Below are 144,179 nucleotides of genomic sequence, written 5' to 3'. Positions count from 1 at the left end.
CCCCACACCAAGCCTGACCACTTAACTGCCGAGGCTGCACCTGGAGGGGGAGTAGGGGAACATGGAGGACGAATTACAGAACCAGCTTAGCTGGAGAGGAACAGGACAGGCCTGTATAAAGCCCAGGAGCTGAGAGTTGGAGGCTGTAGTCCCTCTCAGCATGGGAGAAGGCAAGGTAGCAAGTATCCCAGGGATACAGTAGTAAGGTTCAGGACTGTGCAGACCGTGACTGCTTGTTGTAGGGTCCCTGGGCTGGAACCCAGCTAGGAAGGCAGGCTCGGGTTCCCTTACCAGCATCTGAGGAAGTGGCACCATGGGGCAGTGAATGGGGCAGACTTGCTGGGACTGTGGGTCCTGGGAGACTTTGATATCCCAAAAGGGAGAAGAACTCGGCCAGAGGGCCAAGCCATGAAGCTAGAACTGTTGATCGCTGAGACAGCAAGACTGAGAGAGTGACAGAGTGCAACCGCAGGGAGCGGTGTCGACCTGGCAGAGCTACTTCCCAGACAAGGCCGGAAGAAGGCACTACAGCAGTGAGTGAAGTACGTCTTGACACCCTTCAAATAGATTTTGCTGTCTTTGTCACTTTCTATTGGTATTGTCTTATTATTCTATTTTCCCTATTGCAATAGACACTCTTCTATTTGTCTATTCCTTTTAAACTATTAAAATAATTACGTTTGATAACAAAAGTTAGGGGAAGAAAGATATAAACCTATACAAATGTTTTTAAAATGCTGCTTGTCATTATGGTGGTCATAAAATCAGACAAACACTGGGAAAAAAAATCCCATACATCATCTTGTCCAGCTCCCAGTGAATACAGGATTGTTCCTTACCATTTTTTTAAAATTAATCATGTTTATTACATTGGTACCTAAGGACCAACCAAGACTAGGGCCAAGGATAGCAGACAGGGTAGCCCCAAAGGGCTTACAATCTAAATAGACAGGACAGACACAGGGTGGGGGAACGGGTAGAAGACACTAGCAGAGTGATCAGTGGGATCACAGCAAATATGTTGTATAATTTGGGGGGGGGCAGGTAGATCAGGAGGGGTTCAGCTAGATGGGAAAGGAGGGAGGCAAGGGGGACAAGGCAGGGAAGGAGAAGTAGGCGTGGCATGAAACGGTGAAGACACTGTGGGGGCGGGGGGAAGTGTTGGAGAAATCAGCAGAGAAAGTCCAGTCAAAACTGCAGAAAGTTCTTGGAATGTCCAGAGCAGGGCCGGCTCTAGACACCAGCAAAGCAAGCACGTGCTTCGGGTGGCACATTTCCAGGGGCGGCGTTCCAGCCACCCTGAGCACGTGCTTGCCTTGCTGGTGCCTAGAGCCGGTCCTGTCTCCTTCCCCACGAGCATGCCTGGGGGCTTGGCGCTGCCCTCTGGAGCTGGATATCGTAGCCCCGTGCCGGCAGGAGCAAGCAGCAGGCATTGGGGGGGGGGTACTGCCCAGTCTGAAATGGCTGTAGCAGCCCTGCCCATGGCCCCACATCTTGCTATGTAGCACGGGGAGGGGCAGGGCCCCCCCGCTCCTCTCCCTAATGCCCGCTGCTTGCTCCTGTCAGCACGGGGCTGCGACGCCCAGCTCCAGAGGGCAGCGCCAAGCCCCCAGGTGTGCTCGCAGGGAAGGAGAGACAGGAGGCAGAGCTGTTCGGTGCCTCCCACACAGCTCCAGGCCCCTCTGGTTACTCGGCAGCGACAGCCAGGCTGGGCACCCTGCCAGCAGAGTGACTTGGTCCAACCAGTGCGGATCACGTGAGCCCTGGGGTTGGCGCTGACGTCCTGCCTATGACAAGGCCTCCGGCGCTGGGGCAGCCCTAGCTCTGCCCAGGCAGACACAACCCAGCTCACTCCATGGCCAGCCCGGTGAGTAAATGAGTACACTAGTAGGAAATTGTTTTATTTCACTAACTACAAATTCTGTTTTCTTTTTTTTTAAATTTTAAACAGTCAAAAAACAAAACAAAACAAAAAAAACATTGTAAAGTGCAAACGTGAAAAAGCCAAAAAAAAAGGGGGGGGGGGGGCGGCCAAAATTTTTTTTGCTTGGGGCGGCAAAAAACCTAGAGCCGGCCATGGTCCAGAGGTCCCTGCAATGGCTGCTCCTGTCCCCCGCTGGCTGGAGCCTCGGTATTTTTCCTTCAAAACTACAAGGAAAGACTGGGGGATAAATATAATGGATTTCAAGAAGGCAGACTTTAGCAAACTCAGGGAGTTGATAGGTAAGATCCCATGGAAAGCAAGTCTAAGGGGGAAAAAAAACAGTTCAAGAGAGTTGGCAGTTTTTCAAACTGACATTACTAAGAGCACAAGAAGAAACTATCCCACTGCATAGGAAAGATAGAAAATATGGCAACAGACCATCCCTGGCTTAACCATCTCCTGGTTAAGCTTCAGTGATTTGAAGCTCAAAAAAGTGTCCTGAAAAAGGTGGAAACTCGGTCAAATTATAAAGGATGAATATAAACAAATAACACAAGTACGTAGGGACAAAATTAGAAAGGCCAAATCACAAAATGAGAGTAAACAAGCTAGAAACATAAAGGGTAACAAGAAAACATTCTACAAATACATTAGAAGCAAGAGGAAGACCAAGGACAGGGTAGGCCCATTACTCAATGAGATGGGGAGAACAATAACAGAAAACATGGAAATGGCAGAAGTGCTAAAGAACTTTTTTGTTTCGGTTTTCACCAAGAAGGTTGGTGGTGATTGGACATCTAACATAGTGAACGCCAGAGGCTAAAATAGGGAAAGAACAAGTTAAAAATTACTTAGACAAGTTAGATGTCTTCAAGTCACCAAGGCCTGATGAAATACATCCTAGAATACTCAAGGAGCTGACTGAGGAGATATCTGAGCCATTAGTGATTATCTTTGAAAAGTCATGGAAGACAAGAGAGATTCCGGAGGACTGGAAAAGGGCAAATATAGTGCCCATCTATAAAATGGGGAATAACAACAACCCAGGGAATTACAGACCAGTCATTTTAACTTCAGTACCCAGAAAGATAATGGAGCAAATCATCAAGCAATCTATTTGCAAACACCTAGAAGATAATAAGGTGGTATGTAACAGTCAGCATGGATTTGTCAAGAACAAATCATGTCAAACCAACCTGATAGCTTTCTTTGACATGGTAACAAGCCTTGTGAATGGGGGGAAGCAGTAGGTGTGGTATATCTTGACTTTTGTAAAGCCTTTGGTACTGTCTCACTTGACCTTCTCATAAATGAACTAGGGAAATACAACCTAGGTGGAGCTACTATAAGGTGGGTATATAACTGGTTGGAAAACCATTCCCAGAGAGTAGTTAGTGGTTCACAGCCATGCTGGAAGGGCAGAACAAGAGGGGTCCCACAGCAATCAGTTCTGGGTCTGGTTCTGTTCAATATCTTCATCAATGATTTAGATAATGGCAGAGAGAGAACACTTATGAAGTTTGCAGATGATACCAAGCTGAGAGGGGTTGCAAGTGTTTTGGAGGATAGGGTTAAAATTAAAAATTATCTGGACAAACTGGAGAAATGGTCTGAAGTAAATAGGACAAAATTCAATAAGAACAAATGCACAGAACTCCACTTAGGAAGGAACAATCAGTAGCACCCATAGGAAATGACTGCCTAGGAAGGAATACTGCGGAAAGGGATCTGGAGAAGAGAAGACTGATGGGGGAATGTCAAAGATGGGTTTTGAGTCTGAGGCTGGCAGTACCACCTAGTGGCAATACTCTAAACAGGAGCCTGTGGCTGTGTCTCCCAATGGTGAGAGTCAGTGGCCAGAGGTAGGGGAACCTGGGCACTCCTTGCTCCACCGGGTTCCAGCCCAGGGCCCAAAGAAACAATCATTCACCAGTCTTACCTCCTGTGTAAGACAGGACAGAGAACCTCGCACAGCAACTCCTGCATCAAGCCCATAAATTCTGCTTGAGCTAGAACATACCTTTTAGAAAGGTATTTGGACCTCATTTAAGAGAGAATCCATCACAACCCCTGGCAAGTTGTTCCACTAATCCATCGCCCTTTCTGTTAAAAAAAAAAAAAAAAAAAAGCCTTATTTCTAGTCTGAATTTTTCTTCCTTTAGCTTCTAGGCATTGGCTGTCATACCTTTTTCTGCTAGATTAACAAACCATCTACAATCAGAAATCGCTTCCCCATGTAGGTGCTTGTAGACTGTGGTCCTGTAACCTCTTAACCTTCTCTTGGACAAACTAAAATGATTGAGCTTCTTAACTCTCATTACAAAGCATGTTTTCCGGAACTCAGATCATCGTGCTAAGCATTGTATAAAGAGAGCGAGAGAGAACCTGCCTGAGAGAGGTGGGGAAACGGCCACTGCATAAGATGTAACATATTCCTCTTTGGAAGAGGTGGAAATGCCACACAAGACTGAGCAGCAACAGCTCAAACTACATCCTTGGTAACACTCCCGCTAGAGGGTTAACATCGCTGCTGCTGCTGACAGGCAGCCAGTGGCAGGATGGCACAGAAGCTGGCCATGCAGAGAGGAGAAGACATGGGGGAGTGGAGGAGATCTACAGCTTTCCTGATGTCATGCTCTGCTGCTCTCCGGCCTCCATGTAGATTGAAGGCTAAGCCCCATATCAGTTTGGGTCTGCCTGCCTCCCACCTCACCCAGGAGAGCATGCAGTTTGGTTCTTCACAACAAGAGAGGAATCATAGAATATCAGGGTTGGAAGGGACCTCAGGAGGTCATCTAGTCCAACCCCCTGCTCAAAGCAGGACAAATCCCCAATTTTTGCCCCAGATCCCTAAATGGCCCCCTCAAGGATTGAACTCACAGCCCTGGGTTTAGCAGGACAATGCTCAAACCGCTGACCCAGTGCTTAGGTCAGTAAGCTAAGATTCAACAGACCAGAGTTCAATTCCATGCTGCGCCAAAGACTTCCTGTGTAACTATGGGCAAGTCACTTAAGGAATTTCTGCAATGCAATCAGGAGGTAGCTAGCTAGACCAAAGCTAGCTTGAGTTTGTCTACACAGCAAATCATACCTCCTGACTGTAGTGTAGACAGACCCATAGAACTTCTGTGCCTCAGTTCCCCATATGTATAAGCAGAGTTTTCCCATTGACCTCAAGGGATCCAGGAATTCATCATTAGACTGTAAGTCCGGAAGAGCCCATTAAGACTTCTATGTCTGACCTCTTGCATGACACAGGCCAGAGAACTCCACCCAGCAATTCCTGCATCACACCCGGCACAAAGCGAGTGCGAAGCAGGTATTTCCACCAGGACAAATGGTCAAGCCTCTTTACCCAAGCAGAGATCACTTACAACAACACTAACCATGTCTCCATTAGACAGAGCCTGCTCTATGCAAACTGTGGTTTCCACCCCCATCTCCACTCAACTATACTGTCAACTCTACCAATCCCACAGCCGTTGACTGCATGCAGTAGATCCATGAGATCCAAGGAGAACTCAAGGCCCATCTGAACAAGACCAAGGACGACTACAAGCAGTATGCTGACTGCCAGTGCCAGGAAGGCCCAACATTTGCCATTGGGTAAAAAGTGTGGCTCTTAGCCCAAAGCCTCCACACCAACTGGACATGTTGCAAACTGACCACTGATATCTTAGGCCGTATTCCATCAGCCAGGTAATCAGCCTGGTAACCATGAAGCCCCAGTTACCAAAATCCTTCCAAATGCATCCAGTGTTTCACATATCCTTGCTAAAACCCTACATTGACAACCCTTTTGCGGTCACAGGGCTCAACCATCACCGCTGCTGGTGTGGATCCAAGGATAACAAGTATGAGGCCCACAAGATAATGGACTCAAATGAAATGCAGCTCCCTCTGGTACCTTGTGAACTGAAAAGTGATACCTAGGAGCCCACATCCATGCCCCTGACCTCATGGCAGCCTAGCTAAACAAACTCAGCCCAGCAATGTAAGTCCCCACAGGTGCAGAGCCCTGGCCTGCAGAACTACTAGTTAGCTGGCAGCTCTGTGCTGTCACTCAGCAGCAGCTGTAAGTAGCTTCTGCACTGCTCCCCATTACCTGCTGCAGACACAGGCCATGAGAATTCCCACTTCTATGGGTCAGATAGGCAGCAGCCTTATGGCTCCTGATTGGCTCCCAATCCTATATAAACCCAAGGGGCATTGCTGGAAGTGTCTAGGCAACAGTGGATCTTCTGTAGCCTCCATCACTGTTCCCACTCATGGCTTTGACCTTTGCTTCATTTGGTCTTTGCCTCCTGACTTGGATCCTGAAACCTGACTTGGACCCTGGCCTGGAACTCGACTATGAACTCCTCCTCTGCTACTCCCAGCTTCAGGTTTGCCCCTGCTCTGACTCTTGGTCCCAACTGCCCTTGTTAGTAGCCTGACAGCAAGGCAGGTTTATAATTGAAGAGTTACTTTCAACTTAAAACAAAATGTTGTTTTGGTCTGTGATCATGTTCATTCAGTCTGGCCAAATGGTCACACTTCCTGCCTCTTTGTCTATTCCTGTTAATTAATTTGTTAGAGAGGTTGGAGACCAGAAAGGGGAATTAGTTTCATCTCTGCTTCTCTCTCTTAGATCATAAGCTCTTTAGGGCACAATCTGTTTTTAATTCTTGAGTCTCTTATACCACGAAGCTCATTGCTGTCCTAGCAAAGGATTAATACATTGTAATAACTAATTGTATAGTATAACCTCCTGCCTTCAAGTTAACTCTAAATAAAATTACATGCCACTGCTCAATTGCTTTCACTAGTTTGTGTCATCAAAAATGCCATTACATTAGTACTTAATATGCCTGGTCTCATATCTCATGAATTGGTAAACCAGTGGAGCATGGGGAAATGACTCTGTAAGCCGCTTTTTATATTTAATTTTTTTTTTACTCTAAACTAAATCCATTCTTATTGTACAAGTTATTAAAGCTCCAGGATTCTTTTCCCTTGTGTGTTCCTGCTATAATTCTGAGTCAAACACTTCAGTCAGACTTGATGTAGTTAGAGAGCTGTCAAGAGCTATTTCTTTTATCTTTTTTCACCTTTATATTTATTTGTCTGATGTTTAACATCGTTAGGAAAACCTTAAGCTTTCCATAGACTCTGAAGTAAATGAGAGCTAAGCGATAGAGCTTGTCCTGTAACTGGCTTGTAGGGCTGAATGTACTATTCCATCATGTCTCTTTCAATCTCTTCTACCTCTGGCTGTTATCTCCTCCCTAGGGGGATGACAATTCCTTATCTTCCCAAAAAGCCATTCCCATATCGTGTGCTGGATTGGGTTGGCCAGCCCTAGTTTTATTACTCTGTACTAGCAGTCCTTAGCAAGGTCAGGCAGTCTGTGCCCTGTCACTGTTCATTTCAGGTTGGTGCGCATGCTGTCTAATTCACACTAAAGGGGAACCCATCAAGAGTTGATGGGTTCCCCGTTAGACTGCCTGCCCAGTTAAGGATTGGAACAGCACATTCCTCCCTTAGCAATAAAGCCAAGGCTCCAGGATTTACTGCAGGATCGTCTGCCTCACACAAATACTTGCTGAACGGCAGAAGCCACAGAAAGTTTCTGTTTGATCCCCACAGCTTCAGGTCCTGGGCAGGCCTGATGGATGGCCCCGTCAGCAGCAGCTGCTGAGGCCCCTTTGCCCTGATGGCATCCTTCAGGGGTGACACTGGTGGACAGCTCCTGGGCAGCCATATGGGCATGGCAGGTTAGAAACAAAGAAAGGTTGTGTGAAGCTGCCCAGAGCCCTGGAATGTTAGAAGTAGTCCCAGCTGAGATGGATTAACAGACAGAGGGCTGGGGCAGTGGGCAGATGTGCCTGGCAAATACTTTGCAGAGCAATGTGCTACACTGCATGTGCTCCTGCACAGCTTCTGTGCAGTTCCCAAAAGCTGCATGTGATCTGTTGCACAAGCGAAGGGAGGGGAGTAGTTCAATGGTTCCCTCCTGGGATTGTGGCCTCAGAGGGGGGAGGGGTGTCATTGGGAGAAGTGCTCTGAAGCGTTATATGCAAAAGTAAACTCTGCCCCTAGTGGCATCCCAGCTTGCCCCACCAATCCACACCCCATGTGACTGGCTGGGTTCATGGGATGGTTCTCCAGGTTCTGAGAAGGTAAAGCTAGGGTATATGGATCTGCCTCCTGCTGGATCCAGAGCTAGGATGCTCTTTCCTATGCAGTGTTGCTCTGTCTCCCCACTATAGGGATACCTGGTAATATTACTACTTATCTTGTTCTTTTCTTATCCAGCAAACATCAGTCTATCAAGTTGGTCAAATTTTCCTTCACCCACCCTACAACAAAAAGCTTTTACAAAATAGAAATGTTTCCCAAACGTCCGTTTTCATCCAAAATATTTGGGGTGGGTTTTTTATGTGTCACAATAAGATCATTTTCACATTGAAGTGTGATGTTGTCATGGTGAACTTTTATGTTATCTCATGTTATCAATGTGTGATGAATAGATTTAAATTATAGGATGATGGAAGTAAAAGATTGATAAGGATTTAGGAGTGATGAGCATGTATTAGGTATATAAATAAAGCAAGGCTGTAATGCAAGGCTTACTGGCTCAGGCCTGGGAGATTTCAGCTTAGACACACTAGGCCTCAGGCTTCAGAAGACTCGACATGAGTGGATGACCTAAGGCTGACCCTATGCCAATATAGCCAAAAGAGTACCATAAAAGATGTGCCACGAGGTGATGTTAAGGAAAAATAGACCACAGTGTACCCATTTAGACCACAAGACATGACAGGAAAAATTTCCTAACCGTAAGAACAGTTGGTTAATGGAACAAACTGCCTAGGGATGTTGTGGAAGCTCCTTCACTGGAGGTTTTCAAAAGGAGGCTGGAGCCAGTTGTCTTGAGTGGTTTAGAAACAACAAATCCTGCATCTTGGCAGGGGCTTAGACTGGATGACCCTTGCGGTCCCTTTGAACCCATTCTGTTATGACCACAGGTTGCCCTGGAAACTGGTTGATGAAAATCTTAAAAAGATGCTAATAAAAAAAAAGGGAACTAAGAGAACAACCTATGGGAAGTGGGGCACCCCAAAATGTATGGGGTGTGGAAGTACAGGTAAAGAAAAGGGTTGGAACACTCATGCATATGCATAAGGTGTTAGGCATGGTCAGAATAACAAGATAAGGGGTGTTCTGGCTAGGCTAAAGTGGGAAGACCCTGAGGGAAAACCTCATTGGGAAGACTCCATCAGGAACCTCTCCTCTGTCGATAACCAACTGTTGAGAGATCCACCAGACTCCATAATATCTATGGGTATGTCAATATGAATATAGCATTAGCTATTGCTTGGGCTCTCTCAGGTTGTGTAGATGTCTGAGTGGGGGGAGGGATAGCTCAGTGGTTTGAGCATTGGCCTGTTAAACCCAGGGTTGTGAGTTCAATCCTTGAGGGGGCCGTTTAGGGATCTGGGGCAAAAATTGGGGATTGGTCCTGCTTTGAGCAGGGGGTTGGACTAGATGACCTCCTGAGGTCCCTTCCAACCCTGATATTCTATGATTCTATGAGTGTAACTTGTATTTTATAATACAAACAAGGTTTATTTACTTGTAACTGTGTTTGTGGTCACTGTATCACACCTTCCCAGGTCACCACAGTGGCTTATTGCACCAAACACTCTCCTACTTGGACCACTGCAGAGCAGATGGATCTGCTCGGTATATGGGGAGAGGAAGCTCTGCAGTCCCAGCTGCACTTGAACCGTAGGAATTGGGATACCTACAGGCAGATTTCTCAAGGCTTGTGCAAAAAGGGCTATGATCAGGACATGCTGCAGTGCAGAGCGAAGATAAAGGAGCTGAGGCAGGTGTACCATAAGGCAAAGGGGGCAAACTGTCGCTCCGGTGCTGCACCAAAGACCTGCCGGTTCTGTAAAGAGTTGGACACTATCCTCAGGGCTGATTCCACCACCAAGAGCCCCGTGGATATTTCGGCAGGCCTGGATGTGTTGGAAAGAGGACCAAACCCAGAGGACAAAGTCACTGATGAAGAGATGGAGTTAGATGATGATGTGGAACTCCCAGCAGGTTCTCCCAGCGGGGCACACAGCCAAGAACTGTTCACCACTCCAAAGGTGTCTACCCAGTCTCAGTAGTTGCTCTCTGGTGAGCAAGAAGCAGGAGAGGTGATGCCTGGTAAGTGGCTGTGGTTTGTGTAGTGCAGAAGTGGTTTCATGGTAGAGAAATGTATAAGGCTGGTTGTGTTTCTGCGAGCTGAACATTTCCCTGTGCAGCTAATCAGTACTGTGGAACAGGGTGTTGATGCACACCAAAATCTCACAGGAATCCTCCAGAGAGCTCTCTAGGAAAGTTTCCTGGAGGTACTCAGCAATCCTCTGCTGAAGGTTCCTTGGCAGAGTTGGTTTGTTCCTTCCCCCATTGTAGGAAACTTTCCTGCACCATTCGGCAGTCACTTGTGCAGGGACCAAAGCAACACACTGGTGAGCAGAATAGGGACCAAGGCGGAAGCCACAAGCATGGAGTAGATGTACCCTCGCTTCCCTGCTTACCCTCAGCAGTGAAATATCTGCTACAATGACCCCCACCTGTGGAAAAGTGTGAGAGAATTTTAGAATTTTTTCCCTAGTCACCTGCAATCCTTGCTGAGTGCTCTTTTCCCCTTATAGAGCATCCCCTCTACGCGCAGCCAACACCCACCATAGTTTGGGTGTTCACCAAGATCTGTGCTTGCCAAGGGTCAGTGAGAAAGTGATGGATTGTTATGTTACCAGAGGTGTATTTTACTGAAATATTTCAATACTGTGCATTAACTTAACAATCATGCTTCTGTGCATTGTTCCTTGGGCTTTGGCAGATGTGGCCTTGAGGAACACCTCACACACACCGGCCGAGTGTCTCTGCCAGATAAGAAAGTGCCCAAGACGGAGCAAAGAAGACATATTCCGGGAGGTACTGCACTTATCCAATGCAGAGAAAAGGGAATGAAGGAGTGGAGGGAAGCTGGAAGGCAGAACAGAAAAGAAAATCAAGAGTTTGTTAAGGACGCTACTGAGCGAATGATTAAAGTCATGGAGGAGCAAACACAGATTCTGAAGTCCTTAATAATGATGCAGACTGAGCAGATCCATGCCTGCCCTCCCCAAAGCACATTCAGAACTCTTTTTTTTTTTTTCTGTGCCCTCCCAAACTCCACCCAGACAGTCCTTTCCAGGACTTCTCGGTTTCCCCTTCACTCCACCGCCTCCAGACAACTTTCATAATGATAGCTGGAACTACACACAACTCTGAAAGTCTGCCCTTCCCTGCTACCTCTTGTAGTAAGATGAGTCCCTGAAACAAACCCTTGGTATCAGAGGCCCAGTATGAGGCCTCAGGCCTGAACTGAAGTAATGGTCAAGACTTTGCTAACATAGAGCAAAGTTAAGCTGTGAGCCAGAGGCAGGCCCTGCTCACAGAAGTAGGCAAGAAGAAGGCTGCTAAAAGCACGTATACACATATAAGCACTAATGAGATGAATGTGTGCCAGGATGGCATCAGAACATCCTGATACGAACATATTCCACAGAGATAACAAGGAACAGGCAGACCCATCCTAAAGACAGGTTCAAAAGGAAAATACGATGGATAGACTTGTTTGTTCAAACCAACTTGTACCAGGAGAGAGGCAGCACCCTAACGCATAGAGGGGCTGTACCTCAATACATCAGGAGTGATATGTAACCTGTTTGTACCTGTGTATAAGAATGCACCTCTGAATGGTTGTCTTTGTCCAGCCCAGGGGGCAGTGGAGTGTCCCACCACTGATTGAGCTGTATCCATTGTCAGGGAGCACATACGTACTAGCAGAACTGTAGACATCTGATGCAGGGAGCTAGAGACTGTGTTTCGTTTGACAATAAACCTGGCCGGGTGTCTTCTTATCAGAGTCTGTAGTTGTCATAAATCTAAAGAGAAGGGTAACCACCTTTCTGTATACAGTCCTATAAAATCCCTCCTGGCCAGAGGCAAAGTCCTTTTACCTTTAAAGGGTTAAGAAGCTCAGGTAATCTGGCTGGCACCTGACCCAAAATGACCAATGTGGGGACAAGATACTTTCAAATCTGGAGCGGGGGAAAAGGCGTTTGTCTGTCTGTGTGATACCTTTGCCGGGAACAGATCAAGGATGCAAGCCCTCCAAGTACTGTAAAGTTAGTAAGTAATCTAGCTAGAAAATGCGTTAGGTTTTCTTTGTTTTGGCTTGTGAAATTCGCTGTGCTGGAAGAAATGTGTATTCCTGTTTTTGTGTCTTTTTGTAACTTAAGGTTTTGCCTAGAGGGATTTTCTGTGTTGTGAATCTGACTGCCTGTAAGATTACCTTCCATTCTGATCTTACAGAGTTGTTCTCTTATCTTTTTTTGTTCTTCTAATAAAGTTCTGTTTTTTAAGAATCTGATTGGGTTTTTTTGGGTGTTAATAATCCAAGGCTGGTCTGTGCTCATCTTGTTGTTCTCAAGACTCCCCAGGAAAGGGGGTATAAAGGCTTGGGGGGATATTTTGGGGAAATAGAAACTCCAAGTGGTCCTTTCCCTGATTGTTTGTTAAATCACTTGGTGGAGGCAGCGTTTAACTAATCCAAGGGCAAAAACTTTGTGCCTTGGGGAAGTTTTTACCTAAGTTGGTAGGAATAAGCTTAGGGAGTCTTTCATGCGGGTCCCCACATCTGTACCCTAGAGTTCAGACTGGGGAAGGAACCCTGACAGGAGTGCTACCGGAAATGGCACAAACCAAGACATTTAGACATTCCACTGACACCAGCAAAGAAGGCATAAGGCCTGCACTGGCAGTAATTAGCATTCATACTGGGAGAGAAACTACATATTAATACACTGTTCTTTTATTGGGTGATTCATTCAGTTACAGTGACATGTATGTGGATTTAACTGTAATTCTTTAGAGAGACTTGAAATGTTGGTACTGCATGCTTTTCACTGCATTAATCATGGGAATAGATCAAATAAACACCCACTGAGGGCTTTTTATATTCATCTAGTGTCCAGAGGCTGGAACATTTCTCTTTCAGGGTAGCCAATATAATCGGACCAAAAGGGGGAAATAAGGGTAAAATGTACGTGAAAGCAAGGAACATCTCATATTGTAATGAGAATTCAGGCCATCCCTAAACGTTACAGGCAATTGCAGACAAATAGCGGAGTTTGTGTGCCAACACTCTGTTTGTTTTTAATTATTAAATGCTAGAACCGGCCTAACTGCTTAGAAAAGAAAACAAGCACCACACTGCCACCTGGAAACTTTATTGGCACCGAATCTGCTCAGGGTCTGAAGGGCATTGCTGTGTCTGTGCCCCATTTTACCCCTCATGAGTAGGATGTTCAGAAGTGCTCAGAGATGATCTGAACTCTGCTGTTCCCATTGAAGTTGGTGCTAAAGCCCCTTTTGATGTTAACGGGAGCGGTGTTAAGCCAATGCTGCATTCTCTTGGAAAAATCCCATCCTGTGTACGTAAGTGTAACCTTCTGGTGGGTTGTGTTACTGGGCCCCCTCTGTGCCTGATCTGCGGGGGATTAGCCATCTGTTAGAGGCACCAGTTGCAGAGCTTTAGCTCAAGCTATAGCAGTTCCTGCTTTTCTAGCTCTGGAGGCTCCAGTGTCTTGGCAAAGATGGCAGCCATGACACAAATTCCTGTCTTTCAGACCTAAGAGCTCCTTCTGGGCTCAGCTGTGCTTGGTAGGTGCAATCATGAGCACAGGTTGGTGCAGGGTCTCTGGGAGGGACAGGGCAGCATGTCTGCCACATCACCCCGTAAGGGCATGCAGCTTACAGTCTCCTACGCACCTGGTCAGGTCCTCTACCAGCATGGATGGGGTTTGTGTGTGGCTCTGCCTCTTCCCTGCCCACTTGGAATGGCAAGTGACCATGGGAAGCAGACCCTGTGACCCTGGGCAAATCACTTAGCCCCTCTGTGCCCCCACAGTGGGGTTGTACAGCTCAGGAACTATGGTAATGGTGGCCAGATAGGTACTATAGATAGATGGATTCCAGACGCTGTACCAAAGGGTTCTGGATTCCTCTCCTCACTCATGAAGTTGCTGGGCCAGGTCTGGCCCTCTCTCTGATGAGGGGGCTGAGCTATAGTTAAAGCCTCGTGTAAGGAAAGTCACCTCACAACAGCTGCCAGGGAGTCAGTAGTAGCCCCAGAACTGCAAAGGAGTACAGGACTCCTGCCTCTAACTCATCCTTCAGATGGGCTTGGACATTGGGACTACCTGGGCCTGGGTGTGACCTCTTTGTTGCCAGTGTGAACCGGGAGTGACTCCAATGAAGTCAAGGGTATGAGTGAAATCAGAACCAGGCCCTATTATTTTTTATACTACACCTTAGAACAGGGCCCCAGTGTGGTAAGTGCTGTACATACACATAGGTCTGTGCCGCAAAGAGTTTACAGTCTAAATAAACAGGACAAAGGAAATATTATAATCCTCATTGTACAGATAAGGAACAACCATACAGGGAGATTAAATGATTTTCCCAATGTTGGAAAGTGAGTCTATGGCAGGGACTTAAATCCAGATATCCTAAGTCTGAGACCAGTGCACTTAGACCAACTTTCCTCTCTCTTTGGAGATATCGTTCTTACAGACATATGGTGGCATTGTTCATATAAGCATGGATTGCACTCACATAGGGTCTGAAATTTCAATGGATTCAGGAGTTGGAATGTGAAAATCTATTGCCATGTAGGTTACTATCAAAGGCAGGAAATCATCTTAATGAAGCTAGCACTATTCAAAACTGTTTGGGTCTCAGAATATAAAGGAATATGAACTAGCCACACAGGATTTGACTGGAGGCTAACGCTATCACCCGAAGAACACACGTATAGAGTAAAAGCTACCAGCAGCAAAAGTGGGAATGCACAATATCTATTTCACTAAGTGCTTTATTCTTTCTTCCTAGGTTTTGTGTTTGTTTTTAATGTGATGACTTCAGACCCTGTGAACCAGCTGTTTTCCCTGCAGTATTTATAAGACACCTTTCACCTTGGTATCTAACTATGGGGCAGGGTTGTGCAAGCAGCGTAGTGCACAGCCTGCCCTTTGGTCTACTTTAATGTGATTAAAATGACCTTTCCAGATAATCCCAAAGCTCAGGGTGGAATAAATCAACTACTTTATAAAATCAGTGTATTTGAGCGTTGGTCTCCACCCCCCCCCCACCCCAGTGAAAACCAGCCTTTTCAGAAAGGAGAACCCCAGGGAGGGGCTGCCATGTGCACTGGAACCCTGAGCACCGTCCAACATTCATTAATGATGTGGACTCCAAGTGCTTTGTTTTCTATGAGAGTGATGAGAACCCTGATGCTTCATGGCATCTGCATGCATCCAAGGCAGAGCTGCTTGCTGGGGGCAGTGGCCTAGGGGATGTGCGAATAGTGTTATGCTGCTGGATGGATTGCAGTTGGTTCCTTGTCAGATCAGGAGGCTGGGGATGAGGATGCTACCCAAGGGAAACTGAATGTAGTTAGAATCATAGAATATCAGGGTTGGAAGGGACCTCAGGAGGTCATCAAGTCCAACGCCCTGCTCAAAGCAGGACCGATCCCCAATTAAATCATCCCAGACAGGGCTTTGTCAAGCCTGACCTTAAAAACTTCTAAGGAAGGAGATTCCACCACCTCCCTAGGTAACGCATTCCAGTGTTTCACCACCCTCCTAGTGAAAAAGTTTTTCCTAATATCCAACCTAAATCTCCCCCACTGCAACCTGAGACCATTACTCCTTGTTCTGTTATCTGCTACCACTGAGAACAGTCTAGATCCATCCTCTTTGGAACCCCCTTTCAGGTAGTTGAAAGCAGCTATCAAATCCCCCCTCATTCTTCTCTTCCATAGACTAAACATCCCCAGTTCCCTCAGCCTCCCCTCATAACTCATGTGTTCCAGTCCCCTAATCATTTTTGTTGCCCTCCGCTGGACTCTTTCCAATTTTTCCACATCCTTCTTGTAGTGTGGGGCCCAAAACTGGACACAGTACTCCAGATGAGGCCTCACCAGTGTCGAAGAGAGGGGAACGATCACGTCCCTTGATCTGCTGGCAATGCCCCTACTTATACATCCCAAAATGCCATTGGCCTTCTTGGCAACAAGGGCACACAGTTGACTCATATCCAGCTTCTCCTCCACTGTAACCCCTAGGTCCTTTTCTGCAGAACTGCTGCCTAGCCATTCGGTCCCTAGTCTGTAGCGGTGCATTGGATTCTTCCGTCCTAAGTGCAGGACTCTGCACTTGTCCTTGTTGAACCTCATCAGATTTCTTTTGGCCCAATCCTCTAATTTGTCTAGGTCCCTCTGTATCCTATCCCTACCCTCCAGCGTATCTACCTCTCCTCCCAGTTTAGTGTCATCTGCAGACTTGCTGAGGGTGCAATCCACACCATCCTCCAGATCATTTATGAAGATATTGAACAAAACCGGCCCGAGGACTGACCCTTGGGGCACTCCACTTGATACTGGCTGGTTTGAGCAGCAGGTTTAAGTCTATTGGCTTTAAAGAGAAAAGGCAATAATGATTTGCTGACTCACAGCCCCCTGAAGTCAATGACAGCCTTTCCACTGACCTCAATGAGCTTTGCAATCAGGCCCCAAGGCCCCGATTCATGTGTTTAAGCATGTTTAAGCATTTAAGCATTAAGCAATTAAGCATTTAAGCATGTTTTTAAGCATGCTTAAGTCACTTCAATGGGACTTAACTTTAAGCATGTGCTTAAGTGCTTTCCTGAATCGGAGAAATGGTGTCTAAAAGCTTTATATATGAAGTTCCTCCACCATTTATTTTTCCTTTTAAGGTACACATAACACAAAAGCTGGATTTATACAATGATACACATGAGATGCAAAGCCATGGAAACACATGAGAGAATGGGCCAACTCCATCCCTTAGAAAAAGAAAAGGAGTACTTGTGGCACCTTAGAGACTAACAAATTTATTTGAGCATAAGCTTTCGTGAGCTACAGCTCACTTCTCAAATAAATTTGTTAGTCTCTAAGGTGCCTCCTTTTCTTTTTGAGGACACAGACTAACATGGCTGCTACTCTGAAATCCATCCCTTGGATAACTCCCTTGAATTCACTCCACTGTATACACCGGCAGGATTATTTTCTGCCTTATTTGTATATAAAGTGGTAGCCACAACACAACCAACTCATTAACACATTTTCCAAGTATTTTATCACGTCACTGCTACAAGCCACTAATTACCATTGTGAAGTAAGGAGACAGGCAAATTGGTTCATGATAGGAACCTTCCTCAAACCTGGAGCCTTCATCCATCACTCAACTCCATCCAACAGGATTCTCCTTCGAAAATCAATAATATTGGGTTTACTTTTATGTTCCATTATTTTTCCTCCACAGTTCTGGATTCTGGCTAGAAGAAAAGGGCAGGAAAGATCAGATCTCTCTCCAGCTTCAGAGTGTCGCTGCAAACTGAACCTGAACTCCAACTCTTTTAAGAAGATCTAGCTGAATGAAGGAAAAACACTGCTTATGAATAATTATTGGATGAACGGTTTCAGAGTAGCAGCCGTCTGTATTCTGTAGTCTGTATTCGCAAAAAGAAAAAAAAAAGAAAAGGAGTACTTGTGGCACCTTAGAGACTGACAAATTTATTTGAGCATAGCTCATGAAAGCTTATGCTCAAATAAATTTGCTAGTCTCTAAGGTGCCACAAGTACTCCTTTTCTTATTCTTTACCAAAATATTATTCATGCTTGTATCTTTCTATAGGACTGTCAGTGACAGGGCTTTCATGGACATCTTATCAGTGGGGTTTGATTGAATGATTTTTGTCTTTTTTATTCTAGGCCAATGAAATATCCAGTCTGACTTTATGAGTGGGACACTAATGCTCTGATCCTCCAGGAATAGCAATTAGGGCTGCAGGACTCACACGTTTCAAATAGACAGACAACAGCTTTGAGGCTGAGCAGTGTGTCTCAGCTTCTTTTCAGACCCAAATCCTATACAATGGCAACAAAATTTAGCAAACATGTTCAAAAGGCATGGCTTGATTAATCAAATTCAAAGGGAATTTCTTTGGCTGCCCTTTGCTGGCCTGCTACTCTGATCTGATTTGAAGGGGATTGTGTAATGAATGAGCAATGGGCATGGGCATTATTCAAGGGAGCCTTTAATTTCCTTGTAAATGGTTGGACTTTGTGGTACTACCATTATCTAGTGTAGTCACACAGGCTCTGTGTGTGTGTGTGTGTGTGTGTATAAATCAATGGGCGTTAGATGCCTAGGTGCTTTTGATTGCTATCTACCAATCTGCATCTGTAGGCATCTAGTTGCCTTTAAAAATCTCACCCTAAATCTTGATTCTTAATTATAGAATTCTGCACAAGGGGTGTGACTTATCTGTTGTCCCTCATCCGATCATAACTCTTGGCTAATGGAAGTTTCTTTGGAGTGGGGATTTGCAACATCAAGGTGTAAGCCTGGCTTGAAATGCTACCCCAACACATGGCTGAGAAGGACAGAGGGAAAAGACTCAGAGGGGGAAAGAAAGTATCAAATATCTGATCTGAATTGGAGGCTCAGGTAGAATATTAAGGTAGGCAGAAATATTTTCTATGTCAGTGGTAAAATGGCAAGATAAAATGCAGAGGGGTGAGAGGACAGGATTTATTTGTACAGCTCTTTATGCAACGGAGCTCCTGGCACCCCCTATCATGTTATAGTGGGACCACTATGGAGCACACATCTGATCTTTGAGTTAATTAGGAGTATCTTTGCTGTAAACCCGCAACTCGAGCATATTATTTCAAAACTTAAGCTGTGCCGATCCGAAGCCGAAAGCAGAATGCCAAACAGGTGTGTCACCTTCTCAGGAAATGTCTGACTTTAACCAGCTTAATTTTTTGATAAAAGAATGGCTCAGGAAACTATGTACTTGGGCGTTTTATTTTAAATGTCAGGTTTCAGAGTAGCAGCCGTGTTAGTCTGTATCCGCAAAAAGAAAAGGCGTACTTGTGGCACCTTAGAGACTAACAAATTTATTTGAGCATAAGCTTTCGTGAGCTACAGCTCACTTCATCGGATGCATTCAGTGGAAAATACAGTGGGGAGATTTATATACACAGAGAACATGAAACAATGGGTGTTACCATACACACTGTAACAAGAGTGATTAGGTAAGGTTAGCTATTACCAGCAGGAGGGGGGGGGGGGGACATTTTGTAGTGATAATCAAGGTGGGCCATTTCCAGCAGTTGACAAGAACATGTGAGGAACAGTGGGGGGGGGGGGAACATGGGGAAATAGTTTTACTGTGTGTAATGACACATCCACTCCCCGTCTTTATTCAATCCTAAATTAATTGTATCCAGTTTGCAAATTAATTCCAATTCAGCAGTCTCTCTTTGGAGTCTGTTTTTGAAGTTTTTTTGTTGAAGAATTGCCACTTTTAGGTCTGTAATCAAGTGACCAAAGAGATTGAAGTGTTCTCCGACTGGTTTTTGAATGTTATAATTCTTGACGTCTGATTTGTGTCCATTTATGCTTTTACATAGAGACTGTCCAGTTTGGCCAATGTACATGGCACAGGGGCACTCTCACAGATCTTGGGAGACAGGCCAGTCCTTGCTTACAGATAGCCCCACAACCTGAAGCAAATACTCACCAGCAACCACACACCACACAACAAAACCACTAACCCAGGAACCTATCCTTGCAACAAAGCCCGTTGCCAACTGTGTCCACATATCTATTCAGGGGACACCATCATAGGGCCTAATCACATCAGCCACACTATCAAAGGCTCGTTCACCTGCACATCTACCAATATGATATATGCCATCATGTGCCAGCAATGCCCCTCTGCCATGTACATTGGTCAAACTGGACAGTCTGTATGTAAAAGAATCAACGGACACAAATCAGACGTCAAGAATTATAACATTCAAAAACCAGTCAGAGAACACTTCAATCTCTTTGGTCACTTGATTACAGACCTAAAAGTAGCAATTCTTCAACAAAAAAACTTCAAAAACAGACTCCAAAGTAAAACTATTTCCCGATGTTCCCCCCCCCAGCCCCCCGCCACTGTTCCTCACATGTTCTTGTCAACTGCTGGAAATGGCCCACCTTGATTATCACTACAAAAGGTCCACGCCTCCCCCTCCCCCTGCTCTCCTGCTGGTAATAGCTCACCTTACCTGATCACTCTTGTTACAGTGTGTATGGTAACACCCATTGTTTCATGTTCTCTGTGTATATAAATCTCCCCACTGTATTTTCCACTGAATGCATCCGATGAAGTGAGCCATAGCTCACAAAAGCTTACGCTCAAATAAATTTGTTAGTCTCTAAGGTGCCACAAGTACTTCTTTTATTTTAAATGTGTATTTTTTGAGGACTAACTGTATTTGGGACCAATCTTATTTAATCTTTTTATTACTGACCTCGGCACAAAAAGTGGGAGTGTGCTAATAAAGTTTGCGGATGATACAAAGCTGGGAGGTATTGCCAATTTACAGAAGGACCGGGAAATCATACAGGAGGATCTGGATGACCTTGTAAACTGGAGTAATAGTAATCGGATGAAATTTAATAGAGAGAAGTGTAAGGTCATGCATTTAGGGATTAATAACAAGAATTTTAGTTATAAGCTGGGGACGCATCAATTAGAATTAACGGAGGAGGAGAAGGACCTTGGAGTATTGGTTGATCATAAGATGACTATGAGCCGCCAATGTGATATGGCTGTGAAAAAAGCTAATGCGGTCTTGGGATGCATCAGGAGAGGTATTTCCAGTAGAGATAAGGAGGTTTTACTACCGTTATACAAGGCACTGGTGAGACCTCACCTTGAATACTGTGTGCAGTTCTGGTCTCCCAAGTTTAAGAAGGATGAATTCAAACTGGAACACGTACAGAGAAGGGCTACTAGGATGATCCGAGGAATGGAAAACTTGTCTTATGAAAGGAGACTCAAGGAGCTTGGCTTGTTTAGCCTAACTAAAAGAAGGTTGAGGGGAGATATGATTGCTCTCTATAAATATATCAGAGGGATAAATACCGAAGAGGGAGAGGAATTATTTAAGCTCAGTACCAATGTGGACACAAGAACAAATGGATATAAATTGGTCATTGGGAAGTTTAGACTTGAAATTAGACAAAGGTTTCTAACCATCAGAGGAGTGAAGTTTTGGAATAGCCTTCTAAGGGAAGCAGTGGGGCAAAAGATCTATCTGGCTTTAAGATTAAACTCGATAAGTTTATGGAGGAGATGGTATGATGGGATAACATGATTTTGGTAGTTAATTGATCTTTAAATATTCATGGTAAATAGGCCTAATGGCCTGTGATGGGATGTTAGATGGGGTGGGATCTGAGTACCCAGGAAAGAATTTTCTGTAGTATCTGGCTGGTGAATCTTGCCCATATGCTCAGGGTTTAGCTGATCGCCATATTTGGGGTCGGGAAGGAATTTTCCTCCAGGGTAGATTGGAAGAGGCCCTGGAGGTTTTTCGCCTTCCTCTGTAGCATGGGGCACGGGTCACTTGCTGGAGGATTCTCTGCTCCTTGAAGTCTTTAAACCACGATTTGAGGACTTCAATAGCTCAGACATAGGTGAGAGGATTTTCGCAGGAGTGGGTGGGTGAGATTCTGTGGCCTGCGTTGTGCAGGAGGTCGGACTAGATGATCATAATGGTCCCTTCGACCTTAGTATCTATGAATCTATGAATCTATTTTTATTGAAATAATCTGGCCATGATCTTCCTGAGTAGCGCTGTAATTAAAATAATTAAAATAATGTGTCCATCCAGCATTCAGAAGAGAGGAGAATTGGCCATTGTTTCTGGATTACTGAACAGATAACTAGCCTTCTTTTAGAGAGGAAGGAGTTGTACATTTAAATCAAAATTTTAGCTTGAAGACTTGTTGACTGCTGTGTGTATGGGCTATTTTCCCCATTTGTGCTATATTCTCTTTAGGACTCAGTGTTACCAAACATCTACATTGGCTGTCTCCTCCTTTTCCCTTTCTCTGGCATTTCTCCAAGTGTGTGTCTTTCATCTCTGCAGTTAGCCATGTCTACACTACGAAATTAGGTCAAATTTATAGCAGTCGTTTTTTTAGAAATCGTTTTTATATAGTCGATTGTGTGTGTCCCCACACAAAATGCTCTAAGTGCATTAAGTGCATTAACTCGGTGGAGTGCTTCCACAGTACCAAGGCTAGTGTCGACTTCCGGAGTGTTGCACTGTGGGTAGCTATCCCACAGTTCCTGCAGTCTCTGCCGCCCATTGGAATTCTGGGTTGAGATCCCAATCCCTGATGGGGCAAAAAACATTGTCGCGAGTGGTTCTGGTACATGTCGTCAGGTCCTCCCTCCCTCCCTCGTGAAAGCAACTGCAGACAATCGTTTCACGCCTTTTTTCCTGAGTTACCTGTGCAGACGCCATACCACGGCAAGCATGGAGCCCGCTCAGCTCGCTGTCACCGTATGTCTCCTGGATGCTGGCAGACGTGGTACTGCATTGCTACACAGCAACAGCAACCCATTGCCTTGTGGCAGCAGATGGCGCAATAGGCCTGAAAACCATCGGCATCGTATCCGAGGTGCTCCTGGCCACCTCGGTAAGGTCGGTCAGGAGCGCCTCAGCAGACATGGGTGCAGGGACTAAATTAGGAGTGACTCGACCAGGTCAGTCTCTTTAGTCCTGCAGGCAGTCCTATTGTACCATCTTATGGTGAGCAGGCAGGAGGTGAGGGTGGCTAGCAGTCCTATTGCACCATCTTCTGCCGAGCAGCCAGGAGATGTGGATGGCTTGCAGTCCTTCTGCACCATCTGCTGCCAGCCAAAAATGTAGAAGATAGATGGAGTGGATCAAAACAAGAAATAGACCAGATTTGTTTTGTATTCATTTGCTCCCCCGTCCCTCCCTCCCTCCCCCCGTGAAATCAACAGCCAACAATCGTTTTGGTGAGGTCTGTCAGGGGCACCTTGAAAACTTTAATGGAGATTCAGTCCTGCCTGAAATACCAGAGGGAGGGATAGCTTAGTGGGTTGAGCATTGGCCTGCTAAACCCAGGGGTTTGAGTTCAGTCCTTCAATAACATGGAGGGTTTATACAAAACCTTTTGTGTCACTTCACCTTTCATGCCTGGTAGGGACACAGGATAGGTGACTGTGCAGGGAGGTGTGTGCGTGCCAGCTCAGCATGGGCAGAGCCACTTGGGAATGGGAGAGAGAAGGGGCTACTGGGTCTGTACTTGTATGATCCTGTGGCCCAGAACTCCTGCAAAGGGACCATGTCAATATTCTAACACAGCAGCAATGGAGGGGTTGCAAAGCATCCTCCCACACAGCCTGCCTGATGGTCAGGGCTTGGATTCCTACCCTGCACTCTTTGCACGGAGCCTAACTGCTGGCTGTGAGGTTTCATGTCACCCACAACATGCAATTGTTTGCTACGCATTGTTGACCTTTGTCCCCTAACCTGATTTTGAGAGGTCTGTATCTAAAGAAGGTATATAATTTATATGTTAAGACGTGCCAACAAGGAAAACAATTAAAGCTGTAAGGCAAGTAGGGAAACAGACAATTTATAAAAATATTTGTTATAGGTTTTGCAAAAGCATGAGATCTAGATAGTTAGCCTAATGTGCTTGACCTGGGTTAATAGGATTGAGCAATATGTATGTTGTGACAAACAAGTAAATCACAAAAAGAGAGTTTCATCTTGAAATATAGTAAAACCTCCGAGTTACGAACACCTCAGGAATGGAGATTGTTCGTAAACCTGAAATGTTCATAACTATGAACAAAACATTATGGCTGTTCTTTCAAAAGTTTACAGCTGAACATTGACTTAATACAGCTCTGAAACTTTACTATGCAGAAGAAAAATTCTGCTTTCCCTTTATTTTTTTAGTAGTTTACATTGAACACAGTACTGTACTGCATTTGCTTTTTTTTTTTTTTTGTCTTTTTTTTTTGTCTCCGCAGCTGCCTGATTGTGCACACCTGGTTCCAAATGAGGTATGTGGTTGACTGGTCAGTTCATAACTCTGGTGTTGTAACCCTGAGGTTAATCGCATTAATGTGTTGGAGAAGTTGACACAAAATTGCTGATGTTAGCTATGAGAACCCCAGTTAAGGTTCTCCAGATGACAAATACGGAAAAGGGGCTAGACCTAAATCAAATATGGTCCCGGATTTGTGTGGGATGAAAGATGAAAGTATATAAAAAAGGTGTATGCTCAATCCTATTTGCAGCATTGGGATGACAAAATGGCGGACACTTGGACGTCATGCCCACTTATGTTGCTTCTCTATTTACCTTTCCTTCCATCTTCTCCTTTGATACTTCTGATGATCTCCATAGGGTTGTGAGCAGGTACTGTGCAGGGGATTGTTTTGCTACATTTATCTTGAATTTTCACGACTGCAATTATATTTGATTGGTTGTATTTGTGTATTGAATAAAAGTTTTCATGTTTCTATGTGTGATTCACCAATCTCAATTTTAATACAAATCTTACATAGCTCCCTGAATAAAAAAACTGTTATTAGTGATGTGGGAATTTTTCTCTCTAAATTAATAAGAGGATACAGCATTCAAGCTCTGTGGCCTGAAACTCTAGAGCAGTGGTTCTCAATCCGCAGCCTGCAGTCCACTTGCGGCCCAGTCAGCACACAGCTGCGGCCCATGTGACATCATCAGGGCCATGTAGGTAGTATATATATTGTAAAAAGAAAAGGAGGACTTGTGGCACCTTAGAGAATAACAAATTTATTTGAGCATAAGCGTCCGATGAAGTGAGCTGTAGCTCACGAAAGCTTATGCTCAAATAAATTGGTTAGTCTCTAAGGTGCCTCAAGTCCTCCTTTTCTTTTTGCGAATACAGACTAACACGGCTGCGACTCTGAAACCTATATATATTGTGTGGCTGTGACCCACATAATACATAATACATAATAAGACCATGGGTGTGTGTGTATGTGCTATTGACATCCACTGTTGCTATGTTTTCCCAAACGGATGCTGTGTCCCTGTGTCCCAGATGCAGTGCTGGCAAGAGGGGAAGTGTTGCCTGTTAAGGATGACCACAGGTGGTGTTTACTTTTCCCAGGTTTCTGGGTGGGGGGTCCAAGTCCGTGTGTTTGTTAATTTTAAGAGGAACCTCTAGTTACTGAACCGGTTCCTTGTTCCTGCCGACAACACCTGGCAGATGGTGTCCATGCAGCCTGCAGTTTAGCCTGCCGTTGATCTGCACTTCATCCCCAGTGACAGTCCTGAGAACTGAGTGTGTCATTTAAAGGCAGAATAGACACTTTGTAGGCCAAGTTCTGCTGTCCGCTACATCGTGTGACCCTGTTAAGATCAAGGAGGTTGTATGGGCAGAAACGAGGGCTGCCCCTGTAACCTCTCCCCACGTGAGCAGTGTGTCATGTACAATAAGCATACTATGCTATTTCAGAGCACTTTGCATCTGTAGATCTCAAAGCACTTTACAAAGGAAGGCCAGTCTTGTTGTTCCCATCTTATAGGTGGGGACACTGAGGCACAGAGCCTTGATGTGAAGGGTCCGAGGTCACACAGCAAACCAGAAGCAGAGCTAGGGACTGAACCCAGGTCTCCTGAGAACTAGATACAGTTTTAAAAATGTGCTTATTCCTGATGAGTCTTATCCTGCAGCCCTTACTCACATGAGAGAGTTCACTGGGGCTATTATTGTGCCCAAGGATTACTCAGATTGCAAGCTTGGGCCCTAGCATTCCAGCCCAGGTCACTGGGAAACACATAGTGTAGAAACGATTAAAAGAAAGCATATTGCAGCTGTTCCGTCCTCCTCCTTCACCTTTCCCCTTACATTAGACCAGGGGTCAGCAACCTATGGCATGCATGCCAAAGGCAGCACAGGAGATGATTTTGAGTGGCACTCACACTGCCCGGGTCCTGGCCACCAGTCCCAGGGGCTCTGCTGCGGGCCTGGGATCCTACCACCGGCTCCCTGCCACCCGGGGTCCCATCTGCTGGCCCCCGCTCAGCTTGCTGCTGACCCCGGCTCTGAAGCCATCCCCGGCTCTGGCCCACTGGCCCCAGCCTGGGGCAGTGAGGGGTGAAGACAGGGGCAAGAGAGGGTGCAGCTCAGCACCCCCACCTTAAAAATTGTTCCAGCACCACTGTACTGGGATATTTTAAAGTCCTGATTTGCTGCTTACATCACTATCACGTCACGTGGATCAGCACATTGCGTTTGACATTTTGCATGCAGTCTGTCACGATTTTTTCCCCCACTGTAAGTTGAGGGGTACATCTGATAAAATGTCAGCTCCTAAGAAAGCAAAGTTAGATGTCCGTTCTTTTCACTTCACAGCAACATTTGGTGGCTAAGTCGTTGTAAGGTTTTGGTGCGCTTTGTAAACTGTTTTGATGCAATCAAGGCCTTTTTGTCGGAAAAAGGACAAAACTACTCCGAACTGGATGATGACAAATGGCTTTGTAAAGCTCATGTTTCTAACTGACATCACCGCTCACCTAAACAAACTCAACCTCCATCTCCAGGGTGCAGGGCAAAAGGTTCTGGATCTTTATGAAACCTGGAAGGCATTTGTTGTAAAACTAGCAGTTTTTTCTCGGGATATTCAAACTTCGACTTTCTGCTACTTCCAACACATAAAAGAGCTATCGACACATTGCACTGTCAGTGTCGATGAGATTAGAATGTACAAGCAAGAACTGGAATCAGAATTTTCTAACAGATTTCAAGATTTCCAGCGATTTGGCCCAATGCTTTATTTTCTAATTAAACCTGAAAAGTTCAATAAAAGAGACTTGGATTTGTCTGTATTTCAGTGGATGGGTGTTGAAGATTTCAAAATGCAGCTCATTCAGTTAAAAAGTTCAGAATTGTGGGCATCAAAGTTTGGAGATCTGTGGAGTGCACTTAAAGCTACCGAGAGAGATCATAGGGCCTCTATTCTGACCTGCTGGACGTCCCTGCCAGTGAAATTTAACTGTTCGAAGAAAATTGTGTTTGCAATTCTTTCAGCATTTGGATCTACATACTTGTGTGAATAGGTATTTTCACACATGAAATCTGTCCTCTGTCCCTCTTGGAGCCAGTTAACAACTGATCACTCAGAAGCCTGTATGCAGCTTAAACTATCCTACATGCCAGACATTGGAAAACTCAGCAAGGAAAATCAAGGGCAAGGCTCACACTAAACTGATAAGATCTGCATTTTAATTTAATTTTAAATGAAGCTTCTTAAACATTTTAAAAACCTTATTTACTTTACATACAACAACAGTTTAGTTATATATTATAGAGAGAGACCTTCTAAAAACGTTAAAATGTATTACTGGCACATGAAACCTTAAATTAGAGTGAATAAATGAAGACTTGGCACACCACTTCTGAAAGGTTGCCGACCCCTGCATTAGAAGCTATGCATGTTAGTATTTACATTACATTAGTGCCTAATGCCCCTGACCAAGATCAGGCCACATTGTGCGAGGCACACACCTAGCAAGTGACAGTCCCTGCCCCCATGAGCCTTACAATCTAAATAGATGGGAGGGGGAGCAGTGATGTAGTGATTGGCCCAAAGTCATATAAGAGGTCAGTGGCAGAGCCAGGCATAGATTTCCTGACTACCAATCTCGTGGTCCATCCACTAGGCCATGTTGCCGTCCTCCCAGTTACGCTTACCGAAATTCTCATGCTGAAACAGAGTGACATGACATTTCAACCACGATTCTTACATAAAGAAAGTCAAGGATTGTCAACAGCACCATCACCTGAAATACCTATTAGCTGAAATTGTTGTATCATAGAAATTATATGCTTAATGTACAAGGTGTTTGCTCATCTGATCCTGCTGGAAAGGCTTTGCTAATAAACAGAATGAACAGAAAAACCTTAAATTCTCTGAAGTGCTCTTCTGACATATTAAAATACATTTGCATGCATTCAAAAGATAATGTTGCATTACTCTGAAACAATGCTAAATATTGTTAGTGTTGTCTAGGGAGATTATGGGGTTTGCAATTTGTTCTCTGTTGACATGCTGACTTGAGACTTTTACTATGCGAAATGACTAGTGTCATAAATATAAAGGGAAGGGTAACAACCTTCATGAATGCAGTAACATAACATCCCTCTTGGGCAGAGGTACAGAATCCCCTTACCTGTAAGGGGTTAATCAGTTCCATTAACCTAATTGGCACCTGACCGGAAGGACCAACAGGAAGAGAAGATACTTTCAAATCTGGGGGGGAGGAAGGTTTCGTTTGTGCTCTCTTTGTGTGTTCCCACTCAGGACAGAGAGAGAGAGACCAAGCAGGTGAGTAGAATCATAGTAACCCAGCTCCCACTGAAATAATACATCTAAAATTACAAAAATTGTAAGTAATAGCAAGGAAATGTGTTAAATTGTCTTTGTTTTAGCTTGTGAATTTTTCCTATGCTAAAAGGGAGGTTTATTCCTGTTTTTGTAACTTTGAAGTTGAGCCTAGAGGGGAATCCTCTGTGTTTTAAATCTTTTTATTACCCTGTGAAATTACCTTGCATCCTGATTTTACAAAGGTGCTTCTTTTACTTTTTTCTCTATAATAAAGTTCTTCTTTTAAGAACCTGATTAATTTTAGTGTCCTAAACATAAAGGGTCTGGTCTGTACTTTTATTAAAAGCAATTGGTTGGTATATTATTCTCAAGCCTCCCCAGGAAAGGAGGTAAAGGAGCTTGGGGGAATATTTGGGGGAAATAAAAACTCCAACTGGTCCTTTTCCTAAATCTTTCTCTAAATCACTTGGTGGCAGCAATACCGTTCAAGAACAAGGAAAAAAATTGTGCCTTTGGGAATTTTTTAACCTAAGCTGGTAGAAATAAGCTTAGGGGGTCTTTCATGCGGGTCCCCACATCTGTACCCCAGAGTTCAGAGTGGGGAAGGAACCTTGACAGGCTCCCGGGCTGACACACAAAGACTCTTGGAATGACTAGACCTAGCAGTCAGGGTTTATGATCATTATAGCCAACTACCAGATTAGATATGATTGTTCTGAACATGATTAGAGACGAATTACTCTGCCAGGGAGAGCTACCAATACCCAGTCCCATGGGTGTCTGATACCGTATATGAGTAACGCACTGAGCTATTAAGTTTGGCGGAAGTACCGACAGTAATCATTTCCTGCAAACAGTCCTGGAGTGTGAACACCCAGAGGAAACATGCTCATGGTCAGATGGCTGCTGGCCAGATCCATTTCACTAGAGAACATTATGGAAAAGTGAAAGGATCTTCCCTGGCAGCTCTGTAACGTGGGTTAAAAACAAGGAGGCTGGCTGTGAGCAGCCATAGAGTTGAAAATAATACAAGGATCCTTAAGGAAACCTGTAGCAAATAGCATGAGAAGGCAGCAGTGTGAGAAGACTAGCAAAACGGGGGCTTGGGAGAGCACAGGCCGTGGGAGGAGGATTGAGAGGAAATTAAAGCAGAGATTGTGTAATGGGAAGGTTACCCAGAGCTTCAAAGGTGAGGACTGGAGCATGGATGTGCTGCATAAGATGCCAGGAGGCCAATGAGAGGCAACATGGTTAAGGCACTGGGAGAGGAAGATGACTTTTCAATAAACTGGAGGGGGACAAACTGAGGTGTGAGGAGTCCACAAAGCAGGCAGTTCGCTAACCGAGCCCAAAGCCTACCAAGGTAGGGAGCAGTGTGATGGCGGTGGGGCGGTCAGAGAGCAATGGACAGAGCTGAGAGATATGGCACAGGGGAAAGCAAAAGGATCTGGAGAGCAAGAGGGGTCAAACATGGCCTCGGGATTGTGAGTTAGTAACAGGACCGTAGTGGGGCTGCCAAAAGCTCTGAGAAAGGGAGGTGGATATCCCAGAAGGACAATATGTTCATTTACCTTCTGGAACTCAGGTTTTCCAGAGCTTTACGCCCCTCGGACCACGCTGATGACAGAGTCCCTGTTACAGGAGATGAGACTTGTTAGTACATCAGTGACAAAGGCAGGGAATCTGGCTCTGCTCTTGCTAACTCCTGGCTGCAACCCAATCCCTTGTGTAAAACTCTCTGGAGCGAAACCTTTGGGGCTACCGGCGACAGCAGAAGATATCCACAGGAGGTGGGAACAGGATGAGGGTATAGTACTGATCATCAAACACAATAGTCCGTGACTTGGCTTTTCCATCGAGCATCATGTGGCCAACTTGTGATGTGACATGGACTGGCATGAGGACTTTACCAGTAAAAGCAACAGGGCTTCTGGGAACAGAAGACACTCATGCAACCCAAACCATTTGCTGCTCTCCATTTATTGCTCCCTAAGTTTGACTATAACAAGGGCAGTGCGCCCTTGTTGCTAAGAAGGCTAAGGACATTTTGAGCTGTATAAGTAGGAGCATAGGCGGCGAGTTATGTGGGCTCCTGGAGCCCCAGCACCAGGAATATTCAGAGCTGGGGGCCCTGCTCCATCAATATTTGGAGCTGGGGCTCTCCCCCGGAGCGTCCCCCCGGCCCCGGAGCGTCCCAGCCAGAATGCAGGCAGCGGGCGGCTCTCCCGTGCTTGCCTGGCTGCGGCGGCAGCAGGCGGAGCGCTCAGGAGCGGGAGGCGGCACACGCCGCCCGTGCTCCGCAGCCCTCCGCCGCCGCGGCACCCGCCCGGGGGAGACGCTGCGGGGACTTCCGCAGGGGGACCTGATCATCTGCAGTGGACCTCGCTCACCTGAGCAGCTGCGGGGGCTTCGGTGAGTCTTTGACCTGTAATCTGCCCCCCTCCCCCCAGCCACCACTCCTGCCCCATGCTGGGCAAGGGGCAGCCCCACCCACACCCCCAGTGAGGCTACGGTGAGGGGCAGCAGGGGAGGAAGGAAGCCACATGTGATGGCAGTCCCCTCCCCGCCCAGCACCCATTCACCCACTGCAGGGGAGATGGGGTGGGGGGGCTTCCTGGACCCGAGCAGCTGGGCTTGGGTGAATTTTGTGACACTCTGTCCTTCCCCCCACCCCGCAGCCACCACTCCTGCCCCACGCTGGGCAAGGGGCAGCCCCACCCCCAGTGAGACTACGGTGAGGGGCATCAGGGGAGCGGAGGGGTCCCTCACCCAGAGCTCGCTGCTGCCGGCAGGGAGAGGAGAGGGGGCAAAGTCCTCTCTGACCCTAGCCCTGGGGCAGCCTGTCTGCACCCCGAGCTTCTCATCCCCGGCCCTACCCTGCCCCAGAGCCTGCGCCCCCAGCACCCCAACCCTGAGCTCGAGCCCTGAGCCCCCTCCTGCACTGTGAACTTCTCATCCCCAGCCCCACCCCAGAACCCTCACCTGCAGGGAAAAACAAGCAACTTAAATTTGATGGTCAGTTTGGGGTATGATCGTGTTTAGCACAATACTCGATTATTTTATACACTTTAAAGTATATAATTGGTTGTATACAGGTGTTACGAAGTGGGAATGTTCTTAATGTTTTCTCTGAATACTTTGTGGGTGACTCAGTTTCCCCTATGCATTTCTTAAGGATCTAGGTGGTGGGTAAGGGTGTGTGATTGTTGTAGAGCCGTGGAGGGCCTGTGTGATGCTGTCTGCCACACCGTGCGCTTTCCGCAGTACGTCTGCTCGGGTGGGGCTCCTGGGGAAACTAGAGGGCCCTGCACCCCAACTACGCAGTCAGATGTGACTCTCAGCCAGCCAGTAAAACAGAAGGAACAGAGTCTAAAACAGAGGTCAAGAGCAATTGGGATAAAATACAACATGGTTTTACAGAAGGTAGATTGTGCCAAACCAACCTGATCTCCTTCTTTGAGAAGGTAACAGATTTATTAGACAATGGAAATGCAGTGGATCTAATTTACCTTGATTTCAGTAAGGCATTTGATATGGTTCCACATGGGGAATTATTAGTTAAATTGGAAAAGATGGGGATCAATATGAAAACTGAAAGGTGGATAAGGAACTGATTAAAGGGGAGACTACAGCGGGTCATACTGAAAGGTAAACTGTCAGGCTGGAGAGAGGTTACTAATGGAGTTCCTCAAGGATCGGTTTTGGGACCAATCTTATTTAATCTTTTTATTACTGCCCTTGGCACAAAAAGCGGGAATGTGCTAATAAAGTTTGCGGATGACACAAAGCTGGGAGGTATTGCCAATACAGAGAAGGACTGGGATATCATACAGGAAGATCTGGATGACCTTGTAAACTGGAGTAATAGTAATAGGATGAAATTTAATATGAAAAGTGCTAGGTCATGCATTTAGAGATTAATAACAAGAATTTTAGTTATAAACTGGGGACGCATCAATTGGAAGTAACGGAGGAAGAGAAAGACCTAGGAGTATTGGTTGACCACAGGATGACCATGAGCTGCCAATGTGATATGGCCGTGAAAAAAGCTAATGCGGACTTGGGATGCATCAGGAGAGGTATTTCCAGTAGAGATAAGGAGGTGTTAGTACTGTTATACAAGGCCCTGGTGAGACCTCACCTGGAATATTGTGTGCATTTCTGGTCTCCCATGTTTAAGAAGGATGAATTCAAACTGGAACAGGTACAGAGAAGGGCTACTAGGATGATTTGAGGAATGGAAAAACTGTCTTTTGAAAGGAGACTTAAAGAGCTTGGCTTCTTTAGCCTAACCAAAAGTAGGTTGAGGGGAGATATGATTGCTCTCTATAAATATATCAGAGGGATAAATTTAAGGGAGGGAGAGGAATTATTTAAGCTCAGTACCAATGTGGACACAAGAACAAATGGATATAAACTAGCCATCAAGAAGTTTAGACTTGAAATTAGATGGAGGTTTCTAATCATCAGAGGAGTGAAGTTCTGGAACAGCCTTCCAAAGGAAGTAGTGGGGGCAAAAAATATATCTGGCTTCAAGATTAAGCTTGATAAATTTATGGAGGAGATGGTATGTTGGGATAGCCTAATTTAGGCAATTAATTGATCTCTGACCATTGGCAGTAAATATGTCCAATGGCCTGTGATGGGATGTTAGATGGGGTGGGATCTGAGTTACTACAGAGAATTCTTTCCTGGGTGTCTGGCTGGTGAGTCTTGCCCACATGCGCAGGGTTCAGCTGATAGCCATATTTGGGGTTGGGAAGGAATTTTTCCCCCAGGGCAGATTGGCAGAGGCCCTGGGGGTTTTTCGCCTTCCCCTGCAGCGTGGGGCACGGGTCACTTGCTGGAGGATTCTCTGCACCTTGAAGTCTTTAAACCATGATTTGAGGACTTCAGTGGCTCAGACATAGGTTATGGGTTTATTACAAGAATGGGTGGGTGAGGTTCTGTGTGCAAGAGGTCAGACTAGATGATCATAATGGTCCCTTTTGACCTTAAAGTCTATGAGTCTAGTCTATGAATCACAGCAGGTACAACAAAATATATTGAAGCAGGCAAGTGCTGCTTCTGACTTTCCACTTTTAATTGACCCTTGTAATCTTGTGGCACTGGCACGTTGAGAGCTTCACCCTCACCTCTTCCCACACACCCTCTCCTGCTCCTAAACTCCCTCCCAGAGCCTGCACCCAGCCCTTCACACTCCCTTCCAGAGCCTGCACCCTCACTCCCTTCCTACACACTCCCTCCCAGAGCCTGCACCCAAACTCCCTCCCAGAGCCTGCACCCCTCAACCCCGCCTGCACCCCCAGGCCCTGCCCCAGCCCAGAGCCCGTACCCAGCACCCAAACTCCCTCCCAGAGCCTGCACCCAAACTCCGTCCCAGAGCCTGCACCCCTCCACCCATCCTGCACCCCCACCCTGTGCCCCAGCCCAGAGCCTGAACCCGAACTCCATCCCAGAGCCCAGCCTCTCAACCATCCTACACCCCAATCCACTGCCCCAACCCAGGGCCTGCACCCCAGACCTCCTCCCCCCACCTAAACTCCCTCGCAGAGTCTTAGGCAGGTGGGGGGCGGAGTTCAGAGGAGGCAGGCTCTGAGCATTCTGGGCACCACCAAAATTTCTACAAACCTGCCACCTCTGAGTAGGAGCATTGCCAGCAGATCAAGGGACGTGATCATTCCCCTCTATTTTAAGAGCTCTTTAAGTCGAAAATAAGTGCTTCATCGTGTGGACGGGTGCAGGTTTACATTGATTTAACGCTGCTAAATTCGACCTAAAGTCCTAGTGTAGACCAGGGCTAAGATGCCACAAGTACTCCTTTTCTTTTTACCTAGAAGGCATCTTGAGGAGCAGGGGTGTTTGCATGGAAAAGATACTGGTTCCTGTGAAGTCAGCCAGATCAGCAACAGACTGAACTTTATGAGCCAGGAAAGGGCACTATTAATACGTGTGGACCCAGGTTTGTGTTTTATGAGATTGTTTTGTGTTGTAAGCCATTGTTTCCACCACTCCCTCTTAATGCTGGAATCCTTTCTTAAATAAACCTCCTTTGGTTTTGTTACCAGTGTTGTGTGTTACACAGGAGAGGGTGTTTAAGTAAACTGGGGCACACAGCACCTTTGGGGGCAGAGGCTCTGAATTTCTGTGAGTAGTCAGGGTCAGGGGCTGCATCTCAGAGGGGAACGATTCAAAGAGACTCAGGGACTGGGGTGCACCTATTGTTAACCTGCCAGGTGAAGACAGAGCTGGCATTGCCAGAGGAGAGTGCTTACGTGGCTGACAAGTTGGTGGTGTCAGTGCACAGACAAGACTCCCTCACACTGGAGAATGGGGGAATGAGGTGATTCACAGTCCTGGGTATCCCAAGAACCATCACAGGGGTCTCTTGCACCTGTGTACTTCCCAGAGAGGTATTTCAGTTCCTTTATTTGAATGCCTCTCTCCATCTTCACTCCCACCAAGAGGCTGAGGTTAATTGGTTTCTTTAATGTCTAGCAGTCTACACGCCATGGCTGCTGTCTGATGCCCGCATTTCGCAGGAGCGTGATTTCTAACACAAACAGTTCCTATTCCTCCCTGTTACACTTTTCATGCGCACTTGGGAAAATAAAGCCTCTCTGAAATCACTGCAGAACGTCCCAGAGGAAACAAGGGCTCCAAACTAACACTTTCCAGATTCAGACGCTTCTAAAGCTAGGCTCTATGGAGGAAAGAGAGTTGCTGTGAACTGACCTTCAAGACCTGTATCATCCCCACCCCTCCTGGGAGTGGCTGGAACCCCAAGTGGTCAGAACAGAAGGGGACCATTAGGGGGAAAATCCACATCAGCAGCTGCTCCCTTCCCTGAGACTCTGCAGCAGGAGCCCTGGGCTGCAGGACAGCAGGTGATGGGGTGGTGCTGTCCTGCCAGAGGCAGGGCTGGACTGGTGAGCTGGGGGGGACCACATGTGAAGGAAAGGCTCTGGCAATGGCAATGCTGACGTAAGGACAGCAACAAGTACAGGTGGGAGCAGCCCTCCAGTGTGGCCCTTAGGCTGTCTAAGAAGTGACATTCTGGGAACTGTAGTTTTCCCAGTCGGGACTGAGAGCCCAGAGGGCACATGACCAGGAAATCAGGTGACCACCTTTGGAAAGCCTGAGCGCTGTATGAGAGAGCTGAGGGTGGATGGGGAGGTTGTGGCTGAGAGGATTTTGAGTTGCTTTGTTCTATATTGGTATGTTTTTGCTGGATACTAAAGGGAGCCCACAGGAAAGGGGCTCGAAGTGACTTAGCTTTGGAGCTTCAGTTTTACATTCCCTGGCTGCTGAAACTTACAGCGGGATTTTCAAAGCCACCCAAGTGACTCAGGAACACAAGGTCCATTGACTTTCAATGGGACTTGTGCTCCTCAATCATTCAGGTGCTTTGGAAAATCTCCCCCTAACTGCGTGTTGCAGTGTCCTGCGAGAGAGGCTATTCTTGCAGAAACAGGAAACACAACAAACCTCCCAGGAAAGCTTGTTCTTGTGAAACGTCTAGGACCCTCCATTGGTGTTAATTGGTCACTTCATTTTAAGTGGTCTCTTACAACATGGTTTCATCCCTTATTCACAACAATCTGTCCAACCTTGTATTTAGCTTTGACACAGATTATCTTCCCCAGACCTGAAGAGAAGCTCTGTGAAACTCCAAAGCATGTCCCTTCCAACAGTAGACACTGGTCCAATAACCGATATTACCTTGCTTGCCTTGTCTCCAGCATAGACCCAGGAGGTTTAGAAAAGCAAACATTCAAAGTCCTGTGTGTTCACCCAAACCTCCAGCCTGTCTGGAGCTCACTACTCTAGGAGCAAGGCTTGTTTCAGAAGGCACAATGGCCTGAGCCACAAATTCCAGGTGTTTAAGTGCCTAGTCACCCAGTGGAATCCACAAACCCCGATATAGGCACCTAGGCGCCCTATACAATGCACAGGGAGAGAAATGCTCCTGCGAATACGATCCCCAAAAGCATCCCTGGGCAGGGAGATGCCCAAGCTAGCCAATGGGAGATCCCAGCCAGAGGGGTGAGCTAATCCCCACCCATCTCAGGGAGTTAGGTGCCTACATCCAGGCCAGAGGCAGGAGCATGTCTCTGCTAGTGAGCCAGGTGTCCTGCCTGTCTCCACCTTGTTTGAGGATCGTGCTAGGGCTTCGGTGTGAGATAGGCAGCTGGGGGCCTGCCTGAAGCAGCAGTGGGTATGCTCAGAAGAAATAAATTGGGTACCCACAGGACTTGTACAACAAAAACATAGGCACCGAGTGAGTTCAGCCGTCTCCAGAGGGTTAGACAGAAGCCAAATGGGGGCTCTGTGGAGCGCAGTGGTGCCTACGTCCCTTTGTGGATCTGAGCCAATGGTCCGATGGCACTATTGTCTCTCTAATTACATCACTAACTCCTCCCACTGTTTAAAACATTGTGCTGAGTTACAAGCTGTTTTTAAAAAAACAGTTGCAAGAACTAGACTTGGGGTTTCCGAAGGCCAAAAACAGAGAAGGAAATCAGGGTGATAAGTAATGGGGGCTGGACTGCTGTGATTTTCAGTACAGAAACTGTGCCTCCCAGTATCAGAGCCCCTTTCCGAGCTGCAAAAGTTTAACGGATATTGGCCCCGAGTAGCGAATAAAAGCTTTGCATGGTGAACCCTCTGTGCGAAATCAACTCCCAGGGCCAAGCAGAGCTTCAAAGTAGGGATTTCTAGTGGCCGTTTTATTTAATACACTGTGAAACAAGCCTTTATATATGAGCACTGTGACCCCCCATGATAAGGGCCTTAGCCTGGAAACCTTTCCATATGGAAGTAGTCCTGGGACTTCAGTGATGTGTGTGAGCAAAGACTATTCACGTGAGCAAGGGTTTGCAGGCTCAGGATCTTGTTGAGTGATGTTTATGTGGACTGAAGAGCTGTCAAGCATTTGCTGAAGCAGCAAGAAGCAAACTCCAGCCCTCATCTGTATGCAGCGTGGTCAGAACAGGAAATGATGAGCTCAGATTTTTGAAAAGACTGAATTAACATTGTGAAGAGTTTAGAGCTGGCTCATTTGCATAAACCCACAAAATATAGGAGAGTGGCAGGATTAACTATTCAATGATATCTGGACCTGCAGGTTAACAGCAACTCATCTGCTTAGAAGTGCTGTTGGGAGGAAGTGCTGTCTAGTAGTTAGAGAAGGGGAACTGGAATGCAAGAGTTCCAATTCAGGTTCTGCCACTGACTCGCTGTGAGACCTTGGGCAAATCATTTAACCTCTTTGTGCTTCTGTTTGACCTTCTGTGAAATGGGTATCTGTTTTACATGGGTGCCATGAGATTAATCAAGTATCCTAGATCTGTCAGATAAAAGTCGCTTTACAAATGCAAGGGGTTATTTGTTGCACCAAGGAGTTTTCCTTACTTAAAATACTAGTTGCAGTACACCTCCATTTATTCTTTCTAGAGAGTGGACCACTTTCTGATGTAGCATCCAACTGATTGTGGCGAGAGAGCATTGACTCTTGTGGCTTTGCCCAAGGCGAACTTCTCTAGACATATGGCACTAGGTACTGCATATCTGGAAGGAGGACTGTGTTTGTAGATCTTAGGCTCGGGTCATCTACTTTCCAAGTACTTTACCTTTCCTTTGAAATTTTTAATGGGAAATCCTGTTCCCAGTGTCTATCTTGAGCATCAGGGCTGTGTGCTTCACCGGGGACTTTGGGTGAGCTGTGCAGGGTACTGGTTTTCTACCTGGAACTGGGGTACCACGGAGCCCCCTGACCCACTGGCCTTGGCTCCCTCTTACACTGTACTGCTGTGACAAGCTGCAAAGCCCCCTCCAGCCTGCACTTTCACCAGTATACATACAGGTAGGGACACACCCAGCTGTAGTTATATTCAGGCTCTCTGACAAGCTCCTGCATGGGAAGGCTACAGCTATGGCAACTACCAGCTCCTCAGGCATGCACCCTCTCTGTAGGCTCACCACAGGAGTTAGCTCTACTCCCGTGGCTGAGCTCTCCAGTCCCAAATGACTGGGCCTTCCCCTGTAGGAAAGCCCACCTCCTCTGCAAACTCTCCCCCCACCAATTTCCCTCAGGTTACTTAGAGGCCAAGGTGATGAATAGCTTATCTCCTAGCTCTGACCCCTCTGGACGGGAGGCAGTCAATTCCCCCACAGGTGGAGCGTGTCTCTGGGAATTTTTTCCCTTCTTTCACAGAGGATGGGGGGAACCCCATCACCGAAGCCCAGGGAGGCATTGCTCCTGACTTGGGAGATGTGTCATTATACAGAGGTATTATAGCAAAGAATAATAGAGCTGAATAGCTAGTGACAGTGGTACAAGAGATTCTGAGTACGAGACCGGACTGAAATAATGTAATCTTCTCAATTTATTATACTTTTAATTATACTGCCCTTCATTTAGAGAGCTACCATACATTGAAGTCCTGAGGCTAGATGGAATGAAATTGAAGCCTAACCAAAAATTATACCTTTGCACTTTGGAAATCCATTTTAACATAAAAAAATGTTTTATGAGGCTTTAGTTTATCTGGGGTATTATGTATCATCATAACGTTTTTAATGAGTTTTAAATATCTGTGAGGAGAAAGCATAAATCTTTTTTTCCAGCTTTCCCTAATTTTGAAACCAAGAGATATTTTTACAATACTGCTGTAAATGTATGGAGATGTAAGAAAATGTGAGCGAAATCTCATCATCAGACATAGTCCAGCAGTTCTACAGGTCAGCATTAAATCTTAAAGGGTCAGTTAATCATCAGTCATCCAAACTCAGTGACAAACTTGCCTTAAGGGCTTGGGAATGCAAGTTAGTGCCCTACATTCTACCTTAATAGGGGGCGAGTGCTCAGCACCACCCAGGATTGGGCCCCCATTCAGCGAGGTGGATACTTTCAGCATGTGGCTAATATAATAACTAATGCTTATACTTTTACCCTTAGAGCTCAGGCACCTTTATCAAGGAGGCAAACATCATTATTACCACTTTACAGCGGGGGAAAATGGGGCACAGCCGCACTTTGTCCAGCAGCAGAGCTGAAACTGGAAAACAAAACAGCCACACTGGGTCAGACCAAAGGTCCATCTAGCCCAGTATCCTGTCTTCCAACAGTGGCCAGTGCCAGGTGCCCCAGAGGGAATGAACAGAACAGGTAAATCATCCAGTGATCCATCGCCTGTCGTCCACCTGAGCTTCCGGCAAACAGAGGCTAGGGACACTCAGAGCATGGGATTGACACTCAGAACCCTTGCTACCTGTACCCTACAGCCACTGCACTAGCCACTAGTCCACACTACCTTTGTCAGCAGTTGGTTTAAGTTAGCTCCTTCAACTCAAGTGAGACTGAGTGTTTCTCCCTGGGCTGCATGAGACAGAAGGAGGGCACTTGTGATGTGTAAGGGCTGTTACAGAGTTTGACTGGCAGCCGGATAGATGGAAAACTGGGAGAGGGGGGAAAGCAGGCAGAATTTGTACAATAACTTCTGACATATTGCTGATTTGTTGTTTGCCTAGATCGCTTTGTCAGCCTGGTTTTTTTGGATTTATAGATTCCAAGGCCAGAAGGAATCTGGAATCAGTGTGCGGGTGCTGGGTGATGCTGGTGGCCTGTGATATACAGGAAGTCAGGCTGGATGATCTGCTGGGCCTTTCTGACCTTAAACTTATGTCTTTATGACTCTATGATCACTGTGATCATCTAGTCTGACCTCCTGCATAACAAAGGCCAGAGAACGTCTCCAAATTAATTCCTGTTTGAACCTGAGAATATCTATTAGTTTGAAAATTTGGGTCTTTTTTTTTTTTTTAAGACCATAGTGATTTTTCCAGGTAAGAGAATAAGATAACCTTGGAGCCAGGAGTCCTGATTCCCAGTCCAGTGCTCTAACTACTAGATAACACTGCCATTACTTCAGAAATGGCATAGAATATGCATGTTAACTGTAATTAAAATAAAGCCATGGGAGATACTGTGTGACAGATACGACAATATCCTGGACAAACCGTATTGAATTATGTTTATTTTAGGACACTGTGGTATTAAAAAATGCAAATGCATAAGGGCTATTGTGGGCTTGTATGTAACTTGTCTAGGATACCTGACTAATGTAAACCTTGGGAAGTGTTGTGATCTTCAGGAATCTTTTAGCAATAGGCTAAGACAAGCGTGAACTTTTAAAATTCAGTGAATTTCCCAGGATATGTCCAGGGGGAGATGTATGCAGCTGAATCTTCTTCAGTTATGCAAGAACTCAATCTTTTGAAGCTTGGCCTACAGAGGTGGGGGAGGTGGGTGTGGTTGGGGTGGGGAAACTTTGTCTGGCTGATTACCTGTTTACAGTGCTTTCAAAGCCTCAAACAGGATAAAAGAGTAAAAAACCCCTGTATGGTATTTAAAGGACTAATGACCAACTAGAGCCCTTGTTGGAATGAGGGGCTGCTCTCTGGTGAGCTTATTAGCATGCATGCAGGCTCTTTTATTGTTTTTAACATGTTTTTTCTGTAACACTTTCACCTTAAGAATAAACATGCTTGCTTAGAAAGAGCTGGGTGGCCATTACACTCTGCACCTTTCTGAGGAGAGAAGCAAAGCAGTCATGCTTAGGCAGTCTGTCTTTTGCTTGGGATATCACAGTATAGTCAGGGAACTCTTAAGATTGGAAATATCTTGGATAGAAGGGAGAGAAACATGGGTCTCCATCCAAGAGAGTTAACAGTGGGGAAGCTGGAAGCCCGGGAATGGATGATATGGCTGAATCACTGAGGGGGAATACAGCTGCAGTTGCCATGAACTGCGACACTCTATTATTGTTGTAAAATGTGGTGTAAATCCCTTCTCATCCCAATACATATTGCTTGGAAATTAAAATGAAATTGCTTTTTTGTTGAAAATGAAAATAGTTCATTATTAACAGGCATGTACTTAATTATGATTTTGAAACAAGTGTTCCTTGAAATTTTGAAGTAATTAGTTTTTATTATTCTCATAATTCTTCCGACAAATTAATTAGCCACCTCAGGACAAACACTTTCTGAAAAATGTATCCGACTAATGAGAGTGACATTTTGTGTGTAAAATTTAAGTAAGAGCCTTTGAGGTTTCTTAATTTCAATTGAAAGCCAATAACAATAATCAATAAAGCTATTATTTAAAGTGAATGTTCAAACTAAAGGACAACCATTATTTCAGATGAGATATCAAAGGACAAAGATTAATGGGAAAAAAAATTTAATCAGTGGGATGGAATTGGGTGGAAAATTATTAACTTGTCCCTTCATAAATTTTTAATGCTTAATTGATTATTGCTTAATCTATAAAAAGATAATCAACAGACTGTAAATAAGCAGTGTGCTGTAACCTTTAGAATGAAAGTGAAATATTTCCACCCCAGAATGTGGCATGGAGCATAGTGTCTGCTGAAGGTTGTCATGGGGGAATGTTGCAGGTCAGGACTGAGCTGCATTGGCAGAGGTCTGTGGAAAAGCCAGCACAATACCTACCTGGCTCAATTTACAGCACTGACCTTTTCCCCTCACTGAGCAATACAGGCTTCATCATTCGCCGTGGATAGCCACAGAGTCTCACGTTCGCTATGGTGTGAGCTGGGTCGAGCCCTCAAACTGTAAACGCTTGCTAGGGGCTACATGGAGGCTGGCATTTTCACATGAGACAAAAGGGGCTAGGTGCCCAAATCCCATTGGAAACGCCACCCTGAGCCAAGAAACAGTCCTGTGTAATGGGTGGCCCATTGCCCAAGGAAAAGTGCAGGGCAGGAATTCTTAATTCAAGACACTATTCTTTCCCTGTCCGTCCCATTGCTCCCTTGGGGGGAAGATATCTGCTATAGCCCTGCAAGGTTCCTTCCCCACTCTGAACTCTAGGGTACAGATGTGGGGACCTGAATGAAAACCCCCTAAACTTATTTTTACCGGCTTAGGTTAAAACTTCCCCAAGGTACAAACTATTTTCCTTTTTCCCTTGGACTTTATTGCTGCCACCACCAAGCGTCTAACAGATACATAACCGGGAAAGAGCCTGCTTGGAAACGTCTTTCCCCCCAAAATCCTCCCCAAATCTTACACTCCCTTTCCTGGGGAAGGCTTGATAAAACTCCTCACCAATTTGCATAGGTGAACACAGACCCAAACCCTTGGATCTTAAGAAAAATGAAAAAGCAGTCAGGTTCTTAAAAGAAGAATTTTAATAGAAGAAGAAGTAAAAGAATCACCTCTGTAAAATCAGGATGGTAAATACCTTACAGGGTAACTAGATTCAAAACACAGAGAATCCATCTAGGCAAAACCTTAAGTTACAAAAAGACACAAAAACAGGAATATCCATTCCATTCAGCACAGCTTATTTTCTCAGCCATTTAAACAAACAGAATCTAACGCATACCTAGCTAGATTACTTACTAAGTTCTAAGACTCCATTCCTTTCTGTTCCTGCCAAATGCATCCCACACACACACACAGCCTTTGTTTCTCCAGCTTTGAAAGTATCTTGTCTCCTCATTGGTCATTTTGGTCAGGTGCCAGCGAGGTTATCCCAACCCTTTACAGGTGAAAGGGTTTTTCCTCTGGCCAGGAGGGATTTTAAAGGTGTTTACCCTTGCCTTTATATTTATGACACGCCCCCCAAATCACAGCTAGGGTGAAACGCTGGCTGGGATTTCTTCCTGGAGCTCTAGGAGAAAACAGAGTTAATAAGACACATGCACCTCTAAATATACTACCAAGTATATAAAGACTAACAATATTTTCCACATCTCAAGGACGATTTTAACCAGTTGATTCTGGGAAACTTTCATGGGAGAGTGCATCAACCACTTCGTTAGAAGCTCCTGAGATGTGTTGGATGTCGAAATCAAAATCTTGAAGAGCTAAACTCCACCGAATACGTTTTTTGTTATTTCCCGTGGCGGTATGAAGCCACTGTAGCGCAGCATGAATCATAGAATCATAGAATATCAGGGTTGGAAGGGACCTCAGGAGGTCATCTAGTCCAACCCCCTGCTCAAAGCAGGACCAATCCCCAATTAAATCATCCCAGCCAGAGCTTTGTCAAGCCTGACCTTAAAAACTTCTAAGGAAGGAGATTCTACCACCTCCCTAGGTAACGCATTCCAGTGTTTCACCACCCTCCTAGTGAAAAAGTTTTTCCTAATATCCAACCTAAACCTCCCCACTGCAACTTGAGACCATTATTCCTTGTCCTGTCATCTTCTACCACTGAGAATAGTCTAGAACCATCCTCTTTGGAACCACCTCTCAGGTAGTTGAAAGCAGCTATCAAACCCCCCCTCATTCTTCTCTTCTGCAAACTAAACAATCCCAGTTCCCTCAGCCTCTCCTCATAAGTCATGTGTTCCAGACCCCTAATCATTTTTGTTGCCCTTCGCTGGACTCTCTCCAATTTATCCACATCCTTCTTGTAGTGTGGGGCCCAAAACTGGACACAGTACTCCAGATGAGGCCTCACCAATGTCAAATAGAGGGGAATGATCACGTTCCTCGATCTGCTCGCTATGCCCCTACTTATACATCCCAAAATGCCATTGGCCTTCTTGGCAACAAGGGCACACTGCTGACTCATATCCAGCTTCTTGTCCACTGTAACCCCTAGGTCCTTTTCCGCAGAACTGCTGCCTAGCCATTCGGTCCCTAGTCTATAGCTGTGCATTGGATTCTTCCATCCTAAGTGCAGGACCCTGCACTTATCCTTGTTGAACCTCATCAGATTTCTTTTGGTCCAATCCTCCAATTTGTCTAGGGCCCTCTGTATCCTATCCCTACCTGCCACCATATTTACCACTCCTCCTAGTTTAGTATCATCTGCAAATTTGCTGAGAGTGCAATCCACACCATCCTCCAGATCATTTATGAAGATATTGAACAAAACTGGCCCCAGGACCGATCCTTGGGGCACTCCACTTGATACCGGCTGCCAACTAGACATGGAGCCATTGATCACTACCCGTTGAGCCCGACAATCTAGCCAACTTTCTACCCTCCTTATAGTGCATTCATCCAGCCCATACTTCTTTAACTTGCTGACAAGAATACTGTGGGAGACCGTGTCGAAAGCTTTGCTAAAGTCAAGAAACAATACATCCACTGCTTTCCCTTCATCCACAGAACCAGTAATCTCATCATAGACGGCGATTAGATTAGTCAGGCATGACCTTCCCTGGGTGAATCCATGCTGACTGTTCCTGATCACTTTCCTCTCGTGTAAGTGCTTCAGGATTGATTCCTTGAGGACCTGCTCCATGATTTTTCCGGGGACTGAGGTGAGGCTGACCGGCCTGTAGTTACCAGGATCCTCCTTCTTCCCTTTTTTAAAGATTGGCACTACATTAGCCTTTTTCCAATCATCCAGGACTTCCCCCGTTCGCCACGAGTTTTCAAAGATAATGGCCAATGGCTCTGCAATCACATCCGCCAATTCCTTTAGCACTCTCGGATGCAACTCGTCCGGCCCCATGGACTTGTGCACGTCCAGCTTTTCTAAATAGTCCCTAACCACCTCTTTCTCCACAGAGGGCTGGCAGGTGACCTCCATGGTCGGTTTGCAGGTGAAAACGCCGTCCCCAAACATATGGGCGAAGCTTTTCCAGAGCATAGATAATGGTGTAACATTCTTTTTCACTGACTGACCAGTTGCTTTCCCTCTCAGACAGCTTCTTGCTGAGAAACACTGCAGGGTGGAATTCTTGATCCGGTCCTTCCTGCATTAAAACTGCTCCCACATCACGCTCGGACACATCTGTGGTTACTAGGAACGGTTTGTCAAAGTCTGGGGCCCTTAGTACAGGGTCAGACATGAGTGTCACCTTAAGCTGGTTAAAGGCCTTCTGACACTCTTCAGTCCACTGAACGGCATTTGGCTGTTTCTTTTTGGTTAGGTCTGTCAGTGAGGCGGCGATTTGGCTGTATTGCGGTATAAATCGCCTGTAATAACTGGCCAAGCCTAAGAAGGATTGAAACTGTTTCTTTGATTTTGGGACAAGCCACTTTTGGATAGCATCCACTTTGGCCTGTAGGGGGTTGATAGTTCGTTGACCCACCTGGTGTCCAAGGTAAGTCACTCTGTTTAGGCCTATTTGACACTTCTTAGCCTTAACAGTTAGTCCTGTCTCCCTTATGTGCTCAAAGACTTTTTGTAGATGTTCCAGGTGTTCTGCCCAGGAAAATATGGCCACATCATCAAGGTAGGCGACTGCATATTCTCCTAATCCCGCTAGGAGACCATCTACAAGTCTTTGGAAGGTGGCGGATGCATTCCGCAGTCCAAAAAGGAGTACATTAAATTAATACAGCCCGACATGTGTGGTGAAGGCTGACCTTTCCTTGGCGGATTCATCTAGCAGTACCTGCCAGTACCCCTTGGTTAAGTCGAAGGTAGAGATGAACTGGGCCCGTCCCAGTTTCTCTAATAGTTCATCTGTGCGTGGCATTGGATAGTTATCTGGGCGAGTTACACGCAAAAACGTATCTCCCCATCTGGTTTGGGAATGAGAACCACTGGAGATGCCCATGCACTGCCAAAGGGGCAGATTACACCCATCTGTAACATATCCTGGATCTCCCGTTCTATAGCAGTTTTAGCTTGAGGAGACACCCGGTAAGATTGGGCTCTAATTGGGTGAGCATTACCTGTGTCAATGGAGTGGTATGCCAGTTCAGTCAGTCCTGGAGTGGCTGAGAACGTCGGCGCGTAGCTAGTGCACAGCTCCTGGATCTGCTGTCGCTGCATACGCCCAAGGGTCTTGGAGAGGTTCACCTCTTCCACACCACCAGCACTTTTTCCTTCATAGTAGACACCTTCAGGCCACTCAACGTCGTCTTCTCCCTGGGCTGTAAACTGACAAACCTTTAATTCTCTGGAATAAAAGGGCTTTAGAGAATTAATATGGTATACCTTAGGCTTTCAGTTGGAGGTGGGGAATGCTATGAGATAATTAACAGCTCCCAGGCACTCGTGGACCGCGAATGGCCCTTCCCATGACGCTTCCATTTTATGGGCCTGGTGCGCCTTTAAGACCATGACCTGGTCCCCTACTTTGAAGGAACGCTCTCTGGCATGTTTATCATACCAGGCTTTTTGCTCTTTTTGAGCATCCTGTAGGTTTTCTTTAGCAAGGGCTAGAGAGGTTCGGAGGGTGTTTTGTGGGTTGGTTACAAAGTCCAGAATGTTAGTTCCTGGAGAAGTTGTAAATCCTCCCATTGCTGCTTCACCAACTGTAATGGCCCCTTAACCTCGCGGCCATATACAAGTTCAAATGGTGAAACCCCTAAACTGGGATGTGGTACAGCTCTGCAGGCAAAGAGCAACTGCTGCAACACTAGGTCCCAATCATTGGAGTGCTCATTTACAAATTTATGTATCATGGCCCCCAAAGTTCCATTAAACATCTCCACCATGCCATTTGTTTGATCGTGGTAAGGAGTGGCAACCAAGTGATTTACCCATGAGCTTCCCAAAGGCTTTCCATAGTTCCTGCCAGGAAATTAGTTCCTGCATCTGTGAGGATGTCGGAGGGCCAACCTATCCTGGCAAAAATGTCTGCTAGTGCCTGGCACACACTTTTAGCCCTGGTGTTGCTTAGAGCTACTGCTTCCAGCCATCGGGCGGCAAAATCCATGAAAGTCAGTATGTACTGCTTTCCTCTGGGTGTCTTTTTCAGAAAAGGACCCAGAATATCCACAGCTACTCGCTGAAATGGAACTCCAATGATGGGGAGTGGCTGGAGAGGGGCTTTGACCTGGTCTTGGGGTTTTCCCACTTTTTTGGCATACCTCACAAGACCGGACATAGGTAGAAACATCCTTGCCCATTCCCTCCCAGTGGAATGACCTCCCCAAACGGTCTTTGGTCCTGTTCACCCCAGCATGGCCACTAGGGTGATCATGGGCTAAGCTCAAGAGTTTGACGCGGTACTTAGTTGGAACTACCAACTGTCTCTGAGGATGCCAGTCTTCCTGGTGTCCACCAGAAAGAGTTTCCTTGGATAAAAGTCCTCTTTCTACAAAAAATGTGGATCGATTAGAAGAGCTGAGAGGCGGTGGGTTGCTCCGTGCCACCATCCAAGCTCTCTGGAGGCTTTCATCTGCTTCCTGTTTGGTCTGGAACTGTTCCCTTGATGCTGGAGACATCAGTTCCTCATTGGATTGTGGACCTATGCTTGGTCCCTCTGGAAGCAATGTGGGGGATGGAGCTATTTCCGTTGACTGTGAACCGCTCTCCGCTGGTGCACGATGTTGGGGTTCAGGCTCCAGCTGAGCCTCTTGTGTAGGGTTATCGGCTGCTGCTGGTTCAGGTTTGGTGGTGCCCTCTGGTGTTGGGGTTGCAAGTACTGGATTCAGTGCTGGCAATGGGTCTGGTGCTAGTTGTTCCACTGGTTCCGGTTCTGGGACTGGCTCTCTGGGACTGGATCCACTACTGCTGTTGCAGACATTGGCCTGGGGTCTGGGACCATCACCTCTGACCGGGTCCTGTTAGAAGTTTCCGGAACAGAGCTAGGCATGACGGCTTGTTTAGCCTGGCTGCGGGTGACCATTCCCACCCTTTTGGCTAGCTTCACACGATTGGCCAAGTCTTCCCCCGACAGCAAGGGGATGGGATCATCATCATAGACTGCAAAAGTCCATGTTCCTGACCAGCCTTTGTACTGGACAGGCAACTTGGCTGTAGGCAAATTGAAAGAGTTGGACTTGAAGGGTCGAATCGTCACTTGGATCTCTGGGTTGATTAAATTGGGGTCCACTAAGGAAGCATGGATAGCCGACACTTGCGCTCCGGTGTTCCTCCACGCGATGACCTTCTTCCCGCCCACACTCACAGTTTCCCTCCCCTCTGAGGGTATTTGGGAGGTATCTGGGCCTGAGGACCTCTGGTGTAATTCTGGTGCAATGAACTGTAATCTGTTGGGGTTCTTGGGGCAGTTGGCCTTTACATGCCCCGGCTTGTTACATTTAAAACATCGTCCAGCTGATGGGTAACTGGGGCGAGGTGGGTTGCTGGAGAACGGTGTGGCAGGACGATAAGGTGGCTGGAGGGTTCCTTGGGGGATAGGTGGGGCCTTGGGCGGCCCCCGGTAGTAGGGGGTGGTCTGAGGTTGTCCCTTCTGGTATCCGCTCCAACTGTGACCTGTTTTTTTCTTTTCTGCCACCTCCACCCATTTGGCTCCAATCTCCCCCGCCTCGATTACAGTTTTGGGCTTCCCATCTAGAATGTATCTTTCTATTCCTCAGGAACACCCTCTAAGAACTGCTCCATTTGCATTAGGAAGGGCAAATCTTCTGGAGATTTAACGCTTGCTCCTGATATCCAGGCATCCCAATGTTTCACAATGTGGTAGGCATGTCGGGTAAATGACACGTCTGGTTTCCACCTTAGGGCTCTGAACCACCGACGGGAATGCTCAGGTGTTAGTCCCATTCTGACTCTCGCCTTGGTTTTAAACAGTTCATACTGGTTCATGTGTTCCTTAGGCATTTCAGCCGCTACCTCAGCTAAGGGTCCACTGAGCTGCAGCCTCAGCTCTACCATGTATTGGTCTGTAGAGATGCTGTACCCAAGGCAGGCCCTTTCGAAGTTTTCTAAGAAGGCCTCGGTATCTTCGCCTGCCTTATAGGTGGGGAACTTTCTGGGATGGGAAGTGGTACCTGGAGAAGGATTGCTAGGGTTCATTGGTATATTCTGCTGAGCCTTTGCCTTCTCCATCTCCAGTGCATGGTTCCTCTCTTTTTCCTTCTCCTCCTCCACATGCTTCCTCTCTTTTTCCTTCTCCTCCAGTTCTTTTTCCCTTGCCTCCATTTCTCTCCTGTGGGCAGCCTCCATTTCTTTTTCTTTGGCCGCTTGTGCATCCATCTCCATCTGTCTGAGTTCTACCAATCTTTCATGTTCTTTTTGTCTTTCCTCAGCCTCAAATCTGGCTAATTTAAGCTTCTTTTGAACTGTGCAGTCTGTTGTCCTAACCTCTCTGTTTTTAACTAACTTTACACCCTAGAGTTAGAAAGAAAACAGAAAAAAAAAACTTGGCTTGTAAAATTTTGCTGTGCTGTCCGGATACCTATGTTCTCTCATTGTGATTGTCAGCCTACAGAAAAATCCTTAAAAAAAAAGCCTAACACCTTTGTCTCCAGGTAAATAGGCAGAAAACCCCTCTAGTTGCTCTTAGGTAAAAAAAAACTTCTTCAGATCTGTGAAGACTTGTGAATTTCCCTGCAGGAGGTTAACTACCCTGCCTTTAGGTAGAGAAAACTCCAGCTCACAAAAGACAATCCCCTTTTGTCTCTGCTCTGGCCCCCAAGCAGAGGAAAAAAAACTCTAACTGCTTTCAGCTTAAAACCTGCTTTCCAGCAGCCCAAAGGAAAAAAATTTCCTTTTAAAATCTGTGCTTCTGGTTCAAAAAATCTCAAATTGATCTCAAAATGACTTCAAGTTAATCCCACCGCTCTGCCACCATGTCAAGGTTCCTTCCCCACTCTGAACTCTAGGGTACAAATGTGGGGACCTGCATGAAACCCCCTAAACTTATTTTTACCAGTTTAGGTTAAAACTTCCCCAAGGTACAAACTATTTTCCTTTTTCCCTTGGACTTTATTGCTGCCACCACCAAGCATCTAACAGATATATAACAGGGAAAGAGCCCGCTTAGAAACGTCTTTCCCCCCAAAAATCCTCCCCAAATCCTACACCCCCTTTCCTGGGGAAGGCTTGATAAAAATTCTCACCAATTTGCATAGGTGAACACAGACCCAAACCCTTGGATCTTAAGAACAATGAAAAAGCAATCAGGTTCTTAAAAGAAGAATTTTAATAGAAGAAAAAGTAAAAGAATCACCTCTGTAAAATCAGGATGGTAAATACCTTACAGGGTAATTAGATTCAAAACATAGAGAATCTCTCTAGGCAAAACCTTAAGTTACAAAAAGACACAAAAACAGGAATATCCATTCCATTCAGCACAGCTTATTTTCTCAGCCATTTAAAAAAACAGAATCTAACGCATATCTAGCTAGATTACTTACTAAGTTCTAAGACTCCATTCCTTTCTGTTCCCGGCAAATGCATCACACACACACACAGCCTTTGTTTCTCCCCCCATCCAGCTTTGAAAGTATCTTGTCTCCTCATTGGTCATTTTGGTCAGGTGCCAGTGAGGTTACCCTAGCTTCTTAACCCTTACAAGGTGAAAGGGTTTTTCCTCTGGCCAGGAGGGATTTTAAAGGTGTTTACCCTTCCCTTTATATTTATGACAAGCCCCTTACCACCTGCAGACTATTGCCCCCCTCCTCCTCCCTTCTCCCCCCAATAGCACTGTCTCAGCTCTGTTGTCTGGCCTTTTGTAGAGTGGAGCCCTGGCTTCTCCTCCTCCCTGCCCCCTCCCCACCCATTTGTAGCTGGAGCAGCCCTGTACAGCCTGCTCTCACTATACCCGACATAGGGTCTGTGGAGCTCATCCCCCTGTATGCTACTGCACAGCTGGACCACACTCTGGCCTTGAGGTTGTGAGCTCTTTGGGGCAGGGACTGAATTTGATATCATACATTTCAGCACCTACCACAATGGGGCCCTGATTTTTGTTTGGGATGGATAAACCTTGCAAGGTGAAAAATCAATGCACCAAGTACAGATGGGAAAAAAGGCATCTTTAGTCATCAAATCCAGGTGGGACTCAAAGAATGATGCCAGACCATCCGTGGGGTGAAACTAGCTACAAGTCAGCCAGAAATGACAGATATGTATCTACATGGGACATGGATCTGCAAATATGACAGCTGCCAATCCAACCTGAATCTCAATGATTGGCATGAAAAGTCTGGAAAACTCTCTGCAGTGATGAATACTCAACTCTGCTTCCAGTGAAAGCAGCCAAGCTATACCAAGCTCTCCAGCTGCTGCTGAGAGTTCACAGGTGGTGATTACAGAAGGAAAAGAAATACAATTGCCTTGAAATCAGCCAAGGAATAGAATTTAAAATACATAACGACCCTGAATGGGTCATCTGCACCTCTACAGCTAAAAGCATGAGCCCAATTGAATAACCAGGCCCTTAAGCTTAAAGGGAGATGCACACTTATGAACTTCTTTATGTAATCAAGCCACTAGACATATAAATGGTTGCTTCATACAGCGTCCATCATTAAAAACTCAACATTTACGGAAGTGTTTACTAGCCTATTCCACTATACAGTAAAACCTCAGAGTTACGAACACCTCAGGAGGGGAAGTTGTTCATAACTCTCAAACGTTCATAACTCAAACAAAACATTAGGGTTCTTTCAAAAGTTTACAACTCAATAGTGACTTGATACAGCTTTGAAACTTTACTATGCAGAAGAAAAATGCTGCTTTTAACCATCTTAATTTAAATGAAACAAGCGCAGAAACAGTTTCCATACCTTGACAAATCTTTTTTTAAACTTTCCCTTTATATTTTTTGTAGTTTACGTTTAACACAGTACTGTACTGTATTTGCTTTTTTATTTCTCTGCTGCTGTCTGATTGCATACTTCCGGTTCCAAATGAGGCGTGTGGTTGACCAGTCAGTTCATAACTCTGGTGTTCGTAACTCTGAGTTCTACTGTATTCAGATGTTAACTAATAATAATACTTAATAGAAATTTTTCCTGAACTGTGGTAAAGTCAAATATCTGGTGAGGAAAAAGTTATGCTCTTAGAAGTGATTATTGTATATGCTCATTTTACACTTGTGCTTACAATGTGTTTTCTTGTAATGCAATGCCCTTGGCTTTAAAAAGTACACAGAAAATAACCAGGTACCTGAATCCACAGGTACCTATTATTATTAGAGTTTCTGGCCAACGCATTTCAACAGTAGCTTCTCATTTTGAGCACCCCGCTTTAAACTATGAGTGGGATGTTCAAAAGGGCTCAGCATTGAGCTACTATAAGGTGGGTGCATAACTGGTTGGAAAACCGTTCCCAGAGAGTAGTTATCAGTGGTTCAGTCATACTGGAAGGACATAAAAAGTTGGGTCCCGCAGGCTCAGTTCTGGGCCCACTTCTATTCAATATCTTCATCGGTGATTTATATAATGGCATAGAGAGTACACTTATAAAGTTTGCAAATGATACCAAGCTGGGAGGGGCTGCAACTGCTTTGGAGGGTTTGATTAAAATTCAAAATGATCTGGACAAACTAGAGAAATGCTCTGAAGTAAATAGGATGAAATTCAATACGGACAAATGCAAAGTACTCCACTTAGGAAGGAACAATCAGTTGCACACATACAAAATGGGAAATGACTGCCTAGGAAGGAATACTGCGGAAAGGGATCTGGAGGTCATAGTGGATCACAAGCTAAAAATTAGTCAACAGTGTAACGCTGTTGCAAAAAAAGCAAACATCATTCTGGGATGTATTAGGAGTGTTGTAAGCAAGAAACAAGGAGTAATTCTTCCGTTCTACTCTGCTCTGATTAAGCCTCAACTGGAGTATTAGCAGCAAAGAGTCCTGTGGCACCTTATAGACTAACAGACGTATTGGAGCCTAAGTTTTTGTGGGTGAATACCCATTTCGTCAGATGCATCTGAAGTGGATATTCACCCACGAAAGCTTATGCTCCAATACATCTGTTAGTCTATAAGGTGCCACAAGACTCTTTGCCGCTTTTACAGATCCAGACTAACACGGCTACCCCTCTGAAACTGGAGTATTGTGTCCAGTTCTGGGCGCCATGTTTCAGGAAGGATGTGGACAAATTGGAGAAAGTCCACAGAAGAGCAACAAAAATGATGAAAGGTCTAGAACACATGGCCTATGAGGGAAGATTGAAAAAAAATGGGTTTGTTTAGTCTGGAAAAAGGAAGACTGAGAGGGGACATAACAGTTTTCAAGTATGTAAAAGGTTGTTACAAGGAGGAAGGGGAAAAATTGTTTTTCTTAACCTCTGAAGATAGGACAAGAAGCAAGTGGGCTTAAGTTGCAGCAAGGGAGGTTTAGGTTGGGCATTAGGAAAAACTTCCTAACTGTCAGGGTGGTTAAGCACTGGAATAAATTGCCTAAGGAGGTTATGGAATCTTTATCATTGGAGATTTTTAAGAGTTGATTAGACAAACACCTGTCAGGGATGGTCTAGATAATACTTAGTCCTGACATGAGTGGAGGGGACTGGACTAGATGACCTCTTGAGGTCCCTTCCAGTCCTATGATTCTATTTTTTGCTCCAACTGAAGTCACTGGGAGTTTTACCATTGGCTTGAATGAGAGAATAGGTGGGCCAATGCTGAATGCTTTGGAGAATCTCACCTTCTGTTTTCAAATGTGCTTAGCACCCAGGAAACCAACACCTGTCAGCTGGAACTGTGGAGGTTCAACATCTCTGAAAATCAGGCCCTAGGTGTCCAAAGATTGTCACCAAAAATCAGAAAGTCAAAATTAGAGGTTTCCTTATAAAAATATGGCCCTCTGTTTGCAATTGTAATGATTCAGCTCTTTATACAGTACAAACAATTATTTTGTCTTCTTCGATTATCCTGCTGCCATTGTTACCCAGGGTTATTTCAACCCAAAGCACTTGGTAACTTTTACTCTGTGCAAGGTGGTGTCAGGAAATAAATCAGGGGAGACACGGCCGTCCGACCGATAGATGGCTGGAACAAACAGGACAACACAAGAGTGTTTTCACTTAAAGCTAAACTTTACTTAGTCTCAAGCACTTATACACACGTCTGCAACAGGTTAGTAAAACACCCTCAAGCCTTGCTAATTACCAAAGCTGACAGGAGTGGCACAGCGGCAGCCCGTCTGCAAGTGGGGAACACAAGATGCATCCAGAGGGAGAGTGCAGTCCTGAAGAGTTCCCCCTACCTCAAACTTTTTCCCCTTATTTATACATTAATAATAGAATGACATGTCCCTTAAAACAAACTTATTAAGTAAGCAGTTTCAATGGTCAAGTGAGAGGTTCCTTCTGATTATCAATTAACCAGGTGTGGTTTTTTCCAGCATTTGCAGCCTTGAGGCCCCAATAAACATTCCTGGGGCACATCCTGCTCTTCTAAGATGCACGTATCAGCAACTTCAACACAATTCTTATCAGGAAGGATGCAGGGTCAAGCTGCCCTCTCTGTGGCACCCAAAAAACCCCCCTCCCCTCCTGCCTTGGTTAAACTGAGACTGCTGAATGGACAATTTACAGCCTGCTGCCTTGGCTGCATTTAGCAATAAGCCATAGTTGTTTCAGGCACTTTACTGGTTTGCCAAAGTTTCCCCGTACACCCATGTTGTTCAAATTTCCTAATGCAGAATTATAAAATTAACAACTTCACAGAATCATAGAATATCAGGGTTGGAAGGGACCTTAGGAGGTCATCTAGTACAACCCCCTGCTCAAAGCAGGACCCAACAAAATCATCCCAGCCAGGGCTTTGTCAAGTCTGACCTTAAAAATATCTAAGGAAGGAGATTCCACAACCTCCCTAGGTTCCACCACCTCCTTCTTATCATGACTGTCTCAGAGAATTATCTTTATGTTCTTGACACCAGTGTAGAAGTATACTTTACTTATCTGGTAGTCTCACTTTTTGACATCTTTATGTAGCCACTTGATAGAAGCACTTGTTGTATTAGAGGCAGTTCCTCTAGAATGTCATACTACCGCAGGCCCTTCCTATCACCAAGTGCTCCATGACTTCTATTATAATACAAACACAATGAAAATCAGAGGCAATATTAGACCTGACTAATTCCAATCTTCCTTTCCTAGCCTTGGTCCTATCTACATGGAATCAGCTTGTTGTTGAGTCCTTCTTTTCCATTCCAGTCTGTCTTGAACCAGTTCCTTGGAAATGCCACAGCTGTATGACATCCATGATCTACTTTTGGTCTTCCAATAATCTCTTACCCTCCACTTCTAAGTTTAAAACCCTGTTCCTTCTGATCTTCTTTTCACATGTCCAAACCATCTAAGCCTGGATTCCCTCAGCTTTTCCATAATTGGTGCCACCTTCAGACTTCCCCAAATTTGATCGTTCCGAACATGGTCCATCCTTGTAATTCCAAGCATCCCTTTTAACAGTTTAATTTCCTCTGTATTCAAGTCTGTTCCTGTCTCTTCCTCAAAGCCCAGAATTCAGAATCATGTGAAAATGGAGGCCTAATTACCATCCTGTAGATCGTACTTTTCAATTTGATAGGCATTCACCTATCACAGATTACTCTTCTCACTTTTCTCCATTTACTGCGTGCCTTTCCTGTTCTGCTTATAAGTATGTCATTGAGTTCACCATTGTCCCATACTACCAAACCTAAATACTTGAGCTTCTGTTTCTTTGGTAGAGGCGGGTCTTCTCAGACACAGTCTTGTCTCCCTTCAGAGTATCATCAGACCTACAGACCACACACTCTGTTTTATTTTTGTTAATTTTCATGACATTTCTTTCAGGTACCACCTCAATCACTCTCAATCTTCTTCCACTTCCTCTTTGCTCTCCCCCATGAGCACCAGGGTGCATGGATGTTTTGTAAGTGCATTGAGCACCAGTGTAAACACAGAAGGGCTTGGTGCAGAGTCCTGATGGACTCTGACTCTTACTAGAAACTGTTCACTTTCACTGCGTGGCCTTCCAACTGTGATAACAGCACCTGTGTACATGCTCTGGATGAGTCTGATACAGTCTTCAGGTATCTGTTTCATTTGCATGCACCACCAGATGACTTCTCTCAGAATGTGATCATAAGCTTTTCCAGATCGATGAATACTATCCACAGGTTTTTCCTTTTTTCTCTACATTTTTCCACAAGCAATCTTAATGCAAAGATAGCATCCATTGTTGACTTGCCTGGCATGAATCCAAACTGATTGTCACTGATCTTTACTTCTCTTTGTAGTCTCTTATCAATAACTTTCTCTCAGATCTTCATCGTATAGCTCATGAGCTCAGTGCTGCGGTAGTTACCATAGAATTGTGTGTCTCCTTTTCTCTTAAAAATTGGTGCTAACGTGTTCTTTCTCCAGGCATCAGGCATCTTCTCAGTCCAAATGATGAAATTAAACAGTTGTGTCAATATGGTCATGCCTACTTGCCCCATGCACTTCCATACATTTTCTGGCATGCCACTGGGACTGAGAGCTTTCTTATTTTCCATGTTGCCCAATGCTTGTGCAACATTTTCTTCTAGGAGTGCTGCCACCAGACCCTGGTTTGGTTTTGTCATAAAGCATGGTTTTCTTGGATTCTCTTCATTCATAAGTCTTTCATAGTAATGTATCCACCATTCCTTAATCTGATTCTCATTGATTAATGCATTTCCACTTTCATCTTTAATTATTTTGATCTCATCAATGTCTTTAGTTCTCTTAACTTGAGCCTTTGCCAGTCTCTATATATCTTTTTCACCCTCCTTCATTTCAAGATGGGCATATAAGCTTTCCTTTACTATCTTTTTGGCTTTTTCTACTCCTGAAAATCCTGTTGAAGGAGAATTGCCAGAGTTTAAAATACTTTTTCTACTCCTTTTTGGCTTTTCAAACATTCTCATTTCACCACTAAATCTCATTGGGGAAAAAGGCACTTGCTTTTGTTACACCAGCCAGGATCTTCACACATTCTTAAATTTTGCTTGCAATATGATTCCACTATTGCTTCGTATTTTCTCTTAACCCTTCCAAAGAAAGAGATCTGCTCCAACACTTTAAACTCCTTGCTAACTTTGTTAAGCTTATACTGACTAATTCCACAAATTACATTAATTGTATTGTAACAACAGTCATCTTACAATACAATTTATATTCCTAAAATGTTTCCTAAGGAATAGATGAACACCATATAATTACATAAAGTTTGTCTCATAATTATATGCTGCAGTCACTACGAAGGGTCAACATTTACTCCCAGTGGCATCTGAGATACTGCTGTTATTTCCTAAAGCAAATGTTATGAAAGAGTGCAGTATCTGAGATATTATTGTATGGTCCCTGGGTAATTGATAACTTTCTAATAGTGACTCTACTGTAGATGCAGCATTTGATCACAGTTTGTAAATATATTGACCCAATCACTGGAAATCTCCTGTAGCAGGGATCTGCCAGTTTCCCAGAAGAAAGGGGGCAGATATACTTCTTGGAGAGTATAGGTGATACTTTGGGCTGGTATCTAGGGCACCATGGAAAATAATCATAGGAACACAGGGTTAGAAGGGACCAGGAGGGTCTAACCCATGAGTTTCGGTAATGACACTGTCTCACCAAATCCTGTTTCTTGCTCCCCATTCCTATATTTCCTTTCCTTCATTCTTATTTCCTCCTCTCTTTACCAGCTTCCCTTCCCAGTAAGCTCATTCTCTTTCATCCCTAACTAGCTTTACATATACCTTATATATTTTCTCCTCCTCCCCATTTCCATTGCTGCTCCATCTTGTCCTCATGGTTTTCCTCTTCTTTTTTCTTCACTGTTCATGCAAATATCCTTGTCAGCTGTGTACCTCTTTCCAGTTGCTAAGAGGAGATGCTGATTTCCAAAGCTCTGAGTCATCTCAGTGGAGGAGCTCTGGTCTAGGAGCAGAGGCTTTTAGACACGTTAGTGTTCAAGCATGAATTCACATATCTCCACCAACTCTGCTGATGTGTTTTATAGCTGCCTGCCATTTCCAAAAATCTGTAAGATGCTCCACCATGGAAAGCACTGCTGGAAGCCTTTTGAAAAAAGCAATTATGCTAATGGCCCTTTCACAACTGATTCCTTAAAGAAGCAACAGTCTGGAACTCCAGCTAGTCCTTAGACTGAAGGGGACCTATGCAAATACCTTGATCAGTGTACTCCAGCATATGGTGCTTCATCATTTCTTGCAAGGCACTAGTTTGTTAACAAAAACAACAAGGAGTCTGCTGGCACCTTAAAGACTAACAGATTTATTTGGGCATAAGCTTTCGTGGGTAAAAAAACACTTCTTATGCCCAAATAAATTGGTTAGTCTTTAAAGTGCCACCGGACTCCTTGTTGTTTTTGTGGATACAGATTAACACGGCTACCCCCTGATAGTTTGTTAATGAATCCTTCCTGCCACATATGACAGTATACCTATAGTTATTTCATAAGCACATTTTCTCCTGCCTAATGGCAAAAAGGGGTATTTCCCTTCCTTGTCTTTGACTACATTTGAGCTGATGTAATGTGGCTTTTTCCTTAGCTAATTACGCCAACAGATCTTTACACTCCTGTATCCTTGAGATAAGAGGGTTTTTTATAAGTTCCAGACCTGTACGCTAATATTTTACCCTTCTCAGAGTCTTTTCTCTGCTTGTAGTCTTACTGTCCAGATTTTATGGGATGCTGCATTTGCCAGCCATATTGTTTCAGCTATAATCCATGTCTCCTGTCTTTTTTGGTTTTCTCTCCACAGTGAGGGGAGGGATCGCTCAGTGGTTTGAGCATTGGCCTGCTAAACCCAGGGTTGTGAGCTCAATCCTTGAGAGGGCCATTTAGAGATCTGGGGCAAATATTGAGGATTGGTCCTGCTTTGAGCAGGGGGTTGGACTAGATGACTTCCTGAGGTCCCTTCCACCCCTGATATTCTATGATCATATTCTTCCTATGTTTCCTGCCAGATGACACTCCATCCAACATCTTAATGCCCCAATTCCCTTCCTTTTCTCCACAAGATCCTACTGCTTTAGTCATGTCTCCTCTATTGCTCCTTTACAAATTCTCATTAGGATTTCACCTACTGCACACTAGCTCATGTATAATTCTGTTTCCCTGTGACTACCAGGAAGATAAAATCCCTTTTGGGTATATATCTGACAACATATTTTGTTTTGTCTTATTTTTGCCCCCTGTATTCTTCCACTTGTGCTGTTGGGAGAGTTCCGGGAACACTTTTGTAGCAGCCCTGGCTGAGTTCCCCTTCTGGATGTCTCCTGTACTGTACCCAACCTTTGGATCCCATGTGCTTTTCAAGCCAATTGGGTCTGGTGGTGTCTAATAACTGTTCCAACTCTCTGGGTCTTTCAAACACTCCCAGGTGCAGACTCTGTATCGCCTCAATATTATTCTTAATACGACCTATTCCCTGTGTTGCAGTGGAGCCCAAGGGCGGCAGTCAGTGATCAGGGCCCCTTTTCATGAGGCCATGGATGAACCCTTATTGAAAAGACAGTCTCTGCCCGTCAGATAAATAAATGGCATATAACGGCACACTAGCAGCACATAGCATCCTTCCAAAGGAATAATTGCTGGGTTTGCTAGGGTTTATTTTTCTGCACAGAAGCAAATCAGATACTGTCTTTTTAATGTAATCTCTTGTACGTTACAATTAAGGAAGTGGGAACTGGCGCAGATAAACAATATTTGGTGCTATAGTATTTGTCATCTAATAACTGCAAAGTACTTTATAAACATGAATGCTCACAACATCCTGGTGATTTATGTAGGTACTATTACACCAGATTTATAAATGGGTAAACTAAGGAATAGAGAGCTTAAGTGATTTCTCCATAGGTAAGCAGTGAATCAGTGACTGAGGTGGGACAGGGAGGAGATGACGACAACCTTCATGTGGTCTCCACTGTCACATGCAAAAGCACAAGAAATGTCATCAAATCGCAACCAAACATCCTTAAAGGACCTCCTGATCAGAAAAACAATGGCAATAATGGCCCATGTCAGGGCCAAACCTTCCTTCAAATAGGCCCATTGCTGCGAATTATGCAGCTCAACATACAGGGCCTATTCAATGCAAAGTGGAGAATCAAAACACTGGTTCCTTGCACTACAAGAAACACGTCTGGAGAGTGCAGGCCCTCGACTGAATGTCTTCGTATCTGCAAGCCATCCTCCTAAATATGGACTCGCAATGTATGTAGAACATGATCTTAAGGATTCCGTTCAGGTCATGCCTATCATGAATCCCTACTCAATTGCCAACAAGATCTGTGACGTGACTGTTGTAAATGTGTACAAGCCCCTGTAAATGGAATGGCCATGTCCAGCATTACCAACACCAAGCCATCCCACCATCCACCTTTGCGATTTCAGTAGCCACCATAGTTCGTGGAGCTATAACCTTTATGGAGAATAGGTGATATTCTGACCTTTCACCAAAGACCAGCACTTCCTGTATGATACCAAAGACTATGGCACATTCAGGTCGGCCCGATGGAGGAAATACTACACTCCTGATCTTTGTTTTGTGTAGTGCGACAATCAGTGGCCACCTAATACATCCACAAGTTCACTTTTCAATGACTTTCCCAACAGCCAACACCATCCAGTCATGATTTGCCCAGGCCTACAAGTTCCACTCATTCGATCCCTCCCAAAACCACGCTGGAATCTACAGTCTGCTGGCTGTTCCTGCTATGCAGTGATCATAGAGAGCTCAATAAACCAGATTCCATCCTATCTTTCTCATTACCACTGCTTTGTAGGACCAATAGCATCAACCACCAAATCAAGCATTGCAAGGGGCTGCAGAAAAGCATTCCTCCTTGCAGGACAGAAGAGAGCAAGGCAGTCTTCCAGAAATATCAAGCTGACAAAAGCCCCATGACTGCGATGGCATTGCTAGAGTCTTTGAACTCAGCAAGAAGAAAAAGGGACTGCAAATTTGTGGCAGCATTTGACTTCACAAGGTCAAGCTGCAAAGCCTGGAGGCACCTCCATCTTTTACGCCATTGGCTCTCAACCTTTCCAGACTACTGCAACCTTTTCAGGAGGCTTTTTGTCTAGTATACCCTAAGTTTCATCTCACTTAAAAACTACTTGCTTACAAAATCAGACGTAAAAATACAAAAGTGTCACAACACATTGTTACTGACAAATTGCTGACTTTCTAATTTTTACCATACAATTATAAAATAAATCAATTGGAATATAAATATTGTACTTACATTTCAGTGTATAGTATATAGAGCAGTATAAACAAGTCATTGTCTGTATGAAATGATAGTTTGTACTGACTTTGCTAGTGCTTTTAACATAGCCTGTTGTAAAACTAGGCAAATATCTAGATGAGTTGATGTACCCCCTAGAAGACCTGTGTGCCCCCAGGGGTCTGCATACCTCTGGTTGAGAACCACTGCTTTAGGCAGTGTGGCTCCAGCAGCCTACAAACCACCTCAAGTAAGTGCAGATGCCATCTCTGCACAGTTAATTGCCAACTCCTATGTGCCAGTGGATAAAATCATCAGGCAGCAAGTCCACAAATAATTTAACCATGCACTAAGCCAATGCCAGTTGTCTTCACCCCTTTCTGCCCCCTACAGAGTAGGTGAAGTGGACAAGGGTCCCTTCAACACTAAGTCCAGGAAAGCATCAGGAATGAACAGAATATATCCAGAATTCCTGAAGAACTTTGGTCTGAAGGCAAGAAGGTGGCTGGCAGACTTCTTCAGCAACATCTGCTCTTCTGGCATAATACCAGAAGAGAGGAAGGTAACCAAGTCATAGTCATTTTTAAGCCTTGAATAGAGGCCACTGACCCAAAAAGCTACCAGCCCATTTCCCTCCTTAGCAATTGCTATAAACTGTTTGAGCAGCTCCTACTTCAAAGGTTTAAGTCAATACTGGAGCCACTGGTCCCCAAAGAGCAGGCCAGATATAGATCTGGTCACAACTGCTGTGACCTGGCACTGGCCTTAACCAGCTACATGGAATCCGGCTACCAGCAAAAATTAAAAATAGTGCTGGCATTCATTGACTTTTCTTCTGCATACGATACAGGATGGCACAAAGGTCTCCTGCTAAAGTTATCAATAGCTTTCCCATGCCAATCAACCATCAGACTCAGGACTGAGATGTTGAGTAACAGAAGATTCTCCATACACCTTGGTGAATCTGCCAGCAAATCACAGAAACTGAGCAACAGCCTCCCACAAGAATCCATTTTATCATCTGCACTGTTCAATACTAGCAACATTCAGTTACATCATCCTGTAAATTCATCTATGGAGATGATATTGCACTAGGAATGCAAGCATCTTCTCTGTAGGACACAGAAAAGTTTACGAACAACAACCTCCAGACATATTTCAAAGCTTGGCAAGTGAAACCCATCACTTGTCTTTTGCCTTTCACTTGAATAACCATGAAGCCAAAGTGCAGCTGAAAGTGGTGGCAACCTCAAAAAGAAGATAAAGACAAGGGTTGGCATCATCCAGAAGCTTGCTGGCACATCCTCGGGATGTGATGCATGCGTGCTTTGAATATCAGTTCTAGCCCTGGTCTTGCCAACAGCGGATTATTGTGTGCCAGCTTGGTGCAACAGCTCCCACACCGGTCTTGTTTACACGGAAATCAATGCCGCACTCGGGATTGTTAACAGCTCTCTCAAATCAATGCCACTGCCATGGCTCCCAGTTTGGTAGGCATCATACCAGCCAACATCAGGCGAGATGCTGGTGTGGTTCAGGAGTACAATAAGATCCTGGCCACTCCAGACCTGCCAATATACCAAAACCTCAATTCATTGCCACTCTCCCGACTCAAATCCAGGAAGCCTTCCTGGATGCACACATCAACTCTACAGGCGAATGGAAAGGATGCCAGCTCTCACTGGCTTGAATTGCAGGCTGCTTGAGATGTCCCAAACAAAAACCTGATTGAAGATCCAATGGAAGAAGTCCTGGGATTCTGCCTTACCCATAGGCACTGGATTGAACTCGACCACATATGGACAAATACAGAAGAGGCGAATATCTCCTCCACAAAAGGAAAATCAAGGAATCATCAAATTGTGACTGTGGTGAGGTACAAATCATGTGACACATCATGGATAATTTATGATTACAATGATGGCCCAAGGGGGAGCCACCTCGCCACCCCAGAAGCATTAGAATGGCTTTTTAATCTCAAAATTCATTTATAATCCCAGGCTGTTGCTTTTCAAATGCCATATGAAAGAAGAAGGCTGAGCTGGGAATCAAAGCCAGGAGTCCCGATTCCCAGCCTCCTGCAATAAACACAACTCACTGCAAACCATTCCTAATGCATGGCCCTAGCGCAAACCAATCCTGAACTAAACTGGGTGAGATTTGAAAAAGTTCAGTTCACTTCGTTGTTTTCACTTTTCCACATTCTCCTTCACTGAATTTCAGCCAGGCCCAGAAAGAGAATAGCCCAAACTGGGAGGTTTGATATTATCACAAGTGTCATAAATATAAAGGGAAGGGTAAACACCTTTAAAATCCCTCCTGGCCAGAGAAAAAAACCCTTTCACCTGTAAAGGGTTAAGAAGCTAGGATAACCTCTCTGGCACCTGACCAAAATGACCAATGAGAAGACAAGATACTTTCAAAGCTGGAGGGGGGGAGAAACAAAGTTTTCTCTCTGTCTGTGTGAGGCTTTTGCCAAGAACAGAAAAGGAATGGAGTCTTAGAACTTAGTAAGTAATCTAGCTAGATATTCGTTAGATTCTGTTTTGTTTAAATGACTGATAAAATAAGTTGTGCTGAATGGAATGTATATTCCTTGTTTTTGTGTCTTTTTGTAACTTAAGGTTTTGCCTAGAGAGATTCTCTATGTTTTGAATCTGACTACCCTGTAAGGTATTTACCATCCTGATTTTACAAAGGTGATTCTTTTACTTTTTCTTCTATTAAAATTCTTCTTTTAAGAACCTGGTTGCTTTTTCATTGTTCTTAAGATCCAAGGGTTTGGGTCTGTGTTCACCTATGCAAATTGGTGAGAATTTTTATCAAGCCTTCCCCAAGAAACGGGGTGTAGGGTTTGGGGAGGATTTTGGAGGGAAGGACGTTTCCAAGCGGGCTCTTTCCCTGTTATATATTTGTTAGACGCTTGGTGGTGGCAGCGATAAAGTCCAAGGGCAAAAGGTAAAATAGTTTGTACCTTGGCGAAGTTTTAACCTAAGCTGGTAAAAATAAGCTTAGGGAGTTTTCATGCACGTCCCCACATCTGTATCCTAGAGTTCAGAGTGGGGAAGGAACCTTGACAACAAGGAAGTCTGTTCTGGTGGAATAGTCAGTCTGCTGTCTAAATCCAGGAGTGTTGTGTCTAGCCCAAGCGTGCTGAGGTTTGCCCCACACTGCTAAGATTTAATTCTTTGTGCCACACTGTAATCAGGCTGAGAGCGCCAGTTAAGTACACAGTACAGCCACCAGTTGTTCTCCCTGTTCTAACAATGCAGGCTCCTCAGATTGATGAGAAATGTAGCTGTCCCACTTCCCTGGAATCAGTTTCCTTTGCACTGCTTTTATTTCAAGTTCTAGTTCCACAGAGTATAGAGAATACAGCACGTTCTCATCTGTCCAAACACTGCAAAATCATTAAGGACATTTATCAGAGTAGCAACCCTATTAGTCTGTATTCACAAAAAGAAAAGGAGTACTTGTGGCACCTTAGAGACTAACAAATTTATCTGAGCATAAGCATCCAATGAAGTGAGCTGGAGCTCACAAAAGCTTATGCTCAAATAAATTTGTTAGTCTCTAAGGTGCCACAAGTACTCCTTTTCTTTTTAAGGACATTTAGTACACCAGACACAAAGGCCAAATCCTCAGCTGTGTCAGATCTCTGCTCACCAAAGAGTTAGAGGGGAAAACAGTTTCTTTAAAGCCATCTTTGTTCTATCTTGATATCTTGGGCTGCTGGAGGCTGATTTGGCTCACAGCATAACTCAGAGCAGCCTCACAGTTGCTGTAAATTGCACCTGGCTGCAATGGCTTGCAAGGTACCATCACACTGACTGGACATTGTCAGACCCCAGCAGTTCTCTGAATTCACCCTCCATCATACTCCCCGTTGAACAAAGCTGACACAGAAGGCACCTTGAGACAACAACTATGGAAGCTCAAGCTCACATTTTTACAATCACTTTAGATTAGTATTGCACTTAAAATATCAGCGTTCCTTTCTTTCACCCTTTGCCCGTCCTGTTTATTTAGTATGTAAACATCTTTTTTATTTGGGGTTTTCAGTGTCGATTCATCACCTATTCTGCTGCCCCTCACGATATTCGCTCCACTAGGCAAGCAATGGTTCTTGTGTTTTGTTTGCCAGGACTAGGACTGCCCCAATCCAAAATGTGGTATGCCAGAGAGACAGCCTGATGCCAGGTAATCATGCCACGCATGCAGGAAGAGCAGTGGCCGTGGGAGCAGCAGCCTCATGTAATGCTTTCACATCACATCAGCAGCCTCTCATTAGATCACTTGTGAGCGAAATTACCATCAAGGCATCTGCAGGCACAATAGCATTAATGAAGTTAGGGAATTACTCCTGCAGATGCCGGACACTCAATCAATCCTACTTAATTTAATTACACTTCTGAATAATAGACAAAAGAGATGCTCTTGGAAGTTCACTCCTCGCTTTTTATTTTTCAGTCAGGTTTATTTTTAATAGTGAAAAATATCAGGGTAATTAAGTCAAGTTATAATTATTTAAAAGCAGACTTTAGTAGATTGCTTTGCATCACTATTTTGGTCCCACGTAACCTCAGTTTGCAGGGAAGCTTTATAATACAGCTGAATCGGTAGGATGGTGAAAAGGTTTCAGTTGACTGACCTTGACAATTCTGCAGCACATTGCAATGCTGGGAGGGTTTTGCTACAACGTTCACGCAGCAATACACTCCGGTGTTCTGGAGTGGGCTGCACAGAAAGGGGAGATCGACAGGTGCCAAAACACTTGGCCCACCTGAGTATCCCCTCAAATACTCCTGGGTAATCGTGAAATCTGGCTAGGTGTTGCTAAAAGTTGAATCTACATACTCGCTCTACAGTTGAGAGAAGCCATGAGAAAGTGCATTCCCATAGTGAGAGCTCACTCCATCGCTTTAGAGTAACAGCTGGAGATCCTGCTGGATATCAGGAGTCAGCAAGGTGCTGTACAAGCAGAGACAGACCCTGCCCCAGTATAAACAAACACAACAGGGCAAGCATGGGAAGGGAAACAGAGGTGAAGTGATGAGACTGTAGGAGCATGAATGGCTAAAACACGTGATGTCTACCTAAGCCCTTTTGACACTTTAACTGTTTTGATTGATACAACTGTGTTTTCTCTCTATATTTTGTCCCTCTTCCCAATCATAATTGCACCACTTGTTCATTCGCCAATATTGCTCACGGACAATTCGCCAGGGTCATCATTGTCCGTGAGCAATAACAGAAGGGAGAGGACACTTGGCACCCTCTCCCACACTTTTGCATCCTTGCAGGACAAGCCAGCACCTGAAGCCAGGGATACAGTTGATGCAGCAATGCACCTTGAGAGCATGTATTATGGATACAGAACAGTCAATACGATCCTGGATGAACCAATCTGAATTCTGGGACCAGCAAGACAAAGCCTTAGTGATAAAAAGATTTCCACCTCACTGACTCTGCAGTATATTTCGGTGGGTTTAAAGTAAAATAAATGTAGGGAGCTCCTTATGTTCCCTATGCTGTTCTCATTTTTTTCCTCTCTTTGTGTGATTTACAGAGCGCCTGGATTTATAGAATGGATGAGTACAAAGGAACAGCTGTTCATGTATCTCATGCTGGGTAATAACATGAGAAGACTCCATGCTTGTAAAAATAAACTGGCTCTTTATTAAGAGAACGATTTACAAGAGGTGCTGCAATTGCAGCTAGCATTCCAACCATGTGCACACAGACTGACTTCCTGATGCCTCCTCCAAACTCTTCCCTCCTGCAACCTGTGCTCCTCCCTCTAAGTTCCATACAGGTTGCTACAACAGTGACCCTCTTTCAAGTGGTCTTAACTGCTGTCCGTACCATGTACACTGTAGAGCACAGTTTTGGATCTGTGAGACAATGGAAACATGGGGGCAGCTCCTGAGCTACACCTGGGCTGTGTTTGGTGCAGCCATGAAGGGGATACGAAGAAAGCTTTAACTCATCCTTGCACTCCCTGAGCGTGTGCCATTACAGCATTCATTTGTTCCAATTGCCTATGCCTCCTTTTCTCTGTGTAACCCATGCTAATGCATCCCATCTCTTTGTTCCCTTCTAGAGGGTAAGCCATATCTAGTGTTCAAATCCCCATATTTGCAACGACACCCTGGTTGGGCTGCCTGTGGGGATCTAAGAGCAGGAGACTTGACTATTTGAGACAAAGAATCAGATAAATTGGAATGGAAGCAGTTGCTGACACAAAGTCTATGGCTGGTCTAATCACTAGGGCAGGGCCCACAGTCATGCCGGGTAAGGCACCAGCAAAGGGTATGGTGCAGAGCTGCTATGTCATGGCTGAAGGGTCAATTCAGCCAGTTGCTAGCTCCTTTGTGCCACTGAAGATGCCCAAGATGGACAGAATGCAGGGTCAGATGGTGGCCAGCATGCTGTAAGGCATTGAAGGAGTTAACAGAAGGTCCTGGTACTCCCAGGAACAGTGCTCACTACCTATCTCCCATTCAAAGAATGCTGTTGTGGTTGTTGTGTGATCCTTCAGTAAAACGGAGAACCAAAACCAGGTGCGTTATCTAAGACATTCACTGCCTGGACACATTTCTCCACTTAAGGGGCTGAAGTCACGGAAGAGCTTTGCCTCGGAAAATTCCTTACCTCAACATCCCAGTATGGAAAGCGACAGAGTAACAAACTGGCAGGAAATGCTGGTGATTTTGAACAAGCTGGTTCTCTCCAGCCACTGACCTTCACTGTGAATACTGGTGTATGCCAAATCAAACCAGAGCGAGGGGGGGGAGGGGGGAGGGTGAGAGGAGGGCAAAGAATCAAGTGGAAGCTGAGGAATAACCCCAAATCTGAATGCAGCAAACACCTGAACATTGCCAGAGGCAGTGCCTCTTGTCAACACGCTGTACTTGCAAGGAGCTATTTAAGAGAAGAGATCACACCTGGTCTTTGCTGCTGTTTTGGAGTGACAAGCTATGACCCCAGGAATGACCAGTAATAAAGCACCGATCCTGTGTTGTAACCACATTTGCCATTCTGGTCCTTGCTTCTTGCAGCATTACAACATGAGAACCAGTGTCCAATAGTCATCGTTACAAGGATGCATCTATGCCAACGATTATCCATTCCAGCCAATTAAAATCACTGCCATGGGAACGCATAATAAGAATGCTAATGCTTCAGACAGAGGGCAGTTTGGCCCTCCTGCTGTTCCATAGTGATTAGATTTCTGGGTCATTCTTCTCCATCATGACATCAGCCACCTGGCCAGAGAAAATAGCTCATTGGAATAGGAACCATTTCTAGTTCAGAGTGGGTACAGTGACATGCCCTCCTGATGCATGCATGATAACCCCTTTAGAGGTGAAAGGGAATTACAGATGCTGAGGGTACTGGAGTAGCTTCTATTCTGTTCTGGTTCTTATGCTGCCATGTGGTATCCAAGGCTCGGCTCATCAAAGCACTTACGCACCTAACTCCCATAGGCCTAAATACCTGTGAGGATCTAGGCCTCAGTGCCTTCCAACAGTGACTAGAATCTGGCCCAAGTAGCATCTGTCATGTTTGCGTGGCTAACGCTGACAGACCAGCTACACCGCTGTCAACATCAACATTCCTAGGTCTCAGTCACAGTATCACCAGGCCCAAGTGTTTAGAAATCATGTCATTTTAATATGTATATTTGGGGTTCTTTTTCTTGCCTTGGGTTTTCTGAGCCCTTTGGGTGCAGTTTGCTCATGTTTTCCAGTATTTCTCTGCAACCAGGAGGGTTGGAGTCTTTTGTTTTGTACCTTTATTTAAAAAAAAAGAAAGTTGGAGTCTCACCAAATCACAGGACTCCAGGATCTGGGGCTTTAACCAACCCAGCAACACATCAGGAGATTGGATCATGACTAGAGACAAGTCACTAGAGTCAGCAATGTGGCTTACATAGCCAAAAGCCTAGATGCTGCAAATGTCACTCACATTAAGTAGCTCTCACTGTGGGATGAGGCCTAAGGCCTATGCTGTACGAACAAGAGAAGCTGCAACAGTCAGATTCAATCTCCATGCAGCGATTGTAATTTGAATCCAGAATTGCGCAGTGGCAATCAGTTGTGATTAGACTCATTATAACAGAGATGGGAAAGGATATCCACAGTCACCAGGTGACATGATTAATCCTGATAAATCCCACTCCCCCATGTGCCTATGCTGCCCTTGGGTGTATGAAAGACATTAATGCAACAATATGAGCTGCACCAATAGGCCAGCAAGTGTCAGGGGTGGGGGATGGGCAGAAGAATGTGCTTGCACAATATGGTTGGGGTAGTCATCTCATCTTTAGTTTGTGCCTAGTCCCACAGAGCCAGGAGGCTGGGTCTGGAACACATAAGGCCATTGTGCATCCTTTGCGTTACAGCGGGGACACATTTTAAAAGTCAATGGAATATTTGTGTATCTGCCAAGGTTGCAGTTCGTGGCTGAGATTTTCTGCCCCAAGAGCTGTTGGCATCACCAAGCCCTAGAGCAGGGAGCTGCAGTCATCACACGGCATTGCATGCTGCTGAGGTCACCAGGAGAACGGTGATCTCAGGTCCTGGAAGTTAGGTAAACCAGGACATTGTTTCCCAATCTTTTGTTTTAAAATGCATTTATTTGACCACATTTGGGCCCAGCAGTTGAACCTTGGCCCGCTCTGCACTGGCAAAGTCCCATGACACCAGTTAAAGCAGCTGGAGCTGGATGTACCCTGCATCAACTACCACTAGTCCTAAAGAAGTTACTCCTGACTCACTGTGGTGTGAGCACAGAATCAGACTACAGACCCTGCCCTCCTGGGTTGGCAACCACATAGGCAGAGACCATATAGGTCTCTGGGTAGGCCTGGCTCAATGGCAGCTTTATCTGAGTGCCGACCGCAGCCCTGAGCTCTGTAGCTGTGCTCAGATAAAGGCCTTCTCCCTCACAGCATCTCCTGTCCATTGACTGGATCCTGCAATGAGATACTATGCAGCCTATGAGCTCAGTTATTTCCATGGCAATGGTATGTGATCTCAGAGACCGGCTTCTGATTTCATTGCCTCTCAGAATCCACAGAGTTAGCGACAATGCAGGACTGTGCCCAGCGGCACATGTCTTACGGTTACATTTAGTGCTCCAGACAGAGAAAGGCTTAGGGCTGGTTTATCTCCTCAGGAGTGCTCCATGGGGCTGAAAGAGAAGGGGTTTCGTTCTCTGGTTCCAGCCCTGGCCCACCCGCTCCTTTCCTCAGGCCACCCAATCAGCGCTACATTTTAAAAGTTATGTTGGGAAACTCATCAAGTTTGTGATTGTCACATCATCAAATATTAACACAGGTTCTCCTGTTCTGGTCCTAGGCAAAACCATCTGAACTAGAGGCCCCCAGCCAAAGAAGAGTAGAATCTGGAGCTCACAGGATTGGCACCAGTAGTGTTTCTGTTATGCTAATTGTATCCTTAAACCATAACTGAATGGCTAGCCATCTGGTCCCTGGTTCCAGTGGGCCCCATTCATGCTAGTTCAGCATAAACTCAGAAGGGATCCCATGTTTATGGCGGCCAAGAACGTAAGATGCTGTGGCTCCGTCTTTGCTAATGAATAATCCAGTTTTCTAATTAAAGGTGCCAACTAGAACTCGAGACTGGGAGTTGGCAATGTACTTTATCATGAGCTGCCATTGGCTTGTCTACTGAAATGTAGCTCAGTGACATAGCTTGGTATGTAAGCCATATTCTAATGTGCCTTTGACAAGCCTTGTGCTGGGACCGTGCAGCAAATAATTATTAGCTGACAACTTGGACTATCTGTCAGCCAGCCGATGTGAGCCTTGGGCTGGACGTGGGCTTTGTGATTTCCAGCATAATGTGGCTCTCCACAGAAGCTTTTAATGTAGCCCCCTGATGAGTGTGTGTTAGAAGACCCCTTCTGTGCCCAATCTGGAGAAGATATGGGAGGGTGGGCGGATATGGCTCTAGTTAGAGATGGAAGGCTTGTTAGCTCATGCTGTAGCTGCTTATGCTTTTAGCTCTGGAGGTCCCTGACTCAATCTGTTGACCATCAGAAGCCCTGTATGCCCTTAACTGATGTTATGGAGGATGTTTCCCCAGAAAAGCCAGCACTGATTTCCATCCAAAATCACCGCCCTGCTCTCTGCAGTGCCGTTAGACATGTAAGTGCTGCACCTCTCATCTATGTTACATGTCTTCATTCATTTCCAAAGTGAGAGAGATATAGACAGAAGGTAGTGAGAAATACAGTTATCCAAAGCACATCTCTTCTCTGCAGCCAGTGTAAAATAACCACAATACAACACACACCCTGCATTGCCAATCTCAGATGTTCACAAATTATGAGTTAGACCCATATGACGACTTTTCAGGACTCACAGGTGAAAACAAAGTTCCTTAAAGGAGAGCAAGGCCTGATGGCTCCCTCTTGGGGAGAAAATCCTTCAGTCTGATCTGCTCCCTCTGTTTGGGGATGGGGAAGATGAGATGAGTTGAGATGAGCTAAGAGATGAGATGGGATGAGCCAAGAGCACTCTGATATCAAGATGGGTTCTGGAAGCTCCACACCATCAAGCAGCATTTTATACCAGTCTCTGTCATTTGATGTCAGTTGGATCCCCTCAGCAAGAGCTCCTGCAGTGGGACCTGATCTCCCTTATTCTATACATTGGAGAGCGCTGGCAACTCTGAGTGTCTCTCACACACTGGGGGTGAGCAGGGGGAGTTCACGAATCCAATGAACACTAAGTAATCTTTTAAATATCTCCTGTTTTTTTGAGGTCTGCCTTGTGATTGTTGGACTTGCGGGATTGGTAATACTGAAAGCGGTTTTTCCCTTAACTCTTTTAGATATCGTTGTCTCAGGAGCTGCTTATAACTAAAATAAGTACATTTTCTGGCTGAAATGTGATCCCCAAGTTGATGGTTCCCTTTTAAGAGTTTTAAGTTGTTCAGGAAAAAGACATGAGAAAGAATGATTAAACCTTGAAATGGTGCTGTGTGTGTGTGTGCATGCAGCCAGAAGCCAGGGGGTGGTCCTTTGTTAACAGAGATCTAAAAGCATACTGTATAGGCTTCCTCTCCTTTTAGTAGGAGAAAAAAAAACATATCAGGCCGCAGTTAGACCAGCCAATATAATTACATCATGGAGGAGTTGGTGACACGCTGCTCTGTCCCCTAGAAGATCTCAGGCCAGGTCTACACTACAAACTTACACTGATATAGCTATGATGCTTGGGGGTGTGAAAAATCCACACGCTTGAGCGATGCAGTTGTACTGACCCAACCCCTAGCGTAGCCAGCACTATATCAGTGGGAGGGCTTCTCCCATCAACACAACTACCATCTCTCCCATCAGCAGAGTAGCATGTTCACTGAAGTACCATAGCTGTGCAACTGCATCAAAGCAACGTTTTAAGGGCAGACCTCCTCTTACTCATTGAAAACCCAAGGGGAGAAACAGCCTTCTTCAGGCAATGGCCCCATACAACCCTGTGCTGACCCTAAGCGTTCAATAATCATGAATTAGGCCTCAAAAAATCATGCGCTTGGTCTAAAAATTATGAGTTAAAACATAAAATTGCACTTTTCTTTTTGTTTTTGGGCATGCAATTGCTTCACATTTTCAAACTTTGCTCAGCAATCATGAGGGTGAGAAACTTACTGTTTGTATTTTAAATGAAAGCTGATGTTCTTCTTTGATCACATGACACAAGGAACTGGGATTTTAAGAAAAAGACTAAATATTGTAAGACTCTCAATAAAATCATGAGAACTGGCAACACTGATGTTGCACATTTTGACGTTGCTTACATTTAAATTCTACTATTTTTATTTTCCATAGTAACGTTTACTGGACTATAGGACAACATTCATGGAATCACAGGATATCAGGGTTGGAAGGGACTTCAGGAGGTCATCTAGTCCAACCCCCTGCTCAAAGCAGGACCAGTCCCCAACTAAATCATCCCAGCCAAGGCTTTGTCAAGCCGGGCCTTAAAAACCTCAAAGGAAGGAGATTCCACCACCACCTCCCTAGGTAACGCATTCCAGTGCTTCCCCACCCTCCTAGTGAAATAGTGTTTCCTAATATCCAACCTAGACCTCCCCCACTGCAACTTGAGACCATTACTCCTTGTTCTGTCATCTGCTATCACTGAGAACAGTCTAGATCCATCCTCTTTGGAACCCCCTTTCACGTAGTTGAAAGCAGCTATCAAATCTCCCCTCATTCTTCTCTTCAGCAGACTAAATAAGCCCAGAACCCTCAGCCTCTCGTTATAAGTCATGTGCCCCAGAACCCTAATCATTTTCATTGCCCTCTGCCGGACTCTCTCCAATTTGTCCACATCCCTTCTGTAGTGGGGGGACCAAAACTGGACACAATACTCCAGGTGTGGCCTAACCAGTGCCCAATAGAGGGGAATAATCACTTCCCTTGATCTGCTGGCAAGGCTCCTACTTATACAGCCCAATATGCTGTTGGCCTTCTTGGCAACAAGGGCACACTGTTGACTCATATCCAGCCTCTCGTCCAGTGTAATCCCCAGGTCCTTTTCTGCAGAACTGCTGCTTAGCCAGTTGGTCCCCAGCCTGTAGCGGTGCATGGGATTCTTCCTTGCTAAGTGCAGGACTCTGCACTTGTCCTTGTTGACCCTCATCAGATTTCTTTTGGCCCAATCCTCCAATGTGTCTAGGTCACTCTGGACCCTATCCCTACCCTCCAGCATATCTACCTCTCCCCCACATCTTAGTGTCATCTGCAAACTTGCTGAAGGTGCAATTAATAGCTGCTTTCAACTACCTGAAAGGGGGTTCCAAAGAGGATGGATCTAGACTATTCTCAGTGGTGTCATCTGCAAACTTGCTGTGGGCAATCCATGCCATCCTCCAGATCATTAATCAAGATGTTGAACAAAACCGGCCCCAGGACCGACCCCTGGGGCACTCCGCTTGATACCGGCTGCCAACCAGACATCAAGCCGTTGATCACTACCTGTTGAGTCCGACAATCTAGTCAGCTTTCTATCCACCTTATAGTCCATTCATCCAATCCATACGTCTTTAACTTGCTGGCAAGAATACTGTGGGAGAACGTATCAAAAGCTTTGCTAAAGTCAAGATATATCACATCCACCGCTTTCCCCATGTCCATAGCACCAGTTATCTCATCATAGAAGGCAATCACGTTGGTCAGGAATGACTAGCCCTTGGTGAATCCATGTTGTCTGTTCCTGATCCTTGGATGATGCCTGATCAGTGAATCCATGTTGACCGTTCCTGGGGATTGGTCCTGCTTTGAACAGGGGGTTGGACTAGATGACCTCCTGAGGTCCTTTCCAGCCCTGATAGTCTATGATCCTATGATTTTAAGTGCTTCAAAATGGATTCCTTGAGTTCCTTGATTGTGCCAGGACTTCCAATTCTTCCTGCTTGTTTCCCAGGCTTCTTGCATTCATATACAGCACCTAAGATAACTAGCCGATTATCCTACTTTCTCAGTATGAATCAGGAGGCCTCCCCTGTAGCACCCTCCTCCTTGTGTTTCCTCCCACTTCCCCACTTACTTCAGGGCTCCATCCCCAGGTGAACCTAGTTTAAAGCCCTCCTCACTAGGTTAGCAAGACTGCCTGAGAAGATGCTCTTGCCTCTCTTTGTTAGGTGGATCCCATCTCTTCCTCGCAATTCTTGTTCCTGGCACGCATCCCATGCTCAAAGAATCCAAAGCCCTCTCTCTGACACTATCTGCATAATCACACATTTACCTCCATAATTCAGTGGTCCCTACCTCAGCCTTTTCCTTCAACAGGGAGGATGGATGAGTACATTACTTGCGCCTCAAACTCCTTTATCCTTCTTCCCAGAGCCAAATAGTCTGCAGTGACATGCTCAATCTTGGAAATATCACTGGTGCCCACATGGAGAAGTAGGAAGGGATAGCGGTCCGAGGGCTTGATTAGTCTTGGCAGACACTCCATCACATCCTGAATTCTAGCTCCAGGCAAGCAGCACACTTCGAGTTTCCAGGTCTGGATGGCAGATTGATGACTTTGTCCCCCTTAGGAGGGAGTCCCCAACCACCACCACCTGTCTCCTCCTCTTGGGAGTGGTGGTTGTGGAACCTCCATCCCTAGGACAATGCATCCCCTGCCTTCTGGTCGATGGGATCTCCTTCTGATTCCTTCCCTCAGATGACTCTTCCAAACCATTCTCCGCCATAGTACCTTTGCAGAGAGCCTGAAAACAGTTTCTTACCTCTACCTGCACTGGGGATACATGGGTTCTCCTGTTTCTTCTTCTGGAGGTCAAATGCTGCCAATTTTCCTCCCCGTTCTGCACTGCCCTCTCTGATTCTTCAGCATGCTGTGCCTGCAGTACCAAACGCTGACTTCTCTCCAGAAATTCTTCATTTTCTCTGATGCAATGCAGGATTGATAGTTGGGTCTCCAGTCCTTTAACCTTCTCTGCCAATATGGAGACCAGCTTGCACTTCATACAGACAAAGTCACTTCTATCCTCTGGGGGAAAGACAAACATGGCACATGCTGTGCAGGTCACAACAGCTGATCACTCACTATCCACATTGTCTTCCTTCTAAGAGCCTCTTCAGATGTTATATTTACTGCTCACAGAAGCCTGAAAGGCAAAAACTCTGTGGGAACTCCCCCCAGGCGAACTCCCAGGCAACCGCCCTCTGTTTGCTTCTCCACAGTTCACAGCTCACTTTTTTATAAGGCTGCTAGCTCAAAGCCTTCCCTCCAATCAACCACTCAAGGCCCACCTGGAACAAAGCACTCCCAATTCACACTTTTCAAAACAAAGAAACACACAGTCAAACAGTCCCTGCAACTAGCACCCCTCAAACAAATGGTCACAGCAGACAGACACTCGGATATTCACCACCAGCTCACAACCCCACCGCCCCCTAATGCAGCACTCACTATTGCTCCTCTCGGATGGTTCCCAGGCAAACTCCCTCTGATTGCTTCTCCTCTGTTCACACATTAATAACGATCGTTACTTTGGGGGGAAAATAAAAGTCAGATTTCCCCTAGGATTTAGGTCAATAAATTATTGCTCCACAATAAATAACTGATCCCATGAGAGTACTGTGTTAGGAAAATTAGGGTTTGATCCTGCAAACACTTACATCAGTAATTTTAATCACGAGTCGCCCCATTAAGGGTATAGCTGCTCATGGACCTAAGCATTTGTAGGCTTGGGCCTTTAAAATGTGACTGCATGTTGCTAATTAGTAGTAGCATCCAATAAAGGCTTTGTATTTTAATCTAAAGCCCTGTTGGGGCCTACAACAAAATGAAACATCAATTAAATTCTAGTACTGCTAGCAGTCTAGAGCGACGGCTAGCAATACCATCTGTTGCTTAATTAATCAACATTGAAACTAATAAGAGACTTTTTGTTACAAATTGCACTATACTCTCACCCACCTAGATGCATTTGAGAGGACCGAGTCACACATGGAAAGGGCATTTGACATGCTGGAAGTAGAAGAACTCTCTTGCAGGCTGTCTCTTCGGTCTCTGTAGGTGACAAATGTATTGTTTATGAACAGCAGTCATTGACTCCTGACAAATGAACCCTTTGGGTTTCTTTTAGTCCCACACCAGGTATAAAGAGAAAAACAACTATAATAGAACTATTGTCTATCTAAAGTTTGTTGGTGGCAAACCCATTTTTGCTAGAACTGCCCCCTTTCCTGTAACTGGAATGGAACACAGGCAAGAGACAGTCATAGAATCATAGAATATCAGGGTTGGAAGAGACCTCAGGAGGTCATCTAGTCCAACCCCCTGCTCAAAGCAGGACCAACACCCTCTCCTCCTATCTGTTTCCCTGCTCTCCTTTACCAGTCTCAGGGTTGGGGCATGGAAAGCCTGGCCTAGGGGTCAGCATCAGGCATCGTCCAGGGCCCAGGAGGTGGTGACCAAGTGTCAGGCCAAGTCAGGATCGAGTGAGGAAACTGGAGGGCAGAAACCCAGTTACCAAGGGCGAATACCAGGAGGTCAGGATCAGAAGGCAGGAACTGGTAAACTCCAGGCCAGCTGTTGTTTAGTCTGGAGAAGAGAAGGCGGAGAGGGGACATAATAACGGTTTTCAAGTACATAAAAGTTTGTTACAAGGAGGAGGCTGAAAAATTGTTCTCCTTAACCTCTGAGGCTAGGACAAGAAGAAATAGGCTTAAACTACAGCAAGGGCAGTTTAGGTTGGACATTAGGAAAAACTTCCTAACTGTTAGGGTAGATTATCACTGGAATAAATTGCCGAGGGAGGTTGTGGAAGATCCATCATTAGAGGTTTTTAAGAACAGGGTAGACAAACACCTGTCAGGGATGGTCTGGTTATTACATAGAACTGCCTTGAGTGCAGTGGACTGGACTAGATGACCTATTGAGGTCCCTTCCAATCCTACACTTCTGTGATTCTATGATTGCTTCATAAGCCCTCTATCGCTTTAGGCCAATATTTTCAAAAGCTCTGAAGTGACTTCAGGGCACAAACTCTAACGAAAGGCAATGAGTTAAGGCAGTCTGAGGGGGGACAGGAACTGATGTTGGAGGACTAGCTTCAACTCCAGCATTCATTTTCCTCCAGGTTTGCTGAGGGATGACCCCACATAGATCAACTGACACCTCGCTTCATCCCCAGGCTAAATCTACACCCTCCTCTGAACTATCAGAACACTGTCATCCTGTCTAAGGAGACGTGGCGCCATCTGCAACAGGAGTCTGTAAAAAGAGCAGCTGCGCAAAAGAGTTAAAAACTGAAAGCTGAATGGTGGCCGAATGACCAAACTCCCAAAAGCAAACACAGTGTGAGGAGGTTAACAAGATGAGTTGTTTGAGGAAATAAACAAAAAGCAATTAAGAAAAGCAAATTGACATAATGGGCTGGTTTCACAGGAGGGAGGAGGGGAATATTACTTTGTGTTTGGATAATTTTAACAACTGCATGTCAATTTCCCTTATTTAATTACTGTATTTATTTTGCAGTAGGAGTTGCAGGGTGCCATTTGGTGGGTGATATTTAGGGGAGTAGGTCCATGCACTATGCAGAAGACCTTATACCTCAATATGTAATGAGCTCCGGGGTCTTTAAGGAGGCGGGGGGGGGGGGGGGGCAGAAAGAAGAATCTAGCCAAGCAAGGTTACTGTGTGACCCTTAATTCACCAAGTGCCCATGGGCACAGCATGTGGGGAGCAGCTGGGAGGTAGTGCCAGAGGGTGGTCCTGGCAGCAGGGCCTGGCAAGCAGCTGCAGTTAGATGCTGGGAGAGTCCAGAGTGGAAGAGGCAGTTTTTGAAAGTCAGGGGAACTGGCCATGAACTGGGTAAGGGAAGGAAGGAGAACCAACCACTGGGGAGGTAGCTGTGTGGCTAGGGGCACGTGAGAGACAGTGGTCTGAGCAGAGGCCAGAGAGATCAAGTTGGTCTAGTAGGAGCTGATGGAGAGCTGGGGAGCCAGATAGGCAAATTTCCCTTTATGTGGGAAAGCTTTCTTGGTTTAAATGGTCTCAACCTGGAGGCCAACCCTCTCTGGAGCAGCAGGTGCTTCAGAAAATGACACCAGTGGGGTATAAAGCTGCATTCTTCACTATCATTCAACAGGGAACCAGTGCCCCAGTGAGGTGGGGTGGATGAGGAAAATGCAAAGGCCTATATTGGAATTAACCAAAACAGTGTGGTTAACACTCCTACTCTGGGGGAGAACAACAGGGGCTCTTTAATGCCCAAACATGGTCAGGACTTGTGCTTCACACTGCTAGCTGAAGGATAGAACCTCCTGTGGCCCAAATTTGCAGACCCATGGAGTGCAGATAGTTCATTAAAACTAAAATTAACACCTGAACTTTGGGGACTTATTCATGCCAAACCTTGAACTCCAAATCCTTTGAGGCTTGCCCGTCACTCATATACTTATGGTCGAAATCTAACAGATGAGGGCAATTGCTGCTTGTTTTAAACCAGTGCATGGGAAGATGGAGATGATCCAAAAAGTCCCCAGTATATCATTGTCATCTGAAATTCAGTAAGCCACTACTGCTTTGTCATGCACAAACTCAAGAGTTGCAGGAAAATATATATCTCATGTAACCTAACTGCCCCACCTCCGCCACATCATCTCAGTTGTACAGCACAGTCACCCATGACATCCCAAGGAAAGAGCCATCTCTCTCCCCTCCCTCGCCTTCTCAGAGTGAGAGTGTCTTGTAAAGGTCACTCTCTTTCCCACCTCTAGATACTGGGGTATCTATACAGTGAGTATAATATGAGGAGATACTGAGATGTCACCCCACAGCTGCTGTCACATAGCTTAATCCTCATTAAATTGCACTGCTAAATTACATTTAGAGGAATAAGGAGACCCAATGAGAACTGTCATTTTATGTCTTTAAACGACTTAAATGATATCCACTTCTCCACAATAAGGGCACAATGGAGTTTCCATTTTGTCTCTGCCCCTAAAGGTTAGCCTGACAAAGTCTTTGGATTAGTAGCAAACATTTATTCATGCTTTTTAACCTATACCGTCTCTTTTATAGGTGTGGGTAGTTAGCCAGAATAATTGTGGTTAGAGCTGAGCAGAGTGTTCAGGGGGAGTTGCCAAGCTGTGAAGTCTGTGGCAATCATAGCAAGTGCCATGAATATTGATACTAGAGGCAGAGCAAGAATGTTTGGCGACATTCAGGCTTTGTCTGAACTAGGTTTTGTCCATTGTTGAGCTCCATCGATGATAGCAACAGTGGGAGTACTAGTGTAGACAATGGTTCTGTGGCTACTGGCATTTTAACTGCCATGTCAGCTAATCCTGTTGAGAGCAGGTCTAGATTACATAGTGTAGTTCCCTCAGTTTTCCTGGGAAGTATCCATATAAGAACTGACGTGGCCTGGCCCTTCTTACCAGGATAGACTGGCCTAAAGTGCTGAAACACGTTGACAATTCTTTTTGTTTTTATTAATTAATTGAGAGGCTTGTGTCAAAACATACAAGGAGAAGCACAGAACACACAACCTATTGGGAGCAATAGACACAGCTCCAAAGGAACTCCTTTAAAATGACAAGTTTTCAGGAAACAAAGAAAATAGAATTTAATTAGGAGGAGAAACAAGAGAAACTAAAAGAACAGAGGCCCAGATCCTCAAAGGTATTTAGGTGCCTAATGCCCCTTGGTGATCTGGGCCTAAATGTCAGGAATCCACAATTTACTGGTACAGATATGGGAAGTGATGGATGTTTCTCTCATTTAAAAATGATTATATTTTAATTTCTAAAACATCTTCCCATATCTCCACAAACTTTCCCTTCTTCCCATAAAAGAACAAGAATGAAGGGTAAAAACTCTAGGATCAAGCAGTATTGGGGTCACCATTTAAAAGTCAACCTCAGCCAAATCATTCCAGTTATTCGATATTCTAAATAGAGGGAAATGCTGCAGGATCTCAGTTGGTCTCTGTGGGGTTAGTTGCTGGTGGTTACTGACATTTTAATGGTGACCACTTCACGATGAGTGATGTTGTGGATGGGTGCAGCACTGTCCCTTTGCTGCTAACACACCTAGACAGGTTGTGTATGAGCAACTAGCCAGGCTTTGCCCATGGAAAAAGGGGCCATTTGTCTTGAAACAACATTACATTTCATACCCCTATTTTAATCGTAGATTAATAGAGCTGGAAATGAGTTTGAGAAATTGTCAGATGCTGCCCCCTACACTGAGGCCAGACCAAGTAAATTTAGACCATCCCTGACGGGTGTTTGTCCAACTTGTTCTTAAAACCCTGCGGCGATGGGGAAAATATCGGTCTATGCAGAGTCTGTATAAGGAGGGTAGAAATGTGCCAGTCAATAGCTGAAGAAAGACACAAAGACTATCCACTCCTTTGGAGCGTGTTGTTTTATTTTGTTAATAGTTCCATATCTCTTAGGGGTTAGACAGCCCTAGGGCTCCCCCACACTGCACCTTCAGATCATTGGCCGCAGGAGGGGCAAAAGGGAAAAGAAAATGCTAGAACCCAGAAGGCAGGAGACTTGATTCTACCAAAGAAAACATGCTGTGTTCTCAGGGGAGGATTCCCAAATGCTTCAGTTTTCACCTCTCTTCCCATTTCTGGTTGGTTTAGTCCCCCTGATGCTGCTGAAAGAAGCCTGCCCATCAGACTGTACCACTGAATGCAGCAGGGGGGTGAGAGAATAAAGGAGGAAGGGTACACAGAAGTCCTCTGTGGGAGCCCAGAGCCAATGGCTCCTGCTGTGGCCTCCTGCCTCCTTCCCTGTTCTCCCTGTCTCATACAGATGGATCCTCTGTTCACCCTCATGTCTCCCAGACTTTTCTCTAGCCATTGTGCAGCCAGAGAAACCATGTTTTCCAGAGATTTCACAGTTACTGTGAAAACAGTGCAGCCATCTCCACGGCAATGCTTGCAGCCACACAGTGCGGGTACTGCCTCTGAAAACATGCTTTAGTGGCGATAGCATAGCGACTGCTCTAACTGATCCGAGTTCTCATTGCTTTCTCGTCTATAACACCTGGTGCTGCCCCTGTCCGGCGCTCATGGCCTAATGACTGTACCAGCATCATCACATTGTATTCAATGCAGCAATGCATCTTCTGGCACCCTGATACCATCTTACTGCCAGGTGAACCTTGTTGGCAGGGGTCCAGCTCCCTCCTCCCTCTTAGTTCCCAGACACAGTTAGTCAGAAAATAACAGTCCAGAGTCCAGTCTGCCAGCACTTGGATGGGTTTATTGGAGCTAAAGAAGCCAGCATGTTCTGAAGCCCTTCACACCAGGCGGGCTATCGCTATATGCTGATAGTTTTCCTCTTCCCCTCACCCAACTACAGTTCAATATGCTGATGAACCCCCTCCTTCTCCTAACCCCTGGCTCTACATGCCGAGGGAGCTCCCTTCTTGGCCAATCTAATTATACTTGTGGCGCCCCTCCCCTGGTACCACCCTTCCAATGTCATATTCCGTTCTGGGTGGTCCTGAGTCTGGGGTCGATAAGACCACCTCTTTTGTCTCTGATGGGAGGGGTAAGGAGCGGGGTTTCTTTTGGTCATGGTCACTCTCGCAGACTCTGCGTCTCCTCCTTACACTCCTCCCTCCCCTCCAGCTACTTGGTAACCATTGCAACCCCTTGCTCAATTAGCCCTTTATCTTCAAGGCTACCAGCTGCAGGGGAGGAAGGCGGGGTGCAGCCTTGTGCTTTCACTTACATTCTCTTGCTTTCTTATTTAGCCTGTTTAAACTAAAAGCAAGGCCAGAAGCAAGATTATTATTGTTTAGTCTCTACCCTATTTACTTCACATTCTCCTAACAAATCTCACATGTGCAAAGATGCTCCTGCACTATGAAATCCAGCTGTTCAAAACAAAACCTCTACCTCTATATGAGGTCCCTCAAATGTAGCCGACGAGGCCAGCTGCTTGCAGGCACAGTTTGAGAACTTCAGGCCCAGATCCTCTGTTGTATTTAGGCTTCTAACTTCCACTGATGTAATTGATTTCAATGAAAGTGAGGAGCCTAAACAGCTTTGAGGATCCAGCCTGTAGTTACCATCTCACCATGGTCCTCTGCATCAAGACTGACTGATCCAAAGCCCATTCCAATCACTGGAAGTCTTTCCATTAACAGCAATGAGCTTTGGATCAGGCCCCAAATCAGTCATTGTGACCAATATCCATCTGAACAGAAGACAAGACCCCATCACACAAGGAAGTCTGGACAATGCTATCATGCACAACACCTTGTAGCTGACTAAAGTAAACCACTCTGATTACCAAAAAGACAGATCTGATCATGTGCCATTTTCATTAGGAGGAGGTGCTTGCTTCCAATGATAAATTTGTTGCAGATTCTGTTACAGCGTCCCGTCATAATGCCACATTCAGCCTTACTATCAAGGCTTCTGTCGAAGCAGACTGTGAAAGCAAAACCCGTGCCAAGAGGAGAGTGGGCGACAAGATGGTGCCGTTTTGTTCATTGAGCTGCACATCGCTGGACCAATCCAAGCTTGTGCCATAAATATCCTGACATCAGACTGCCCGGGCCGCTGATCATAGTGATAATGAGCACAAGTCACCAGAGCTGCTTTGAGGGGGACCATGGTGCGCTGCAAGCCAGAGAGAAGAAACAGATAGCTGCATTCTTCAGTGGGCCCTACCCAGCTCTTTGGTATAAGTTTCTTTCAAGGATGAAATTCCTTCCTTCCTCAGTAACTGCTAAGGGCGAGAGCTGGGAGTTAGTTCTTCAGAGTAGGGTCTCTGTGAGGAGTTGTACGTTGTGGGGCTGTGCCAAAGCCATCACTTACAGAATTGCTCCCCTCCAGTACCTGTTTCCTCACACTTGTTCACGCAGCCCAATTTGTTTCCCTATGCTTTCTTTGGCTCTGGTGAAGGCAGGTGCAACTCAGTGTCTACCATGCCTACAGCACTAAGGCACTGAACCTGGTGGTCAGGAGCATGCAGGGATTTCTACTGTGCTGGATTGTATTTCACAGGCAGGCTGGCAAGAAAGAGTCAGTTTCAAAAATAGCATTCAGGCCTGGTCTACACACAAAAATTCACCAGTTCAAGAGATAATGTAATTTTATATCAGTGTAGTACAACCAGTGCAGCTTGCTTGGGCATTCATATTGGTTTCAAACTGATGTAAAATGACATAGCTTTAACTGGGCAATTTACAAGCTAAACTGAACAAACCTGTCAGAAACCAACGTGATGATGCCTAGTTCTTAAATAGTGTTTTTTTAGCAGTATAGCTCACAGCTCTTTAGGAAGGAGATAAGTATCATATCCCCCTTTTACAGATGGGGAAACTGAGGTATACAGACAGGAAGTGACTTGCCCAAGGTCTCCCAGCAGGGCAGTGACTAAGCCAAGACTAGAACCCAAGTCTCCTAGGTTGCTGTCTAGTGCTGTATCCAGTAGGCCGCATTGCCTCTGACACAGAAGAGTGGACGCACAGGGATTTGCCCCAGTTTAACTGCATTGGTTTTTAAACAGTTGGAATTAAATTGGTGCCACTTCTCTGTTGACACATGCCATCAGTCACTGGATCCTTTTTTACATATGCAATTAAGCTAATCCATTTGGCCTCCAAATTTAAATATTGGCATTGTCAGCACTCAGCTTCTTGCCAAAAGTATGGTGTGTATATATTTTATAAGTTACATTTTGTCAAAAGCACTTCCTAATATATTGCATATTTAGCAGTGCAGATGTAAAATAAAAATGTTTACCAAGTAGGTCTTGGGTAGCTCGAAAGGGTGTTTTACTTATAGGTTTTTCCCTTTGATCTCATAATATGATCACTAGTAACAGAAGACTGTGACGCTGGCAGACCAGGTGCTTGCTCTTGCCAAAGGCTCAGGGCATCAGCTAAGCACTGACAAATCCATAGCTGGAAACCAGACCAGCTCACCTGTGTGTTAGCATTGCTCAAGATAGGTGTTAGACTGGTAAGAATGTGTAGTGTTTAGATTCTATAAAATGATTGGAAATTGCGGCATGCATTAAGCTTAGATGTAGTGTCTATGTCCCAGGCTATAAGGTAACGATCCTGGTTCTGGTGGGACACAACTGAGAGTGCCAATTCAGGACAAATTGCTTAAAGCAAGGCAGTTACAGCCCAAGGCTGGGGTTCCTTTGCACACCAAAACAAAACAAACCAGCCAAACAGAGAAGACTTTGGTTTTACCCCACTGGCTAATCATAAGTCACACAAGCAATTCCCTTAGACACTCCAGTTTCCCAGGATCATCACCAGTGGCACTCGTTATGGGGATGAATGGTTATGAAAACCAATACCCCAGCAAAAGAAAAAAGGTTCTCTCGATCCCAAAGGACCAAGCCCCAGACCCATTGCCCACATGCTATCTTGAACGTCCCCAGGAAGACTTCTTATGAGGATTGGAGTCAACCTCAGGGACAGAGATGATAGGGGGAGCATAGAAACATTTGCACCTGCAGGGGGATAAAAAGGGAGAGTAAAATTTAAGATGATACATTGCTGAGAACAAAAGGGAGACTTTCACAGTGAATCAAGCAATTCACAGCAGACAGCACATGTGCTTTAGGTACAAGGTCGCATTTTGCCTTTTATATTGAGCACCTGCCAGTATGGTGACACATCACACACGGCTGGGCAACAGAATTCGGTTTCCAGGCAGCCATGGTAAGCCAAAGGGTACGCGGGTTTGGCTTCTAACGCCTTCATAACATGTGGGAATGGTTTCAAACTGCAGCGTCCTCCTTTCCCATAGCAAACAGCGCTGGTTGGGTTTGCCATTTAAAAGGAGGGGCTGCGGTTTTCAGGTGGATGTGCAGCACACACCTCCCCTCACCTTTCCGCATGGCTATTTGGGATGATCCCTTCACCCCTCCCCCCCGCCGCGTGGCTATGGGATGATCCCTTTTAGCCACGCGCAAACAGCCCAGCATGAACGGGGTCCTTTTATTGTTCCCTTACAAAAATTCCCCTATTTCAACCAGGTGACCATGTCTGGGGATGGAGCGGGAATCCTCCAGGGACATCTCCATGAAGCTCTCCTAGAGGTACTCTGAAAGCCTTTGCAGAAGAAGATTTCTAGGGAGGGCTTAGCGTGGTAAAGTGTCCTACCATGGAGGATGAAATAAGGCAGCCCTCCTAGAAACCCCTTCTGCAAAGGCTTTCAGAGTACCTCCAGGAGAGCTTCATAGAGATGTCCCTGGAGGATTCCCGCTCCATCCCCAGACACGTTAACAGACTTTTCCAGTAGCTGTACTGGCTGCGAATGCATCCCAAGTCTTCAGGGCAAATCAAACATTAAATACTATTGCTTTTAAACCCTGTACTGTAGTTACAAATGTGCACTTACCAGAGGTGCCTTCTTCGCCTTCAGGATCGGGGATCCCGCCTTGGGAGGGTATTGGCTCCAGGGTGAGGAAAAGGTCCTGGCTGCCAGGGAGAACGAATTCACCACTTGCCTGCTGCGCATTCTCCTCCTCCTCCACAAAATCCTCTTCCGTGTTGCGTGAGACTCCCCCCTTGCAGGTGTCCACGGACAGTGGTGGAGCAGTGGTAGGGTCCCCCCCTAGAATGCCATGCAGCTGATCATAGAAGCAGCATGTATGGGGCTCTGACCCAGAGCGACCGTTTGCCTCCTTTGTCTTTTGGTAGGCTTGCCTGAGCTCCTTGACTTTCACGCGGCACTGCTGTGTGTCCCTGTTGTAGCCTCTGTCCATCATGCCCTGTGCAATTTTGGCATATATATTAACATTTCTTCTTTTTGATCGGAGTTTGGCCTGCACAGATGGTTCTCCCCATACAGCAATCAGATCCAGTGTCACCCATTCACTCCATGCTGGAGCTCGTTTGCGATTCTGGGGGGACTGCATGGTCACCTGTGTTGCTGAGTTCGCCACCCTGACCAAACAGGAAAGGAAATTCAAAAGTTCCCAGGGTTTTTCCTGCATACCTGGCTAGTGCATGGGAGTTGAAAGTGCTGTCCAGAGCAGTCACATTGGAGCACCAATAACGCCGGAGGCCAATAACGTCGATTTGCATCCGCACTACCCCAAATTTGACCCAACAAGGTTATTTTAGCACTACTCCCCTCGCCAGGGAGGAGTACAGAAGTCGATTTTAAGAGCCCTTTAAGTCATAGAATCATAGAATATCAGGGTTGGAAGGGGCCTCAGGAGGTCATCTAGTCCAACCCCCTGCTCAAAGCAGGGCCAATCCCCAATCAAATCATCCCAGCCAGGGCTTTGTCAAGCCTGACCTTAAAAACTTCTAAGGAAGGAGATTCTACCACCTCCCTAGGTAACGCATTCCAGTGTTTCACCACCCTCCTAGTGAAAAAAAGTTTTTCCGAATATCCAACCGAAACCTCCCCCATTGCAACTTGAGACCATTACTCCTTGTCCTGTCCTCTTCTACCACTGAGAATAATCTAGAACCATCCTCTCTGGAACCACCTCTCAGGTAGTTGAAAGCAGCTATCAAATCCCCCCTCATTCTTCTCTTCTGCAGACTAAACAATCCCAGTTCCCTCAGCCTCTCCTCATAAGTCATGTATTCCAGACCCCTAATCATTTGTTGCCCTTCGCTGGGCTCTCCAATTTATCCACATCCTTCTTGTAGTGTGGGGCCCAAAACTGGACACAGTACTCCAGATGAGGCCTCACCAATGTGGAATAGAGGGGAACGATCACGTCCCTCGATCTGCTCGCTATGCTCCTACTTATACATCCCAAAATGCCATTGGCCTTCTTGGCAACAAGGGCACACTGCTGACTCATATCCAGCTTCTTGTCCACTGTAACCCCTAGGTCCTTTTCTGCAGAACTGCTGCCTAGCCATTCGGTCCCTAGTCTGTAGCTGTGCATTGGGTTCTTCCGTCCTAAGTGCAGGACCCTGCACTTATCCTTATTGAACCTCATCAGATTTCTTTTGGCCCAATCCTCCAATTTGTCTAGGACCCTCTATATCCTATCCCTGCCCTCCAGCGTATCTACCACTCCTCCCAGTTTAGTATCATCCGCAAATTTGCTGAGAGTGCAATCCACACCATCCTCCAGATCATTTATGAAGATATTGAACAAAACCAGCCCCAGGACCGACCCCTGGGGCACTCCACTTGACACTGGCTGCCAACTAGACATGGAGCCATTGATCACTACCTGTTGAGTCCGACAATCTAGCCAAGTTTCTACCCACCTTATAGTGCATTCATCCAGCCCATACTTCTTTAACTTGCTGACAAGAATACTGTGGGAGACGTGTCAAAAGCTTTGCTAAAGTCAAGAAACAATACATCCACTGCTTTCCCTTCATCCACAGAACCAGTAATCTCATCATAGAAGGCAATTAGATTAGTCAGGCATGACCTACCCTTGGTGAATCCATGCTGACTGTTCCTGATCACTTTCCTCTCGTGTAAGTGCTTCAGGATTGATTCCTTGAGGACCTGCTCCATGATTTTTCCAGGGACTGAGGTGAGGCTGACCGGCCTGTAGTTCCCAGGATCCTCCTTCTTCCCTTTTTTAAAGATTGGCACTACATTAGCCTTTTTCCAGTCATCTGGGACTTCCCCCGTTCGCCACAAGTTTTCAAAGTTAATGGCCAATGGCTCTGCAATCACATCCGCCAATTCCTTTAGCACTCTCGGATGCAACTCGTCCGGCCCCATGGACTTGTGCACGTCCAGCTTTTCTAAATAGTCCCTAACCACCTCTTTCTCCACAGAGGGCTGGCCATCTACTCCCCATGTTGTGATGCCCAGCGCAGCAGTCTGGGAGCTGTCCTTGTTCGTGAAGACAGAGGCAAAAAAAGCATTGAGCACATTAGCTTTTTCCACATCCTCTGTCACTAGGTTGCCTCCCTCATTCAGTAAGGGGCCCACACTTTCCTTGGCTTTCTTCTTGTTGCCAACATACCTGAAGAAACCCTTCTTGTTACTCTTGACACCTCTTGCTAGCTGCAGCTCCAGGTGCGATTTGGCCCTCCTGATTCGACAGAACGGGGTTGCTTGTGTACATGCATTCATTATAAAATCGACCTTATGCAGCTAAATTCGACCTAACTCTGTAGTGTAGACCAGGGCTTAAAGAATTAGCCTGAAGACATTCCTGTTCCAACACCATTGTCTTCCCAACAACCTGGCCAAACACAGCCACTTGGTTATAGGGTTGTTTAAATTCCTTAACAGCTTTTACTCCATCTGAGTCCTTCTCAAAGCTATCCACACTGACACTGGATCTTTCAAAAGGAAAGTCAGTGGATTTATTCACAACAGAAAATTTCTGGCTGTTAGGAACTGAAACTTTCTTGATTAACTCACTTTCACACCCTTCAGTTGCAGCAAACTGCTTGTACAGATTACCATGAGGATTCCTTTCCCCAGGAGTTTCTCTAAGTACCCCTCACAGAAATTCTGCCCTTACCCTCTTCACCTACGGCTTGCTCTAAAGGAACACTTTCCTGAGCAACAACAGACTCTTTCTGGGTCTTACTCACATGCAGGATCACCTCTGGCTCATCAGGCAGATTTCTACACAATCCTCTTTCAGGAAAACTACTAGATTTCCTAGTCAAAAGATCAGAAGCATTCTCCTTCTCTTTGCCACACACAAGCTTAGGAATTTTTTCCTTCCTGCTACAAGTTTTCAAACTGTCAGTGGTAACACAATCAAATCACCTTTATGCTCTCCTTATGCCCTGTCTAGGATACCACCGTGATTAGACAGAGTTGCTACATCCTTTTCCAACCACACATTAGCAATAGGCAAAACAAGCACCAGAATTATCTGGTCTCTGGGATTTTGCTAAGACACTAACTGGATGCAACCTAGTTACAGTGCCATTCTCCCTAGCAAACACAAACTTATGACCATTTTCTTCCAGAACCAACTCTGAGACAGCTGCACTATTCTCAACCATCACAGGCTGAAAGGCCCCTTCTGTCTGCTTCACAGACAAAGAAGAGCCGGAGACACATTCTCCTTTACCAGACATACAGCTTGGGATTTCATTTCCCTTGTCCCAGCACACAGGGCTGTTCACAGACGACTGCTTGGAGACAGAGCATAGGCAAGTCAATACCCCTAATAGACACAGGCACATTTCCTTCACTGTCACAATTCTCCACACAGGTAACAGGTAAGGTATAGGAACACTCATCTTCCACTATCCTTACCTTCCCACACTGCTGACTAGATAAAGCCATCAGCTCACAAGGCTGCCTGGGCTCAACCAAAAACTTTCCTTACCGGGCACATTGCCACTCGCAACAGATAAACTGCTGCTCTTCTCACTACACTGAGCTACTTCCAGCAAATCACAGTTACCCTTTTCAGGTTCACTTTTATAAGATGTACTTGCCAATAATCCATTACCCATCAAAAATCTACCCTTTCCTTCCTCAGTTAGGGCTTTAACCTGACCATCCACTTTAATCTGCTCCTGAGAAACACTTTCCTGACCAATGAAATCCTTCTGCTCTTGATCTAATTCCAGATTCACTACTGAGACATTAGACAGACACTCAGAAACTTCATTTACAGACAAACAGCTCAAGATTATGACTATCAACAGATGGCTCAGGCAGTGGTGCTATAAGGAGAGCTTTGGGATGTATGGCCACTGGGAGGCTGTCATAAATATAAAGGGAAGGGTAAACCCCTTTAAAATCCCTCCTGGCCAGAGGAAAAATCCTCTCACCTGTAAAGGGTTAAGAAGCTAGGATAACCTCGCTGGCACCTGACCAAAATGACCAATGAGGAGACAAGATACTTTCAAAAGCTGGGAGGAGGGAGAAAAACAAAGAGTCTGTCTGTGTGATGCTTTTGCTGGGGACAGACCAGGAATGGAGTCTTAGAACTTAGTAAGTAATCTAGCTAGATATGCGTTAGATGATGATTTCTTTAAATGGCTGAGAAATTAAATTGTGCTGAATAGAATGGATATTCCTGTCTGTGTCTTTTTGTAACTTAAGGTTTTGCCTAGAGGGATTCTCTATGTTTTGAATCTAATTACCCTGTAAGGTATTTACCATCCTGATTTTACAGAGGTGATTCTTTTTATTGTTACTTCTATTAAAATTCTTCTTTTCAAGAACTGAATGCTTTTTTCCATTGTTCTTAAGATCCAAGGGTTTGGGTTTGTGCTCACCTATGCAAATTGATGAGGATTTTTAATCAAACCTTACCCAGGAAGTGGGGTGCAAGGGTTGGGAGGATTTTGGGGGAAGATAACAACGCTTTCCTAAAAAATAAACCCAGATAAACTTTTGGTGGTGGCAGTGGAATTCCAAGGGCAAAGGGTAAAATAGTTTGTACCTTGCGGAAGTTTTAACCTAAGCTGGTAAAAGTAAGCTTAGGAGGTTTTCATGCAGGTCCCCACATCTGTACCCTAGAGTTCAGAGTGGGGAAGGATCCTTGACAGAGGCATTCATGGACAGAGGACAGTTCTCTTGGGATGGACTTCATCTAAGTAGGGAATGAAATAGACTTCTAGGATGTAGGCTGGCACAACTGATTAAGAGAACTTTAAACTAGGAATCTGGGGGAGATGTCCAGGTAATCTCCACGCCGGATTTTAGCATTGAGAGGGAAGAAAACATAGAAAGAAAGGATACAGCCGTGGGTAGGAGAATGGACATAAGGAGGAAGGGCAGTGTGGGTACCAGTCTAATAGGTCATACTGGCTGTAGAATGATGGTGCCTAACAGGTAAAGAATGTGAGTGAGGCCAAACAGCAAAAATTAAGATGTTTGTACACCAATGCAAGGAGCCTACATAACAAAATGGAGGAACTAGAGCTACTGGTGCAGGAAGTGAAACCAGATATTATAGGGATAACAGAAACATGGTGGAATAGGAGTCATGACTGGACTACAGCTATTGAAGGGTATGTGCTGTTTAGGAAAGACAGAAATAAAGGTAAAGGTGGCGGAGTAGCATTGTATATCAATGATGAGGTAGAATGTAAAGAAATAAGCAATGGAATGGAGAAGACAGAGTCCGTCTGGGCAAAAATCACATTGGGGAAGAAAATTACTAGAGCCTCCCCTGTGATAGTGCTTGGGGTGTGCTATAGACCGCTGGGATCTAATTTGGATATGGATAGAGCCCTCTTTAATGTTTTTAATGAAGTAAATACTAATGGAAACTGCGTGATCATGAGAGACGTTAACCTCCCAGATCTAGACTGGAGGACAAGTGCTAGTAATAATAATCGGGCTCAGATTTTCCTAGATGCGATAGCTGATGGATTCCTTCATCAAGTAGTTGCTGAACCAACTAGAGGGGATGCCATTTTAGATTTGGTTTTGGTGAATAGTGAGGACCTCATAGAAGAAATGGTTGTAGGGGACAACCTTGGTTCAAGTGATCATGAGCTAATTCAGTTCAAACTGAATGAAAGGATAAACAAAAATAAATCTGTGACTAGGGTTTTTTATTTCAGAAGGGCTGACTTTCAAAAACTAAGGAAATTAGTTAGGGAAGTGGATTGTACTAAAGAATTTATGGATCTAAAGGCAGAGGAGGCCTGGGATTACTTTAAGTTAAAGCTGCAGAAGCTATCAGAAGCCTGCATCCCAAGAAAGGGGAAAAAATTCATAGGCAGGAGTTGTAGACCAAGCTGGATGAGCAAGCATCTCAGAGAGGTGATTAAGAAAAAGCAGAAAGCCTACAGGGAGTGGAAGATGGGAGGGATCAGCAAGGAAAGCTACCTTATTGAGGTCAGAACATGAAGGGATAAAGTGAGAAGGACCTTGTAAAGGGAATTAAAACCGATAGTAAAAGGTTCTATAGCCATATAAATAAGAAGAAAACAAAGAAAGAAGAAGTAGGATTGCTAAACACTGAGGATGGAGTGGAGGTTAAGGGTAATCTAGGCATGGCCCAATATCTAAACAAATACTTTGCCTCAGTCTTTAATAAGGCTAATGAGGATCTTAGGGATAATGGTAGCATGACAAATAGGAATGAGGATATGGAAGTAGATATTACCATATCTGAGGTAGAATCGAAACTCAAACAGCTTAATGGGACTAAATCGGGGGTCCCAGATAATCTTCATCCAAGAATATTAAAGGAATTGGCACATGAAATTGCAAGCCCATTAGCAAGAATTTTTAATGAATCTGGAAACTCAGGGGTTGTACCGTATGACTGGAGAATTGCTAACATAGTTCCTATTTTTAAGAAAGGGGAAAAAAAAGTGATCCAGGTAACTACAGGCCTGTTAGACAGACATCTGTAGTATGCAAGGTCTTGGAAAAAATTTTGAAGGAGAAAATAGCAAAGGACATTGAGGTCAATGGTAATTGGGACAAAATGCAACATGGTTTTACAAAAGGTAGATCGTGCCAAACCAATCTGATCTCCTTCTTTGAGAAAGTAACAGATTATTTTAGACAAAGGAAACGCAGTGGATCTAATTTACCTAGATTTCAGCAAGGCATTTGATACGGTGCCACATGGGGAATTATTAGTTAAATTGGAAAAGATGGGAATCAATATGAAAATTGAAAGGTGGATAAGGAATTGGTTAAAAGGGAGACTACAGCGGGTCATACTGAAAGGTGAACTGTCAGGCTGGACGGAGGTTACCAGTGGAGTTCCTCAGGGATCAGTTTTGGGATCAATCTTATTTAATCTTTTTATTACTGACCTCGGCACAAAAAGTGGGAGTGTGCTAATAAAGTTTGCGGATGATACAAAGCTGGGAGGTATTGCCAATTTAGAGAAGGACCAGGCTATCATACAGGAGGATCTGGATGACCTTGTAAACTAGAGTAATAGTAATAGGATGAAATTTAATAGTGAGAAGTCATGCATTTAGGGATTAATAACAAGAATTTTAGTTATAAGCTGGGGACGCATCAATTAAAAGTAACGGAGGAGGAGAAGGACCTTGGAGTATTGGTTGACCACAAGATGACTATGAGCCGCCAATGTGATATGGCCGTGAAAAAAGCTAATGCGGTCTTGAGTGCATCAGGCAAGGTATTTCCAGTAGAGATAAGGAGGTGTTAGTACCGTTATACAAGACCCTGGTGAGACCTCACCTTGAATACTGTGTGCAGTTCTGGTCTCCCATGTTTAAGAAGGATGAATTCAAACTGGAACAGGTACAGAGAAGGGCTACGAGGATGATCCGAGGAATGGAAAACCTGTCTTGTGAAAGTAGACTCAAGGAGCTTGGCTTCTTTAGCCTAACTAAAAGAAGGTTGAGGGGAGATCGGTATTTCTCCCTCAGATATATTTATAGAGAGCAATCCTGAGAGGGAGAGGAATTATTTAAGCTCAGTACCAATGTGGACACAAGGATAAATGGATATAAACTGGCCGTCGGAAAGTTTAGACTTGAAATTAGACGGAGGTTTCTAATCGTCAGAGGAGTGAAGTTCTGGAATAGCCTTCCAAGGGAAGCAGTGGGGGCAAAAGACCTATCTGGCTTCAAGATTAAACTCGACAAGTTTATGGAGGAGATGGTATGATGGGATAACGTGATTTTGGCAATTAATTGATCTTTAAATATTCATGGTAAATAGGCCCAGTGGCCTGTGATGGGATGGGATCTGAGTTACTACAGAGAATTCTTTCCTGGGTGTCTGGCTGGTGAGTCTTGCCCATATGCTCAGCTGATCGCCATATTTGGGGTCGGGAAGGAATTTTCCTCCAGGGGAGACTGGCAGGGGCCCTGGGGTTTTTTCGCCTTCCTCTGTAGCATGGGGCACGGGTCACTTGCTGGAGGATTCTCTGCAACTTGAAGTCTTTAAACCATGATTTGAGGACTTCAATAGCTCAGACATAGGTGAGAGGTTTATCACAGGAGTGGGTGGGTGGCCTGCATTGTGCAGCAGGTCAGACTAGATGATCATGATGGTCCCTTCTGACCTTGATATCTATGAATCTTTTCCTCAGACAAACATTTGGAGAAACCCTCCCCTGGCAGATCATTGCCCATAATAGACACAGATTTAAGATCATTCCTTTCCTGTGACTGGCTACCTGGATTGAACAAAGATTTAATATTTTCCCCAGTCAAAAGATCCTTAGGCAACAACTTCCTTACACCAGCTATAACTTCATGCTTAGTACCATTCCATTCAAGGTGGACTCTGTCTAAAGGCATGCTTAACAGTAAACTCATAGAGGACTACAACATTCACACTCTGATCAGGGCCGGTGCAAGGAGGTTTCACACCCTAAGCGAAACTTCCACCTTGTGCCGCCCCACCCCACATAGCAGCTCCCCCCTCCACCCTGAGGCAACCCCCCTGCGGCAGCTCCCCACCACCCCCTCCCTCCCTCCCCTCGGCCTGGGCAGCCCCCCCTGCGGCAGCTCCCCGCCACCCCCTCCCTCCCCTCGGCCTGGGGAGCCCCCTCTGCGGCAGCTCCCCGCCCCAGCTCACCTCTGCTCCGCCTCCTCCTCAAGCACGCCGCTGCCGCTTCTCCCGCCTCCCAGGCTTGCGGCGCCAATCAGCTGTTTGGCGCACAAGCCTGGGAGAGAAGCAGAGCGGGGCAGTGCTCAGGGGAGGAGGCGGAGCAGTGGTGAGCTGGGGCGGGGAGCAGTTCCCCTACGCACCGGCCCCCCTCCCCATTACTTGCTGCAGGCGGCCCTCCCCGCGCCCCCCTGCCCCAGCTTATCTCTGCTCCACCGCCGCCCCCAACCACTTGGCGCCCTAGGTGACCACCTAGTTCGCCTAGTGGTTGCACCGGCCCTGACTCTGATTTGGTAAGTAATGTTCCTCTTTGACAAGATCTGCTTTAACAAGAGTGATGTTAGAAACCACAATTTGCCCTAAACAGCTTTTACCATTGACTTTTACACTCTATGAATTTTTCATTACCACTCCCATACAGAGCATTGGCACAATGTATGGAGTCACCTTCGACTGAACTCACAGTAACAGCATTTACATAAAAGGTGGCAGTGTTGGGGTACATTTGATTACACCCAGACAACTGCTCAGAGTTATACAACATACCAACATTGTTATAAACTGGACAGGTTCTGTCCCCATCTTTGCTGTTAAGAGGAGCTGGCTTTTCATGATAAGAGAGTTCCCAGTGTTCTTTTATTTTCTTGAGTTGGAGCTTAAGTCTTTCCACTTTTGCCTTAGCTTCTAGTTCCTGCAATCAAATTTCTGCCAGTCTTTGTCCATGTTCAAGTTGCAGTTTACTTGCTGACTTTTGCATTCTAATTGCTTCTGCAGCTTCTGTAGCATCAGGTAAGGGCTGTGCTCCTGCCTCCTGATCACTGGCCATTAACAGATCTCTCTGTTCTTGATTTGTAGCTTTCTTTCTAAAGCTTATCCCCTTTTCTGAACACAGATCTTTCAGAACTTTTTTGTCAAGGCCCTCATATGCTCTTTGGCTCACCCATTGCAACTGCTCTTTAACCAACCAAACTCTCAATACCAAAATTCAAATTTGGAAAGTGTGGGTTTCTGACCCAAAGCTTAATTGACCTGGGTCTGTGGATCCTAGCACGACTACACCACTGTAACAATGCTGGTTCTGGTGGGACACAAGAATGCCAATTCAGGACAAATTGTTTAAAGCAGGGCAGTTACAGCCCAAGGCTGGGGGTTCCTCTGCACACAGAGAAGACTTTGGTTTTACCCCACTAGCTAATCATAAGTCACACAAGCAATTCAGTTTCCCAGTATCACCACCAGTGGCACTCGTTATGAGGATGAATGGTTACGAAAACCAATACCCCAGTGAAAGAAAAAAGATTCTCCTGATCCCAAAGAACCAAGCCCCAGACCCAGGTCAATATACAAAATCAGATTTTACCCACAAATCACACTGTTGCCAATCCTTTAGAATCTAAAATCTAAAGGTTTATGCATAAAAGGAAAAAGATATAGATGAGAGCTAGAATTGGTTAAATGGAATCAATTACATACAGTCATGGCAAAGTTCTTGGTTCAGGCTTGTAGCAGTGATAGAATAAACTGCAGGTTCAAATCAAGTCTCCAGAGTTCATCCACAGCTGGGATGGGTCATTCAATCCTTTGTTCAAAGCTTCAGTTTGTAGCAAAGTCCCTCCAGAGTCAAGAAGCAGGATTGAAGACAAGATGGAGATGAGGCGGCTGCCTTTTATAGTCTCTTCCAGGTGTAAGAACACTTCTTTGTTCTTACTGTGGAAAACTACAGCAAAATGGAGTTTGGAGTCACATGGGCAAGTCACATGTCCATGCATGATTCAGTACTTTACAGGTGGCAGCCATTACCCACATGCTATCTTGAACATCCCCAGGAAGACTTATGTGGATTGGAGTCCCCCAAGGTCCATTGTCAGTTAAGTGTTTCTTAATTGGGCACTTAACTTGCCAATTCCTTTTTCAAGAAGCCGACCAAATGCTTTACTAAGGCTACTTCAGAATCAAAACACATTGATATACAAGTACATAGTCAGTATTCATAACTTCAACTACAAAACTGATACACACATGCAGATATCATAATCATAATTAGCAGATCATAACCTTTCCATAGACACCTTACATGACAACCTTTGTACAATATTTGCTGCAAATATATAACAGTGGTTGCACCAATGATCTATAAGGTCACAGGTTATATTAATAACGTCACATAAGGTAATATGTATGTTTTTCTTTTGTCGTTAAAACTTTTGTTGGTCAGGGGTGTGAAAAAACACACCCGTTACAAACAAAAGTTTTAACAACAAAAAGCGGTGGTATGGATAGCGCTTTGTTGGCGGGAGACACTCTCCCACCAACAAAGCTACCGCCCCTCATCGGGGCTGGTTTTATTTTGCTGGCAGGACAGCGCTCTCCTGCCTGCAAAGAGCAGCTACCCTGCGTACCTTATAGCGGCACGGCTGTAACAGCACAGCTGTGCCGCTGCAAGGTACGCAGTGTAGACAGAGCCTAATTGTAAAAATGCCTGCTCTGAACTTGCCACCCCAGGCAGGAGTAGTTCCATTCCCCCACCAGGAAGGACTATCAACAAAATGGGCCATTGTGGAACATCACAAGACAAAGACCTGGTAATGGCCCTCTCACACCCATGAAGGTGCTAGTGCAGGAAAGCCTGTCCCATCAGGTTGAATGCTGGAAGGAAGAAAAAAAGGGGGGAGCAAGAACATTTTTCATCTCTCTTTGGCTGTTTGGACTCTGACAGGGTCAGAGACACTAAATGAGGCAGAAGTCCTTTGGGTTGTCTTGGGTTCACCCTGAAAGACATTTTGAACAAACAGATTAATACAACTCTATCACCTTTTGAAACCATAGACTGTAACTCATTTGTGTGTGTGTATATATATATATATATTGCATGCTTTAATCTGTAAATAACGCTCTCAATTCTTTTTCCTAGTTTATAAATCCTTAGTTAGTTTACTATAGATTGGCTACCAGTGTTGCCTTTGGCGTGAGATCTGAGGTACAAATTGACCTGGGGTAAGTGATTCTTCTCTTGGGCGTGGGAGCAACCTGAATATTTTGTGATCTTTGAGTAAATGTCCGTTTATCACTTGGCCTGGGTGGGAAGATAGACTGGAAACCCTAAGGGCACTGTCTGTGACCTGCATGCAAGACCGTTTCAGTGCTTTAGGCGCTCACATTTGTTACTAGGTTTGTGAAATCTAATTATAGACCATACACCCAGTTCAAGGTGTCTGCCCTGCTTGTGGACTGTCTGTCCTGAAGCTGACACTCATGGTCAAGAGCCCTTCCAGACAGCATGACAGGGACTTGGCTGGTAAATCTACTGCTTCACTGATTAAAGGTTTTTTAAACTTTTTATCATATGAATAACTGTTTTGGGGCCAGATTCGTCTCTCTGAATGCACATGCCGTAGCATATCCCTCCTCAAGCGGTCCCACCAAGCCACTGGGGCTACTTGTGGGGTAAGGTACTATTCAACAGAAGTTTGGCACTGAGAATCTGGCCCTGTATGTGGTACAACTCAGCAGCTGTGTGGAAAATCCATTGTTGGCTCACAGGGAGCTAGCTCACCAGACTCCTGAATTAACTAAGGGCCAGGCTGTGGACCCCTTCTCACCCTGGAGAGCACTTCCCCACATTGAAGTCAATAGTACTTTTCCTGTGAGTACATACTCCCTAATGGGAGTAAGGGGCTCACAGGCTGGACCTACATAGTCATTGATTACTCACTGCCACTACATAGCAACTGAGTGCGCTTCGCTGCATAGGAGCACCAGGGTCCCATATCTGGGCCAGACACTCCCATCCTTATGTTGACTGTGAGTCTTCCCATTGAAGAAAACAAGCCTGCCACACAGCTAGGGGCTACTCAACCAACTTTACTCACAGCATAAAGCCCATCCCCATTGGTCCCAGGCTCAGAGCCATGCAGGGATGACCACGCCTGCTCCCTGGGGGCATCCCCTTCCCTAAGCCACATGGGTTTGTGGAAAGAGACATTCCAGGTAGGAGGAGCAGGCCCATCAGCAGCTGCAGCAGGGACCCTCAGATACTTGAGATACCCTCAGGTGGGGCAATAATGGAATTTTTTGTTCACTGGCAATTTTGAAAGAAAAAAGAAGAAAAGAATTAATTTGGGGTTGGACTGAAAACGAACATTTTCAAAAGTTTGGGCAAATTAAAAAGTCGAAAAAATCAGTTTGGGTCAAATGAAACATGTTGCTTTGACAAAATCAAAATGTTTTGTTTCAATTTTGACCCTTTTTAAATCTTTCAGAATTTTTAAACAATAAAGGAAATTTTTAACACAAAAAAGGCGTTTTAAACTGAAAAATGGAAACGTTTCTTTTGGAAAATGTTGAAATGAAACGTTCTGATTTTTTCAGAATTTTGTTTTCCCAAAACGAACAGTTCGGCTAAATTGTCACGAATTTGCAAAACATTTCAGGGTTGCCAAATCAACATTTTTTTGCAACCCTCCCAAAAAATTGTTGATGAAAAATTTCACCCAGCTCCATTATAGTGTTCTCTCTTGATAGTCCCCATCCTGTGCTGATTGGCTGTTCACTTCAACCCTTCCCACCTCCTCCCACCAAGTCCCTTCACCTTGGCCTCCTTCCTTCCTTCCTTCCCTCTTTCTTCCCCCTCCCTCACTTTGTCTTTCTGTTTAGCTTATCCCCTCCCAGCAAAACCCTACTCAAAGTATTAAACAAATAAACAAAGCAAAGCAACCCCCAATTCAGCCCCTCCTCTCTGGGGCACAGGGACAGGAATCACGGCACTAACATGCTGTTTGCTACCTGTCACACTGCCTGTCTTGTCTAGTAAATTTTGTAAGATCTTAGGGACAGGGACTGACTATTCCTGAGTCTCTACAGTGCCCAGCACAATCTCAGTTCACCCCTATGCAATGATGAGCAGTTACTCACGTGGCCAGTCTGAGTCTGTTTTCAGATGCACCCACGCCTCTCCCACTGACTTCAACAGAGGATGCATGTGTGTATCTGAGGGGAGGATTTGGCCTGTTTGAAAACTAAGATGTTTTTTAAACAATTGTTTTAGCTATTCCATCTCTGCTAAAGCCTGTTTACAGCTGCCAGTTGCAGACACTATAATAGACTCTTGAATCTTGCCCATGTTCTAAATTCGACAGTCCACAGACATAGGACAGTCTTGGTTATTTACGGTGCAGAGAGCCAGGCTCCATGGTATATTAGGGAACTGCTGCGTTTGAGTATTTCTTTTGGTCGCTCGTTTTCAAATCCATTGCATGCTCAATACATATTGACATATTTCATGATACAGCCTGGGTGAGCAGAGAACAACACTGTGACAGAATACACCCCTCTGTTCCCACCTACACACTATTGTTCATAAAAGGTATGCCTGGTGAGGTATCATTTAAATTCATAACTTGCTGCTCAATAATATCATGGCAAAATGCATGTATCAGCGTTATGTGTAAAGTTATGAACACACGCTGAAATCATGACTGAAGTGTGTTTCCCAGATAAGTCTGGGGAGTGGCCAAACCAGAGACAAAGAGCAAGCTGATGCCTCAGCCAGGTGTCAACAAGGCTGATGGACCATTGCCTGCTAAGTGGAGAATTTTTGGCAGAGAAGTGGGTAGGAAGAAAAATCTGCATTTTAGCAAAGAAACAGCATGGAGTTTCCTTCCACACAGACTGCCTGTCGCTTAGCTACTAGCTGGAAATGCTTCTCAAAGGGGGACAGGTCTATAAAAAGGAGCAGACATCCCAAGAAACCCTCTCCTCTCTCTCCCTGTCTGTCTCTGGTGTCACACCTAAGAAGACAAAAGAAGACAAAGGAAACAGCCCTTGGAGTCAGGGAGGGGGGTGGATCCTGTCCTAAGAGTATGGTCAGTAATCTGCTGGAGCATGTGGTCAGAAACTTTGCTTGACTCTAATATAATCTGTTAAATTATGTACCAGTAAGCATTTTATCTTTATTTTTCTTGTAACCATTTATGACTTTTATGCCTCATTGCTTGTATTCACTTAAAGTCTCTCTCTTTGTAGTTAATAAACTTGTTTTACTGTTTTATCTAATCCAGTGTGTTTTAATTGAAGTGTCTGGGTAAGTATTTAAGATAATAAACTGGCATATTATTCCCTTAAAGGAATAATGAACTTAATATATTGTACCATCCAGGAGAGGGCTGGGCATACAAGACATACATTTCTGGGTGAAGATCCAGGACTGGGGATATATCGGGGTCCTCCTGCAGTATAACCAAGCAGGGCATTGTGAGGCACCCAAGGTTGCAGGACAGGGATGACACAGCCCCCCACTTGTCTAGTTGTGCCCCAGTATGTCACAAACATTCACCTCTTGGAGGCTATTGCTGATTCCTCAATCTTGAGTAAATGCATGACAGCACCTCCAGCTTCATTGTCTTGTGTGTTAACACTCAGCAGCCCTCATTAAATCTTGCCATATTCTGAGCATTCACACTCCAGCTCCGGCATTGGCAGGGCACGGCAGCCATCACTTCTCCCTTTGTATCAGGCCAATTAGTGAGAACCCATTATTTTGCCAGTAGCTGATGACATCTTGTTTTGCATTTGCTCTGATTCTTTCGTCCCTTGATGAGATACACAGATTGTGCCGGTTTTGCACTGTCTGAGCTCTGTCACACCAAGGCTATTCCTATCTGTCTCGATGCCTGAGTGAGGAAAGTGGCAAAGGAGTATTTTTCTTTACTTTTTACCTTTGCAATCATAATGCATGAATCGGACTTGCATCATGAACTGTGCTCTGCATCATGCTCTACAGTGGTGCTGCATCAATTTCCATGTGAATACATGATCCTGGACATGCTGGTTACAGGCTTCAGATGCAACACAACATAAGCTTATTATGGTTCCCAAATAGGGACAAGGCTCATGAGGCAAAAGCTGCTGCCCATTGTGCCTGTCCACTCTCAGCGATGTCACATTGTATAAGGACAGATATTGCTTAAGTGAGAATATCTTACTGCTCTTGACAAAACTCCCTTTACAGCTTGCATGTTACAATGTAGATTACCATTATACATTAAGGCACAAGACTAAAAATACAAGGGAATTTCTATCCTTTCTTTCCTTTGAGAAGGTGTTTTTAAAGTAGTTTGCAGTCGTTGCTGTTTTTGGACATTTCAGAGACATCATATGCAATGGCTCTTTGTCAAAAGTTACTGAATGAGGCTGGACTAACCATTAGTCAAAGTGAATAACAAGTAGGACATGATTTTCTAGTTTCATGAGCCCAGGCTGTGTGCAAAAATGTGAGTGGAATTGTATGTCTATTGAACATCAAATTTTTGTTCACAATTGTTGTAAATGTGCGTACAAACTGAGTATTTGCATGGGAATGGCCTGTTATACACATATCACCAGTGGTCACAAACTGGGCGTTCAGAAAGAGAGGCAGCCCAATTTGGTGGGTACTTTTGGAAATTTGAATGACTCATTTCCCCCCTCTGCAAAGCAGATATAACCACTTATCACAAGTGCTGTGAGGCTTCATTCACATTTGTACATCACTCAGAGATACTTAGGTGAGAAGTGCTCTAGTTGAAAAGTATAACTTTTTATACTAACAGTGCATGGTAGGTTGGCTAATAATATGGAGTCAACGTGCTCCGTGGAAAGGCAGTGACTTATATTGCTTTCAAATAAACAGAGGGACTGAGAAATCCACTGTTTAACAGAGATGGATGTTTCAGAAAGGAGGAGCAAAGCTGTTGCTGTGGGTCTGATGGTCACTTTGGGAGGTTTTGTGATCATTGAGCATACATATTTACCTTAATTGTGAGCTTGACTGTAAAAAGTGAGTGTAAGTTCACAAGTTGTCACGATAATGTGTAACAACAAATGCTGATGGGAAGAGGTGCAAAAGTGACACAGTCAGACTGGATTAGTCTAAACAAAAAGGTTTCTTGCTATAACTCAAGGATTGTGTTAAGAGCATGCCTGGTAAACAAGAGACGTGTGGAACCAGAAATCAGTGAGTGTTGTGTGTGACCTTACTCCCCCTGTATCCACATCCCACACACTAATGCAAAGATTTTTGTCCAAAATATGCCTGCACCAGTTCCAGATGAATCCTGAACACCACCTGGGACGTGAGTCTTTGTCTTCCGCCTCCCTCCACCAGTGTGCCCTTCTACTTCCGCACCTTATTTCTTCTCTTTCCTATCTCTTTTCCCTTCAAAGAGTCTGGTTTAGCCAGCCAAGTCCATGTATTTTGCATCACTGCTGTCAGCCTGTGACCAGAAAAAGGCAGCTAAATGCCAGGGCCTAAGCAGTCCAATGTTGGTACAAGTTTGCCGGGTTTCAGAATAGCTGATCAGACCATGGGCTGGGCTTGTGTTTCTCCAGTAATGAGATTGCAAGTGAGAGTCAACACCGAAGACAGAAGCTGCATTTTTACTTTGCTGTTCTTTTCTCACCCCTTTGTGTGTGTTTGTCTTTTGTCTTCTAGGAAATGGGATTGAACATTAACTCCAGCCCCTCTTTTCTTTTTTCCCCAAAGGACAGTTATTGCCATCTTTGATACCATCTAAGAGACTGGTTTCAGAGTAGCAGCCGTGTTAGTCTGTATTCACAAAAAGAAAAGGAGTACAGCTGAGCTGTAGCTCACGAAAGCTTATGCTCAAAAAAATTGGTTAGTCTCTAAGGTGCCACTAGTACTCCTTTTCTTTTATCTAAGAGACTGTCAAACAAGGGGCTTTTTCCTTCCAAAAACTTTGCCCAGCTAAAGGGGAAGGGAGAAAGGAACACTGTGAAAATGAAAGCCTTACTTCATACTTTACATTTCCTTCATTTTTGTATCTTTAACAAAAGGTTAAAAGGATGGTTACTGGTGCGTTTGCCATGGAGCTAAGCAGGCTGAGGTCTCTGTATACCAAACCCCAAACCTTCTTTGACACTGTTTAATGTTGGATAGTGACTGGCTTATGTGGACACCTTTGGCCCATATATTCCATCTAAATTAATACAACGGAGGTCTCTTAAGACAGGAGGTTGCGTGATAAGGAACACATCTCTAGAATAGGTTTTGCTTAGTTGCTCTGGCAGATTGAGGATCACCCTAGGGCTCCAGAAGCAGAGCTAGCCCATGCTAAACTGGGGGTTATGACACAGGGCTTTAGGGAGGGTGGGGAAAGTGTGGTGGAGCCTCAGCAGAACTCCATGTGAGATGGGAAGGGTCTTTACACTACCAAGAGAGAAACCCAAACCAAATAGAGAGTGATAGATTCTAAGGTTCAGTCTACCTTCTGTCATTGATTTCCTGTATAATCATCTAGGAATTCAGGAAACAGGAGTGGCAGAGACATCCTGGGTCATCGTGTCTAGCCCCTGCTACCACAGACAACCCCATGATATAATCCCATTAATAAATTTATGATGCTCCATCCCTTTTAAAAATCAAGATTGGATGTTTCTCTAGAAGGAATTAATTCAGGGAAATTCTCTGGTTTGTACTAGGTAGGAAGTGCGCCTAGAGGATCTGCCCCCTCTGATTTTAGAATCTATGACTCAAAACTAGTTGGGTTGTTTGCCCCGCCTGCTCCGATTGGCAGACTTTTCCAGACCCTCATCCTTCTGATGGTTAGAAACCTTCTTCTAATGTCCAGCCTAAATTCATTCTTAGAAGCGTGGATCATTCACACAAGCATCTGAACTTCTGGATTCTTATCATATAATGGTTTGCTTTACTGCTTTAATGGTTTTCTGTGATCACTGCCTATATGCATCAGTCTGCAATATTCTCTCAGAAACAGATACTGGAGCAACTGTGGAGTTCACTGGAGTGGGCAGATATTCTAAGGGGGGTGGAGGAAGATTTAGATTGAAAGACAGTAGATGTTTTTGAATTTCTCCCCTCCAGCCCCTATTCTACCGGGAGATGAGTGTCTCCAGATCCAAGTGATTTGCAGATACTGAAGAGCCTGGGTAACAATAACCCGAGGCAGCCACCTCAACATTTAAGCAGCTGTAATCCACAAAGGAAACAAGAACGACCCAGCTCTTTATCACACTTCGTAAATTAATCAAAATTTCATACTTTCGTTGAAGCTCAGACATGACCTCTGCTCAGCATCAAACCCATTGAGTCTTACATCTGGAAGGAGAAATAATCCATAAGCCTTGCCAGAAAGATCCCAGTAAAAAAACAGTATTGCCTGGCAGTTTTCACTGAAAAATTTACATCCTTTCCTCACATACAAGGTCTCCAATTCTAATGGCTCCACTTCCCCAGCTTGGGTCTGACAACAGAAATGTGTCCCGTGCAAATTCAGACAAGGCAGTGCTCTGTCACAGGGCAGTGCTGATTCGAGAGAACACGGTCACACACCGAACTCTGACCACAGTGACTTTCCAGCATCAGTCCCTCGTGCTACTGAAGCTACCATGAAGTTCACCGTGCAGGTCAGTCAACACTCAACAATGCAATCATTCAAATTATTCCCATCTACTGCTTACCTTCCAGCTCTATGCAATCTAATCAAGAGCCTCACCATATTAATAGGTCTGTGTAATTCCTTTTTGAATTATTGGCATGCTCTCTGGATTTATCAGTTACCATGACACTGTACTGCTGGTCAAAGGTGGATAGGTTTGAGGACCTCTAATTCATGCATCAGTGTAAAAGGTCTAGGATAATGAAATAATGGGATTGCTCTCTGATCTTTCCAGTGGTCTCTCAGCATTTTAGACAATCTCTTTGGCTTTCTGCAGGCCACGATGACCCCGCTTTTGCTAGCCTAGCTGCTCCTTTAGTGCCTTATCCTGCTCCCATTCACATCCATAAGCATTGTGACAATGCCTTCAGTGTCAGGAAGTTCAGCCCCGTAACGAACAGTCAGCTCCCAAAAAACCAGGGACCTGCCCAGCGTAGCTGAATGTCTGGCATTAGCAATGACACTGTAAAGATCATAGTCTCTGCTTTAAAAGAGCACATTAAAAATGGATGCGCTGTGTTTGTTTATAGGCACTGGGCCTGATCCAAAGCTACTGAAGGCACTGGAGAGGGCCCCGTTAGCAAAGAATTGGTCATTTTGACCTGGATGTCTAGTCACGGATTCATGCATAGGGTTTAAGGCCAGAAGGGATCATTAGAGCACCTAGTCTGACCTCTTGTGTAACACAGGCCAGAGAGCCTCAACCAGTTACCCCTGTATTGAACCCAGTCACGTGTGTTTGGCTAAAGCACACCTTCCAGAAAGGCATCCAGTCTCCCATTTCCTGCCCATCTCTACTGTAACTCACTGCAGGCACCACTCCTCTTCTCCCACCAGAGTCCCATTCTTTCCAGATCCTTGCCCTAACAGTTCTTCTGCTCTCCAAGATCCACCCAGGTTAGTTATTTGTATTGCATCTCAGATTTTGGTCCTCATGGCTTGTCACACTGTTCCTGGCACCAGCAGCTTGGCTGTGTCCTGCAGGCTCTCAGGTGGTGGCAGGGAATTGCCTTTCCCAGGTATGAGCCACGGCCAGCATTGTCAACCCCAAATCATGAGTCAGACCTGAAAGGCTCATGAGATTGGCTTAGAAATCATGAGTGTTAAACAAAACAACCCCAAACACATTTTAGGGGTTTTTTTATTTGCCATCTGATTTCTGGGCCTTTAGGGGGTCACATTTTCAAGTTTTCCTCCGCAACCGTGAGGGCTAGAAACAGAATAATTTTAAAATGAAAGTTGATATTCTACCCTAGTCACAGGCCTACAGCAGCAGGGGCTTTAAGGAAAGAAAACCCTCCAGCTATCCCAAGAGTCGCACAAGTTGGCGACACAGCTCAGACATGCCTGCCATGCCTGCACACGGAGCTAACGGCTGTGTCTTGCTCCTCGGGGTTCTTTACAAAACTACTGTCTACTTTGTGTGGCACATCATGAGAGGATTCAGACAATCTGACTAACAAGCAGCGCATTAATTCTCCCAAAATGTCCGGTGTGTGGCAAAATATACTCATTGTCCCTCCCCACCGCCACAATCCCCGACCCCAGTGTATTTTTATTATAGCAGCAATGCCCTTCTCACAGAACGTTTCCTGAGAATGACGAGTTAGGGTGAACAGCCTGCGGCACAGCCATAGGCCATCAGTTCTTCCCCACTGTCATTGCTCACCAGGAGATGACCGGTGACTGAATCATTATTACGTCAAAAGATTTTTTTTTTTTGGTCTGACCTTCCTATGAAGTGATGTGGCAAAAGAAGAATTAATCTTGACACCTTGTGTCACAGAAAGATTTTTTTAAGGAATTGTGGTTTGTGTTGTTTTTTAAACACCCGCTAATTCAGGTCACGCTGATTCACTAGCTGAGCTGTGTCTGTACTGCTGATGAGGTGAGTAGTGACGAATCACCAGGCGTGCTTTTCCAATCACCAGCCTCCGGTAGGTCCTTCCGCTCTGATACCTTGCCAGTTTACATGGTGTTCAAATGCTTTCTTCAATGAGAGCTTTTCGAGTGCTAACGTCCATGAATCCTGCCTGATCGCCACAGGAAATGCATCTTGGAAGAATGTGGCATTAGATGCAGATTCCAGGTGTATGGAAAAATACAACAAATCCTAATTATCTGTATGGGGCTGCAAATTGCAAAGGAGCCTAAACTAGGTGCCTCCATGAATGAATTTCAAGCTAGGTGAATTCCATTGAAATTCAATGGGTTCTGGGTGCCTAATCTCCTTAGTTGCCTTTGAAAGCCCATCTGTGAGCTTTATTTGATAAGATCCATGCAAGCCATGGTGTACAATCGCGGCTATGTCTACACTACAAATGTAGGTGTGATTTCCTGCTCAAAACAGCAGAATAGCTGCAGCTACACAGGCCGCGGAAGAGGATCACGAGCTGCACATCACCCGACTCGGGCCTGTAGGTACGCACGCAGGCAGCTAACCCTCCCCAGTATCCGTACTGCCGCAGCTACACCACGATTCTTAGTGACGCGAAAGTGAGTGATGGAGCTGGGAGGAATGATTGAACAGGGCAGGAAGTAAATAGCCAAGATCCAGAGACACAAGGATATGGGGGAATGCCCAGGAACAGAAAGGAATGCGGGATTCATGAACAACGAAGTGAGGAAGTAACCATATAGACTGGAGCAAGGAAATACCATCAGCAACATCTTAAAACATGAGATTGGTTATACGGCCAGATCCTAGGATGCATTAGGGCTGCCTAGTGATGTTTTCTCAGAACTAAGATGCCCTAATTCCAAGGAGGAGTCACCCTGCTCTAGGAAGATTTGCAGGTGGCATGGAGCTGATGTAATAGCTCCTACACTCCTACTGCTCTGCTTGGCCAGGGGGCATAACCAGGGGAGGAGGGCCTCCCTTTCATTCCTCACCTTGATCCCCAGGAACCCCAATCTCTCAGGGCTAGATTGTGATTTGAACAACATGCCCACAGAGGGGGAATAAGGAGGAGTGAGAACGCCCTATACAATTCTGAGCAGCCTTCTCTGGTGCATAAGGCACTGCTTGCCCCCTTACCCCTGCTTCCAGAGCAGGGCAACCAGGAGGGGTGGAAAATGGGCAGAACCTTAGCTCCCCCAACCCTTGCTGCCCAGGCAGGTGACCTGGTGCAGAGGATGTTGTAATCTACTAAAGGTAAGGGCCAGTATGGTATTCACTCAAGAGTTCTGAAGGAACTCAAATATGGAATTACAGAACTACTAACTGTGGTATAAAACCTATAATTTAAATCAGCCTTTTTACCAGATGACTGGAGGATAGATAATATGATGCCAATTTTTAAAAAAAGTCCTCAGAGGTGATCCTGGCAATTACAGGCCAGTAAGCCTAACTTCCGTACCAGGGAAATTGGTTGAAACTATAGTAAAGAACAGAATTATCAGACACATAGATGAACATGATTTGCTGGGGAAGAGTCAACACAGCTTTTGTAAAGGGAAATCATGCCTCACCAATCTACTAGAATTCTTTGAGGTGATCAACAAACACGTGGACTAGAGTGATCCAGTGGATATAGTGTACTTGGACTTTCAGAAAGCCTTTGACAAGGTCCCTCACCAAAGGCTATTAAGCAAAGTAAACAGTTATGGGATAAGAAGGAATGTTCTCTCATGGATCAGTAACAGGTTAAAAGATAGGAAACAAAGGGTAGGAATAAATGGTCAGTTTACAGAATGGAAAATAGTGGTGTCCCCCAGGGGTCTGTACTGGGACCAGTGCTGTTCAACATACTCAAAATTATCTGGAAAAAGGGATAAACAGTGAGATGGAAAAATTTTCAGGTGATATAAAATTGCTCAAGAGAGTTAAGTTCAAAGCAGACTGTAAAGAGTTACAAAGGGATCTCACAAAACTGGGTGACTAGGCAACAAAATGGCAGATGAAATTCAATGTTCATAAATGCAAAGTAATGCATATTGAAAAAAAAAGCCCAACTATAAAAACAAAATGATGGGGTCTAACGTAGCTGTTACCACTCAAGAAAGGGATTTAGAGTATTGTGGATAGTTCTCTGAAACATCCACTCAATTTGCACTGACAATCAAAAAAGCGAACAGAATGTTAGAAACCCTTAGGAAAGGGCTAGATAATAAGACAGAAAATATCACAACATCTCTATGTAAATCCATGGTACACCCACATCTTGAATATTGTGTGCAGATTTGGTCGCCCCCATCTCAAAAAAGATATATCGGAATTGGAAAAGGTACAAAGAAGGACAACAAAAATGATTAGGGGTATGGAGGAGAGATTAAAAACACTGGGACTTTTCAGCTTGAAAAGAGACGAGTAAGAGGGGATATGACAGAGGTCTATAACATCTTGACTTGTGTGGAGAAAGCAAATCAGGAAGTGTTATTTACTCCTTCACATAACACAAACTAAGAGTCACCCAATTAAATTAATAGGCAGCAGGTTTAAAACAAAAGGTCTTCACACAACACAGTCAACCTGTGGAACTCCTTGCCAGGGAAAATTGCGAAGGCCAAAACTATAACGGAGTCAAAGAAGATCTAGATAAGTTCATAGTGGGCAGGTCCATCAAAGGCTATTAGCCAGGATGGCTAGGGATGGCAAACCATGCTCCTAGTGTCCCTTGCCGGAAGCTGGGAATGGGTGACAGGGGATGGATCACTTGATGATTCCCTGTTCTGTTCATTCCCTCTGGGGCACCTGGCCTTGGCCACTGTCGGCAGACAGGATACTGGGCTAGATGGACCTTTGGTCTGATCCAGCATGGCCATTCTTATGTTCAGTAGCAAATCACTGCCCCTGGAGCAAGGGAATTGTGGGAAAGAGGGGTGTGTCTTTGCTACAAAGCCTCTTGGGGCTTCATTGGAAGGAGGGGTTGCAGCTTGCCAATCAGGAGGCGGTTTACAACTGCCACAGCTGAAGATGAGCCCTAACCTCCCTAGACCTCTTGTGACAACATGGATGGATGTAGCCCTCTGATTTGGTGTCACAAGGATTGGGGTGACCAAAGGAAATACAGTGAAAGTTTAGCTCCACCTCCTTGCAAGGTTTTCTGTGCTTGTTATATATTATATAATTATATGAAAGTATTGCAGAGAGCAGGAAGCCAACAGGTAAACCCACTCCTGTCATGGCCCTGATAGGGCAAAAGACCTACAGCTCATCTCCTGAGAGCTAATGCAGTGAGTTGCATAACCAAAGTATTACTAGACATGAAAGGAGAAGAATTAAAGACTTTACTGAGGTATTTGAACTACGAAGGGCACAGTAAAAGCTGCTCTCTCATTTTATATCCTTCCATAAGAAGAGAATAAAGGGACCACTGGCTGACATTAATGGCATTTAAAACAAATTAAAGGAGATACTTCTTCATGTAGTGTGTCGTCAGTCCGTGGAATTCATTAATGCAGGAGGTCACAGAGTCAAATGCTGTGCCTGGATTTAAAAATGGGCTGGATAATTTTATGGCCAATAACAACGTTTGTAGCTATGGCTGTTAGATCCTGGGGGAGTAGCAGCAGCAATACTCACATCTCAGGCCTTACTCAGCTGATAACTGTAGGGGTGTGATGAGATGGATAAACCCCATGCTGGAGAGAGGCGGGGGGATCAGGAACAACTCTGAGCGCAGGAAGCCCTGCCCCATCAGGTCTGCTCCAGTTGGAGGACGGATTTACAAGGGAATCTGTTCAGCACAACAGCGCAGTGGGCAGAGAGAAACATGGCAGGGTTGCACTCACTGCAATGGGGGGATGGTGCCTGGAGGATATCCTCAAGAAGAGGGCAGCTGCACAAAGCCAGGATTCCTTAGCCAGCAGAAGCCCATGGGCTGGGTTGCCAGGATGTTGGATGCAGGATACTGGCCTTGATGAATCATTACTCCAGACTGACATGGCAAAGCTCATATTCATGTGGGATACAATGTAGATATTATTTGCACAAACCTAATTCCTACCTCATCTTACTATTGCTTCCAGAATTAGCTCACACCTCTCAGTGTCTCCGAGCAAGGGCAATGCCCACTCTCAATAAAACTGGGACATGGACTACAAGTGAGTTCAGCCGCTTATTCCCGGGACAGCGAAATGGCTGGGATGCTGATTATTTTGGTTTTCCAGGGGCCAAAGCACTGGCTCCACAAAAGAAACTAGGCATGGGCCAGGCTGCACAAGTTCCCATCTGGGTTTGAACTATCCCCACATGCAGGGTGTTTCCATCTCCCAGGAACTGGTTTAGATCGATCTCTATTACATACATAAGAGCAGATCATTCCTCCGAGGAACATAGGAATTGCCAGTCTGGACCAAACCCAAGATCCATCTAGCCCAGGATCCTGTCTCGGATAGTGATTAGCACCAGCTGATTCAGAGGAAGGTACAAGAAACCCTACAAAGGGCAGTTATGGGACAACCTGCCTCCAAGGAAATGGCCTTCTGACCCCAGTTGATTAGAGGTTAGCTCATGCCCTGAAGCTTGAGGGCTTAGATCCCTTCCTAAACTCCTGGGATGTTTTTAGTATTTACTATTACAATGCTGGATATTCTGACTTTGTGGGCTCAGAAGGTAGAATCCAGCCATTACTGAATACATACTGTAAATATAAAATGATAGGAATGTAACAGAGTAAGTGTGCACAGAACTACAGTGTGATAATGGGAATTGAGTTTTCTGTCTTATAGATGCCCTAATGGTGTACCCAATTAGAGTCCCAATCATATGCTTGTTGAAAGCAGTGTCAAACCTCAAGGAGATCAGGGTTAGGTCCAAATAAATGACAACACACTGTGCATTACAAAGAAAAGAATTGTATCTGAGGCTGTGCATCCGACTTTGTGTCATTAAATGCTAGTGACTCACATGTGTTATTTGGCTTCCAAGTAGTGTCACTTTAATTTGGCATATCTTGAATGTACAGTATTCTAGGCATTTGAAGCATTGATCCAGGTTCATACAAAAGGCAAGGGGCAACATGGCTACATTACCATGTAGCATGCTAATTTGTTACTTATCTGCTTTATGCCTTAACAGAGATCTAGGGATAATTTTAGATTTACTGCAGTATTTATAGGAAAAAAGCCAACACAGTTGGTAGCTAATAGCCCAGTTTGATATCTATTATGAAATAAAGTGTGTGTTTCCTTCATACAGCTAAGTATAGAAAAATCAGAAATCAATCTTAGAACTGTTCATTAATGTTTGAAAATGAATAAATAATTAATACAAATGCTATTTATTTGCTACCATTTTAAAATGAAAAATGTCTAGCTGCTTTCACTAGTTTTATGATGCAAGAGGTTAAGCGTGATTTTAGCTCATTAACAAAAGTATGAAAAGCTATGGATTTCTTTGAGCTTTTGTCCTGTTTCAAGGTTTTTCCAGATCAAAAATGAAAAAAAGACAAAAGGACCCCAGAAAAAGTGAAGAATAATTTCAGTTTAAAAAGAATACTTTCATAGCTGACAGTTACAAGACTGGCTGCTTTATCTCCTTTCAGTTACATTTTAGTTTCTCCTTTCTCTGGATTTAATGAGCTTTCAGCTTGATTTCTGTTTCCAGGAACACATTAGTCAGCTAATGGCTTTTCTCCTTGTCAGACACAAAGTTGGTTTAGGTACATATACCTACTTGAGTGTACTGAATTGGAAACAAATATGTAAAGAGGTTATTTTACATGTGTATTTGACACTGGTATGACCATTACTGGAATACTGTGTCAAGTTCTGGTGTCCACAATTGAAGAAGAATGATGATAAATTGGAGAGGGTTCAGAAAAGAGCCATGAGAATGATTAAAGGATTAGAAAGCATGCCTTAGAGTGATAGATTGAGCTCTTTGAGTCTATTTAGTTTAACAAGGAGAAGGTTAAAGGATGACTTGATTACTTACATGGGGAACAAATATTTGAGCACAGGTTCTTCAATCTAGCAGAGAAAGGTATAACATGATCCAATAGCTAGAAGCTGAAGTTAGACAAATTCAGACTGGAAATAAGGTGTACATTTTTAACAGTGAGAGTAATTAACCATTGGATCATTTACCAAAGGTGGTTATGGATTCTCCATCACTGATAATTTTTAAATCAAGATGGGATGTTTTTCTAAAAGATATGCTCTAGGAATTATTTTGGGGACGTTCTCTGGCCTGTGTTACACAGGATATCAAATTAGGTTACCACAGTGGTCCCTTCTGGCCTTGGAATCTATATGCTGGCACTTGTTAAGCACCTAGAAATGTAGGCCCTGATGTAGCAAAGCCCTTAAGCGTATGTTTAACTTTCAGGACGTGCTTAAGCCTATCCTCATTCAGCAAGGCAGACAGATTTTCAAAGGTATATAGATGCCTAAAGATGGATTTTCAAAAGCACCAAAGCAGGCGAGGTGCCTAACTCCTATTGACTTTCAGTGAGATGTAGGCTCCGAAATGCTTTGGTCATGTTTGAAAATAGGACTTGGACTAAGGCCTTGTCTACACTAGAATTTTGTCAACAAAAGTTATGCTGCTTTAATTAAAGTACTTTCATTACACCACTGTTGCATGTCCACACTACGTTCCTTGTGTCAGTACAATGCATCCACACTAGGAGCTCTCACATCGACACAGATAGCAGCACACTGTGGGTGCCTAGCCCACTGTGCAACTGGCCGCAGGGTGCTTTGGGAAGGGTAGAGCCTCATGGGGCAGATACAGGATCACATCATGCATGTTTCTCAATCCTATCATTTCTGGGGCATCCTAGTAGATTGCCAGCCGCTTTTCAACTGAAGTGTATGTGGTGGGTGTGAAACTCGCGGGAGGGCCATGTAAGCTCCATATTCTTTATTTATGTTGCATTGTGATATTTCATATAAAGCACGCCATGTAAGATATCAGGGGAAAGGTTATGATCTGATGAAAGCCATTGTTCTATCTAAATATGTATATCATTAGTGCATATGAAGCTATAAGAATTGTGTTATATGGTTATTGCTAAAATATGCCGTGAGTTAGGGAATGGCCCAGATATTAGCTCCCCAGAAACAACAAGGGAGTTAATCAACGCCCGGTCGGGTGTCGAACAACCATCAACAGCCATTGTCCAGCAAGGGAGCTACAATTCAATGACTCACTTGCACAAGGACACACCAGGGGAATTGCTCAACCTTGCCTGGAGACTCAGCAATGCCCACCAGACATGCCTGGATTTGTGTTTCCCAAGCACATGGACTAAGGGTATAAAACAGAACACAATGACCCCATGCTTCATCCTTTCTCTTCTCCCGCACCTATGCTGAAGGCAACGAGAACACTGGAGTGGAAGAGACTGGGCCTGAGGCTGAGAGAGAGAGCCTGCATATGAAAGACTGTGAACAACCTGCAATATCCAGTGGGGTGAGAAAAACTGCTTAATCTAGACCAGGTGTAGGCAACCTATGGCCCGCGTGCCAAAGGTGGCACACCAGCTGATTTTCAGGGGCTGTCACACTGTCTGGGTCCTGGCCACTGATCCGGGGGGGCTCTGCATTTTAATTTAATTTTAAATGAAGCTTCTTAAACATTTTAAAAACCTTATTTACTTTACGTACAACAATAGTTTAGTTATATATTATAGACTTATAGAAAGAGACCTTCTAAAAACGTTAAAATGTATGACTGGCACGCAAAACCTTCCATTAGAGATAATAAATGAAGACTCGGCACACCACTTCTGAAAGGTTGCCGACCCCTGGTGTAGACAGTAACTCCACCAGCAGGTGGTGCTGTATCTTAAAGTTAACCACATGCTTTGCCAAATGGAGACCAGATATCTCAGGATCAAGCCCTAAAAGAGTGGGGACTGATTAGGACACTGTGTTCTGCATCTATTCCATTCCCAAGAATGTGATGGTAAAAGAAGTAATGTTCCCACGGCTGTTGTTCTCCCCCATCACACCAGACCAGCAGACCAGGTAGCACACTCAGGAGAGTAAAGAGCAAAACAGCTCATGACTAAGCCCTACATGTGCCCCAGTGAGAAATGTCTATGTAGTTTTTCAGTAATATTTATTTTTTGCAAAGGAAACATTTTAAACATTTTAGGTTGGATATTAGGAAAAACTTTTTCACTAGGAGGGTGGTGAAGCACTGGAATGCGTTACCTAGGGAGGTGGTGGAATCTCCTTCCTTTGAGGTTTTTAAGGTCAGGCTTGACAAAGCCCTGGCTGGATGATTTAGCAGGGGGTTGGACTAGATGACCTCCTGAGGTCCCTTCCAACCCTGGTATTCTATGATTCGATGATTCTAAATGCTCCCTTTTGAAGTTTTGCCTGGTTTTCCTCCAGGTAAACCTCCTGTCACCACAAACTGAAAATGACACACACATGCTAATAGCTCAGCCATAGGCCACTTCTGCGCTTTCACAATTCAGACTTCCCGTTTTTGCCCAAAATCAGCAGACAAACTGCTTAGACCCATCAGCTGTTTCCATCTTCCAATGTTGCCAGCTGGTGGCCTGGCTAAAGCCAATTCTGGAGAAACAACTACATTAAAATCGGAGAAGATTATTCTGTTTCCTTATCGGTCGAAGTTTCATTTTCATTGACGTTTTCCAGCCATCATTATAGCTCATCAAAAAATGGAGCAAAAACATTCTTAACAATTTTCCCACTTGCCCTATGGGTGAGTCACCAGTTGTGTTCCGTGCATACCTCGCATGACCTTAGGAGAGGCTGGGAAGCAGAGACTCTGAGATGGGGGCGGGTGAACTTTGGTTGCTTAGGAAGAAGGTGGCTACATGAGGGTGCTGAGAGAAAGAGAAGGGGAATGGGGTACAGCTGGAAATGCCTTAATGGTTAACGACTTAACTGTTTATTACCTTGCTTTCTCTGGCTCAGATGGTGGGCTGGGTAGCCTAGCAACTTTAACTCAAAGTTAACCAAGCTTTCTTTGTCGGAATGTGTCTGTCTATAAAGTACAGCATGGACCTATATTGAGCCATCTCTACATTATAGCAGCATATACATTTTGTAGTCACCAGTTTTACTATCATCAGAGTAATACTCATCTTACAAGGTTGGAAGGAAACCATTTCTGACAGCAACATGGAACGCTATCAGGGCTGTAACCGACCATGAAATAATTAGGGCTGTTTCTGGGAAGTAAACTGGTGGTAAAGAATCCAGATGCTTTCTCGTATTATATGGCACACTTCTACAAAACCTACAGATGCTAACGTATCATGGTGATGAGTGATACATAGTAGGTAGGTAGCCAGATGACACAGGGTCCACCAGTTAGTTACTGGGGTTAATAATTTAGGGTAATTTTAGAGCACCAACTGCTGTTTGACGACCATATCACTGCAGTAACCAAGTCAGCTATTTAACAATGTGCATCTAGCTCAGAGTGTGTGACCCTTCCATTCACATGTGCAGCCTGCCCCATTATCCAGGACTTTGTCACCTCCTGACTGGATATTGCAATGCACTCTACCTGGGTCTAGGCCTTAAGGTACTTTGGAGACTGAAGCTGGTGTAGAATCACAGAATATCAGGGTTGGAAGGGACCTCAGGAGGTCATCTAGTCCAACCAATGGCTCAAAGCAGGACCAATCCCCAATTTTTGCCCCAGATCCATAAATGGATTGAGCTCACAACCCTGGGTTTAGCAGGCCAATGCTCAAACCACTGAGCTATCCCTCCCCCTGTGACTCACCTTCTGAACAGGGCATTTCTCTGGGAGCTGGCTGCCCATTGGCCTCTGGGTGGAGCTTAAAGCAATGGGTAAGCCTTTAATGACCTGAGACCTTCCTACCTGAGAGCCTCCTCTCCCTGTGTGCCATACACCCATAGCTGCAGTCAGCAGAAGCTCTTAGCTGGATCCCCTGGCTATAAGAGAGAGGAGGCTGCTGGCAGGGTGCTCTCTGGGGAAGCCCTGGGACTTTGTAATTTGCTCCCCACTTTGGTCTGAATTAGTTCGAATATGGTTGCACTACAAAGGTCTTCTTGTAAGAAAACTGAATGCTTTTTCGTTGTTCTAAGATCCAAGGGTTTGGGTCTGTGGTCACCTATGCAAATTGGTGAGGATTTTCTCAAACCTTCCCCAGGAAGTGGGGTGCAAGGGGTGGGAGGATTTTGGGGGAAAAGACGTTTCCAAACTACGTTTTCTCAGGAACCCAGATAAAGTTTGGTGGTGGTAGTGGAAGTCCAAGGGCAAAGGGTAAAATTCATTTGTACCCTGGGGAAGTTTTAACCTAAGCTGGTAAAAGTAAGCTTAGGAGGTTTTCATGCAGGTCCCCGCATCTGTACCCTAGAGTTCAGAGTGGGGAAGGACCCTTGACACTCTGCATCAAGGCAGTCAGAAGTAACTGTTCTGCTGAAGAGCACTGCTTCATCTTGGTTCCCATTTCTCTTTTCCTCCTGGTTTTATTTACTCTACAAATCATCTACAATAGGTAAAATGTTAATATGTATTCCTAGTCAGTTCTTCAGATGAGCTCTTCCTTAGAGTTTCATCCACTTTATCACCTGCAACCCCGGGGATTTAAATCTCTGACATTCTACATTAGTCAATTGCAATGCAAATTTTTTACATTTTTTACAATGCAAATTTTTTACACTCCTGGCCTCAGTGGGAAGTACTAAAGCCCTGTGGTGGGGCTGTGTGTGAGGAGGGGGGATATAGCAACTGTGCAATGGGACCTGGGCACTCCCTCAGTGCCCAGTTAGAGTATGTTGACACTGCAAGTCAAGGTGAGATTGTAGCTTTTGTAAACATATCCAGGTTAGTTTTAATCTAGTTGGGAGGGGTAACAATAGTAGTATAGACATGGCAGCGCAGGCTTCAGCATGGGCTAGCAAGCAGAGTTCAAGGGACCCTGAGCACACATTCTGGTGGCTAACCCCCATCACCATGTCTATGTTTCTGTTGTTAACCTTACTAGCTAGATTAAAGCTAGCATGGGCTACAATCTCACCTTCACTTGCAGTGTCCACATACCCTGAGAGACCCTACAATGAATCAGAATAGGCTTGTGCAAAGGGGAGGTTTGGGGGCTGGATGAGACAGAGGTTTTGATCTGTTTGAATACCGGATCCAGGCATTCGGAGCAACCCGCCCAGGGAGTGCAAAGAGGCACCCTCATCTCAGAGTGGAATAGCAGCTTAAAAGTTGCCAACCCTGCTGCTAGGTTGGGGTATAATTCCCACCCCCTAACCCTATTTTACTGTCCTGTACAAAACTTGACTAGTCAAGACTTGAGGGAGGGGTGAATTCCTTGCAAGTACAGCAAAGTCACTCCTTGTCTTCATAGATGAACACATTATCTAAAGCCTGACTCAGCAAAGCAAGTGTGTGCTGAGTAGAGACGCTTTCCTTCATCAGGCCCTATGGGTAAACAATGTTAAAACACTTAAGTGACTTAGCCTTGTCGACACCACACAATTTTGTTGGCAGAAGGCAGCTTTTACTGACAAAATGGAGGAGGTGTATACACTACAAATCTACTTTTGGCAACAACACCCTGCTGTTTTTGCCAACAAATTAAGCCACCTCGACGAGAGGCATAGAGCTTTTTGTGGCAGAGTTCAAAAGACAAAGCATCCGTGCAGATGCTGCCCTTCGTTATGTTGCCATAACTGGCCTCCCCCAGTATGCCACAATGCCTGCCGTGACCGCTGTGCTCACTGTTTTGAACGCAGCTGCCCTGCATCTAGCTTTGACATTCCTCAGCGTGGCGAGCTCACAGAGCTGCTGAGGAGGCCGCTCCCGGCAGCTGAGGAGGCTGGGGGAGAACTCGGAGGGAATGACAGAGCCATTCCTATGGAATCCTGCTCGCCCCAGCATTAGGAACACAGTGGCAGGCCGGCAGAGCGGGTGCTACTGCTGTGGGGGTAGCGGGGGAGACTGCTGTGCTGTGCACAGCTGGGGGCTGATGTGGGGGGGTATCACCCTCCCCCTGCCTCAGGATTGGTTGCTCAGGCTGCTGTCTGAACTTAAAGGCATAGCATGCGAACACACTCTCCACCAACACACACACTTCCCCAGCACACACTCTGTCTCCCTCACATATACACTCCCCCCCACACACAATTTCTCACACACTTCCCCAACATACACACTGTCGCTGTCTCTCCCACATACACATACACACACATTCTCCCTGTCACACACTCTCCCCCTTCCCTACTGTGATGGGATCCCCAGGGTGCAACCTGGGACTGTGGGACCACTTTGTTCCCCTTAACTCACTAATCTGAGTTGTCCATCTCAGTGCCCTACTGGTGACAAGCTGCAAACCCCTCCAGGTGCTGTTACCACTCAATACAAACGCATGTGGAGCCCCACACCCAGCGAGATTGCATGAATGTTCCCAGAGCCACTCGTGAATCACACAGAGAAAGGCACCAGCCAAATCCCCGCAGCTCTCAACTTTGTACCGCCAGAATATACCGTCTTGCACTGCTCATTACCCTTTCTTGAGCAATACAAGTTTATTAATTGATTCACCACTTCATCAATGGAAAGTAGACATGCACCAACCTTTGTAACCTGAGCAGATTTACCAAGCATTTCAGGTAAACTCACTGGTAAGGATAATACTACAATATGTGTATTGATTACAAAAGATGGATTTTAAGTGATTATAAGTGATGGGCAAAAAGTCAGAGTGGTTACCAAAAGAAAAGAAAATATAAGCACACAGTCTAAATTCTCAACCTTATTAGACTAGGCAACTTCTAGATCAGGGCTCGGCAACATTTCAGAACTGGTGTGCCGAGTCTTCATTTATTCACTCTAATGGAAGGTTTCGCATGCCAGTCATACATTTTAACGATTTTAGAGGGTCTCTTTCTATAAGTCTATAATATATAACTAAACTATTGTATGTAAAGTAAATAAGGTTTTTAAAATGTTTAAGAAGCTTCATTTAAAATTAAATTAAAATGCAGAGCCCCCCAGACTGGTGGCCAGGACCCAGGCAGTGTGACGGCCCCTGAAAATCAGCTTGCATGCCGCCTTTGGCCCGCGTGCCATAGATTGCCTACCCCGGTCTACACTGATTCATTACAAGACACTGGACAGGACCCAGAATGCAGGATCCAGACTTTATCCCCAAATGAGGTAACTCCATATGTCCAAACTCTTCTTGGCTACTCAGCAGGCAGGGCAACTGACTGACCATTGCTAGAAATGGCCTAACGTCCTGAGACTACCAATGGGCATGCAATGTAGATGGGAATTTGAATACATACACTCCTTCCATGTGCATTTTCTCTGTTTTTTCAGCAGCCATGCTAAAGCATCCTTGCTGCACTGCTTTCATTCCAGATTTTCCTTTTCCTACACAAATCAGGTTTGATTTTCCCAGGAGAACAAGATAGATGAAGTAACAACAAATATTCTCCAACATCCAGACACAATTCAAATTTGTGAACATCGGGCAGCGCTGCAAACGTGTTTTATCTTGCTAATTTATTTGCAACACTTGCTTAACTCAAGCAAATTGCATATTCACGTCCATCTGCCTGGCAAATATCCCCCTGGGAAGAAAATGATGCATTTCTGGAGTGACAACTTTATTTCTCCTTTGCTTTTCAAAAAATGGACATGCTGATTACAAACACAAATCAGACAGATCTATACAGCTTGGCACTTTGGCACACTTGGCCACTTGGCACATTCTCTTTGCCTATCATTTGTTTTGCACATTAGTTGTAACGCTGACCTATCATACACTGACGCATTACCCAGACCCTAAAAATGCGTTCAAAAATATTTTAGGTTCATATTGCTGTATGCCATTCTTTGGGTTCTGAGAATGTATCTTTCAGATTGCTGCTAAGTTTGCTAAAAAGGATAAACATTGAGCTGTATCCTCACTGGAAAGCAACAGGGCTTGGACTCAACTCCCAGGCTCTGATCCACCACCTTCGCAGGGTCCTAGGACCTGGGAACTGAGTGATTGCTGACCCAGCTCAGACTGAGTTGTATGCGGAAGGGGCTTGGACTCAAACCTGAGTCAGATTTCCTGTAGGGTTTGTGGTGGGTGGGGCAATGTGTATTGTTCCTCCCCCATCCCCTCCCAGTTGTGGGTCTGGTGTAGGGACTTGTCCCCTCCCATGATGTACACACAGAGTGCGACCAAGAGCAGAATCCTGCCTCCCCAAGTGGATCTCGGAAGCTCAGTCCAGCCTTACATGCTCTTTCTATTGGCACCAGTGACATCCTCGCTTAAGTAACTCACTTCAGGGTACAACATATGTAACAACTAGAGTCTAGTACTATGGCTGAGAGCTGGGCTATCTTTCGCATTCCAGAGCAGGAAGGATGCAACTAGGATTGCCTCAGCTATCACGTTAAAATATTGGCAGCTATTTATCAGATTGGAAAGCTGAAGGTGAGACTCTCTTACTTTAGAACAAAGTACCCAGAATGGTGGCCTTGTGCCTGGAATCAGTATGTCACTGATTTGACCACCGTAATTTTACAGAATGTGAATTTGGAGCCTCTCAAATGTGCTCAGGTTGCAATGGCTTTGGAAATGTCTTTCAGTGCACCTTGAGATTATTTTATCTTTGCTATGATTCTCAATGAGCATACTACGCAGAGAAGGTTTTCTCTAACAGCTTGACAAGCCAAATATTTCAAATCAATCAGGTTTATGCTTGACTAGAGAATGCTTTTAATTTCTAGAAAGCAGGCAGGTTGTACAGATGGGGCTATGCCAGGGTTCCCTCCCCACTCTGAACGCTAGGGGATGTGGGGAACTTCATGAAAGACCCCCCCCCCTTAAGCTTATTTTTATCACTTTGGTTAAAAAATTCCCCAGGGCACAAATTTTTTCCTTGTTCTTGGATGGTATTGCTGCCACTACCAACTGATTTAGACAAAGAACAGGAAAAGGACCTCTTGAGTTCCTAATTCCCCAAAATATCCCCCCAAGCCCTTACACCCCCTTTTCTGGGGAGGCTCGCGGATCAACAAGATGCGCACAAACCAGCCTTGGAGTTTTAAGACCCAAAAAACCCAATCAGATTCTTAAAAAAACAACTTTATTAGAAGAACAAAAAAAGATAACAACTCTGTAAAAACTTACAGAGAGACACAAAAAATTACAGAGACACAAAAAGAGGAATACACATTCCCTGCAGCACAGCGAATGTCACAAGCCAAAACAAAGAAAACCTAACGCATTTTCTAGCTAGATTACTTACTAACTTTACAGTAGTTGGAGGGCTTACATCCTTGATCTCTTCCAGGCAAAGGTATCACATAGACAGACAAAAACCTTTTCCCCGCCTCCAGATCTGAAAGTATCTTGATCCCTAATTGGTCATTTTGGGTCAGGTATCAGCCAGGTTACCTGAGCTTCTTAACCCTTTACAGGTAAAAGGACTTTTCCTCTGGCCAGGAGGGATTTTATAGCACTGTATAAGGTGCTTACCCTTCCCTTTATATTTATGACACACCCCCCCAAATCACAGATGGTGCTGGACAGCCTGTTCCACACTGGCTGTGATTTCTTCCTGGAGCTCTAGGAGAAAACAGAGTTAAGGAGACACATACACCTTTAGATATCCAACTGACTATATAAAAACTAACAATACTTTCCACATTTCAGGGATGATTTTAACCAGTTGATTCTGGGAAACTTTCACGGGAGAGTACATCAGCCACTTTGTTAGAAGCTCCTGAATGTGTTGGATGTCGAAATCAAAATCTTAGAAAGCTAAACTCCATCGAAGAAGTTTTTTGTTGTTGTCCTTGGCAGTATGAAGCCACTGTAGCGCAGCATGGTCGTTTTGCAGATACAAATGCAGTCCCCAAACATATGGGCGTAGCTTTTCCAGGACATAGACAATGGCGTAACATTCTTTTTCACTGACTGACCAGTTGCTTTCCCTCTCAGACAGTTTTTTGCTGAGAAACACTACAGGGTGGAATTCTTGATCAGGTCCTTTCTGCATTAAAACTGCTCCCACACCACGCTCGGACGCATCAGTGGTTACTAGGAACGGTTTGTCAAAGTCTGGGGCCCTTAGCAAAGGGTCAGACATGTGTCACTTTAAGCTGGTTAAAGGCCTTCTGACACTTTTTGGTCCACTGAACGGCATTTGGCTGTTTCTTTTTGGTTAGGTCTGTCAGTGGGACGGCGATTTGGCTGTATTGCGGTACAAATCGTCTGTAATAACCGGCCAAGCCTAAGAAGGATTAAACCTGTTTCTTTGACACTTCTTTGACAAAAGTGGACTGGGACAGGCCACTTTTGGATAGCATCCACTTTGGCCTGTAGGGGGTTGACAGTTCCTTGACTCACCTGGTATCCAAGGTAAGTCACTCGTTTAGGCCTATTTGACACTTCTTAGCCTTAACAGTTAGTCTTGCCTCTTTTATGTGCTCGAAGACTTTTCCTAGCTGCTTCATGTAGTCTGCCCAGGAATCTGAAAATATGGCCACATCATCAAGGTAGGCGACTGCATATTCTCCCAATCCCGCTAGGAGACCATCTACAAGTTTTTGGAAGGTGGCGGGTGCATTTCGCAGCCCGAAAGGGAGCACATTAAATTCATACAGCGCCCCCCCCCCCCAACATGTATGAAGAAGGCTGACCTTTCCTTGGCGGATTCATCTAGCGGTACCTGCCAGTACCCCTTGGTTAAGTCCAAGGTAGCGATGGACTGGGCCCGTCCCAGTTTCTCTAATAGTTCATCTGTGTATGGCATTGGCTAGCTGTCTGGGCGAGTTACAGTATTTAGCTTTCGGTGGTCCACACAAAAACATATGGTTTGAGATGCCCATGTACTGCCAGAGTGCCAGCAGATGCCCATGGATTACACCCATCTGACCTACCCAATAGGCGATGTGAATGAGAAGGCTTATGTCCGAAGCCCAGGCTCTCTCATGAAGTTCAGGGCTTTAATCTGCTTGTGATCCACATCCAGGACCCCTCTCCTGGTGGCAGGTACCTAAGCCATGCTTGCAAGACATACTCTGAGAGGATCAGAGACCCGAAGACAAGACAGCTGTTGCCCGCCTATTTCCACCTGGTTTGAGGCTGGCATTCGGGCTTGGTGTGAGCTTGGTGTCTCGGCATGTCAAGGCTGATTCCCCACTCTGGCACTTCGAGGATTCAAAATATTAATACTGGTCACTTTAGGCTTGTATTAAACTCCCAAGGTTACAGCTTTTCTCTGACCTTGGATGGGTAGATGCTGCCCCCAGCCCAGTGCAAAAAGCCCTTGAGAACCCAGGAAGGTGCACTTGGGAATTCCTTCCTGTGGGGTACCCTCAAGCCCTTTCACCCCCTCCCTCTGGAAAGAAAAAGAAATCAGCTGTTGCCACCAGCTAATCAAACAACATATGCACAAATCCAATCCTGTTCTTAAAAAAAGGTAAATATTAAAAACCAAAAAGAAAGACAATACATTTGGAATTTAGGCTTTTTGGTAGATTTTAAACTGGATTTAAAAAACCAATTACAAGGATTAAGCATCAAGATAGCTCCTTAAGGTCCAATTTAAAGGTTACAAGCAAAACAAAAGCACCTGGGATTAGCACAAAGTCCACAAGAAATAAAAGAGATACACTTAGTCACGTCTTCCTAGACATTTCCTGATCTACTTACATATCTGGGCTTTCAAATGAGTAGTTTCTAGGTATGATCTGATGATTTTCATACCTGACCCAAAGCTACTTACAGCATAGCTCCAGCCCTGTCCCTGCTCTCTGGGAGAACAACACAGACAGACAAAGGGGAAGCTTTTTCCCCAATTTTAAAAAGTTCTAGCCTTCCCCTTGGCCCTTTTGGTCTGGTGCCCACTCCTATCCTTTTCTCTATGGACTTTTTAACCCTTTACATGTATAGCAAGTATAGAACAGCTACCAACAGGGATTTTATAGCTAACTGGCTGGGTGGGTGTCCATAAAAGGGAGCTGTCCTCCCTCCCCCTCATTTATCACAGGGTGTCTGCCTGAGGCAGCAGTACTCATGCCCGAGGCAGAAACTTGGGCACATAGGGGAAGTCTACAGTGAAAATTTAGGTGCCTACAGGGTTAGGAGACAGCGGAGAGGGCTTTTGTGAGTTGCAGTTGAGTTTAAATCTGGTATTTAGGCACCGAATCCCCAGATTTAGGCATCTAAATCTCCTTGGGGCTCTGGGCCTCAGTTCCCCATCTGTACAATGGGGTAGAAGCACTGCCCTGCCTCACAGGGTGTGTTGGGATGAAGATATTAAACACCATGCGGGACTCAGATATTATGGTGATGGAGGCAGGTAAATAGCCAAGTTAGACATAGGAGCCCGGCACCACTGAAGTCCACTGTAAGCCTTATTTGGAGGAAAAAGGCTGTGCCTAGGCCATGTGCTGGCTCTACACAGTGCTGAGATTCACCTTAAGGGACGTAGAATGAAACGCCCTCATGACTTCAGTGCATCTCAATATGCAAAGTTCAGTTATGCTGACCTGCTTCTTTGAACACCAAGCGCAATGGCACACAGTCAGCAGCAGGAAGGGGCTTTGTCCAGCAGAGTTCAAGCTGGGGGTGTTGGTGGGATGGAATCCACCCATCACCTGCAAGCAAAGTCAAAGGCCATGGAGAAGCTGTCCCTATGCTGGGAGTTGTGCTCAATGCACCTGTAAGAGATCGGGCCTACTGTCCTGTCTCCATCGCCTTCCTGCTACACAAAGCTGGTCAAGAGCACAAGCTCTGCCAAGCACAGGGGGTGCAGGGCTCCCGCGTGCCCACTCCACAGCCAGCCACCCCTCTTGTATTTGAGCTGTGGTGACTCCTCTATGTTGGGGTCCTTCCATAGCCTCGCCTGTGCATGAAACCTCCCCATTGCATATTTGTGCTATGAAAAATGATTCACTGTTAAGGGGCATTTTTACTGTGTTCGCAAATTGTTCTCTTTCAGATACAGGGCCTTTCCTTTTCTCCGAGGCAGAACCTTGTAGTTTTTGAAAGAGCAAGACTTGGTTGGTTTATTGTTACGAATGGCCAAAGTGACGACGATAACTTGGGAACCAATTTAAACCTTGGTTCAGGAGCTGAGTCAAGCCTTTTCTGGGGCTTAAATAATTTTGGCTAACATTTTCCCTTATTTTGTTTCTCTCGCTCTCTCTGCAGATCTGCGCTTCCAGATAAATCCCAGGGCAGGAAGCCAAAGTACCAACTAAGAAAGGCTGGAAATACTGGAAGAACAGTTTAACTAGAAGCAACGCTCACAAGAAAGCTTATTCTCAGTAGAATTCCAGTCCAGTTTTTCTAAATACTTTGAATACGCTTCAGAAAGACACACCCACGCCTGGATTCTGATAACAGTTACATTCAGAACATTTCATGTATAGACACAGAGGTTCAAATTCTTAATCAGAACATTCTTTACATTTGAGCCCGGCTCTGGGTGTCAGGAACACCATAGTTCTTATCCCTGCTTCTACTCAGCTTGTTATTGTTCACGTAAGTCCTTTGCCTCAATTCCCCAGCCATGAAACTGAGATAATATTAGTAATGTAGGCTATAGCTATTGTATAAGTGTACCACTGCCCTCTACTGGAAGATATCAAAGCTAGTTAGCTGTGCATCATAAACCTTATACTGCTAATTACAGTTAAGGCTCCAATTCAGCAAATCATTTCAGCAGCTGCTTAACTTTTACACACATGAATAATCCTTCTCATTAATAAAATATTCAGGCAGGTGCATAAGTTCCACTGAAGTCACAGATATATCAGTAGAGTTCTTTGAACTTGTGAAGCACTATACAAGTGCTACATATTATTAAGGATGTTTTGGGGATTCACCAATTTTGCTTGTAATAGCAAACAGTGATTTAAAGAGAGTGAGATTATGGAGGGATTAATTGCCGCTGGCAGACACATTGCCGTAGCTGTATATCAATAGCAGCCTATTCATAAATGGCCCTAACAAAGGGAGGAAGTGCATTGTTCAGTAGGAATGCTGATTTTAGCAATGAGCATTGTCACACTAAGTACATCTCTTCATTGGGATCCACCCTGGAGCCGTCAAGGAGATTCAGACCTGCATCTCAGATGAATGCTCAGGTCAGTTGTAAAAGACAATGAATTGCACTGAGGTTTTTTTTGTCTTTTGTACCAGCCCGGCTGTGTTTACTGAAGCATCTTTTGCTGAAAGAAAACCCCAGTCTTGATGTTAAATGATGAAGGGGTTTTCATGGAATTACAACTTTCATCCACATTAGCTGCAAAATATTCCCGCTATGAAGCACGCGATTGACACAGAAATGTGATGCATGTAGTGTGCTTCAGAGAGCAAGTACTACATCATGTATAGCTCCACAGTAAATTGGTAATATACAAAGGTCGGCAACAAGTAAGACAGTAATTAGGGTGTTTAGGCCAACTCCTATATTTGTTCACTAACATAACCCAGTGGGCATGCTTTTCAAAAGAGCCCAGCTTCCCTCTAGGCACCCACATGAAGGGGTTAGATTTACACAAGGTTCAGCACTTAACAGTGTCTTTTGAGAACACTGGGCTCCCCCTGTTGCGAGCCTTGAGAACTGAGCTCTTGGGAAAATCTACCCCGTTCTCTTCTTCATTCCACCATCCACACCTTCACCCCACTATCCAGTTTGTTCTTTCTAGGTGCAGACCTGCTGCTTTACAGCTGTTTGGGGGGAATTGTCCAGCAGCAGATTTCAAAAATGGGCAATTGTTTTTCCTTCCCCTGAGCCACTTGGTGAGAAGGAGCTGAAATATTTATGTGCACGTCGCTAGGCTAAAGAGGCGAGACCGAAGGGTCCAGTTGGATTCATTCCAAACCCAGTAGGAGAAGTCTAAAAGAAGAAAGGTAGAGCATGAGTAAATTACTTAGCCGAAGGAAAGTCAATGACATCTTTTTATGAGACGCCATTAGCGCAGGCCTCAACGTGTCAGGAAAGAGCCATGAAGCATTCAATGTACCCTAGTGAATGCTGCTGACTGGAGCTAAAGTCCTTGCAATCCGGTTGATTATGCACATAGCTGAGCCTTCCTCCTAATGAGCCTGTTAGTCCGGCTCTTTGGATTTTGAGGTTATATACAGAAAGCTGATACGGCAAAAGAAATTAAATGTACTGCTGAAATGACTTTCCCCATCTGTGCAGCCTCCCTCAAGTACGGCTCCATCCCCCAACCCAGGAAAGATGAGGTGCGTTCCCCAACCTTTCCTCCACTTGGCATCTTCAGGCTCCTTTCAGTTTTCTATCTGCTAAATACTTGTCTTTTGTCAGGCCTCTCCATGGTACTAAGGGAGCCCTGAGATTCAAGGAGCTCTGTTCACTGAACCCAAAGAGAAATCTGGACAGAGAGCCTCCTGCAATGAACTGACTCTCTCCCAAAACAAACAAGTGGCTGCTAAACCTTAAATCTCCCCCAGACAATTTCAAAGAACTAGGTCAAGGTGTTAATTACAGTCACTCATTAAACCCAACGGGCTCAGCATTGTGAAGAAGCTATTGCGTACATACCTACGGTTTTAGTGGGGATTTAACTCATTTACGTCTCCCTGCAGGTTACATTAATATTAGACTGGATTCAGTAACATCAATTTCCTCAGCTGCCTGACTAAGTTTTGAACAGTTGCCTGCGGAAAACTCTGCAGTGAAAAATGACAGGGCCAAAGGCAACAGCTTTGCATTGACACCGACCCCTCACTGAAACGTCTCAAACCATGACATGGACTTGAATGTGGGGAGAGCACTCATGGCCGCCACGGTTTGAACAGATGACACCCTTGTTCTGCAGATCTGGCTTTGGGAAAGATCTGTATATCTGCTCTTCTGAAACAGATGGCCAGCACTTGGCAAATAACTACTCTGCTCTCTGGGCAAGGTTTGGAGCAAAGGGGCTTGTCTCTGGCCGAAAACAACAAGATGACTTCACTAGTTATGCTATTTGAAAATTTAGCGATTACCTTCCTTGAGCTCTCCAATGTGAGGTTTTGCACCTCCCTCTGAAGCATTTGGCACTGGCCTCTATCAGAGGCAGGACACCAGTCTACATCTCTGGCAATTCCGGTGTTCCTCACCACACACGTTTAAGTAGTCTGTGGTGACTCAGGCCATGTCATGCATTTCTTTCCCTTCCACTTGTGGCTTCCTGTCAGAAATTAGATCGTTGGCTCCTCATTTCTACATGAGTGCCTGACACAACAGGACCCCAGTCCTGAACTGGGCCTTTTGGTGCTACCAGAATGCTAATGGCAATGGTCCTGACCCAAAGCCCATTGAAGTCTGTGCAGAAACCCTGTGTCCTCAACTGGCTCTGGATCAGACAATAAGAACAAATGGACTCTCCCCTGCCTTCTTGGAAGTCTATCTTCAGGGCAGGGGTCTGCTGTGCAGAGGCTTGTTCTCTAGTTAGTTCAAGGTAACAAAAATCCAACTCAGCCTGCTACATACAATTGCTTATAAAAGTCAGTGCCAGTCGAAGACAAAAAGACTGAATTAGTCTGATCAAAAAAGGTTGACTGAGATGACCCAAGACTGTGTTAAGACTGTGACGAGTAAACAAAAAAGAATGTAATTGGAAGTTACTAGACCAAAATTGGTGTTTTGGACAGTAGGTCTAGCTGGTAGTTATCTAAGTGGGGGTGGGCTATTCCGCCCTTTCTCCCTTTTGGAGTCCTTAAAAATATCTTTTGTGGGGAGGGGGAAAATCTAGATGTCTGGGTGATGGGTGGACTGAGAGGTGAATGTCACCGTCATGCCTGCTACACCCCCCACCAATCTCAGCTGGACAAGACTCTTGTGACCGGTTGGGTCACAGAAACCCCCTTGGAACTGCCACCTGAAACTGCCCTGAGCCCGTTTTCCCTGTCAGCTTGGGACTTCAGTACCCTGCCTGGTTGTGCCAGACATTCTATCCTGCTACAAACACTGACAGGTGTTTTTTTCAATATAAGAACATTATGGTAAAGGAAAAGGGAACAACAGATATTGTTAAAATAGAAGTCTACTCAATACTTTCCATTTCAAATATTTTGACGTATTTCCTTTCTTTTTCTTTAGTAAGAGGTTATAAAAATATAAATGGTGTGTTTGCCGTGGAACTAAGTATGCCAAGGTCTCTAACCTCAACTCCCCTAACCATGTTTAACTGTTTACTGTTGTAGAGTCGCAGGGTCATGATGACACCTTTGACTCTCTGGGCCCTTTTATTCTATCACAATTAACACAACAGAGCCTGTGGAAAAGGCAGTATATGATCAGAGAGAAAAGGTGATTGAGGTAATACCTTGTATTGAACCAACTTCCCACTTGTCTCCTCAGCAAAGGAAGTTGGGCGATAAAAGATATTACATCAACCACCTTGGCTCTCTAATATCCTGGGACCAGCAAGGCCACAACAAAACTACAAAGAAGTATGTGATCATAGAGTTAAAGACGATATACCAGAAGCATGCTAAATTAGCGTAGCATGGACAAGCTTAATTCTGGCATCTCCTGAGTTCTTGACATGTTCTCAGGTTCTCAGGTTCATCAGGTGCCAGAGGTAACAAAAAACCCCAGCAGCTGAGCACAGCAATGCCAAAGAATGTCCTGTTCAGTCCCTGCAGCAGTAGGCAAAGAATTTATCTGCCACACTATAACAACTGTCTGAGCATACGCAAACTGAGATTTTTCAGAAGACAAAACTTGGCCAGATTAGGGCAAATTTACAAGGGGACAACAAAACACATATTTGTGGCACCAAGGCATCCTGACCCCCCCCCAACTGCCAAAGGTCATGTCTCTCTTCCAAAATAAGGAGGAGCTAGAGCTTCCCAACGAAATGTTTGAGAGATTTATTGAAAAAAACGTGGACAAAACTTATTTTTTTCTTCTAAAGTAATTTCAAGACACAGCTGAGACATTTTAGCTGTAGCTTCCCACAAATTATTCAGCCTGCGCTAGACTCTCAAAATGGAAAAGTTTAACTTTGGCAAAGTTTAAGCAGTTAACAGGGTCTTTTAATGGAAAGTGTCAGGTTCATACCGGAGCTCTGAGCAGTCATACTGCTCCCTTACATACAATGCAATTGCCCCACCTTTTCTGCCCTGCCTGTCCTTCCTGAACAGTTTGTATCCATCCATGACAGTACTCCAGTCATGTGCGTTATCCCACCAAGTCTCTGTTGTTCCAATCACATCATAATTCCTTGACTGTGCCAAGAGTTCCAGTTCTCCCTGCTTGTTTCCCAGGCTTCTTGCCTATGTCTATAGGCACTTAAGATAACTCGCTGATCGTTCCCCTTTCTCAGAATAACGTATGAAAAGACAACCTAAAATATTATTTGTTCCTAATCGAATTGTGATGAGATTCGTCTTAAGTTTCTGAGTCAAACTCAACTGAAAGTAGCAGTTTATAATCATTTATAGCAAATCTATAACAAAGCTAATGTGAGATGGATATATGCAGAGTTGCACGTCTGCATATGCAGTTACCCTAATTGCACACGCAAATCAGGCAATTCTGGGCCCAAACAGGCTTCTTGACATTGAAACCATTGTAAGTACATGCATAGACACTTGTGAGATGCATATGGGATGGTCATCTCCCACCCTTGCTTTCACATTTAGCCTTTAATGCATAATTAATTTTGTTACTAAATTGTTTTAGAAAATCCTGGTGTTTTTAATCGCACAAATTCTCTTCAGATGAGTGCATTGATTGTGTCTTCATTCGTTATTTTGATGAAATTGCCCACACGTTACTAAGAAACTCTGAACTGTGCAATGGTACTAATTAACCATATAGTCATCTGAGTGATATACTGAGTTGTAACTAAAGATTATTAAGTGCATTTTAGTATATGTAACATAGTCAATGTAACAAGACAGAAATTAAATCATGCATCTATGTGATTCTAGAAAAATCCCATTACATGATGGAGAGTGGCTTTAATAGAGCTACTCTTGTTAGTTTGGCCTGTGGCCCAGTCAACCTAATGAATCATTTGCGCTGTGCTCTTTATGTTAGCGATGATAAGAAAAATCTTAACTTCTTTACAACTTTAGAAAATATTGTCAAAACAGTTTATCTGAAAAGAAAAACAGTGATCTAATTACTAGGTTTTTTTGGGCTGGGGGGGTTACAAATGGGAAAGAATTTCTTTTTCTAGTCTCCCTAGTTCTCTGCCTCTTTTTCATACCTTAAAGCACATGAATAATAACTGGCTGTCCTAGTTGACATGAGGGGACCACATTTGTATCCAGTATTCAAGATGTGGACGTACCATGGATTTATATAAGTGCTATAAGATATTCTAAGTCTTAATCTCTATCCCTTTTTAAATGATGCCTAAATCATTTAGTTGTAGCTAAATTAGCCCCCATCATATTGTATGTATCGTTGGGTTATTTTTTCCAATGTGCATTACTTTACATTTATCCACATTCAATTTAATTTGCCATTTTGTTGCCCAATCACTTAGTTTTGTGAGAGTTTGAAGTTCTTCACAGACTGCTTTGATCTTAGCTATCTTGAGCAGTTTAGTAAGATCTGCAAACTTTGCCACCTCGCTGTTTATCCCTTTCTTCAGATCATTTATGAATAGGTTGAATAGGATTGCTCCTAGGACTGCCCCTTGGGGAACAGCACTAGTTGCCCCTCTCCATTCTGAAAATTTACCATTTATTGCTACCCTTTGTTCCCTGTCTTCTAACCATTTCGCAGTCTTATCTTCCCTCTTATCCCATGACAACTTAATTTATATACGAGCCTTTGGTGAGGGAACATATCAAAGGTTTTCTGGAAATCTAAGTACACCATGGCGAGTTGGTCCCCTAGTCCACAAGTTTGTTGACCCCCCCCAAAGAACTCTAATAGATTAGCAAGACATGATCGCCCTTTACAGAAACCATGTTGCCATGTTGAGTTTTGCATAACAATTTATGTTCTTCTATGTCTCTGACAATTTTATTCTTTACTATTGTTTCAACTAATTTTCCCTGTACTGATGTTAGACTTACCGGTCTGTATTTTCCAGGATCACCTCTAGATCCCTTGTTAAATATTGGTGTTACATTAGCTATCTTCCAGTCATTGGATACAGAAGCTGATTTAAGGGGCAGGTTACAGGTGTAGTTAAGAGTTCTGCAATATCACATTTGCCTTCTTTCAGAAACCTTGGGTTCTCTATTCTATGAGTAGAGCGGGACAAAATTTTTTAGATAAATTCTTCATTTGTTGAAAATTGTAAATAAGGTTTGAGCAATTTTTTTTTAAATTTAGAATCAGAATCAGAAAATAATTTTTGCTTAAAAAAGTTGAAATATTTTTGAAATAAAACGTTTCTATTTTTCATTTTGTAACTATGTTTTATGTCAAAATTTAGGTACTTTTATTTTAAAAATGTGCAAAACAAACAGGAAACAAAACTGGGGGGAGGGGATAAAAACACCCTAAAATTGAAATTAAAAATATTGAAATAAAATCATTTTGGGTTGAACGAACTGAATAATAACCATTTTTTCGACCACCTCCAGGTTTGATCTTCCTGCAAGCATCACTGAGCAAGGTTCCCTGGCTTGTGTTATGCCTGAGGTCATATTACATAATCATAACAGTCACTTTCTTAAATTTGGAGGAGTGGAATTGAGGGAAATTTGTGGACAGTACAAACACAGGCCACAGCTAAGCTAGTTGACTCATTATATCAGTACACTATTCAAAGAGTCTTTCTGCATTATTCAGTTTGCCCAGTGCTGACAGCAGTGGATGCATCTGGATTGGTGAGGAGCAATATTTGGCTGTATTTGGCTGTAGACAAGGGAAAACTGAAGATTTTTTTTAATGTGGGTTCTGAGAGAGCACTGAAAATGGTCTTTATTAGCAGCTAAAATGTGTTCAGCACGTGGCAGCTGATGAAAGCAAAGGAGAGAACATTTGTAGTGGAGAGAAAACAAAACTGAAGGAGAACTGAGGACAAAAGGGTGTAATTAGCCTGCACCTCATTTCCACTGGATAACAGTGAGGCCAAGAATCCAAAGAGGAATTGGACATTTTTATGAATACAATCTTACCTAGACCGATATTAGTTAATTCTAAACACTTTTTGGGGAAAGGGATATGAAAAATTATACTAATGGGTGAAAGCCAAGGTCTGTCCATGAAGGATTTGGATGAAATTTTGTGGACATTTTTTCGGCCTCCCGTGGGTTTCTTGCATCTTTCTCTGATGGCTCTTATAGGGCAAAAAGAATAAAAAGCCCCCGCTCCCCCTCCCCGCATGCTCCAGATTAGTCAAGGATAGTCATAGAAGACGGAGGTTCAAATCCGTGATTTGCACTGTTCAGATAAGGGACTTGACTGTTGGTTTCTAACTAATGGCTATTGGACATTCTTCACTGGCTTGCGCTCTCTCCCTCACACTTTCGTTTTGTACAGCATTCCATCCTGGCCCCGAGAAAATTTTCATTGAAACTGGTGCAGTGCCACAAAAAGTTTCACTTCCCATAAATCAGCATTTATCTGATGAAAAATTCCTTGATTTTACGGTAAATGGAGCCAGTATGAGTATGAGGATGAACAAGGATCGGAAGACCTGAGCAAATAGGTGGCATTTTATGCACCTGCACATTATTCCCTAACACAGTAATCATAAAAAGAAATGGAGAACCTGCGGCACCTTTGAGACTAACAAATTTATTTGAGAATACGCTTCCATAAGCATATATGTAGTGGAAAACATAGTGGGGAGATTTTATAAACACAGATAAAATGAAACAATGGGTGTCACCATACAAACCGTAATGAGTGTGATCAAGTAAGGTCAGCTATTACCAGCAGGAGAGGGAAAAAAACCTTTGTATCCCCTGAATAGATATGTGGACACAGTTGGCAATGGGCTTTCTTGCAAGGATAGGTTCCTGGGTTAGTGGTTCTGCTGTGTGGTGTGTGGTTGCTGGTGAGTATTTGCTTCAGGTTGGGGGCTGTCTGTAAGCAAGGACTGGCCTGTCTCCCAAGATCTGTGAGAGTGATGGGTCGTCCTTCAGGATAGGTTGTAGATCCTTGATGATGCGTTGGAGAGGTTTTAGTTGGGGGCTGAAGGTGATGGCTAGTGGTGTTCTGTTATTTTCTTTGTTGAACCTGTCCTGTAGTAGGTAACTTCTGGGTACTCTTTTGGCTCTGTCAATCTGTTTCTTCACTTCAGCAGGTGGGTATTGTAGTTGTAAGAATGCTTGATAGAGATCTTGTAGGTGTTTGCCTCTGTCTGAGGGGTTGGAGCAAATGCAGTTGTATCGTAGAGCTTGGCTGCTTATAGTTGACCAACTTCCCATTATTCTGCAGTAGACAGAAGGACAATCTGGCTCCGTGGAGTGGCGCAAATGTTGATGAGCTCATGACTGAAATCTACTAGTGTTTATGCCATAAGTACGTAAATATTCCACGAAATTCTGGCTGTGAATTTTCACAATCTAAAAATTAAGGTGCGATTATGATGGAGCTGCAAATCGCTTCACCAGAGGAGAAGGTGCTCTGATTATATCAGACAGCAAACGTCTCACACTGTTTTGAAGCAAGTTGCAAATTATACCACATTCACGCATCATGGAAACAAACCACGACAACTTACACCGATGCAATAGCAAGTTCTGATCAAAACAAAACGACTAAAAAAATCTAAATTACAAGACTTTGGCAATTACAGGGAATATGTAGCAATTTTCTTTCCCTGGGATCATATCAATCCAGCAGATTACTCCCTGCTCTCCAATGAAATCAGTTCTCATGATGTACGAAATACATTTTGAATCAACCTGCTCAACATATAGCTGTTGTTTGCCCCATGGAATAATTTTAATCTCTTACTCAGGAGGAATATTAATGCCCTTTAATTGATACGCTCCCTAATTTTCCTTATCAGCCAGTTCCCTCCATCTTAAACTTTGAAAGGTATTTAAGCAAGAAAATACGACAGGGACGTTCTTATCACTCCTTCATACAGAGGAGAGGGCTGAAAGAAATTTCTGTATCACAGTTTGTGGGGCTGGGCTACAACAATAGGGCCATATTCTGCCTTTGGTCCGCAGCAGAATTCCCACTGCTACTTGGTGAAGGATGTCAAGGCTAATTTCTCACTCTGGTACTTCGATGCAACAGGTGGTACACCGCAAGGAGTCGAAATATTAATACTGGCCACTTCAGGCTTGTATTAAACTGCCAAGGTAACAGCTTTTCTTTGACCTTGGATGGGTAGAGGCTGCCACCAGCCAAGTTCAGAACCCCTCTGAGAGACCAGGAAGGCGCACGTGGGAATTTCTCCCTGTGGGGTAGCCTCAAGCACTTTCATCCGCTCCCTATGGGGAACAGCTGAGCAAGAAAGAAAAAAGGAAATCACTGTTGCCACACGCTAATTAAACAACATATGCACAAAAATATTAAGACACAAAAATCCAATTTTGTGAATTTTATTAATTAAAAAAAGGAAAGATAATACATCTGGACACTCAGGATATTGCTAGATTTTAAAAGATCAGTTACAAGAATAGCAATCTTGAGGTCCAGTTTACAGATTACAAGCAAAAGAAAAGAACCTCAGGTTTGTACAGAGGAGTCCAGAAACCATAAAGAAATAAAAGGCATAAAGCTAATTGCATCTTCATAGACATTTTCTGATCTACCTACATATCTGAGGTTTTTACTGTGTAGATTCTACGTATAATACTGATGATTTTGCACACCTGGCTCAAGGTTATCACAGAATAACTCTCCATATCTCTCTCCCAAAGAACAACAACAGACAGACTAAAGGGGAGTCTTAGTTCAATTTTAAAAAGTTCTAGTCCCATAGGCTTTTCTGGCCAGGTGCTAAACCACTTTGTTTCACCTTTGCATAGCAGTGAAAATTTTTAAACCTTTACAGGTAGAGCAAAGAGAGAAGAGCTACTAAAAGAGATTTTATAGCTACTGGCTGGATGACCATATAAGGGAGTTACTCCCCCTCCTTCATTTAACCACAAAGGTTAAAACAGAATCTTTTCGCAGTAGCTAATATTTTACTTGGGAAAATAATTGTTGCATTAGTCTGCATTTAGTGGAAAATATGAAACCATCTCCTTTAGGATCATCATTGTTTCTGGACTTCGTTTCAGCTAAGACAGAAATTGCAGACGCAGCAGGAATGTTTCAGTAACTAGAAAGGCACTGACAACTGTAAACAATTGATAAGCCTATGTGGTCAATGCCTGCCACGTATCTCAAGTCTTAGAACACTGCTAACCCTCCTTTCACTACTCACTGAAACCACTCATCCCTACCGTCCCCCCACCCCGCCTCCTTCTCTCTATATGTATGTACTCTTGTTATTTTTCCTTTTTTTCTTCACTTGTAACAATGTCTGTCTCTGTATGTACAGATAAATGAAAATGAATTGATAAGATAATGCATATAAATGGCCACTATGGCATCGTATCTTCGAAGCTGCTTGTCAGTCTTCCCAGTACAGTCTTCCCGCTTCAATATTTTCTGTGCTTGCCTGATTCTTGGGGAAAAGAATATTTTTCCTGAACAGTTTTGGAGCAGTGAGCGGGGTGTGATCGGGAATCTTTGGAGAGTTTCTCACAACCAGAGATAGAGGTAAGTACCTTTATATTTACCACCTTTAGCGAGCACCTTGGTTTGGAACTCCCCGAGGGACCCCTCTGAACCCCTTTTAAATGCGAACCCCATCTATGACGCACATGCAATAGGACTGAACGGGACTGTGTTTGAGGCTAACATTGTTGGGGTGCAGGAATTGCTGGAGTCGAAGTTTGCACTGCCAGGTACTGAGCACCAGGGCGTGTGCTGCAGTGGAGGGAGGACAAGGCTGTGCTCAGTCTGTCTCCCCTGGAGAGCCACTGAAATGGGTTTCAGGAACCTGTCTTAGGAATTGCCCCAGAATGGGTCAACGATACCCTGCACGGGGGAGGGGTGAAGAGACTCGTTGCCGTGCCCCAGGGTGCAGGTAAGATATCTACTAAAGCAGGGATACTCATTGATGAGCCCCGGGAAACATCTGTGATGCCCTCGAAGGGAGAGAGATACATTGATTTTATAAAAGGGAAAGATGAGACGGTTCCAAAGACAGCTGGAATGAAGTTATGAGTACACTCAATAGCGAGTTGTGGTGGTCTGGTCAGACTAAAGGAAGACTCGCGAAAGGGCTCGTAATAATGTTTTGCGAATATGAAAGGAAATTAGAAGAGTTGGGAAAACTCTAAAAATCTCTTACATCAGAGAATCAAAAGGCAGATTTCAAACAAAAGCTAAATCAGCTTGAAGCAGAAAACAAGGCTCTAAAAGCAAAACTGCCTTTCGTATTCTTGCTAGCATAAAATAGAAAGGTAATTTCACTGACCCTGATTCAAGCAGCGATATTGATAAAGACTAAAATGTTATTAATTGGAAACACCTTAAGAAACAAATTCAAAATTGAAACCTGGCATACACGGGGGAACAGCAAGATAATTAGCTCCCTCCTCGTCCTCCCCCAACTTTTTACACAAAATTAAGTGCCAATGCTCCTTTGGCCCCTGTCCATGTGACCACTGGATGGCCAGGGACAGGTGAGAACAGTGGATCATAATACTTATAAGTACTCTCCTCTCAGCAGAAAGGAAATGAAGGGCTTACTGAAAGATCTCCCTGATCTAAAGCCCAAGGACCCAAAATTGACATTCTGGAAAACAATAAATCCGATGGTTACATTACATCCCAGAGATCTTTACATCTTAACAAAAGCTAAATGCCCCCTATCTATTATGGGCCAAGATCCCTACCGAAGGACGTTTGTGCCTCTGTTAAATTTGAATCTGAAAATCAAATAACCCTCACCTTAAGGAAGCAGTCCAAGAAACCTTGGGGAACGGAGCAGGTAACTGGGGACCGATCATGGGCTGCGAACAAGGCAAGGACTAGTCTTCCTCTCAATATTGTGAGAAAAAGTGGGAGATGTACAGGCATTGCAGACCCAAAGAAAACCTAGCAGGCATTTTTAAAGATATTAAAATGCCTTCTGCCAAGAGCCCTTAATTTGGGAGTGAACCCAAGGTATTATTATGAATCTATCTGTATGTGGTCCTCTGAATGCGAAGTCAGACCAGCTACAGAGATAAGGAGCAAGGATACTCGCGTTTCTGTAGTTAGAGCAAAAAGTAATTTAGCCTGATATAATTCTGGATGTCTTGGGCATACGCAAAAGAACGAAAGTCGCAAAGCCCAAGAGCCTAGTCAGGGACAGAACCACAGACCGTAGAATCCCTGCCTTATCTTACTGCCCTTTCAACCTGGTCCTGGCCGCATCACCATACTCCCCCTATCTCACAGTATTTTGTATTTGGAGAATCCGGACATAGGGAAGCTGGGTGCTCAAGCCGAGTAGCCCTGGGCAACCGGTACCAACCTGTATTTCAACCAGCTGTCTACCCTTAGTCACAACTAAGCAAAGAGGAAATGATCAGCGAGAACAGCTGATGCAGATAGAAATCCCTCGAGGCCACAAAATTTGTCGTGGAAATGGAAGCGTCTGTTTCCATTACTGACCTCCCCGTTCCTACTATTTTATGGGTAACAGGTGCACAAATTCTAACCTATTCTTTTGGACCCAATATTGTATCCTTTTAGGTAACAACTGTTACTCCCCACGTTAATCCTCCTGGCAAAAATACATAATGCAGCCTCCTGGAACCTCCTTTTGATACATGTTTCAAAGCTGGCCAGTGTGTGGAATTCCCTACAGGAGGCAGCGTCGAATGTGTAAAGAAACCAGACACTTAGCGTATCCCCATCCTGGACCACATGGGACCTATTGTGGTTACAGCTCACCTCCAAGAACATCCAGAATCCAAGGTCTCAATCCAACCACCACAGTTGAAGAACAGTCTCTTCCTGCATTTCAAGATGTCTGGACTGTAACTGGATATTTAGCATCAGGGGATGTGGAAATACAAGTATAGGACCCCCGCCCCCAATTTCGGGATGCAAGGTCATACAATTCTTGGGTCAAAGGTCAAACTACCCAAGTCGATAGACATACACTCTTATTTTCTGACTGCAATTGATGTAGCCATATAGGATTTTTACAAAATCACGGCGAAAACCTCAGATGCTATAGTCAGTCTGGCTAGGTCACATTGCTGAAGGTAACCCTTGTAATATGCTGGCTCGTGATCTGTTTAACATTGCAAATGTATTAAATGTATGCCTGGTATTTTCCCCTCCCATACCCTTCATCCCTCACCCTTGTCCACATTGTACACATCTCTACAAAACTAATAGTAGCCTCTCTACTTCCTCCAGACTTCAACTTCAATTTCCTTGGTGTGTATCCTTCTGTCAGTACTTCTTTCCGTTTCAAGTCTATTGAATATGTGGTAAATAATATTGTGTATAACGTAGGGCTGTCTGGATACCTGACACCGTGCTCTGACAATGCTACACTGATAAGAACTCAGACTCTTGCACAGAAACAAACAGATACATCGTGTATTCGTGGTCTACCCTTCGTCCTTTAACTTTGTCGTCTTCTGATGTGGATGTCCTTCCTCTTGCAGGCGGTGAAGTGGCTGTAGAAGTATCTGCTGCCCAGTAGTGTTTCATCACCAGTGCATCTTATTACATGTAGGAACCATTACAGTGCCAGGTAAACACTTCAGTGTGCCTGAAAATTACTGATTTATTTACCCTAGGTGACATGCACCTCCCCGGCCGTGTGTTCACTGCAATGACAAAAGATCCTCGGTGGTACTTTAAGGTATATTTGGACAATGCACTGGTTCAACTAGCCAAGGATCTACTTCTCAAAGTGATCCTGGCTGCTGCATCTGCGTTTACCACCGTTCTATAACCACGTCACCAAAGGTCGCATTCAAAGTCCAGCTCTCCAGTCAAACCACCCCACTGGACGACATTTCTACAGCCCCATTTCTTAGTGGAACAACTGTCCAACTAAGACGCTGCTCTCACTTCTATATTTGTGTTACTAGCCTCTCTTGTCATGTGTGGGTATTTTAGATACATGCTTAAATATCATTATTTTTTCTACTTTTACCTCCGTTCCCAATTCCCCTCTCCCCCTCCCACATCGTTTGGGCAACCCTAAAACAGATCATGCATATTAAAGTATTGACTTTATCTCACTTAATAGTTTGATTTGTCCAAAGAAGGGATTTGTCAGGAAAGAGTTGAAATATAACTAACACCTAAGACAGAAACAGAAACAGCAGACCAAGCAGGATTGTTTCAGTAACTCAAAACGCACCCACCGGATATCTGTAAGCACTCATACATACCCACCACCCCGCGTCCTTCCCCCACAAGGTAGCCATACACTTTATATGCAATTATGATGGCCTCTATATGTATGTACCCTTCTTATTTTATCTTTGTTCAAGGTTTTCTTTTGACTTGTAAGACTGTATGTCTCTGTATGTACAGAGCTATGCAAATGAATTGATAAGAGAATGTATATACGTGACCACTATGGAAGCTGCTTGTCAGTCTTCCCGGTACAGTGAATAAACCCCCTTCAGTATTGTCTGTGCCTGCTTGATGCTTGGGGGAAGAATCTTTTTGCCTAATAAGCTGCAGGGAGGAAAACCAGGAATGTGTGATAAATGCAAAGTAATGTACAATGGAAAACATAATCCCACCTATACATATAAAAGGATAGGATCTAAATTAGCTGTTACCACTCAAGAAAGAGATCTTGGAATCATTGTGGATAGTTCTCTGAAAACAGCCACTCAATGAGCAGAAGCAATCCAAAAAGGGATCAGAATGTTGGGAATTATTAAGCAAGGGATAGATAATAAAACAGAAAATGTCACATTACCTCTCTATAAATCCATCTTGAATTCTGCATGCACATGCGGTCGCTCCATCTCAAAGAACATATATTAGAATTGGAAAAGGTTCAGAAAAGGACAACAAAAATGATTGGCTTCATTATAAGGAGAGATTATAAGAGTGAGACTTTTTATCTTGAAAAAGAGATTACTAAGGAGGGCATGATAGAAGTCTATACAATCATGACTGTTGTGGAGAAAGTAAATAAGGAAGTGTTGTTTGCTCCTCATAACACAGGTACTCTGGGTCACAAAATGAACTCAATGGGGAGCAGATTTAAAACAAACAAAAGAAATTATTTCTTAACACAATACAGTCTGTTAAACTCTTTGCCAGGGGATCTTTTGAAGGCCAAGACTATAACAGAGTTTAAAAAAGAACTAAATAAATTCTTGCAGGATAAGTTAATCAATGGCTATTAGACAGGCTGGACAGGAATCGTGTCTCTAGCCTTTGTTTGCTAGGAGCTGGGAATGGGCGACAGTGCATGGATGACTTGATAATTAGCTGTTCTGATCATTTCATCTGGGGTAGCTGGCATTGGCCACTGTCAGAAGACAGGAGACTGAACTGGATGACCCAGTATGACTGTTCTCGTATTCTTATGTTCTTGTTTCTACCTCAGTTTTCCTACACTTGCAACTGGAAAAGGATGTTTCACTTCCTGTCCTGAAGTGCTGCCTAATTCAGCCGTAAGATTGTGAATAAATACTATGTTTAACGAGTGTTGAGGCTCTGCCAGTGTATACTTTGTACATTGTGGTTAAGTCCTTTTGGTCTGACCCAGTATGGCTATCTTTATGGGATTATGTACTGTATTGGATACACTGCTGCTGTTTCAAATGTTGAAATACAGGAAACCGTTGCTGTATCAGACCTCACCGCACACTATGGCCGTTCTTATAGTCTTATGTTATGTTAGGAATGGCTCCTTTTTCTAGTTGTAACGTCCTCCGTTTTGTCCCTTTTCCTGAGCAGGAGGGAACACAGAGCAGCAAAGTGAACAATGCACCCTAGTGCATTGTCAGAGAAAGAAAGTATGTCACTGCGATGTGATCACCATTGGTGGGAGACTCTCAGCTCTCTACTGCCTTCACGCACTACTGAATCCAGGAGCAATGTAAGCGCACGATAGCGGAGGTTTCCGATACTACTAATTAACATTAGCAGTAACAGCCCACTCAGAGATAAATTGGGCCACATTACCCCTCTCGTACAGCTATTATTTCAGGACCGCTTTTGAAATGTGCCCGACTCCTCTAGCCTTGCAAGAGGAGCTGGGAATCTCACTCCCTTCTTGAAAAATCCCAGTTTCAGTCTACCTACTTCAGACGCTGTCAGGCAGCCGGGCAGTGGTGCACATTCAGAAGGCTTTCTTTGAACCAAAGAGTGCTGTACACTAACATTTCCTTTTAAATGAAAATTTGTGTTTTGTAACATATTTAATTTATGGCTCCATTAAAGATGCTTCTTTTATTTCTAGTCAGATAGCTAATCATACCCTCTAGCTGCGATGCACTAATGACCAAAAACAACAGTATTTTTGAGATTGAGATTTTTTTTTTTACTTGGAGACTCCCCAGGTGTAAAACAGCCAAGGACAAGAAGGGAAGAACACTGTAGGTACTGAAGTTTCAAGGGAATTTAAGGCCAACAGATGAATTTGTCAAAGAATGGTGATGTAGACAAAGTACATCTTTAAAATGTACAATATTCTTTCCCTCCCTAAATAATGCATAGAGGCTTTAGGGTTAAAGTATTATCTAATATTTGCATTTTAACATTCAA

At 44.6% G+C, this 144,179-nt stretch overlaps 1 long non-coding RNA gene across 1 annotated transcript; it reads left to right on the top strand.

Annotated features, from left to right (window-relative positions):
- Positions 1 to 30,567: 30,567 nt before the first annotated feature.
- Positions 30,568 to 142,724, top strand: LOC141985712 (uncharacterized). The gene is made up of 4 exons (XR_012638995.1): positions 30,568 to 30,727; positions 126,683 to 127,620; positions 137,920 to 138,140; positions 140,169 to 142,724. It is a non-coding gene; the product is annotated as an uncharacterized LOC141985712 (long non-coding RNA).
- Positions 142,725 to 144,179: the final 1,455 nt, after the last annotated feature.

This window comes from Natator depressus, chromosome 4 (genome assembly GCF_965152275.1).
Source record: "Natator depressus isolate rNatDep1 chromosome 4, rNatDep2.hap1, whole genome shotgun sequence".
Lineage (NCBI taxonomy): Eukaryota > Metazoa > Chordata > Testudines > Cheloniidae > Natator > Natator depressus.
The sequence above is the reverse complement of the archived record's forward strand: the minus strand, read 5'-3'. Positions and strand labels throughout refer to the sequence as shown.